Consider the following 144,179-nt stretch of genomic DNA (forward strand, 5'->3'; position numbering starts at 1 on the left):
TGCGCTGATGTGATAATCCAGGTAAACTAGGTCTGATCTAAGTCTCCGAGCCTGTAGGAGGACTCTGGGTGTCAGCGAGAGCTAGATCACACCAAAGCCCATGTGAACGTTGTACAAACCTTCACTGTGTTTTCCCCCCAACCATGGGTATGAAATAGGGCTTTTTCTTAACATTTCACACCTAGTATTTTTACCGCTGTCTTTAAGCCCTGTCCCCTGCATATGTGTATGTCCCCTGCATGCTTGAAAACAGAGCAGAAGGATGCAGGGCCGCATGCAGGGCTGAAATGACAGTCACAGTCACCTGAGGCATCAGCCAAGGGGTTTTAATTCCGTGCCACTGGAGGGAAACACATTTCAGTCCTGGTCTTCCCACCCTCAAGCCCCCACACCCTCATTTTTTATTTTTTTGGATCCCAAGTGTATTCTCAGAGCAATGTATTCAAATGGAAATGAATAATCACCAGCTTAAAAAAAGTCATTAATCCCCTGTAAGCACGCTTCTGCATGAATCTATTAATTCTCATTTCCAAGTTTTCAGAATTAAAGTGTTTGATATAGTAGGTGCTACCTATTCTCTTTAATTAAACAACCTCCCACTGTTGAAGTGGGTGAAATATTTCATCAGTCAACAGCATGCACAGCCCTCATGCAGAAAGTTTCCGGGCCTGCCTGACACACAATAAAACACTGAACATCAGCTGAAGTTTCTTGGCTCACATTAAATCCCATTTGTGGCAGAAGCAGAGAGGGAATTAATTCCCTGGCATCTTTATGACATGTACCTTAAGAGAGAATTGTACAGTTCAGATTTATATTGAAAATCCTCTACACTCTTCTTCACAGACTAAAGTGTGGCTCAGATCAACAGCAAAAATAAATTATTAACAACATCACTAATCACCTGAATGACAGCAAATCAGTGACTATAGGAAACAGTTTTGCAGCACCAATGCAATTTCAAGTGAATGAACGGCCATTCACTAGTGCCATTTGCCACTTGGCAACTCCGGCAAGGAATCTGAGTAGCAGAGGGACACCCTGTCTAAGCAGCGCTGAAAAAGGAAGAGACTAGCTGTGTTTATACTTCCCAGTGCTGCAAAGCACGCGGAAGAAGTGGGAGCTTTAACAAGCAGGTGGCAGAAAACACACAGTACCGTTTATTTTTCAAATTCTCTTTTTAATTCCCTCTGCTTTTTGGGGTGTCTACAAAGAGCGCGTACAGTGTGCAGAAGTAACCTTTTGATATTTTGTGATTTGTTCTTGTTCTCGTAAGTAGAGAATGGGAACATGCCACTCTGTCAAGAAGGTGGACTTTCATATATCCGATACAAGCAAAAGTCTGTAGAGGTTTTTCAGTGGTGCCTCATAAATAGGCCCCAAGATTGCGCTTTTAGTTCTATGTGTGATCGAGAAGTTTCACATACGAAGCACACAGATACAAGAGAAGGCCACAGCAGTGAAAGCACCAGGGCAGTACAGACACTGGGGGCTGTCCGACACGGGTGCCCCGCGCACAGGCGGGACCCTGGCCCTGCCTGCACAGAGGAGCTCAGGACTAGAGAGGCGAGCAGGAGAGCTGAGCACGGAGCGAGGGGACTCGCCCTAAAGAGCTTGGGCACTTCAGTAACTCATGTTTTGGGGCCCAGAACTGAAAACTGGTGATTGCTTTGTGACTTTTAACCTTTTAGGTCACTTTGAACAACCTTCCCTTAAGTGTGTGCAATTCAAGCCATTCCCGAAAGTCCCAGAGGCTTGACACCATCCCCTCGATGGAATCAGATTACAAGGAAAACTTGGGCCATCCAAGAAACATCATCTAATAACAAAGTCATCTCTGGCAGTCCCAGCGGACCGCAGTGTAGGAGGCTGTGAATCACTGAAGACGTGGGAAAATGGCAGCAAGAAAAAAAAAAAAAAAAAAAAAAAAAGACCAGCTTGCAGCAGATAAACAGGTGTAACCTCGCTAAATCCTTCTGCAAGCAGTTGTCAGAACCTGATCCCGGCCTGGAAACTTGCTGCTCTGCTCTTTAAGTAGCCAAGCTCTGATACTAAACATCTTATAATGAATTCCAGAGCAATTACTGCAATATTAAGCTTGTGAATCCAGCCAGTGGAGAAGAAAGCAACATCACTAAGCAGCAAGGACTGAGAAGCTGAAACAAAGAGAACCCAAGAGGAACAAACTGCCAAACTTAGCTAAGCGGTGTGTTGTATCGCTATACCATCGCAAAGATAGACATCAAAACCCATGAGATGAACGAATTGAAAACAACCATTCATAATCTACCCTTGGAGCTCATTCATGTATTGGTAAAGTTTTCACTACAATGTCGCAACAAGTGACTATCTTGAAAACAAGTCCTGAAACTGGGAATATGCCCAGGGACTGTCTACTCTGTAATTCCAGAAGACAGAGGGAAAGTATGTTTCTACACCCAGAGTTTATTTTTTCATGGTGGTTTATTATAGATGAACAAAACGTGCAAAATCCCTATGGGATGTGAACGTATGGTCCAAGAGCACGGGCACAGTAATACCGTAGCATTCCTTGGACAGCTGGAACATTACTCGAAAGGTGAAATAAAACAAATAGAACAAGAAAGCAATAGCATCCTTTTCTTCTCCAGCCTGAGGTTTCTAAGTCCAGAAGAAGTATAATATTCTTTAAATTCTTAATAGTAAGAAGCTTTTGTCCATTAAAAATGTATCTATCGCTTAAACCACTTTCCTCTAGCTAGGATAAAACAACACTAGGAAAGGGAGCTCAGGAGTTGGAGGGCTGAATTTGAATAACCAGAAAATCTGGGAAAAGCCACAGCGATTCTATAGCAGAAAACCTAGGAAGTCAGGTTCAGTTAAAGAACACTGCAATAGTTGATACCAAAGTAAGCATAAAATCCTCTTTCATATGACATTTTCTTTGCAGAATTGGCACCATCTCCACTTTTAATCCTTTTTGCAAGATCAGTAAAGTAAATACGCTTTGCCTATGATAGTTTAGAAAACACAGATGTATAATTCAGTCAGCTGCTCTGGAACAGAAGTTAACATTTCTGATCCCCTCTATCCTCTAAAATTAGGCCTCTTAAAATCATAAGGGTAAGTGCCTTAATACTTTCTGATATCACCGAAAGTCAGTAAGAAATGAATTGTATTAGAGTTTGATCCGAAGCCAAGTCTAGTCACTTTGATCTTTCCATTAAATTTCAGCCTGCCTTGGTATAAGCCCTTAGAAAACATGCACAGTAAACGTTGATGCTCTTTGTGGTTATTGCGTAATGTTGCGAGGCTCTTTGCAAATCATTTTCTCTCTTTTGCATCTCAGTTCATGGCCACTGCCCATTAAAACCCGAAGCATTATCAAAGTAACAATCAGGGCGCCAGATAAAGGATATGAATCTGCATGCAATACCTAGTTACGGAAAGCAGTCATGTACACAAAGGACCAGCCAGAAGTCTACAAAAAGATGCGAAAAATTAAGTAAGCACTATCATGTTCTAACACCTACAAGAAAAATGTTAAAATATATATATGCAGGGGTACGTGTGCGCTTACCAGGATAGGCAGCATCACTGAGGGTGAGCGATTTTGTGTCTGTGCTTGCATAATTACACAAGAATCTTGCTGAAGTATGTTAACAAGTCTGTATATTCAACACATGTAGTGAGTGTGTAAGCATTCACTAGAAGACAGTATCAAGACAAGGCCAGTTTCCTGAGTTCTGGGGCACGAAATCAGGAGGGGAGGAAGCATTGTCAAACTTCCCTATGGGCTGGAAAGGCCAAGGCTTACAGGAAAGAAGCATCTTCATGAACTCTTCCTATTTTTGCAGTACCTGGCTATCTGTCATCTCAGATGAGCATGAAAATCTCTAGCTGTCTAGATCACAATTTATCATACTTTAATTTCAAAATACTGTTCTTCCTAATGTCTGCTGACAGAGATCCAAGCTTTTGGGAAAATATCTCTGCTTTCTTTTTCAGACCAGTAAATGATGGATGTGGTTTTCATCACCGGGAAGCACAGCAGCCCGAAGCCCAGGGAAGGATTAGTTCAGAGCACCATACTAAAAGTTCACCGCTCACTTCTACTCATCCTGCCTAGGAGGAGATGGGAAAGTCAGAAGGCCCCACAAGAACTGATGGGGAACCAGCAAAGAGACTGGGTCAGTCAATACCACTAACAAGAAAGGTATATTTTAGTCCAGATTCAGTGCTTTAGAAACAGAAGCAGCACAGTGAATTTCAGTGCTTTTCAGGCCTTGCATCGCCCTAACGTACGTGTACTGGTAAGTCCCCTATTACAACTCTATGGTTACGGGAGGGCCAGCACAGCCATGTAGACCACTGCATTTAAAAGAGCCAATTCAGAACTGACATGCACCATATTTTACCTCTTCTCATCAAGTTTTACACATCACCAGCTCCCACTTCAACTTGTATTCATGTGGATGTGGAATGACATGGGCTTGACACAGAGCCTCATACCACTGCTCCACTGGTGACGGAACAATCCTTTATTTTCTGGATGCTGATGGCAGGCAACGTGTTCATCTGGTTACGGCAGTGGACAACCAGGTTCCCTGGCTGTCATGTGTATGACTACCCAAGTGCAGCAATTTGTCATATTCAGTGGGAAAGGCTGGTGTGAAGAGAAGCAGGCTCAAGGGTTTTTCTTCCAAGTATCAGACTTGAAGTTGGACAAGTATCGGGGCTGCAGAACAGATCACAGAAACCAAAAGGATATGTGTCCCCAAGCAATCAGTGTGGTGGGGAAGGTGGAAGAGTAGATGACTTTTAATGCAATCATGGGCACAATTGTTCAAACACTGTCTTTCCCTTCAGAGAGCGCTGAGCTCATCAAGGATTAGTCACCCATGTGCAGTCTAGGGCAAGTCTGCACACACGTTCAAACGTAATCAAACCTTTCCCCAGCAACTGTCCTGCCACGGAAAGGTGTGCAGTGATTCTGAAAGGATAAGGGAGTTAGTTCTGGAACAATTCAAATTTGAAGAAATCTTTTAAATGGAGGGAAAGTAAACAGATGCACACACACATCTATCCGGCACAAAGGGGATTTCTTAGATGTCTTCATTTCCTGCCACAGAAGCAGAGGCTGACTGCTTATTCAAGCCTACTGCTGTTTATACTTGGGGCTCTGCATCTTGAGAGAAAAAAGCAAGAACTGCTTCGGAACGAAACTGAAGCTCCCCCGGCATGGCCCTGCGGAGCCTGGTCCCTTAGCAAATGCCTTGTGCAATCATTCTGAACTTCCCTCCTGCTCACTGGTGCCAACGTATGTATCATCACAGTCGCGTGGGTGAGTGCGCTCCTAATAGCCTTATCTGTCACCAGTCCTTTTGTGATGCTTCATTTCCATGGCTCCTCAGTGTATGCTCTTTGTCTGCTCTCCATCATCATTGTACAGTAGACAGCAATTATTTTTTGTTGCTCTCTTCAGTTTGAGCTGTTCCTTCCTTTTGTATGTGGGCTGGGTTGTGGTGGTTTGTTTTTTGTTTTTTTTTAGTTAAAGGGCTTTGTTTACAGTATCAGGTTTTTGAATGAAGATTTATAGCAGACTCCATAATTATAATAGTCCCAATAAACAGTACAAACTGTCATTTTACAGCTACAACACAGTGTTATATGCCAGCATAACATCTCCACTATGTCAGCCTAACTATGCATCGATGCACTTCAAGCAAATCAGATCTCACAAAAACTGCTACTGCTGAATTGCAGCTCTCTTAGAGGAATCTTTGGTATTTTCTTTTTTTTCAGTACCGGAAAATACCATCCAGCAGTTCAGGGAGAAGAAACTTAGGCAAGCAGGAAAGGAGGCGTGGGCAACCACCCCCAAATACCAACATACGAATTTCACTGCCTCTGTTTTGATGAGCAGGCTGTATGGCATTTGGGGTAAATATGCAGAAATACTGACCATGTCATTTTCCCCTCCCTGTTTCAGAGTTGCAGCTCCTTAGCCTGTTTGAACACCAAGCCTTCAACAGTGAGAACATGTGCATTGAAGCCCTGAAGTCAAGCCGCTGATTTAGGTTGGGATTATATCATCCCACGAACCACTTCTGTGAATGTGAAGAACAGGTTTGCTCAAGCAATACAGTCCCTCGACAGCCTATTGCTTGCTGTGCCCACAGCACAAATACAGCTCCACCCAGGGACACGGGCCTGGTTCTCTGCAACCTGGATGTGCAAGGGCGAAGTGTGGAGTACAGCAATTTTCCTGTCCATTAGATAGGCTCTAAATATTAAAGGTTGAAAATGGAGGGAGAGGAGAGACAACTGAATGAAGGAAGGAGGAGCTGAAAAACTTGAGAAGCTTTAGGGCACAGGAGAGAAAACAGAGGAGGAAAGGAGAAAAGGCAGGGTAGGAAACCAAGTGCAAAGGGGGCAGGCAGGCAGTGCAGAACAAAGCACAGGATGAGGAGGAGTCCTGGAAACTCAACCAGCTTGAATGGAAGCAATGCCAGACCACATGGAACTTCACTAGAAAACACACAAGAAAAATTCATTCATCTGAGTCATCATAAAACTAAAATTGTTGTAGTTAACAGAAAAATAACAAAAATTCAAGCTAGATGACTGCATGGTGCCCTATCCTCAAAGGCTCAGAACTGTATTTAGCATGGCTGCTTGGTTTCAGATATGTTTCTGAAGGTCGTTGGGTTTGTTTTTTAAAAAATCTACATATATTGCAGAATTAACGTTCTGCTAATGCTGAAGAAAACAGTCTCCTCCTTCCATCCATAACTAAAGTAGTTCTTGGCACTGCACTATATAACGAGCTTCTCCACCCTTACAGTTTTAAGATGATTCACAAGCATTTACAAAGTGATTTGATTTAAACCAGAACTGTAACCTGCTCCCTTTTTTTGTTTCTTTTCTAAAGAACGGCCAGAGTTCATTCTATTAGCATGAACTGCTCCCAAGACCTAGCATAAAGTAGGAAAGCACCTTTGGGTCTTATTTCCCCCACCACAGGATCATGCAATTCATCAAGAAGGGTATTATTTCCCATTAAGCCAACACTGGATGGAAACACCGTTGTTCCAAACGGTCCACAAAGTTTCTAATGGCCAAGGAGACTATCTGAGAAGAAACAGGACTGCCAAAGATGGATGCATGTGCTTTTTTAAGGAAAAGGTGGAGGTAAAAAAAAAATTAAAAAAAGAAGGAAGGAAAAAGAAAAGGGTGGACAAGAAGACAAATTTGATGTTAATTTAGGAAGACAAGTCTCAAAGACTGGTTAAAGTTAAAAAACATGAGATATTGCCATCAAGGGGCCCATGATTGGTAATCTAACACTCACCACATGGCAAAGGACTGATCTGAGATTGCTAACTTTTGAAACATGCTCAGACTTCCCATTCTTGCAGAAGAGGTTACACCAAAGAGCATCAGAAGGCTGACAATGTAGGTGTGCTATATACCGCATCAGAAATGCCTGCTAAAAAGAAATGACATAATTTCTCTTAAACCATCCTGAATTTCATAGCAAAATGATTTCACAGAGACAGCCAGAGAAGTAGCACATCTGATCAAAGTTACCTGTTAGCACAAGAAAAAACTCTGTGCCATATTAACACAGAACATCAAACACTGATAACATCAGCACCCACTGCTGAATTAGTAAGGGCAAAGGACAAAAATAACTGGATTAAGAGAGTTCTCTGTGGTACCCATCCATTACTGGTGAACACTCATTCAACAGCTTGCTCTTCACTTTGAACTCTGTGCTTAGCCCAAGCCACTTGCCCAGGAACCTTGACTACGTTATGGAAATCTCTTCTAACATAATCACAGTTACCTCGTCTTCAGTGGAGACGGGTTACGCCAGCACAAAGTCGGGCCAACGCTGGTACAAAACCAAGTAACACGGAGTATCCCACTTTTCACTGGGATGTAAACCTGGAAGGATTTTCAGTAGGAAAGCAGCCACAACCACCAGTACCCTTCACTTTTCTTAAGGCCTCAACATCCACTTTCCCTCCTGCAATGCTAATTCCTGGCACTTATTTCTGAATAAACACGCTGTACATCAAAAAAGGGTTAAGTTTCACTCTTACAAATTAGCTATGCATATTCAAATGAAAATAAACATCCTAATTCTCCAAAGAGAAACCATCAGATACTTCCTTCATGATCCCAGGAGCCTGTTCTCTCTGCCTGTCTGCTGGTGCCCTTACCCGTGATTCTTTATGGCTGTATTATCATCATCATCTACGGACTTAGTATTCCAAACATACCAGCCGCCCACAACTGAAGGGCTTCTTTGCATTACCAATTATAATTGCACTGAATGCACTACTGGTTCTGTGACATAAAAAGGAACAACAACAAAAAAAAATCATCAAGCTTATTTTAACTTGACAGAGTTGAACCCAGGTGAAAAGCTAAGTCAGTAACCCAAGGAACCCACTAATTAATTACCATATAGATGTATGTATCCAATCTAATGGAGATCAAAATTAAAAAAAAAAAAAGTAACCCATTATTCACCACCACAGTTTCAACTACAGCTGGGAGAATAATTCCAGTTAACATATTCTCTGTGGCCTGGCTCACCCCCAAAGAGATGCTTCTCAGGAAGAAGCCTAGAAGAAAAATTTGGCTTGAAAACTGGAGCAAGACACCTCTTTTGAAGTCTTCCCTCAAAAATCAAAATAAAAAAACCCACCACCACCACCACAGTCCCTAAAATCACAGTTGTCCCCTTTTGAAGATTACTACTATTTTTTAGATTGGGACATTGAGATTAACAATTTTATCCATCCATTCCTTCATTAAGCTGGGCCAAGTCAGCATTAATTTATTAACCTTTGTAATACTTCACGCACTAGTGCCATATGATGTCAAGCTAAATTCCAAACTAAATTCACTTAAGAAAATAGAAAATAACATTTCTTACCTGTTACTTTTTCCTCATAACTGTGGACTCCCACTGCTGAAGATAACCTGTCAAGTTAGAGAGTCTTTTTTTTTTTTTTTTTTTTTTTTAACCTCCCACTCCTACAATATTTCATATTACCACATATGAAAGAAAAAGCATGGAAAAACTTGTCTAATCTGTCAATGGTTACATGCCACTTCTGTTAGTCAGCTCCAGTATGAGCTTGGGTAGGTATTTCAAATAACAACAGGGGAGACAATCTATTTCACGAGAAAAGAAACACCAAGAATATGCCAGAAAAACTCGCATTTTAAAATACAAAAGTAGCATAGGGTTCCAGAGGCATGCAAAGGACCAGAAAATATTATAGTTTTAAGCATATTATATATAGGTTATATTTCACGTTAAGTCAGTTTAGGTCAAAAAACATTGTGTGCTGGTTTTCCAACAAACTATAACAATATCCAACAGCTATAGATATGAATACCCACCTAAAACAGAGAAAAAGACAATAAGCTATTGCTTTTGCAAGACACCAGCACAACATACACATATGAGGCATTGTGATCATATACTAAAGTTGGTGCACATTTGGGTTGCAATTGCAGTATACTTTCTAGAATAGTATTGCACAACTGATTTCCTTGTTACTTAAAAGCCTGTTCCACCTGGGAGGAACTAGTGAACGAAGAGCAGCGTTTACCTGCATCCTCCTTTTACTCTCAGATCTTTCATTCACGTGGTCCAGGCGTCCTGTAACACTATTCAGGACTGTGCACTCTGTACTCTTGCTGGTTTATACTTTTCCACTTCTTAAAAAAGGCACTGAATTTTGGATGTACTACAAAGATTCACAGTTCCTCCTAGTGCATTTTAAGAGCTGAGAGTTACTTTAGCAATACACCTTTCACAGCTTATCAGTTATAAATATGTTAACAAGTTTCCATTTAAAAATGAGTCATCTCATCCCACTGGAGTAAGAAAACAGAACTCATCAGATTCAGATTCTGGAGATTGCACAGGTTTCATTTACCTCTAAATCACTGAATTATACTAGTTTAAGACCAAGAAGGAATGAAAGCCCTTACAGTTATTTAGTAGCTTTTGCCAAGTAAATTGCCAGACCTAATGGAAGTGTGATCCCTTTTCTAGTTTTTGATTTATAATTTAGGCAAAATCTGACTCATTTTTATAAGTAAAATTGTATAGCGGCATTTTAAAAGTACTTCAACTTTGTGTTATAACAAAAGTTAACGTTCTAAGTGTGGAAGATCTCTATTTACCCTTAGTGAAAGCATTAAACCAGGCAGCAAACTTTACAGTACAGAAAAGCTACAATAAAGGCTTGGAAGAACAGCTGTAAACTTTAAGGATTTCATATAAACTTGTAAGACAAAAATATCTGAATAGAGAACACTAAACAGCATCATTCAAGAGGGGGACCTTACAGTCCATTCATATAGTCCATAGTAACATTAATTACCCAACTGCACGTCTTCATTGCCTCTTCTCTCCTCTCCCCTGAAGCAAAGACTGAGCAAACCCTTTGCTGTTATAATACAGTAGATCCATGTGAGTTTACCCGGCATGCTCTCAGTTCACTCTTAGATTAATCCTTTAATAATAATAATCATCATCATCATCATCCTCCTTTTGACCCCACCTAATAGGTGACTACCCTTGATACTAAATCAGGCCAGCGGCGGCTACCTGGTACCCAACTGTGCAGTATTTTGCTGACAGACGCCCCAAGCCAGCTGAACACTGCAGAGCTGTATGAAGTGTTTCTGCTGTACTTCTCTCCAAGACTCTCAGGCTGAGACTCAGCACCACGCCACGGGTTCACGCTTCTTCCAATTTGGATCTGGCTAGCAGCTGCCTGGCTTGGGACCTGTGCAGAAGCTTGCCTGCATTTAGCTGCCAACCAGTGTAAACCCTGAAGCTCTCCAACGTTTTTGGCCAAATTACCACCATCAGTAACAGTAGCGTGACAGTGTAGGTGCTTGCGCAAAGAGCAGCGGCTCCCAGCTGGCGCGGGGCTACACACCAGTCTGGAGTGGCTGGTGTAACGCTAGTCTCCCCACCCCTTGGAAAATGTCTCATACGTGCATACGACCGAACAGCATAAAAGCTGGGACCAAGGACTACACTGTAGATATTTATGAAGAACAGCTGCCACAGCATCCTTTAAATAAAACGTCCTCAGGAGTGCCACAGAACAGATGGGATATGACGTGTAAGTTCAGAGGTGACAGGATTTTGACCGTCTTTTTGTGCCTACTCAAGGCGAGACCACAAACGGTTGAGATAACTGGAAGAGGGAGCTCGTCAACAAGCTCCCAGAGCTAAAGGTGAAAACATGGATCTCAAATTCCTGCCACTGTGTGGAAAGTACAACAACTCCTATGGATTCAGACAACTCATTCACATTCCTATGTAAACACCAGCAAGGCAAGAAAACATTAAACAGCTGTACAGGAATAATTCTTAAAAGTACAACTTATGCATCTATATGAACCAGGTATGATGGGAAAAGCCAGACTGAATACTATACAGAAAATCACTATTTCTACTGCATCAGAAACTATTTAAGCCTTTAATGAAAACTGCAGGTGAAGAAACTCAGGTCACCACAATTCCTCTCATCTTAAAAAACAAACAAAAAAAACCTACACACCCTCAAACCCCAAGCTTTGATGAAGAGGCTTTAAGTAGTCAAAAAATAAGGGTGAGGGTTTGTGAAATGATAGAAAGGTACATATAAAATAGGAAAATAAAAATAAAATCCATGTCTTTATTAAGCAGTTAGTACTGAAGATGGTTAATACTTAGGCCCAGTGCAGCCAATGAGGTCAAAAAGGCAGCAAAACTTGCAGAAACTTATCTCAATTAGGAAAGACAGGAACAACTGAAGAACTATTAATGAGCCTGTTGAATGGAGAGCATGTTGATTAAATGCAGCATGGCCAAAAACAAGATGAGGCTTGTCTAAAAAAAAAAAAAAAAAAAAAAAAAGCTCAAGCTAGTCATTCACACTGCTGGGTCGTAAATTAACTAACTGCTTCCAAAACAAAATACTTTAACAATTCACACCTCAATATACAGAAGCTGTTTACAGAGGATGAGGTAACAAAACAAGCCCAAAACCAAAAACAAATAAAAAAATGTGATAAATCCATTAAAATATAAGGCATATGGTAAAAACTTCACTTATATGTCTGTTTAATTTAGTTCTAAGCTACTAAGACCAGAAAGGGGTTAGGGGACTATAGAAAAAAGTGAAAAAAAGGATTGCAAGAAAGGCTCCTGGAACAGGAAACATGGGGAACATTTCAGAAAAATGAACAAGGGGCATGAAAGAGTAATTGCAGTAATCACTTTACTGACAAGGAAAACCATTCCCATATATCATTTTTCCAAATACTACAAGGAGTCAATGAGACTGAAAAGCAATTCACTCAAACCTGAAAATGTTCATACAACATATAGTTGACTTTCTTAGCATCATTGCCATACTCGGTGCATGCTTAGATTCACTTAAAGAAAGAACTAGCTATCAGAAACCTACATTCTCTGCAGAATTCACTCATGAAGTTTAAGCAGCAGCCCACTGTGGAGTCCTCCCGTAGGTAGGTTGTAAACAACTGGTACTTCTTACCAACTTCCTAAGGAAAGCTTCTATATTCTTAGAAGACAGTCATGGGTAGGTGCTCTTCAGGATAATGCATGACCACTCTGGATTGCTCTGAATCATTGCTTTCCTTCATTAAGCTGGACCAAGCAGAAGTGTCACTGCCCAATTTTTAGTTAATGCATGTACAGAAAAATACAGTTGTTAATTCAAATACAGTTGTCAATTCAGATAACCTAACAGAAATAAGATTTCAGTAGTGGTGGGAAAATAGTATGTGCGTAGAACTTCAAAAATTGTGCTTGCCCCTTGGGTCTGAGCAAGACTGCAATTCATTCACAGACGTACCAGTGCAGTCTCCTGGCAGTGGTATGATTTACACCAGAGCGAGTCAGACAGCACTGGTGTCTGCTTAACCTACACTGGAGTTATGCACAGAGGCAGCTGCACTACCACTGGCTGAAATACAGAACAGGTAAGGAACATGTTTTAATAGCAAAAAGGTACCAGGAAATGGCTCCATCTTGCAGTTTTCATTAAAGGTATGAACAGACTTACTTATCACAGAAACAAGTAACACAGAGCTCATTAGACACTGCCTCATATCAAACTGTCCTCTGCAGTTGCAGAATTTTTCTTTGCAGGCCACACAAATTCCAAGACAAACAAATTCATTATTCACTCTATTTCACCTTGCTAAAGCAACACCAGGACTACCACCCAAGGATAAATCCAGTACTCCATCATGACATAATACCTTTTTTATTACAATATCCAAAAAACTGAGTATGCAAGATTTTGAGATCTCACGATCCCTTCTTCAATCTCAGGAATGTGCCATCTAAAGACTGTATATTTAAACCATAAAGGAGTTTAAATGTAAAGAAAAGAGAAAAATGCATTTTCTTCATAAACATTCTGTGTGTCTCTTCCTACCAACCACGCCATCCTCTGTAAAACCCGAAGATTTCTTTCTGTAAAGCAAATATATATATAGTGTTGGTAGCCCGCCCCACCCCGTCCCAAGATCAGTTTTTATTAATCTTCTGTATTAGTGTCAACAATCAGCTACAGATACATATTACTTTGAGAATTAAATACATAATTGTTTAATTCAAACAAGCAGAAGGGCAAGAGGAAAAAGCATTATGTGGATGGCACATTTGGTTGTAGATTACCAAAACATTCAGCCTTTACAATTCAATGATTCTTTCTCTAGTAATCAACTTTCAAATAAAATTTCTCTTTGTTGCAATTACAGACCAAAATACACTAGATAGTTTTCTTTTACTACAATCTTACCATAGTAGTTTAAGAAGTACTATTACAAAATGCTTTTCATTAGTGTACTCTTTACAAAGAGTCAGAGAGGCAATGTAATAGCAGAGTACAGTGTAAAGAGTGCTTCTAGGAACTAGGAGTTTTTGTAATATACTACTCGGTAAGCGATATAGCTACAGAACTCACAGCCACAACTGTTATGTCTACTCTCTCTCACTTAAGCAGCTGCAGCTTCAGTGCATTCAAACTGTGTCCGATGTCTCTGAACGGAGAGTTCTGCCTGTGTGAGCAATCTGAACAGATTAACACTGGTTTGAATTGAAAACGCCCCTCCTTGATCTGAGCTAACTATGTAAACGTACACAGGAGAGGGGAGTTTTGAACTCAGCCGGGAAGGTGAGTGCTCGCCACGGCCACCCAAGGGAAACTCTCAACCTGAAGAGAGGTGGTCGGAGATTAACAGAACTGGAACACAAAAAGAGGCAGGAAAAAAAAAAAAAAAAACCGACAAACAGCAACCGACAGGGCAAACACTTTAGAAAGAGCCTATTCCTTAAGCCTGCTTCAGATATTGCTCTGCTCTATAAAAGTGAATTTAGGACCTAAGGCTTGTAAGTTATAAGAGGCCCAGGCGGCCAAGTCCATCTTCAACGTCACTGAAGTGCTTTCACAAGATATAGCTTTTCCCCGTGTTCACTGGTGAAGATGGGAGCCTTTTTGTAGTGTTCCACCAACTCATCCATAGTATTAAAGCGACGCTGCCCAATACAATAGACATTGTCCACGAGCTGCACCTTGAAATGTTTGTTCTTCCCCGACGCCTTTAAAGATACTGAGAAGTCACTGGGCTGTTGAGAAGAATTCAAAAAGAAAAAAAAAAAAAAGAATTATATAAAAGTGAACAAAATGAAGGCGTAATTTTGTGGTTTCAGGAACAAACTGTGTCATATAGTTGATGGTAATTTATGCTAGTCTTTTTTCCACAGCTCGGTGCTTTAGCTACTTAAGAAACCCAATAGTCTATTATTCAATAAATAATTGCCATCATTATTAACGTGCACAGTTAAGTCAGTTAAGTGAAAGCTCCCCAGATGCAGAGTCTGAAGTTGCCAATTACATGACTACATTGCAAATATTATCTTAGTTACTCAATCTAGAAGCACGAGAATGTCAAGGAGAAGGCAAAAACTTTCATCATGTATGGTTTCCTTGCTAGAGAGTCCTGGAGAAAGCAATTATTGCAACATTCTTGGGTGAGATGAAGAAAATTCCCCATATCGCTTTTTTTAGAGCCGTGACCACTAGAGGGCCATTGTTGCTTTGCATTGCAAAAGACAAAAACACATTCACCTTTTATCTTCATTACCACATATATGGGGAATAATTTCTCCTATTGAGTACACCTTTTTTGTAAAGAAAAAAGATAAAGCTATAGAATGAAAACACAGTACAAATCTCACCATCAAACCGCTGCCCACAAAAGAAAAAAATTAAGCACTAATTAAGTTACACAGGACAAAACACGATAAATCTCTTCGTCTTGGCTCTCGTTTCGAGAGCGCTGTCATCCAAACAGCCAGGATGAGACCATTCAGCTTTCTGCACCACATGCTGCTGTAGGAGTGTAGAAAGGACACACTGTCCCTTGCTTCCAGCTGAACTCCATCTCTAGCTATCGACCGCTGCTGGCTGGCCATAGAGACGGGAGTACGGGCTTTGCCCCACGAGAGGTAGCTGGAGGCAGGTGTCACCAGCCAGCAGGAAAACGGAAAAATAAAAAATAAAAAGCACACACCAGAGGTTTGTAGCAAGTGCTTAATGGGGCTAACTAATGCCTGATGCGACTCTGGAGGTACTACTGCAGGGTCTCTGCCCACTGAAGGCATGGCTTCAGGCAGAAACTATGGAAGGCACGTGCCAGACTTCAGACCCAGCCTTCCTGCAGTCCCTCGGTCCTCCCCCCCCCCACGCTGCTGCTTCAGTCGGGCCAGTGCTGCGAACCTGAACTCGTCCAGGATAAACAAAACCCACAAGCGACTACCTGGTTCACAGCATCGCCTGACGAACAACCCTGAGTGCAGCTGCAGCACAGCAGAGCACCGAGCAGGGGGGAGCGGGAGCCCTCTAATGTTACTGTTGTCACCAGACTTCGGTTCATGCAACCACAGCCTCCGGGGTCCTCTACACTGCGTTTGGGGGGTCAGACACACACTGAGTACGTACCCAAGTAAGCTGAAGGACAGCATTTCCTCAAGCATGCTGTCTTTTTTCCTGCAATGATGTGGGTCTCTGCCCCACACGTTCCCCCACGTTAGGCCTATCCCAAAATCTCGTTCCTTGCATCTTCCCCTTGCCTGTTTTAGTACCAACGCCTTCTCTGCCTTCCCTTTCGACTTCATCTGTGCTGCCCTGAGCAAACCAAGCTCCTGCCATGCCTGCTGATCTGGCTCTGGCCTAACTCCCCAGGCTCACACCTCGGCTTTGGGCAGCAGCTCTTCCCGTCTTGTGCTGCTTAAGCCAGCAGCTAGCTCTCCACACCTCTGGACTAACCCTATTCTACCTCGAGCCACTACCTTCGAGATCCACAAGCATCACTTCTTTAAAATTATTTTACGTTAACACCCATAGGAGAATTACTTCTTCCATCGATAATCTAGTGTCAGCGGGCCTTGGCCAGGTCAGCACAGGCTCCATCAGGAAGGCTGCCTCAGCCATCGAGCAGCTCCAAAGCCACCGGCTCAAAATACAAGCAGCACCCCCTGAGACTGCCAAGAGGCGAGGACTGGGGAGGGTGGGGGAAAGGGAGGGAAAGAAATGTGCATGACAGCATATCTTTGGGGTTTCCGATGCTCCACCCAAGATACGTTTCATGCCCTGTCATCCATCCCTAGCTCCAAGTTTGAAAACTGCTATTTTAAGCCAGCTAGCTCTGATATTAAACCCCTGCCTCAGGAGCATTGCAAACAAGGCTGCGCAGAGCCCACACCAAGACTGACCTATTTTCAACACGTATACTACTGGGTTAAAGCTAACCCAGTTGTACCAACACTGCACTGTGGTTAAGACCCCGAATGCAGTGTGGACAAACCCTCCAGCAGCCATAACCACAGAGGCCTAGGACCTCTGTCAATGGACATCTCCATAGCTCTAAGCAGCAGCCATTAAATGGTAACAAAGCACAAGCCTGCAAAAACGAAGCTCTGCGGAAGCTCTGGGACCCTGGGCTCATGGAGGAGAAACGTAGGGCACAGGCTCTGGGCAGCGTGCTGATCGCCGTGCTCCGAACACAGGCTACCAGGCAGGTCCATCGGTTCTCTTCAAGGGCAGCGCTGAGGGAAGCACTTATGGACTAGCTGCTTAGGATTCGAAAAACGAGATCCATTCTTGCTGACTGACTTCTGCTGCTTCCGTGGGCGATGCCTATGCCAAACGAAAACCAGTAACCAAAGGCCCTCATTTAAAATAGAAGAACTTACAAACGGGGAAGTTCATAATCTGAACCAAACACATTTTTTTGTTTTAAGAACAGGAAAAGATGTTATGACAAAGGTTTAAAAATAAGTGAAATAACCACTTTGCACTCAACAAAGTTTTAATGTTTTCTGACAAAGCACAGTTGTTTTCAGCATGTCAAAATTTTCAAAGTTTTCAAAGTTTTCAAAGCTCCTTGTATCTGCTGAGAATCATTATCTTTAGACCCAAAAGGATGTACTAAGGACCCAGAAAGGTGCTGGAATAGGTCTTAGACCTCTGATCTACTGTCCTACGTCCCAGGCGCTGGCCAGACTTAGATCTTTGTGAGATGATCTACACAATACTTTAAATACTTTTCCTGCCATTTTAATTATAACTTTAATGAATGAACATTCTCCTGAACTATTGTCCATTCTTCCCAGCCTCAGAGCTGCTAGTAAGATTGACATATAAATAGAAGACAACATTATCGCTTATTTTCTCCAGAATATGTTACAAAGTTTATTCTTTTCGTGATCTGATTTAATTAAAAAAAAAAAAAAACAGCGGAAAGGCTGATCTAACTCTTTTGAGAGCCATCATCCGCTGCAAAGAGATGGAAGAGCTTGAACAGCTGTTGCAAAAATCCTGAAACCCTTTATTGGCCTCACCACAGTAACTTCTACAGGATTCGAGAACAAACAGGAAAAGCAACTGGACTTGCATTTGTTTTTATTTTGGTTCTTTCCCACTCTAATGAACATGTAAAAAAGACTTATTTTAAAAAAAAAAAAAAAAATCTCTAGATAAACTACTGCTCTTAACATTACCATTTCAAAGTATGCTGGTTCAATGCAGCTTGAATTGGTTCCCTGCTGTCCTCCTTGGAGTTGCTCCAAGTCTGTTTATTTTATTTACTGTTTAAGCTATTTTGTTTCAACTGCTGGCCAATTTTTCAATTTCAATTTCTCAAATTAATTGCTACATTTGGATGCTTGCACACTAACTTTTCCAGGAATAAAAGCCTCACATACACCAAATAAAGGCACATCAGAAGTAAGCTTTAATCCCTGAAATCTATAGAGGAGTTGATGATTCTGCAACAGAAGGACAGAGCATAGCTTCGTGGCAGGGAACCTGTGACTATTTCTGTACCATCATAATTGGTAAGACCTAAACCTAAAGTTAAATCAATTTCTAAAACAGAAAATTGAAGATTAGCTGTTATGCATCTGCAGCTCTTCAGTCCAGGTGCAGCACCTCTCTGAATCGTTTCAGATTCCTTTACTTTAACTCCTGCTTATGACTAAGATGACCATAGGCTCCCGCTGGTGCCTACAGCATGTGGAACACGACAGGTAGGAAGAAGTTCCTTTAATTTTACTTTTTTGGTCAGAAACTTCACTGTCTTTTCAAAAAAGATGGAAAACTTTATTATGAAGGCAAGTTATAAAGTGATATAAGGAACAACAACTGAAAATGGGAAAGAAAGTTGCTGCTTTACAATCTCCATTTGAGAACGAAACAAGACAATTTTATCATAAATGGCAAATGCTGGGAAAAATAACTCCCTCTGAAAGCCTTTTACTGATCCTGTAACTTTTTTTTTTTCCTTTCGATCCAGTTCCACTTGGCAATGCCCTTCCTCCACGGAAGATATTCTCATGCACTCATTCTTCAGACTATTCTAGACCCTTCAAGCTCCCAGCTGTGAGCCTGCCCTGGAGCTCCCCAACTCCTTCCACTTACATACCCAGGTCTTCCCTCACTCCTCCTCCTACTCAGTAACCCAGCCAAAAAAATAAGTCATAGCTCAAAAGTCTAAGGTCAGGCTGGACAGAACCATCTGGGAGGGTTAAAAATTCCTTTTTCTACCCCTTTCACCTCATTTAGATATAAACAAATACCCTTCCTCTCTATGTAATGTTCACCATGTTCCAAAATCAACGTTACACAGGTCGGAAACACGAATTGGCTCCATCGATCTTCAAATACAACTCTAATAAGATTTTTATTCTTCCATTTAAAATAAACCACTAGGATATTTCCTTAAGCCTGTTTTTAAAGATAAACTTTCTCCTCCTGTCTGCTGTAACTCATCAATCACAGCATGTCACAGAACATGACAAATGCTTCAGTTTTTGAACAGTCGCCACATTTCATTGCTGCTATCCAACACTTGCAGGATTAAAACCCCAGGAAAATATGGGACACCCTGAACACTACAGAATTAGAACCTCAAAAAGCATACAAACTCTCAGCCTGTGCCTCCTCACCCTGCTGTCACTATTGCTGGACAAAGAGGAGAGAAGCTCAATGCAATCTCAAAGGACTGACACAAATCCAGTCGCACCTACAATCCGCAGCGTTCTCTTAATACATCTACAATCGTCAGTATCATCTTAACACTACACCCTGCAACCCTATCTAGGATTGGTTACTACAATTTGATAACTGTGACACTATTGGCAGAAGGTAGCCATTACTTCCTAATGAATAATTGCTCCTGAAATTGTCCAAAAAATTGCATAGCTCATTCATGCTAATAAACAGAACTGGTCTGAGAAAAACATCATCTCTGCTTCATGGGAAGACATCATAGGGCTATGAAGCAGTGGTGTTTGTCTCATCGCCAGTTTCACACCCACTTGCAGCAGAGTGCAAGGGGACGGCAAGTCCTGACAGAAGCTCCCTTTGAAGTCTAAGGGTGTCTGCAGCAGAGGACCTGCTCAGAAGCTGGAGGTGTGGTGTGGTTGCCCTCCCGCATCACTGGCCACAACCTATTTACTCCTTCCTGTTAGCTGCAGCACTAGCAAGCACACTTGTTTCCCGGGGTGATTCTGAACAAAAACCCCTCTTCCTTCCAAATTTGCTTATCTCCCCAGTGGAATCTTAGATCTTCAAAGCATGACGATCACCTACCCAACCCAGGCCAACGGTGTCAGCCAAGGCTTGTTTGTCTTTCGTTGGGTACTACAGAGAGAACAAAAATCTGACCGCTAAAGAGCCTGCAATTCAAAAAGGGTAAGAAGTGGCTGTACAGAGACTGTGGAGATTAAATCTGCATTATTTGTTCAGGAGTGCTACTTAAACAAGACAACAAACTTCAGTTTTTGTCAACTGAGCAGCCTGCAACAGAAAGAACAAATCAAGCAGTATTTCTAACTAGGTATGTTCCACTTCAGTCACTTCCTTTACGTCTCCAAAACTAAGGTGACGTTACCTAGGAGTAACAGAGCTGGCAAAAACATTATCAGTAGGTAACTGTGCCTGTTACATAAACTATGGGCTTAAATGATTTAAACAAGTTTATGGCTCTAATAATAGTATTTCGTAATTAATGAAGATAATCAGGCCCCTAGCTACCTAACAGTTCATCTCAGGATATTCTCCACTATGACAACATCCCTTAGATCTAAGTGTAACTGAGGAGAATATTTTTGGCTAAAGGAATCTAGCTGTGAGACAAACATCTGGTAAGTTAAATCTAGAGAAACATTGTAAAATCTTGCAACTACTAAAATGTGAAATGGAAAAACATGACAGTCTCATCAAGTGAATACAGAATAATACAAACCTTCATCTAGCCAAGGAGAGCTTTTCATAGTTCAGTAACAAGAGCAAAACTCAAAGAAATCTAAGGAAAACTTTTATACAGGTGACTTTTCGTAACTATGGTGATGGAAGACCATAGAAAACCCTAAAACAGGTCAAAAAATCAGGCAGAGGATTAGCAGAATGACTCAGTTTTATCTATGGGCCTTTTTAGAAACGAATAACCCCTGCATCCACAGCTTTAATAGGTGGGCTCATAACACAATGCAATGGGAAGTGCTGGTCTGGTGGAAAGATGAGCAAATCTGAGAGCTGACGACTTTGCTCTGTTCAGTCTGGTCCCTCTAATCAAGATCTTTCACTCTGATTGTGCAGACACTCCTGGTGACTTTTAGCCACAGCATGAACAGCCTCTGTAGTCACACATGTGAAATACAGCAACCGTCAAGAATTTAAGAGTTATTTCTAAAACCCTTCTTTGTTCCATTACACAATAAGCTTGAAATAGATCTTTTATGATCTTTTTCCCAATGCTATCAAGTATGCCCATTTGCTTATTATATCACGCCTGTCACTTCAGAAAAAAAAAAAAAAATAAAAACAAATTAGCAATGGCCAATGCTATTATAATTCACATAAATAAACAAATTATATGATGGTATGATACACAAAGATTATGGCAGACAAAATTTTGAGATGTAGTAAAATATTTCTTTAAAGCGAATAAAAACTAAAACTCTCAAGTAGTACTAAGACAAAGGAGGCATTTACATGCATAACTACAGTTCTTCTCATTGCTCAAAAAAACCCCAAATACAGGATCTGCAAGACAAGATCAAGACTACAAAAAGAAAAAAAAAGATAAGTTCCTCAATTCAGCACTTTTTTTGGTGTGTGTGTGTGCAAAAAACTTGCTGTAATATGAATTGAGTAAATTTTCTGAGATTCCAGTAAGTGTTAGATACTGGAAACAACTTGAAGACCACACTCCGAATGAATCTTTTTGTGCTCCACAAGCAACAATTTCCCCCGCAACAATGTGGGCAGCAAATCTGAAACTGCTTTGAATACAAGGGTGTTTAGTGCTATGATATCATATTCAATGAAAAGGTTACTGAGTCCTTTCAAGGAAATTCGTTTACTCCAGAGGTAGACTCTTAAAAGCAAAGAAATGAGCCATAGCAAAATGGCCACCATGACATGGCATGCTCTGAGAAATGGCTGCGCATTTTTGTATTTTAAGTAATGTATTTATTTCCAAACTGTCCTTCTGGCACTTTCTCAAAAGACAGAAGAAAATTGATAGCTACTGTCTCAGGATAACTGAAAATGCAGCATCCAGATCTGAAAGTGAGCTTCTACCTGCTGGACACACACACCAAGGGCACACCGCAGCCAGTACTCCCGCCTGCCCCTGTTAGGCAGGGTGCTACCTTGAAGAGACAGCTGAACTACTGTAATTTAATGATTACCATAATCCTCTAGTGGCTTTCTAACATTTTAGAAGACTGTATGCCCCACCTCAGTCTTTTCTTCTGTTGATTAAACAAACTTGATTCATCTCAACCTAAGTCAGTCATGTTTTCTAAATTTCTATTTTTCTTCCTGTTCTCCTCTGGTTTATTTTTATTTAATTTCTATTTTTTTTCCTGTTCTCCTCTGGTTTATTTGCATTTGCCTTCATTTAGTGATTACAGTTAACTAAGAGCAAAAATAGAACTCAATGACACAGAGCTTCAAAGAAACGGTAGTTTGACAGCTATCATGTCTTCTGCAGAGCACATTTATCAAGGAAAGATGCCCAAAATTTAATCAGACAATACTGTATCCAGAAAGAAAAAATATCCGGGACTATTAAAGAATTGTATTTTGTCAATAATGTTACCTATGATGTAAAAATTTCAGAGAATAGTGAGAGTCCTAACTTCAATAATAATAACAAACTACTAATGTTTTCCAAGAATTAGAATGCAAAGTTTTATTTGGATTTCTTGTCTTTTTGTCTTCATGGAATGGCTCTACAATTGAAACAATAAATGCAGAAAAGCCCTAATCACAAATTCAGAGTTGAATTTTTTTGTTTTGTAGCTTTTGAAAGATGATGTATTAGGGAATTATTAAAATCTGTCACCTTTTCAAAATCACAGTCAAGGGACAGTTAAATTTTGAGAGCTTTAACTGTGAATTCTCTGGCCTCAGCACACATGAAAGGCCTTTCAGTGTAATTTTAAATTTGAACTTTCAGAACTACCATGCTCCCTAAGCAGCATTACTCATATCCCTCTGATGTCATCAAGGCTCAATTTACAAAGCATTTGAGGGGCTCACTTGACCCTCTCTGTTGTGTATCATAATCTTAACAATTAGATACAACAATAACTTTACCTTATTACAACCTAAATAATGTAAGTAGAGCAGAAATAATTAAAATGGGATTTTAACCAATAGTTTAAAAAACCCTATGTTATTACTCAATTAAAAGCAGAACAAAACTGACCAATGCAAAGATCCCCTTTGAAATTAGCTTTAAAATCAAATTAATGACCAAATTTGCAATTCACAAGAATTATTTTATCTGGTAGTGCTGCAAATTTGAGGAGGATTGCATGAGGAACGCATGAAAAGGCTTCAAACTGAAGCCTGAGATATTTACTTGCTTGCCCGCTAATTAAAAAACCCTGGATAATACAGACCACAGCTGTTAAATTTCACTGTAAATGCCACCGCATTTCAGTAACAGACCGATTCTCACAAGCTGTAAGCATATCGGTTGGTAACGCTGAAGCGTTGTTTGCTCCTTTAAGGGTGAAAAGCCCCTTACTACAGATAGGGAAGCTATTAATTGTCATGCTTGCTAACCCAAGCATCGGGTATTACAAAGCCTGCCGGGCTGAGTACCACTTACCGAAGATTCACTATCTCTAACAAGGAAGTCTCCTTCCACTCCCCTTTCGTTCAGGGCACATTCTGCTTGGTGTCGGGTAACATTCCCGTAATACCACTCTCTTCCAGCAAACCGTCCTGTAGAAGATGGTCCCGTGTAGCTTATCTGAGGCGGATGGGAAGTGTTAATGGTAGGACCATCGCTAATGATTACTACATAGTTTTTAGGAACAAGGCCAATTTGCCCTCTGGAATTTTTACATTTCCACCATTCTGGGTCATTTTCTGGCTTTTCAATGACTTCCATCGTTTCCCCTTTTTCAAAATTGAGCTCTTCTTCTGTGACGGAGCTGAATGGATACAGTGTCTGAACAACGTGGAGTACTTTGGTGCCCTGGCCGTTACTCATGGAAGCGCCTTTCCTTAAGCTGAGAAAGCTGGGTGAATCTGCAGTTGCCTCCTCAACCTCCTCTACCACATAGTTCGAAGGAAACCAGCCAATCTGTCCATTGTAGCTACCTCTCCACCAGCCGTCGCTGCACTTTTCCATGACAATCACTCGGGAGCCTTTAACGAGGGACAGTTCATCCTCCCTCTCCGCGACATAGGCAAATTTCACGTAGGCTGGAATGTTAAGATCGTAAATCCGGTCGGCGCTGCTGCCGTTGGACGGGTACTCTGCGTCCGTGCTAGGAGTGGGTGAGGCGTCTCGCGCGCTCGTCTTTCTCTTGGTTTTTCCCAAACCTGTTAAAGAGAGAAACGTAAAGCGGTCACTCGGAATGCTTGTCCCCAGACCTCAAACGCTGGATTTGGTGGCATGCTCCTCTGCCACCTTAACAACACTGCTAAATGGAGATCTCTTCTGTAACACTACATAGTCAAGAAACAGTAACACCTTTAAGAGATTATCTTCAACATCCAGCTGATGCATCATTAGGTAAGGAGCAATTTGCGTTATAATGGCTCTCTTCCCTTCCCAGAAGCACCAGAGTTTTAACACGCTTAAAAACAGTAGTTTCTTCACTACGAGAACAGCTAATCACTGGAACGGTTGCACAGCTTGCTGTTATGTCTCTTAAAAATCCAGCCAAATGATCACATCTTTTCATTTTAGTGATGACTTTAATTTGGCTCAACCAAAACATGAAAGAAAATCTACAAAAATAAACTATCACAGCAATAAAAGCCTAAGTTTCTCTGCAGATTACGTTTTGCTCTCTTCATTCTTCAGGCAGTCCCCAGGCAGCTACAGCTGCAACTCCTTCCAACTGCAAGCCCCCTTCCGAAATGCACACCTCTTTCATCTACATTTTGTCCTGTACTATAAAAGCGTAAACGTGACAGCGAGGAAGACCATTTGCATACGTTCCCCTATAACCTCTAAATTCTGATGTACTGTTGTGGCTTTAATTATAGCACAAAATACAATGTACAGAAGAAACAACAATAACATTAAATACCTAACTTTCTTTTTTTCTTAATTAGAGGAACCAGGTTTATGTCTGTTTAAATATGGAAGAAAAACCGCACAACACACTTGGTGTATTTTTCAAACTTTTGCAGCAAGGACTGCTTAAGCTTATATATAAACAGAAAGATAAAGTGAACAAGCAGCTCTCTCTTGTGAAATTCACTTTAAAAAGCTCTGAAGAGAAAACAAAAGATGAAGTCTCAGTATAGCACAAACCAAGCAACACCCAAAATGTCATGCAGGAGACAGAAAGCAAAAACCAACATAGAAACAGGAGCTTTTGTACTTTTCTCCATGCTCCTAGAGCCTTGCTGGCAGGTGACAGATTCACTTGAGACATAATGAGTACACGCTGATTATGGCAGATTGAATGGAAGAAAAAAAAAAATAGGACTTTGCTTTTGTTTCTTTGAATAATCTGACAGAAGGAGATGCACGCTATTTCATTTTTAACAATTCAGGACTATTTAATCTGGCCACTCCACTGCTGGGAAGTGTATTCATTTTTAAAAATATGTATACATATATATGTACATGCATATACAATGAACATCTTCAGCAAAGCTGTTTGTTGAGCGCAAAACTACCCGGTTTATTTCACAGGGTTAGCTGTACAGCACAAACAGCGCACGCACGACCACGCAGGGTTTGCTAACTAGAAGGGTTAAATACATTAATTGATACAGTCTTAAGGTCTCAGAAGACGGCAGAAAATTCCAATGATCCCAAAGTGTTTCCTGACCTTCGCCAGCAGCTCCTTGCTTCCTGTCGGAGCCTGCTTACATCCTAATGTCATTCTAACTACATTTCAGCCGAGAGCCGGTGGCTGCATTTTCAGGCAAAACGAGGGAGAGCAGCTTATTGTACTGGGGGAGACAATCGCAGGAAAAGAGTGTCCAAGCAAGCGCTAATCGGAAGCTGGCCAGGCTTCTGATCTCTGCCAAGGCTGGAAATTTTTATCAGTTTAGAGATCATTTTCAACCAAAAGACAAGGATGTATCAGAACTAAGGAGCATTAAATTAGGGTGATACAAACAAACACCACTTAAGGGTCGTTCTGTTAGGAAAGGGGGGAAATTACTTGTTATAACTTCATGGAAAACAAGCAACTGTATTTCAATAGATTCACTCTACATAAAGCCCTACACTGAGCTTGAACCTTCCAGTTTAAAAGCTTCGGTTTTCATGTGCTTTGTAATGGAGATATGCAGCACCACTTCTTGGAATTACAGCAGAACAACTAATAAAACAAAAAAACCAGCAGATGATGAAGTAGCTGGCTGGGAGAAAACTGGTCGAAAATCAGAGCACAGAGATAACTGTGCGATATGGCGATGTTGTGTGATAAGAGAATGCCATAAACTGAACTATCTAGAGAAAAAATTGTTGACAAACAGGAGAAAGAAACAAATTTCTCAAAAAAAATTCTTAAGTCTGATAAAGGTGTCTAAACATTTAGCAAAAAGTTATCATCCAAGCACTTTCTTTCACTTAGAGTTTCATAAGTTGAATCTTTTTCCACAAACCTTCCAATGCTGCATCTGACATTTTAAATGTTCCTTTCTATCCACCCTATTCAACACAAACCATAACAACATGGGGGGGCAGAAAAAAATCAGAAACTTCACTTTTTTTCATTATCAATAAAGGCTGTCCGAACTCTTCAGTTTAAGCTTAACCTTTAACGTAACCAGACTTTTTAAGGCTGATAGCATGGTAATGATTAGCCTTTTGCAATAGCAGAGATGTGCAAAGATTGTGTTTCCAGCTGGTTTGACCAAGGTAACTATGCAGAGACCCATCTGCAGCCAAGCACAGCGAAGGGCATGCACAACATTAGCTGACACTCATTTTTTCTGAGGTTACAACATTCGTAACTGCGTCTGTGACAGAAGAGGAAACAAGTTGTTCCACGAGCAGAACGAAGGAAATCTGTTCCTGTTTTTCTCCTTACACCTCCTGCTGCACTACTCCTTCTTTGCCTCCCCCATCTCCTGCAGGATCCACAATAAGCCCCCTTACCATATGACTGCCTTGGCATCCCCAGGTCCTTCTCATACCTCCAGCTCCCCACTGCAATCTCCAAACTGCCCTCAAAATATACTCCATCTCCCCTGGTGTTGCCCTCCCTACCTTCGTTGGGCTGGCCAGCCAAGCACGGTGCCCGGTGCCCCGCTGCCTTTCAGCCCTGCCTGGACTGAGCGAAGAGCTGGGATTGCTCTGGCTTCTCCTCCAGTGAGGGACACCAGCAATGACCCTCCCAGGCACCGAGCTGGAGAAAACTAGTTAGTTTATCTCTGCCGGTCTGTCAAGTTTGTTTGAAATTGGCTGAGTTATCAAGGGTGGACAGATGGACGGACGATGACAGCTGACTGTGACAGCATGACTAGCGTAAGCTTCATTTCCTTAGGGAACAAGTCTAAAAATATAATTTAGTAGGATGGCTGGTCATAGCTAAGCAAGAATAAAGTTAAGATGATTATAAACTTCATATGCATCTATGACAAAAATCGCAACTCCATTAAAATAAAAGTACAATCTACATGAATCATTGGAAGAGTAAACACTGCCATAACTTGCTACTAACAGAAATGTTCACTTACGACTATTTGTAAGGGTATTCCTATTCTTATGTCTGAATGGAATGAAACCCATGTAAGGAATTTCATGGAAAACCAAACATTCAAGCACTTTGGGAGTCACATTTGGAAGAGTCAAATACACTTGTGATTGCAGTCATAATTTTGGCATTTTTATTGTCTTTGTTTTAATGAAAACTTATCTACTAGTGAAATATAACTGTATTTTCCCATTCTGACTCACTGGTTACAGTTCAACTACAACTACTTGTTGTAAGGAGAAACCTATAAAGCAATGGATTAGCTTTCAAGCGAGGGGAAAAGAGTGGGAGCAAAAGCATTGCAAAGCAGCAGAAAGCCTGTTTTATGTTATGGCGTCTCATAAGAAATAACACTGTTCACAATCTACAGCTGACCCACACTAAACTAGTTCATATTCATTCTTACAAACAAGTTGCCGAGTGATGCGAGTAGGTTTAATTTTTAGGTGGATATATTGCTGACGTAAAAAAAAAAACAAACAAACAACTGGTTAGCATCATTTCCAGAGAAGGGATACACTGCAAATGCTCCTTCTCTCTGCAGTGAAAGAAACCCTCTGGCCCCGAGGTTAGCCCTAGGGAGACCCAGAAACATGCCTCCCGCATTACTTCGTGCCCTTTTCCTTTCCTCGCTCAGTCGCAGCTCTAAAGAATAGCCCGTCTAAAGAATAGCTTGTTTTGCGAGCAGCAAAGACGACCAGTTTCCTAAGAATTTGCTTCCTGTCTCTTAAGTCCCCATTGTGCAAACCCCAGCTTTGCACCCTTTCGTTACCAGCTCGTCCCTGTGACGCCCTTCCCATCGTACCCCTAGGTCCTCCAGCTCGCACCTCCAATGCCCTCTCCCTGCAGCACCTCCAGCCTTCCCCCCTCGTGCTCCTTAAGCTCCCCTGGGAAATGTCTTTAGCTGCCCCCAACCCCAAACCTCAAAGTGGTGGAATTTCCTGCTGGTCCCCCTTTGGCCCAACACTGTGATATTGCCAGTTCCCCTACCCTTACCTATGTCTTCTGCCATGCTGGCCACACGCCTAGCCCAAAGCTTGGCCACCTGTCAGCAGCACAGATGCCCCGACTGCTTAGCCTTCTCCTGCTAAAACCAAAGGAAGGATTTCTCTCTCCTTCTTCTGCCTTCAGTGAAGGCACTGAAACAAGGTTGCATAGCTGCGATCTTTATGAAAATTGGTGCTTAGGATAAACAAGTTTAATTATCTGTAAAACTTTATCCTAATACACACTTTATCAAAAACATACATAACACTTGCATAGAAAGGGATTTTTTTTGCCACTAGTAAAAATTAATATTCCATTTGCTAATTATGGTTTATATTACATACCACCTTTACCAGAAAAAGCCGATTTACAAAACAGATATCTTTTCCTAATTTTAGGAAGACTTGTTTGATGAGTCTTTCCATGCTCCTGGGAGCTGGTGTCCTTGTCTGAAACCGATGAGTGACCACATTTTGTATTTTAACTGCTTTTGCTCATCCCCAGAGGTGAAAGAACAGATTCACTGACATGCCTGTACAACGCATCTCCGCAGGCTTATCTGTACTCACATTTATTTTATTAAGTTCTACTTAAGAACCACATGCACTAAACACTGAAGATATTTGCAGTCAAACTGTCTAGCATTCTTCTCCCAAGACTGCTCCCTAAATTTACGACATCTTGTATGTAGCTTAACTTTAAATAGACTAAATACAGTTGCATTTCTTTTCCAAAGAAATTTTATTTGATACCTCAGGTTACTGACTTTTCCAGTCTCCCATCTTCTGTATATAAAAAAGGTCAGTCAATACCCAAAGCCAATTTCTGAAAAATAGTTGGAAGTGAAACTAGTGTCATCTGAATTCTCCCAACCTATCTTTTTTAAAACCACCTCCGATTTTAATACATTAATCATGAGCAAAAATATTTTCTGTAGCTCACCTGCACATCAAATCAAATTCACAGGACAAAAAAAAAAACCCAAACCCTTCAGAAAAAAGGTGCAATATGAGAAAACTGTATTGTTTTGAGAAATCATAAAGGCAACCCTAAACAATTTCCAAAACAGAATTCCTCAATCCAGAACTCAATGAGAGACCGTGCCACTAAATATGCCAGATACAACTGCCTAAGAAGCCTCCAACAACTTATTAAAATATCGAGAGCAATTAAGGAAGGACACCCCCCGCCACCCAAAGTAAGTGACCTTTAAACTCTAAAACCCACTGCAAAACAAACAGCAAAAGTGTCTCAATACAACTAAATTCTTGGAAACTACTTCCTCTTTGAGGGACTAGATTTCTACTAAACAGTGTCCTTCAAGTATCCTGTATCAGCTTTGGAGAAGCTAGTTTTAAGTCTAGATATACAGCTAGAAATATAATAACAAATGCTGCTGAGTAATGCTGTTACATTCCCTCTCCCCATGGTAATTAGAAAATATATAAAAAGTTGATTTTCTTTTATTGCTATATTTACATATCTTAATAGATTCTTTTTCATAACTAGTAAGAAGTGATTTTTGTATCACGTATTCAAGCTTTTATGTTTGAAATTAGTTTTCCATCAGTTATTATATATTATTACAGAGGTGTAAACCAGTAAAAAATTAACTCAAGTATGATAAGGGTCATCAAATAGGTATCTTGAATTAATAGTACATCAAATACTGCCAGCTACTTTCTTTCATAGTCTATTTACAAAAACAAGCTTTTTCTCAATTAAAAAACTAAATTATGCTGTACCACCTAGTCAAAACACAGGAACTGATACTAGAGTTGAATTAAAAGCACACTTACATACAGTCAAAAACAAAGGTGGGTGAAAAATGGTGTATTTTCTTTTTATCTCTCTAAACTAAGTCTTGTAGATGTGTTTATTTTTTAAATCCTCCAGAAACAGAAACTTGATGCTCTGCCCGCTTGGAAAGGCAGGCAGGGCTAGTGAGGACCCCTGCCTTCCCACCTCCTGGCCCCCACCCCAGCCCCCAAGTTGCCCAAACGGGCCATGCCTTCCCCAAAGAGACTTGCTTTGCGATCAGGTTAGTACCCAAAAAATATCAACCCGTGATGCACAGTTCTGTCAAAAGCTGACTGACCGGCATGATTTTAGCGAGACGAATGCAACGCTGGGCTGCTTTTGACGGGTCAGCAGGCGTGCCGCAGTGCTGGAGCTATGGTTTGCGGGGCTGAGTGCCTCCCCCCTTGCATGGCATAACACCCGTGCCCAACTTCCCAGTTTGCACTGGATGGCAACGCCTTTCAGCTCGATGCTTAACTTCAGCACTTCGGTTCGCAGCCGTTCAGTATCAAACTGACCAATATATAAAAACGAAGGTATTGAAAAGAGGAGGAAAAAGGGAGAAAATTCTGGGAGACAGTTCCTTCAGCTTCTGCCTTAAATCTTATCCATGCTGCCGCAACTCTCACGCAGGCTGTCAAAGCATGGGTTTTAAACACGAAATGAATGAGTATGTGGAAATTTACTTCTTTACGTTACTGGTCATTCTTCTCTGAATTAAGAAAAAAAAAAAATTAAAAAAAAAACAAAACCAAAGCAGTTACTTGTAAAAATTTTTATATAAATCTTAATGCATCTCAATTTGTGCACCCTCCTTCTAGAGTAAAATGCTTTAAACAGTTCTGCTAGCTTTATGGTTAGAAAAATGATCATAGAAGCAACTACAAAGAGCCTAAGTACAATACTTTTTTATGAAAATATTTTCATTTTAAGCAGATTTTTAAAGTAATGTTTTTCTTCTTTAAAAATAAACCCATTATAATTCAAATTGAAACAAGGCAATCCAGAGCTGAAAAATTTAACATTACTACAAACTATTAAGACAACGTCAGTTAAACAGCTGAAACTTTCAAGGAAAACAAGTTTGAGGCTGATAAATTTAAGGAAGTCAAACAAATGAGCTAGGAAAACTCCCAGTAAAAATACCTAGAGCAAGAGCTTGTTCAAATACTGAATAATAGTCATCTCTGAAAGAGTTAGAAAAAACATTTTTTAAATAATTTCTGTTAAGTTTAGTGACTTATATAAAAAGTTAAGAAATCAATTTCAGCTGAGATGGAAATATGTTTTAGCTCCCCCGAGTATAAAACCAAATTTTACAGAACAGCCCTCCTAGTTCTAAAAATCTTCAAAGACAAGGTAACCAGAAATTCTCATTCAATTTACTGATCGAGTGTTTTGTGTTAGATGCAGCAGAAGCAAGCAAGTTTATCAAAATCCATTTTTATTTAGAGGTAACATTTATTCAACATTTTAGCCAATTTTTAAGATACTTAAAATCATGATTTTTCTTGTGCATTTTAATAGAACTGCAAATCCATCTGGCTTCACACGTATGCAGTTAAAAAATGATCCTTTTCTGTTTACCAAATAAGTTATTAATTTCCTAATACTAAGGCTCTGAATTATATTGAATATTAGTGCATACAGTTAATAAGTATGCAAAGTGTACAGTGTCTTTTTTAAAACAAACAAAAAAATTGCATTAAGTAGTAATTAACTTTTCAGGAAAATTCTTAAGAAAAACCATAAAACTATGTAAATTAAGTAATTAATTCACCCAATACAAAGGTAAACACATAAACTTCTTGACAGCTGGAGTGTCCAGTGTCATTTAGCTTTATGTTACTTATCATTATTATTGTTATAATTTTAAATTAACTTGTCTTTGCTTTTTTATTAAAAAGGAATTCAGCAGACTGAAGTTTCTTCTGTTACACAGAAAGAAAAACCTAACATTTCTGCACGTTTTCAGTCTGCAGCCTCCCACCCCTTCTTCTCCCCCTCCACCTACACGTCCAGTTTCCAAGAGAACGTTCAAAGGCCAAGATCCATATGGGATAGTCAGTTTTAGAAGCAATGTCTCCATCAATAACACTCTTTAAAGGACACTGCTACAAATTCCAGAAATCTTCAACTGCATTTGTGATACAGAAATGAAGCCTTACAGCTCTATTAATGACTTTTTGTATCTTCTTTAAGAAGCTCAATATCAAAAAAAGCCACACTAGAACAAATCAGAAAATGGAAACTGTTCTTTAAATGTCAAAGTGAAATTCTGACATTTCAACAACCAGGCTGCTTTATCACTATGTTTTTCAACTACAGGAAAAAGTAGTGTCAAAGTTTCCCATACATCAAACACTACTTGGTATGGAGGCTTCCATAAAGTAGTCAACTCAACAACTGTATCAAAAACAACTACTGCATTAATTCTTGTAATTTAGACTGTGTTAAACATGCCTCTCTCTTATCAGGAAAGGTACACTCAAATGCCAGTACCAGATAACAAGTTTCCTGTACCCAGAGCATGTTAGAACCAGAGCTTAAAATGAAAGACGTACTACAGGAATGTATGTGGACAGAGTTTTCCAAAAAGCATCAAACATGATCCGAAGGCTTCCATCAACTGCCTCATGTGTGTTCTTACTCCAGTGGAAAAGTGAAGTAGATGAAGTCTTACTAGGCAAATTTAAAATGGCCTTGGGATTTTAAATACCCTATGGAACAGGAAAACAGCTCTCTCAGTCTCAAACAGAAGCCATATAAAATGAATGGGGTTTCTCAAGATCTATGGTTCCAGTTTCTGTCTACAAATTTAAATTGAAGATGGCTTGCTTTAAATACACAGTCTTTGCTTTCAAATAGAGATCATTTAAAGATATTTCCACCTACTTTGTAATCTCACTAATGATACTTTCTTGATTTTGTAGGATACCCCGATAAGACAAAATAACCAGGACAACCTTAAACCTAAGGCAGCCCTATCATTCTAAGGACAGATTTATAAAGTATGGGGAGAAGGCACAGCAGCCCTGTAGCACTTCTCAGTGCCTTCTGTTCCCTTGATGTGCAGAAGGAAAGCTACACCATTTTGCCTCTCCTTCACAAACAGTAACAGAATATTGACAAGGAAATCCCTAACATGCATGAGGTGCTCCAAACTGTCTACCCCAATACACGCTCCTGTCCCTCAATAAGTATATGACAGCTTATGTTCCCCCTCCTCCTCCAGCATTTGATGGAAAGATGATTTATTTTTAGCTATCTCACATTTATATGAGGTCAAAGAGGTGCACAGGACAGCTTTGGATATAAATCCAACTTGCTAACAGAAACCCACTCAATTTTTTTATTTTTTAAAAAATAAATAATACAGCAAGTACGAAGTAGACTACCATGAATGTAAGATGATGACCCTCCAATTAAAAGACTCTTCCAGATAACTGAGACGGAATCATTCTACTTTGGATGTGGGTGATTGTAGTCTTAACTTTGTCTTTTCACTTCTTGTTTTCTCAAATTTGCCCTCAATTCTGTACATGAAAATGAAAGGCTCAATGAGTGTTACAAATACAGATTGAAGTTCAGATCATCAAGCCCAAACCTGAACAGATAATTACTTCTTTGTAATTTATACAGTCCCTCAATGGAAAGAAATGCATTAGAAGACAATGATGCAAACACTGAATAAAGAAGAGCAATCCCTCGGCATCAAAAAGCTCAAGATAGTCCCTCCTGAATGTAACATGGTCAGCTACTCTTTGAGGTTATCGTGTTTTATTCTAGTTGGCCCATACCAGCACCGAGCATGATGTAAAGCCTTAGTAATTCCACTGTAAGGTCAGAATGACAATGCTATACTATACTCATGTTTTCAAACATTAAATACCATGTTACAAGAAAATCCAAGGTGTTTACTAGTTTTTCTCTTTGGAAACCTCAGAACTCCTTAAAAGACTGTCATAGATACTGCAATTTTATTCAAAGCTCCTTTCAGGAAAGGAAAGGAAAGTAAATACCACCTTTTCTTTACTAACTTCCTCTCTGAATTGCAATGCCCGTAGCTTCATTAATCAAAGGTTCTCAGGTTATTTGCAACTACATATGCAAAACCAGACCTCCCCATCACTGAAGGGGAAGTAACAGGGGAAAAAGGCTTGCTCAACAAAACAGCCCGTCTCCTCTGACGTTTGGCCCTCACAGCCGGAACACAAAACCCCACAACACACACACACACAAACTAAACCAATTTCTTCTGTAGATTAAAACTCAATAATGAATTAGTAAGTAATATAGTAATAAATTTAGCTCCTGTTATGCAGAACAACTTCCTGAATGAACAATTAAAAAATATCTTACAGGTTTGTAAATTGGTAGAGGCCATGTACAACAACGGTGTTTTCACTACATCAAAATACATTTTCCCTTTCTTTTTTCTTTTGCTTTCCGTTTTCTTTCATTTACAAAGTCCTAAAGACTGCTAAGCAGGAGTGATGGCAATGATTGTGTATAGTTTAGACAGTCTACAGCCAAAGACTTAAATCAATTTTCTGGTGCAAAATACAGCTACAAATAGTCACCTAGTAGAAACAGCACCCCTGAATGTCCACCTGGCCAACCTGACCACCCATTCGCACTAGGAACGTGTCTGTCCCAATCTGTTTGTTTACTGACAAGTAGTTTTTGTGGCCTCAGCAATCATGTTTATCATTGAAGTGACCCTCAAAGAAAGCCATCTCTGCCACTGGAACTCTCCTCCTTAGGAACAACAGAGGTGGGCATTTTCTCTCACATGGCAGGTTTATGCTGGGTGTCTGCATACATTGCATGCATCTTGATTCCTGCTTTATGGACACATTCCACAAAAAAAAAAAACCACAAAACCAAAAACAAACATTTTTGAGACTCAGAAAAAAGAAGGAAATATTCTCTTGTACGTCCTAAGACAAAGCCCAATTTTTTTGGCGTGAATACTGATTTAGAAATTTTGTTTGTGTGGTATGAAAACATGTCACAGAATGGCCACCTATTGTTCAGACCTTCAAAAAAACCTGAGAAATAGAAAGCAATGGAACCCGAGTGGGACCACGCAGACAAAAAGAAACAAATTAATACTCCAAAAGACCTTGGAAGATCAAATGTTAAGACAACCCAAGGCCTCAAAAAGAGAGATCCAGTAACATTGAAAGAATGATTTAGGGGTGCATATTGGAGGAAATACCCACCTCTGAATGAGAAGAAATCCCCGATGATGCTAAGATGGTAGGAGGAGCTGCCACTGTCACTTCAATATAGAAAACCCACTTGTCCTTTGAGTCACTAGAATTCTTTGGAAAGTGGTGTCCCCGAGAGGACATACACTGGCTATTGATTTTTGCCGGCCATCTTAGTTTGCTCTTTATAAGGGTCACCCAGCTATTGTTTGGTCACACCAAACAATGTATATGCAAGACCTCAAAATGAGCTACTGTCAACTGTTTTTTCTCTGCTACCACCTTCACGCACTAGGACATGAAGCTAAAGAAGAGGACAGTACGCAGAGCGCAGAGACCACATTTGCTGAAGAATGGTGGTCACTACATCCCCCCACAAGCACATGAATACAGGAAGGGTCCGAGCCAGGCAGCAGGGTGCAAACGCACCCACACTGCTGCGGCCCCAGTCCTGCTGCCTCGGCAGACTTGGGACCTCCCAGGAACCTGAGGGAAAGGAGGACAGAAGGGAACACAACGCAAGAAGTCCAGTACAAGACACTACTTGGTAAAAAATGTACTCTATTTTCACTGCCTAAGAAGAGACATAATTAGCAGAATGCTTAAAGGATTTTATTCTATGGAAAAAATGAAACATCAAAAGAGTTGAGGGTTCAGACATGAACTTTTAATGCTAAGAGAGCAAAAGGCTCTGCCTCCACAGCTGCAACAGGGTGTAGGAAGAGCTACCGGCAACAGGGTGACTCTCTTTAATAAGGAACAACGAAAATACCTTCAGAGCTAATTTTTGGGCTTGCTCTAAGGCCAAACACAATAACATGTTGAAACATAACTGGCTCGAAGAGGGCAAAACCAAGGCTCCTCAAAGGTGACAGTTGAGGGAGGTAATACCACCAAAGACACCAGTACATGCAGCCACATTGAGTTAAGGCAATCCTTTTATTTTTTCAAAACATGATTATGGCTAAAATAAAGGCTCATTCTGCAATCTGTAAATGTCAAATTGTACCTCCAAGCGCGCACACACACACTCTCTGCAGGGGGAGGGGAGAGAGAAGTACCTGTTACATAAAACTTCTAATACAATACAAAGAACAAATTTATTCACTCAACATGGACTAAAACCAGCAAGATTTCTTTACGCCTTCAGCCTTGCAACATTTTATTGCAACCATCATATCAGAAAGACCTGCTGAAAGGTAGGACACATCATGATTTCCATTATATGTTTGTTTCAAACTCTTGAAGCAGCAAATCCTTGAAATAATCCACATAAGGCAAACTTTCAGCAGAATATAATACATGCAATTGTAAACTGAAAAAAGAGCAAACTTCTGCCAACACTACCTAGCACTGGACCTCAAGGGCACTGCGACAAGCTGTAGGTTCACTGCTTTTGGCTTTTCACCTCAGATCAGATAAAGGGCCTGATGCATACATCTGGCAAATAAAGTCTTTTATCAAGCAATGAAAGAAGCGTTACTCTGTACCTTGAGTTCTCCAGAATATTTACCAATTTTCTTTGTTTTAAAGTCTTTTTGCTGCAGGTAACAAAAAAGCATGAAGTTTGTGTTTTATTTTGTTTTGTTCTTTTTTTTTTTTTTCTTTGCATTAGTCTGCTCTGTAATTTCAGATTTTTTTTTTTTTCTTTCTTAAGCACATGTTCCTTTAGAAATTATAACCCGGCATTTTTTAGAAAGTCTGATTTCAGCTCCACAAAGCAGAGACTTCAATTCCTTTAATGCTACTTTCACTGGACATAGTTGATATGCATAAAGTTATTTAAATTTTTACAGGTGTACAATAGGTCCATAACCAGAAATTTGTGAGTTTGTTTTGCATTCTGGATAACTATTTTAACATGCATAATAGTAACAGTAATTCAAAATGAATATCTTATTCTGTCATTATGTATGTATCAAATTGATAGTGACATAGCAGACCCTACCATGTCAGCAATATCTTCTTGTATCATTTTCCATATGCAGAGCTACTGCTATTGAATATGTCTCTAGATCTTTAAAGATCATCAATGAACTGAAAATAGCTGCTTAAGCTAAGTCTAGGTTTTGATGATGATCATGAGGCAGATATGTTTCCAGAAAGTAGCAAAGCATTCGAATTCCTTATTATACAAATCATCTGCTACCACTCCAGTGGTATCAATACTGCCAGCTTCTGACTCCACATGCTGTAGATGGGAATGGAAGAAATCTCTTCCCTGTGTTTTGAAATCATGGTGAGCATCTCCCATTTCTCCTTTCTCAGCGTCTAATGACAGTAATCCATGCAACCAGACTGACCTACTATTACTGTGAAGATGGAAGAAATGCAGTTGTTCCAGCTTTTTTTTTCCCCCCAAACCACCAAAGACACCACACCTAAACAGAGTTCCCATCAGCTTCTCTCACTACCACAAAACCATGTTCCTCAATTCCATTACTGGTGAAGAGCCACCACTGTTGCCACCCCGCCCCACAAACAAACATACTTACTTTGAGCAAGGCAACTAAAAAACCAGGATGAAGCGCAGCAGAGAAAGTGCTTTTGCTGAACAAATTCAACCATGGCATAAGCTATTTTAATACACAGATTCTAGGAAACTGAGCAAGAATTTCTGCTGTATATAAAAACTTCAACTACTTCCTCTCTGTAAAGACGAACTTTAATTCCTGTGTATCGACTGCTTAAAAGTGCCAATACAGACGACTTACCCTCATGCAGTCCTCCAAGAGACACGACAGATGTGCCACTACTGTCATGCCCACATTTTCTGACAAGTTAGAAAGCTTCAAAGCAACATAAAGTGACACAGGAAAAATACTTTTATTTGTGTTGAATTCCCACAAGGGGATTTTACTGCTAATTTCAACTAGAGATGTTTAGCTAAATGGAAGACTTCATATCATTCCTTCTTAGAATCCTTATATATGATAAATAATTTGACAAGTAGCTACATACTGGAGAAAGTTCTGAAGGTTGGCTGGTTATTTATTTTTTTAAATAAAATTTATTAAATGCCTGCTCTTGAGTGGAAAGACTAGCATTTCTTACAGGTCTGTGACAAAGAAGTCTGACAACATCAGGAACTCGAAGTTCTAAAGAGATTAAAATAACTTCTGTTTGTCTTACAAGGCAGCCCTGTTTTTATTAACAGGAGCTCTACAACGCTTAAGAGGCTGTACTATACAACAGTGTACTTATTACACAGCGATACCATATTTATTCTTATTTCCACCATTCTTTCATTCTGTAGTAAATTTTACACCCACATGGTGTCCAGAAAATCCTAAATTTGAAAACAACTAATTAAGAACTAATAGAAATATTTTCAAACTAGTACTTGGTCATATTACTGATTTAATGTGGTTTTTGTGATCTTGCAGCTAATATGGCTTAGGCAGTTTGCTGACAAACACACACAAATTCATGAAGCAAAGAGTACAGAAGACTCAATTTATAGCTATGACTGTGCCAGAAATACTGTGTATGCTTCTCATGACTACACTTTTAAATATAGTGCTGAAGAACTGGAAAAAGTTCAGTTAAAAACCACAACAATTAGAGTCACATAAGTAACCTTCACCAGTGAAAGACTTAAGTAGTAATCAAATTTCAGTACTTAAAACAAGATTTAAAAGCAATTTGATGAATGTCAAAATACCACCTTGTACAATTAAATGTACTAGACACAACATGTCAGAGCTACCACAACTGGGCCACTAAGATATTTAAAATAAGAAAAAAATCCTCAAAACCAAACCAAAATAAAAAATAAAGACCACTAACCCACACACCAGAAGTTAAAGGTTGATGACTTATTTGGAGAACGAGATTTCATGACCATGTTATGCAGAACTATGATGGTAATAGTTTAAATTTGAGTGGAAATATTTGTATCTAAAGAGGAAGTACACCAAACCTCTTAACCAACAGTGTTTTCCAATGTTAAAGAAAACATTGCATTAAAAAAAATGACCTGTTCTGCATTTCTGCTTGTTACTAAGCAGTGACTGTCTAAAGAAAAAAAGAGCTAACTCCCCTGGCAATTTCCAGACAGGCATGGTGAAGGCAGTATTAAGTAGCTCTCAAATGGGAAAATGTGAAGTTATAAATGTGGAAAAAACCTTTTCATATAAATAAATAAAAATAACCAGGGGAGAAGGGGAGAGGTGCAAACCTGTTGATTTCTGGAAGCAACAGTATACATAGCACTTAGGAACCGCTGCACAGATCTACAGATTGACCCAGGTAGACACCGTGGAGGCTGATGAACACAGGAGATACTCCTGGATGCTCACGATACTTCTGAAATAACGTACGAGGAACGGTGATGCAAGTAAGGACTGGTTTCTGTACTTTACATCTCACTTGGCAACTCCTACTTCCCATGTGAAAATCTGGCATGCTGAGTGAATTAAAACTAAAAAGTTACTGAAACGTTTTGCTGACTTACAGAAGCTTAATAAAGAAGCCATTTGAAGTGTCTCTTGTGGAACTTAAACGTCTCTGTGAAATGTTATCCAGATTACTGTTATTTGCCATCATTGCCAACACTCCTCTCTAGTGTTTCTACTGTTCCTACGCATTTTGCAAACGCATCTCCTGTATTCTTCGTGTCCAATCTCTCTTTCAATACCTTTTAATAAGCCTTCTTTCTTTTGCTGGGCACCTGTTCAAAAACCCACACCAAGAACCGAGTGGAAATGTCTTCATTGTTTCTTATGTGGTTGTTCACTAAAGGAAGCAAGACCGGACACCCTATTACGCAGTGCTGATTATGAAGCAAAAGCAGTAACGTTCAGAAAATCGTGGATTGCCATGAAAATGGCACCCTGCTGCTGGATCACATGCATTAGTCACCCGTGGCACGCTGCTGCCTGGGGCGTTGCGCTGTTGCCAGGAAAATGACTTGCAAAGGGATGGAAAAAAAATGCATAGGTTTTATTTTGCTTACACAAACAACTGACAACTTAATTATTTTTGCTTCCTTCAGATACGGTTTCTGTTCGGCATGACGGAGATGAGCCAGCAAGCATAGAGATCATCTTTGCTGCAGAAGGGGAAACCCGTGAAGCCGCGCTCAGAGGCAGCTCTGGGGGTGGTGCTGGCAAACACCCGCTCCATCCGAATGAGAATGGGAATTCCCTCCCACCCCCTGTGCATGGGAAGAATTACATTACAGAAAATTACACTTTGGAAGATGCATGCTGGAGGTCTCTTGCTTAGTAAGACTTCATCGAAATGTATAAAAAACACCCTCCCCACAAAAGAAATACTGTACAAGGAAACTATTTTAAACTTCATTGTAATGAATGAAGATGAAATTTTAATCACAGGCCTGAAGCTGGCTTTTGCCTTAAGAATAGTAATAATTACCAGATTTCATTCAATATGAGCAAACAGAAGACAGTAATTTAAAATGGCTAAATTGCCATTAACTTTTCACTTGCAGTATCACTCAGTTAAGACAAAAAAGGGAATGAGAAGATGAATCATTTAAAATACTTAATAAGTGGCCTATACGCTACATTTCCATAATTAAAACGGGGCTGTTGTAGCTATGGATTCATTAGAGTTCACTCAAAAAAGAGATTTAAGAACACAGAAGTAATGTATATCAAACAGAAAAATGATAAAAACAGACATCCATCAATAGAAAAATTGCAAGCCTCAAAGTGTCTCCAAGTCACTTAAGAAAATCTAAAAGTTTTGGAAAAATTCCCTGATGACAGGACTAAAAGAAGACGCAGTATAATAGAGTAAGCCCTTAGAAGGCGAAAGACAAAGTGAATGGTGCAGAAAAGGCTATTGTTTTGTAAAAAGACGTAGGATGATCCAAAAGTATCCCTTCAGAAACTACTGGGGGTCATTTGAGATTTGAGGTGAGCTGTTTTTCAGTCAACAAGAAACTGATTCAATGAACATACGCTAAGCACGTGTTAATCAGCATTTTAATATGCACCCAACACATTTAAAAGAGCTGGCTCTGAACCCTTTTGTTGATGTTCTTTTCCAAAAATGCTGTAGTACAATGGAAATTCCAGAAGCCTTAAGACAGTGCTGAAAACAGGTTGATGTTTTAAACCATCAAGCTGCATGTTCTAGGTACCCGCATGCCCATTAACCTTCCACCAACCCCAAGCCAAACAACGGTAAAGCTGATGAGATTCTATTAAGAAAGTATGCAAGGGCTGAGATTCAATTGATGACAGTCGACAGAGTTCCAGGAAAATTAGTTTTCACATCAAACAGGCATGACTTCATTCTCTGATGAGATTAAAAGTTTTCCTGATAAAGGCCGCTTCGTAAAGGCAGTAAACTTTCGCGGTGTTATTTGGCTTTTTATGTACAAGACACTAATGTATTAACTGGTGCCATAAACTTTCATTAGAACACAGACTACATGGATTAAGAACTATTTAGATGATGCATCTTCAACAGCCAACTATGGGGACTTAATTAAATAGTAATAGCTCTTATGGCGTCTGCCACAATTTGAACTATGGATGGCACTTTTCATATTTATTGAACATCTGGAAGTAAGTATAAATCAACCACCAGTAACTACTGTGGATAAGCATAAGAGTGGCAGATAGCTACGGGCAATTACATAGACAACACACCACACCATTTGTGAGGTAACAGTGCTTTCAGATGAAATACGTTTGAACACAAGGAAGTGTAATTGCTTAAGGAAGAGGTAGGGAAAAGTGCATCTTCACGGGAGCAACTTTGCTGGAGCGCCGCAAGTGTGAAAGGTGGGTCCAGGTACATCAGAGGGTCCCTCTCTTTCAAGCCCTCTAGCCTTGTCACTGGAAGCAGCTAAGAGCCTCACGTGTCTTAAGACTTATGATTAATTATTGACTGGTTATTAAATGACTTTTTTTTTTTTTTTTTAGTTCAGTAGCTGGTATTTTGGTAATAGCTTCACGATCAAAGTTGGAAACAGATTTGGTTTAAGGACGAATACTCATGACTGCCATTCCCATCTGTGCTGGGTTAGCGGGCATTTTAATGTGAATTTTCTTGTGATCTTAGGAGAGGCACATTTGATGAATCATTAGACGTATTTCTATAAAGAGAACTTAGGAACTTGTTTCACTGGGCGCAGCAAAACTTTCAAAAGCTGTTTCACTAGATCAAGCATCAGCCTTGCAATTTGCAAGCCTTCGTTTAAAAAAAAAAAAACAAAAAAAAAACAAAAAGAAATGCATTCTTGACAGCCACTCAGAACAAAGGATCCTCTAAAGAAGGACATACGCTCTCCTTGTTCTGAATGGGAAATTACTGTACAGCAAGACAAGCAAAGCTTAAATACTATAGTTTAGTTGAGGACTCTGATTCAGGAAAGGTAAAAAGAAAATTGTACAGATATGTAGTGCACATCACAGACATAAGTTTCATTATGCTAGAGCAGTTCACAGCCCTTAAACTATAAAAAAAAGAATATTCTTAAGCATCAACTTTTTTTGGGGGTGGGGGGGGGGTGGGGGGGTGTTAAGAACATCCTGAGCCTATTTGTGGGTTAGGTACAGCTTAGGCAGTTTCTTACTGTCACAGGATGTAGAAGCATAACAGAGCATGAGAGGTGCTTTGCGCTCTGTACGCTTAGCAGGTACATGTGGTCACTGCAAAAGAAAAAGCTAGGCTCGCCACATGGTATTTTCTGCCTCAGCTGAACAAACGACACACACAGAAACGATTAGAAAAGGTACAGGGGAATCAGTAGGCTGATTGTAATAACGGTCCCTCAGAACTTGAAAAACCCGTGTACGTGCATGCAAAGGGCTGAGGTTTGGAAGATGCGACACTAGCGAAGGCTGAGCCATGAAACCACCAAGCTTTGTTCTCACACCATTTCATCGGCCGCCACCATAGTGAAGTGAAACACCCTGCAGCATGCAGCTTTGTTGAGATCACGGAGGTAAACATGCATATATGCTAGGACACCTCTCTGTTCCTTCACTTAAACACATTTTTGTTGGATACAAATGAAAACGTGTTTATTTACATTAAGTAAATACTGTCTACATTTTACACAAACACTTACTATATTATCACAACAGAAACACAATCCTTTCATAAAGTAGCTTTTAGACAAAATATATCTATATATTTTAAACAATATAAATCTACATAGAAGGAGCTTAAGGTCACAACTGGGATTTTGATTTTAACTAGTTAATTATGTTGGGGCTTATTCTCAATACAAATCTTTGAAAAGGCATAATCACATTTGCTGGCACTGTAATGAGTATATTCCAAGAGTATCTGTAGAAAGACCTATGATTTTAAATATTACCATGGTAAATCTTGTGATAACCTTGTTTGCCTGCTACCCATCCTGTAGTCCTCAATTTTTATGTACTTTATGGCAATGGAGGACATGGTAATGAAGAAGTGAGCAAGAAATCTAATCTGTGAGACACAACACTAGCACAGGACACCTGCGATAAGCCTACACGAGCTATTGCCATGTTACTTTTAAGTGAACCTTTTTGCTTTCCAACAAGTCCAATCCCAAATTCTAATTTTTCTGTTGAAGAGTCAGTATTTTCTACAGCAAACTGCAACAGAATAAGTTTTCCCTATGTAAGACTTTGCAAAACACAGGCAAAAACCAAAACACAAGCAAAAAATAACCTCAAAACACCACCAGGTGCATATCTGTTTCTGTTTTATTCATTACATCCTAAAATACAACTAGTGGGGTTTTTTTTGGCATCTATATGTACAATGATCACTTATTGTGTTTAACCTTTTCTAGCCATATGCAAAGCCCTTTATTTTTTAGTAATTTAATCAGTCATTAAAAATCATTGCAAAAATAAAGAAAAAAAGAATTCATTTCACCTGACTTCCAAAGACATTTCTTCAAAATACACTCAAAATTTTTCAAAGGTATATTATTTCTATGTATGATACACTCTTGTGAAGAATTTATGTGCAAGTATACAACAGAGTACATATTAAGGACTTGGAAGCAGGAGGAACATCTCGGACCACATAAACTTAACCCCTGACATTGCACATAGCTACATCGTATAATCCCATTCATAAAATGATTTAGCTTTGCTATGATAGCTATGCTGAACAATCCAGTTTACATCCTTCTATTTCTGAGTGAGAGGACTTGGCATGAGAGGGCTCAGCAGTTGATACCTCAATGAAAACACAGTTCTTCAGCCACTGAAAATACACAACCTCTGACAAACGTGAACAAAAATAACCTCTTATTCTCCTTGATGTGATGCGACAAAACCTGTTACAGATTTTTGCACATGATTCTCCCCCCACCCCCACTCTCTCCCTCCCTCCCTCCATCATCCACCACGTCACCTCAAACTAAGGGTTAATAAAATCCAAACGAGCGTGTTAAAAATTATTTATATGCACATTACATTCCCAATCTCAAACGTATCAAGTCTACTAAACTTTTTCCAAAATACAAAAGGACTTACCCAATGTGTCTTTTAGATTTTTAACCAGAGAACCTTTCTTCAAGCTGTTTTTTCGCTCCACATAATTTGATGGCACATATCCCGTTTTGTTGGCCGCGTTTCTTACCCTCCACCATGTCTTGGAATCATCTAATAGCCAAAGACGCTCATTTTTCTTGATGTCAAGTTCTTGGTCCTGCTGTGCAGTGTAATCCCACTTTGCAATAACAATAACTTCTTCTGTCATCTTTCATGGAGTCCTTCTGCAAAAAAATATTAAAACATGCTCATCAGTAAATTATATCATGTAGTTCTTACTCAGTTTTTTCTTTGAGTTCTTCTGAAATAAGCAAGAAAAGGGTAGGGAAAAATGAGAAAGCTATACAGAGAAAAACCTCATAGATTGGACCTGCTCTTCTAAAAATAAGAGAAGTCATGTTGACCTTTCTTGCTTTTTCTGCCACTAAAACATCACAACACCTTGATAGTAAATTCTAGTCATAATGTATTACATTTGCTTTCTCTGACTGTATATAAAATATTATTCAGATATAATTAGCAAAGCCTAAGTTATAAAACCCATTAGATTTTTGTATATATTATTATAGAACTCTCATACCTGGCATTCAAACTTCTGATCTGAGAAAAACAAAATACAGCAACATTCCAAAAATATATTTTCCTTCTGCCCTAGTTCTTCATCCTCATACTAACATATTATTTATAAGTTTTCTGCATTTAAACAAAGTTATCCATCTTTTTTTTTAGTATAAAGTTAAAAATACTTCAAGTAATGTAACTCAGCAGGGAAACCTGCCATCAAGAAGAGGGCACTGTCTTCAGTAAGCCTTTGTTCACAGGCAGGCAGCACAAGACTGCATTTTAGAGGAAGCCTTTGCTCCCCCTTCACTCCTGGGAAGATCCCAGCTCACCACAGTCCTGTGCTGGGCACGAGTCAGCAGGGTGGAGAATAGCACCCACTGCACTTCCCTTGACTGCATTTAATTTCTTCCCTACCCAAAACTTATCCAGAATTCTGTTAAGACTGAATGAGCTGTCTTTTTTTACTTACCTGTAACAAGAACGATCTTTTCCAAAGCTATTTGTCAGCTGCATAAAGACAGCTGCATGCCTCCACGTTTTCCTACGCATCCCCGTAATTACCGGGAACAATGTGAGGGAGCACAATAGTGTGCAAGGAAGAGAAAAGTCCCATGCCAGTACCAGTGACATTCAAACATATTATAATGCCAACCAAAACACGTTGATTTTATCCTTTAAATTCTGAGAACTTACCTAAAATTTTCTAATCGCTGCCAGGGGTTTTTGGGGGACAGAGAAGTGGAGGAGGATGGGAGAGAGTGGGAGGTGAGAATATATTTGAAAATCAATGTAGCAGATTTTTTTTTTTTTTTAAAAAGTAAAACCTGTTGATTTCCTTTAAATTACAGATTAGTAGAAACAGGTCCCAGAGTACTTCAAACTATTAACGTCCAAGGATCTTTTTAACATGATTTGACTTCGTTGCCTAGTTCTTAGCAGTCCACAACCCTATGAACTCTGATACCTAACAGTTCACATGACAGAAAGGTAATTAAAAAAACCCCAAACCTCACTTAGAAATTCTGTTCAGCATGTAAGTTATATCACCTATATTCAGAAAGGGTTCCTTCTGCAGTCTGTAAACACACACACACAAACACTTTCTCCCTTTAGCTACAGTACAAGCTGTGAAAGCTACGTGCTAGAGAGCCCAGAAATCTACTCTTTCAAAGAAAAAGAAGTGTTTTCCTTATTTAAAATTAACTTATAACCATGAGGCACAATAGTGGATGCTATTAAAACTCATTTTTGTTTCCAGCAGAGCATCATATAGGGTTGAGCTATGGTTGCTAAACTATTTGACAGCAAAGCTCTGGAACGCACCAGCAATGTCACCCCTCATGGCCAAGGTAGGATGACAATTTTGAAAATCTGAAGCCAACAGGCTTAAGTTCTCATTTTCCAAATAGAAAACACAAAGGAACATGCAACAATTAAAACATTATTCAAATGCGAGTATGCTTAGCTGAGAGCCCCAAGATTAATTCAGAAAGAAGTTACGATGGTTTGAACAACTGAGAAGAAACACAACCCTTACAGTTCAAACAGGATGTGATTTATGGAGGTGGAATTGATGATTTTACAAGAAGTAAGTCACTATACCCTTCAACAATTTTTTTCCCTAAAATAATAATCCCATCTGACAATGACATAGGAGAGCCTGAGCTTTGAATCGCAGTCTCCAATAAACTGCCCTGGTTTCTGACTCACATAAAATGGACAGATAGCCCACAGGTCGATAAGCTGATGTAGCCACAGGGGGACTGCAATCAAGCATGTTCTGGCGGCCGGCGTTGTCAATATAATCTCTCTCTCCAGTTTAGATCGGTTTATTTTATCTCAGCAATTGTAAAATGGTCAATTCTTACTACTCCTGGGGACATGGAGAACATGAAGAAAGAGGCCACCATCAATGCAGTTGGCTGATGTTGCCACCACACAGGCTCCACTTCTAAAAAAAGGTTATTTTCACAACACAGGCAAGTTAAAATTATCTCTCGATATATTACAGTATATTAATAATAAAACACACATTGACTAGTGACTGATGGAAAACTATTAAACAAGTAGTGACTGATGTAAAAACTAATAAACTCTTCCTATACCTCTGAATAAAAAAAAAAAAAAAAAAAAAAAAATTAAAAAAATTGAACTAGCCCCTGTTGTAAGAGTCGCCAAGTGTTTCCCCGAGGTGTTGGGCAAGGACAGGAAGGAGCACAGGAAGAGGCCACACTTCAGGGCTGACATCATCAACTATGCAGTCCTCCGAAATTCACTCAGGACACGGAGCCCCAGGCTACCCAATTTCTGCAATTCCAGTTATTGTCAACATGTGAAACTGCCACTCTGCGGGAGAAATGTCATTTCACAAGCAGAGCGCTTGCATGATGCAATTTTGGCAGAACTGTAGGGAAGCCAAGTTTCTCAAGTGGCATGCTCACGCAGAACCCCAGTCAGTTAAGTACTCCAGGTTTTGCTGAATGCTTAACAGCACAAACATTCCTACCCAAGTGGGGACAGGATTTATAACGAGTCAAAATACATCATATAATTGCAGCTAAACATTTGTCCATTTAAAGTTGTATGCATGTGTGTGGAGGAGCTCAGTTGTGCTGGTTTATCAGGTTTGTTTTTTCTTTTTTTGGGGGTGGTTGATTTTGGTTTTTCGGGGGGTGGGGGGTGTTGATTTAGTTTGTTTTTAAATGCAGGGAAATAGTATTAAAGTTCTTAAAATTACTTTCTTCTCGTTACACCGTTAGACTGGCTCCATCAAGGACAATAAGGTTCTTCCTGTGACATTTGCAGAGCTAAGATTTCCTTGTATGTGAATAAGGACACATTTGTTCCCCTGAAGGGGGGCTGTAGAATTAATCGTTTTGAAATGCTTCTGCAATACAGCTGTGCACCAAACAAAAGATTAGAAGCAAATCACATAACTAGATCTGGGGCAAAAACATATAGGAAAAAAAAATAATACAACCTTCCAAAGCACCCGAGTGCCCCCTAAAAACTTCACACACACCCAAAACATGGAATTTCTTTAGTATACTGCTTATAGACTGCACAACACAAAACAACAAAGTCCCCACAGAGTCTAATGTTAACACGAGACTCCTTCTTCATCAAGAAAATGAAAATCCATTACTGCTGAGTGTACAACCTTCTGGAACGTTCTTCCTCAAAAAGCTCCAAAGCCCTAGCGCTGAAATACAGCCTTCTCTTCATACCCGATAGGATAACACCCCCCCACTTTAAAAAGCATCAGTGAAAAGCTTTGAAATACCTATGCAAGGAACTGTAAATTTATGAAATGCAAAATAGCCATTATTCAGTACAAGATTGTTTCACTTTAAAAAGTGTAGGTGTAGCCCTGGTTTTTAGCTTACTGTATCAAGCAGTCATTTGCTTTACTTTTACAGCAATCCAACTTCCAACCGCAGTTTTTAAAACAAAAACAAACAAAAAAACCCCACAAAGACACCACGCTAAACAAGCAAGCAAACAAAATTCCACAACCCAGACCTTCAATATAATTCTTATATTAACTGTGTGACCAATGCACACTTCCAACCCCTTTTAAGCCAGCATTTCCTTCATTGCTAGCAGTGGTAGTAAACTAATGTATTTTACCAGTATTGTATTTGCTGCAATATTACAATTAATTCACTTAGATTGAGCTCAGGTATTTTCAGCCACTTTATTTCTTCCCTCCAGTTTAGGTTTTCTTAGGAGAGGAGTCCTGTCTTCAGTGGCAGCTGCCGTACTGCAGAAGCACACGTGAAAACGTTCCAACACAAAGAACACACTTGGGAGAGAGGGAAAAACTGAAAAATCTGCCAGGCTAGGAAAGTAGTGAACAAAGACCCAGCCAAGGTAAAGCCAGTCATAAGAAGACTGTACTGAACGCCTGCTCAGACAGGTGAGGAACATTAGCTAACCCCAAGGCAGAACAAAGGCAGACATCAGTGGAGTATCTAGTACTGTAGCTCCTCTATAGACTTTATCAGAAGGAAGTCCAGAAAGGAAAAGGTTATGTCCAATAAACTATCAATGATTTGAGACTTTATCAATGGCAGAAAAAAAAAAAAAAAAACCACAACAACAAACCCAACCAACCGCCTATGCCATTTTGAACCAATGCTTAAAACTGAACCGTGCAAACAATATTCAAGATTATGGAAACTTAGATGTAGAGGAACTTAAGAGAATTTGCTCCCACAAACTTGTAAATCTGCTAGTGATTTTTCACGTGAAATATTTGCTCAGTTGATGTTATTTTAAATATCAAACTACATATAATCATCACACAGATCCCGTTTTCTTTTACCAGGCCTGGATTATTCCCCTTCCCCCCCATATGTGTTTCTCCCACAGTGGTAAATAAGAAAGGATCCATTCCAGCATGCCACCAAACTGGAATCTTCTCCCGCAGACTGACATAAGTTAACACCCCCACTAGTTTAACACCCTGACCCAATGGGCAGAAAAGCAGCACCTCTGCTTGCCTTCAGGAGGAAGGCTCGGGGTTACGTCGGGGATACAGTTGGTTAGGACAGTGCAAACAGGAGGTACAGTTAAGCTTCAAAGACGCAGTGAGAAAAGAAGCAGTTGCTCTCCCCGTTCACAACTTAGTTTGCAAAAACGAAACATGGCTGAAAAATGACTGACAGTAATGATTGAAATTTAATCCCTCACCAAGGGAACAAGCAAAAATTCTATTAATGGGAAGTGACAACTGATGTAACAGACTGTTCTGGAATTGGATGTCCTCCTAAGATGCACTGAAAGAAAGGTACTAAAATTGATACGGAGGCTTTTACATGACACTGATGTGCATAAACCACATAATTGCTATACGGTATTACATAAGACATAATTACTACACAATATTTAGTTAATTGTCTTGGGAGAATGAAAAGATAACTAATGACATATCACAGTTACCTCTAAGATTTGAAGGCTGAACAACCTTTCTGTCTGCCCCCAATCTCTGAAAATCAAAATGGGTTTTGAACTCTGCAGCACGTGTTGCTCTCAGGCCAGCTATCTGGTGTCTACTTGGTTAATTGTTTGTAAGCTAGAGAAAACAGGCAATATTTGGTCCTCTAAAGTAACACAGTTGTGGAAAATAAAAAAAAAAAGTCTCTTTCCATCAAGGCCTCTTTCACAGTAAGCAGATGTGCTTACTGTATTCTGTAATTAATAGAATAACTTGTATTAGATCACTTCATCTGAAGTATACTCTAAGTCTGAAGCTTTCTTATTTACGAAGATGCAGTCTCTGGTTAGCCTGCCTACTGTTTCAGGAAGTTTGAAGCTTTGTTTTCACTTACAGTTGTTTTCTTTGTTGCATGTGTGGGTGTGTGGTTAGTGGTTTGTTTTTTTGTTTTTGGTTTTTTTTTAAAATCAGCCTGGATGAGTAGTTTTGACATATACAAAGATTTCAAAAAAGTGCATCTCTCTACATGTGAGATTGTTTCACTTGGTTCTTGGGGATCAGTAAAGCACCAAACCCAAAGACAGAACTCCGAAGGCATTGAAAAGAACAGAAACGTGAATTCAAATGAAGACTTGAAAAAGAATACACCTTTTGGACATACTTTTAGCTATTTCCAGTAGAACATAGCACTTCTGACACTTGAAGTATGTATGTTTGAAAAAACAGGAAAATATCGTCTCCTTCACACAAAGGCCAAAGTTAACCTAAACTAAGCAAAATATCATATTTCTAATGATTGCTACAAGAAAACCTCAGAACGCAGAGGTATAAAAAGAGTAAACAAGCTGACCCAAACTATGGCAAATCATTGCCCTTTGTTAAAACCAGTAAAACCCTTTCCATGCTTTGTTACATGGGCTATTTGCTGGTGCTCAAACAAATGGAGATGGAGCACATAAAGGCCACCTTGGCTAACTGCTTCTGCAGCTTAACACTTTAATACTGCATATAATGTGTGCCAATCCATCCCAAGGGACACATTTCTTTTGAAAGAGGTCACTGTACCAAAAATTATTGTAAGAATACTTCCCCCCCCCCCCCTTAAAGAAAGTTAACTAAATAGCTGTAGTGACCAAACATTCATCATCTGGCTATGCAGTTCTGAGGTGTCAAGCCTATACCTGAGCAGAAAAAAACCCCACATACCCAGGCTGCCTAAAATTGCTGGCTGTTTTAACACAAGCTTGGCAATTAATTTGGGATATTTTTGCTATTAGGTCTCATTAAGATGCACTGACTACTGAACTAAAAGTGATAGCTGAGTAAGTGCAAGCGATTATTATCTAATTTACTTTGATGTGCCAACTGAAGACACAGTCACAATCAATAGAAGCCACTGTCGGTACTTTAGGAGGGTCAGTTTTCCAAGGCTGAAAGCAAGGAGGAGTGGAAGCTGTAAAGAATAAACATGAACAAAGATGTAAATAAATGGATCCAGTGAGAAGGAGGAATGTTTTATTACATTTCTGAACCTACTCTCACAACTTAGCATTTATGAAAGTCGTAGTATATGGTTAAAAGAATAACCTGTTTAAAAAGTGAGGTAAAAAGCTCTCGAGGTTTTCTGTGTCCCCTCTCCCTGGTCCTTTCTTTGAAAAGGAAAAACTGATAGCAACAAGCTCAAGTCAGGAAATGCAAACTGAAGGTATCAAAAGAAGTGCAGTTCAGCTCATTAAGAACCATAAAAAGTCATTAAACTGCATCTGGAATAAATTAAATATTAGCAATAGAATAAGTACAGAATTAGACAGAACGTTTCCTGCATGTGATGCAAGAACAAAATGTTTAATACTTATTTCTACACTATGGCATTATTTACAGTGACAACCATTTTCTTTTCTGTCATTAACTAGGGTATAAAAATAATAAGAAAAATTAAATATTTTTTATCTTCAAATGCATCCTAAGATAGCAGAACCATCCACAAAGCTTTTACAGTTTCAACGTCAACTCTGAGGAAAATCTGGAGCAATGAAGTTCTGGAGAGTTACGGTTGTGCCACTAATTTGAAAGCATAAATTGGACATCCTTGATAACACCACCAAGTAGTCAGATGAAGTCTAATCCTAAAGAAAAATAAAGGAAAGAGACAAAGGACTCCCCCCAAAACCCACACAGCATACCAGTAGATTATGGATGTGCAATTCATACCTATTAAAAGGGTTTTAAGGAAGACAGGCACAAACTAACTATTTTTTCTGTACATTTTTCACTTCATTTGAGCTCCTGATTTAGGTCTACCCATCCACCCAAGCCTGCACCCACGCTGGACAGGTTCACAACCAGCTGCCAGGGAGGCCCAGCCGCAGGGGTGACTTCAAAGGCAGGCTCAGCGGAAACCATGAGCCTTTCTGGCAGGTCCCAAGACAGTTGTTCTTAGGTGCAAAAGTACTCGGTTTCCCTATGAGTCACTTAGGAAAAAAAAAATCCCACAATAATTAGAGATAAAACTGTGAGGGCGATACAGCCCAGTGGAATGGTTAATCACATCGGAGGTGCTGCGGCCTGTGCGCCAGAGGCAGGGCTGCCCTGCCCTGCCACAGCCCACTTCTGCGGGCGCCTCAAGCACGGGTTTTTTTTTAGATGGCACTTCTTGCTAAAATACAAGCAGGCCGTACATCTTCAAAAGAAGTGAAAGATCAGTCTTAATTAACCATTAATTTAGAACTGTACTAGTTAAGTACTACTAACTGTACTGTTCATCTTGATGCTACCCAACAGCCTGCCCCGCACACCTCAAACCCTCTCCCCCCGCTCTGTATCGCCTGCCATTGTTTCAGGGCCCAGTGCTGCAGGGTTTGGGGTTTTGTTTCTTCAACTGGATGCCTCTGACAGCTTCTAAGCAGTGTTTGCGTCTCAGCCCCACAACATATCTGATATCCCAATCTCTAATACAACTGCAGCTACATGCTGGCACCTCGTATCTTGTGTTACAGAACAACTGCAAACAGGAAACCTCAAGACTAGTTTAGTGGTAACGAATTTCTGCGTAGGTCCAATAGAGCACAAAAGTTAAGCTTGTTTTTTGTCTTAGAAGTCTTTTTAAAAGACACACAAAGAAATAAAGGAGAATACAGATTAGAAACACCCAGAAACACATCCTTCCTGTTAAAGAGTCCGTACAGCACTTTATCATTGAACTAAAAAGAAATCTCACTTTATATATGTTTATATAACAACATATAAAAGGATGTTTGTAAAAGAATTTCCCACCCAATGTTTTCATGAAACCTATCACACAAATCAGTCTGCCCAGATGAAATAAGCAGGGACTGCTTCAAATGACCTTTTAAAATGTAAACTCGCCATTTAAGGAATAGTTTTAATCACAAAGCATGCATCTCCTCAGCGAGACTCACATATGCTTTGTGTGCAGCCCAGCGTCTTAGCGATGACCATCTCTGATGGCTGTAGGTGACGACACGGCCCTTTCCAGCTCTCCAAGCCCACTCCAGCACCAGTGTCTGCCAGCCAAGAGCAGCAGGGTTGCCCTCAAAGGTAGAGGCTGCCAAGCACGACGAACGCAGCGAGGGCAATCCCCCAGCTCACATCTTTCCCCCTTTCTTGTAAGCCAAGGTCACCTCACAGTCACGGCTGCCCATTATTCAGACTAACACAGCTTCATGATGTGAGGCATACGGTCTCAGAAAAAGTTGGAGTTGCAAGAAAAGGACACAATGCTGTCATAACAGTAAGACTCTGCAAAATATTATTAGATAAGAATAAAATTGCTAACGTTTATTTGAGAAAGTAGCAGATACTTCAGCCTGCTACGTCTCTAGTAGTAGAAAGAGAAAGCCATCAGGGCTGTTACAAGGTAGGCTGCTGCAGCACTGAAAGAACACAAATCTGAGTTCTGGCCTTCTATTAATTCATGCAATACCACCCTAATTTTATACGCTGTTCACTCTGTTTCATGTTGTGACCTTCATACAAGCTAACCTTCCCAATTTCAGATTTTTTAAATTTCATTAGTAATACTGCTATGCTACAAAATTTCCTGGTCTGGGGCAGTTCAAGATACAAATGTTTAATCAATGTGACAGTCTTTACAACACATAATACTAAGTACTCTCTCTCCTATTTATGCGATAAGTACTCTGCTGTTTCGGGAAGTGAAGTTTTTAAAAATCTTTTGATGTCTTACTTAAAAAGAAAAGGATATTTCTATACCCTTTTTGGAAGAGCATGCCTATTATAAAGTAGGCAGTGTTCATTTTTGGATCTGACAGATGATTTAAATTTAAAATTCATTTCAAAGGACAAAAAGCTGGTATTCTACAGGAACAATCTGGTGTTATAGCAACATATGTTAAGTTTTGCAATACTAGTTAGGAGCCTTATAACTTACCTATGCTTAAAAGATAGATGGTGATAGTCATAGAAGGTACAGAGAAAACACTCTAATAGGTCTTCAGCTACACTGAAATTGAGTATGGTCACCAACACACAGGGCAAAGGGCTTGTAATAAAAACCTGGCTCAAGTCTTTCCATAAACATGGGATGACTATTAAGAAATTGGCTAAGGACAATCTTAAAGAATTAAAAAAAAAAAAAAAAAATCAAACAAACATTTCGGCTTGCTTGGGGCGGCAGGTGTTTTTAAGAAATTTGTATTTTTATTTCATTTGGAAAGCAGGACAAAGATTAACAGACAGTACTGGCAACCTTCTAGAGACCAGGCAAAAAATGCTGAGAGAGAGGATTTTTGTAGTTAGATGATTTTATTAGTGCTTCACCCAACCCAGATGGTATTTTTGGAAGAAGGTATTTCCCCATATCTTGAAGACCATACGAAATTGCATCTTTTCACACCCTTTTATTATATACTTATCAGAAAACACAAGGAGCATGAATTGTTAAGTTGTCATCACTGGTTTTAGTCTGTTGAAGGGGGGAGGGGGGGCGGGAAATAACATCTGAATATAAAGCAACTCCAACTGCAGATAGTCAGCTAACGTCCCGTGCTACCAACCCCTTCCTCCAGCCTTTAGCCCCCACACGCTTGTGCCATCTGCCCTCAACCTCCCTTTCCCGCATCTGTTGCTGCAGGCTCCACCAGCAGGCAGGGCTCAGGCAGGTGCCGGCAGCGGCCACAGGTTCTCATTCTGCATCTGTCAGCAGCCTATGCAGATGCAACCGCTGCAGATGACCCAATCTGCGGTGACTTTTTCCACTATTACGGGCAAAAAAGCTGCTTCTTGCTTTATTTTGAAGGCATTGCCATCAAGAGTGATGGTTTTCCACATTCTAGACAGCAATGGTAAAAGCCAGGCTGTGCGGAGAGGACATCTTCAGACCCTTCAGCTGCAAAGAGCATGAGACAAACAGGCAGGAGGCAGCTTTTATTGGCCTATGTTTCTTGGCTGCAGAGTAAACACAACGGAACCCCAAACGCTGCCTCACATTTAGATATACACAGCGAGAGGGTCAGAAAAGAGCATCGGCTCACCTTTTCCTGAATTCTTTGAAAAGCAGTTTCAGAAAAGCCACGCAGCTAATAAACAGCTCAACTGCACTAAAGGAAACTTTTGGGAAAAGAGACCTCTTCTTGCCTCTAAAACTGCAGCAATGATTAATGGCCACATCTCTGCGTTGCTTTATGGGTGTTTCTACTAAGTCAGACACACGGATAAGCTTAATGTTTGTTGGTGTTGCTCTAGACTGTTATCTCTCCGTTCCTCCCAGCAGACACTTAAGCTTACCTTTACATTTGGAAATACATGAAAACAAAACAAACAACAAAAGAAAAAACAAAATAGAAGAGAGGGGAAAGTCCAGAAAGAATACTATTTATGTTAGGTGCCTAAACAAGACAAAATTACAAATCATTTTACACCTACCAACCTCTCCACAGTCCCTTACAAAAAGGGGGTAGGAGGGAGCACACAAGATCATAGAAAAAAGAAAACAGACACCTTACTGAGACACCTTACTTTACGTAATATTATCTATATGATAGACTGGTGAAACATGCTCTGTGGAAGAACAAATTAAGTGCACTGCTGTTCATGCACTTTCATCTTCACTATCAATAAACCCTCCTTCTCGTCTTGAAATTAAAACAGCCAGCCACTCAGGAAATGGTGAAAACCATGAAATTTTATAAAGGAGACATCCTTGAATTTCTTTCAAGATTCAGGGAAAAGAAGAAAAAAAAAAAAAAAAAAGGCGTTTGAATTATTTGCTTCCATTGCTGCTTCTTTTCCCCTAGCTCAAACATTTAATAGTCTGCAGGAATTATACTTCACTGGCCGTGTTAGTACATTTATGTATTGTATAAACAAAGAACAGTCCTCAGACATAAGAAGTTTAACCTTGATCTCGCACAGAAGGACAAAGCTCAGAATCACTGTGGATTGCTACATTTTACTGCTAATCCCTTGAAACACTGCTACCTACTTTTCAAGGGATTTCACTTTAAACTGTCTATAAAATGCTGAAAATAAAATTGAACTGCTGACCTTCTGTTCCCCAATAGAAAAATCATATATTCGCTTTTTAACTAGAAAGAGGAAGAGATGTTTGTTCAGTTCAAAAACGCATTTATTCCCAACCAAAGCTGTTTAAGGGAAAAAAAAGAGTACATTGTCCATTTCTAGACAATGTTCACTTTATAGTCTTAAGCAATTTATCAATTGCTTTACAAAAAAACCATTCAATCTACCTCATGACAGTAGGAAAATGTGAAAAATATGTATATTAAAACAATTTTTAACTTTCTAGCACACAGAGCACTAAGTATTTTAAGGGCTGTGTTCAGACTCTGTTCCCATGAGCTTTCCAGTTTACTGTCATTTCAAATACTGAATAAATTCTTAGACTTTTAGATTTTTTTTTTTTACTAGGTCACCTGGACCAGAATTTTTATCCAGCATGAAAAGGTGCACGTGGCAGTGGAAAAAAAAATATTAAGATACTTCTCAATTTAACTCTCAAGGCAAAGTTCCACAGATTTTTACCTGAATTTGGGGTTTCTGAACACCTATTTCCCATAACTAAGAGAGGTTCTCCAGCAATAAGCTACTCTCTAGAAGCAGGGACTTTGAATAGTACAGGTAAAAATAGTCACCCGACACAAGGTATCATTCTTGCTTCTACGTAACCAAAGAGGCAGCTTGAAAGATACAGTGTTCGGTTTCATTAGAAACAGCTAATACCATTAAACTTATTCCTGTACAAATCTGTTCATCTTCCTGAAGAAGACTGGACCACAGGACAGTTACTCAGAAAGCTATCCTTTTAGTTTCCTGATAGGACACATACCAAGAGAAGGAACGATTTAAATGAAGAGGCACTCTTGGATCTTGCATGAGATGTGACTGAATGCTGCAGCTTCCCAAGTCTCTTGTTGGTCAGATTGACCACTGTGCTAATGCTACGCAACCACGAAAGTATCAGCCCAGGTGAGAAAGGGCCGTCTCTGTCTCCCCCTAAAGTTATCTGTTCTCCTTCCATCTAACAGCTCTTCAGAGTCAAGATGGGAATCCTCTCTTACTGCTCCCAAAACACAAGTGCTGAGGAAACTCTATCCCCTGCACTTTTCCAAATAGAACAGGTTTCAAAATGGCCTGTCCTATAGGTCTTAAAAATGCTTTAAATTTAAAGTCAAGACTGCATTTTTGGTCTGGAATGTGGCAGCACTCATTTATGTCAGTCACATTATTTCTTACATACCTTCCTCCAGTTCAAATGAGGTTCTCTTCCAAAAAAAAAAAAAAGTACTTGGGAGTGCTCTGCCACACGATCACAGCAGCCAGTCATTGTTAATTAGTCAGTCAAAGGGGAGGGACACAAAACCAAGCGAGAAACACCATTAACCAAAGGGGGAAAAGGATGAAAGGGGATTTACTGAAACCCTCCTGCCAGGCGTGCTCCAGAGAACGCAGGCTGCTGCAAGCATGTTCGGAAGATGCTCCTTATTCTGAACTCTTACCTCGCAGTACAGGTGTCAGCTGCTTTAAGGCAGCTTACACAGACAACCTAAAAAGCTGTTCCGCTGCTATTACCCCAACGTGATTTTCCACTGCAGCAGAACTGCTGCTCAAAAAGATAAGCTTCTGAAAATAAACTTTTACAGGATAAAGACTAGGAATATCTGACTTTTTCCATAGAAACAGTTACTCAAAACCAAGAATAAGCAATTAGAGGAGTCTACATTTCTATGAGCAAAATATACATTCAATAGAGACCAACATTGCCTGGCGACGCCGGACTCTCCCACTCTCAGCTCCAGTGCTTGAACAAAACTAAATCTTTCCAAACTCCTCTAAATCTCCTCCTACTGTTTTATCTTCTGCCAGAAATTTCTCCACAGCTCACTTTTCTGAATAAAATCTCCCTGCAATAAACAAATCAGTTCAAAATTAAACACTTGGCTTTGCCTGCTACATCACATTCCCGTTCATCCAGAAATGTTATGTACTCTTACACTGACGAGACGTTCTATCCTCACATGCTCACGGACACATTTTCTTCCTCACTCCCACCAGATAACAACAAAATGCATCAACAAGTGTGAAAGGGAAATAATAGCAGCCAAATAATTGCCAAACATGGAGAGAGACTGTGGGGATTAATATCTGTCCAAGAACGAAGATTAAATAAAGGAAAAACAGGCTCAAAAACACAGGTCTGAAATTTGGAAGTTTAGCCACAGAGTTCTCATTACTTCTAGATTAATACAAATTCAAAAATTCATATTGCTACTGAGTTTCAATAAAGTGACTATGCCATCGTTGCTTCATATCCAAGTTCAGCTGAGAACCACACAAAATACTTAGTACTTGACAGCTTCTTGTAGTACCTCAGTATTAGTTGTAGTCAAAAGTCAAGAGCAAAACAGCACAACTCTGTTATAAGTAATATTATAAGAGAAGTAGACAATTTCTTCATTATCTAAATCAGACCTTACTAAGAGAAGCCAATAGTGTTTCCAAATCTGCATTAGGCCTCAATGAAAAAGGCTTTTTAAAGAGAATTCATACACAAATAGTGGGAGATGTGGAGCAGTATATGAATGAAGCAGCAAGTTACAATCCTTTGACTCATCAAAAGTAAGAGCAAGTATATAAAAATTCACAAATTACCTCAAGGTGGGGAAGAGAATAGGGAGAAAGGGGAAGAAACATGCATTCCCTCTCCCCCTGGACCTCAGGGAGATCTTACAGAAGAGAGATCCCTTTTTCTTTCCTGCATCACAGAACCTCTGAATGCTTCAAGTGACTAATACCAAGCATTTTTATTTTATTTGTTCTTGTTCTTAAACTGCTTGTTGAAAATTAAGCTCTGAGGAACAGGTCTTGGACTGAAGTGTTATTTGATGCCTTGTTCCTGCTCCTCGAGTGTGTAGTACATTTAAGTTCAAAAATTCAAACGTGAAACCAAGCTTTAGTTCCAAAAAAGTGAGCAGTACTGTGCCATTGCATCAAATGCTGCCCTCAGTTTTTCTTACTCTTATTTTTAAGGATTCTACAGAATTAGTCAGGGTACTGACTCAGGGTGCGGAGGTGCCCAGCCACCACTTACGGGCCAGAACCCTTATTCTGACCAGCAGCCTGTTTTCTGTTGTCATTTTCCTCTGCTTCTCCTCAACCACAGCCAGGGAGCAGGTCACAGCAACCTACTGATCTGTCCACCACCACCTTGTTCCCTGAAGAATACACAGCAGCAGCTGCTCCTCACACAACTGGACATAAGCCCAGCACACATATGGGACGTCTCCATTTTGGCCACATGATTATGTGTTCCCAGTTACACAGTTAAAGCTCACAGCTCAAGACTTCCTGAAGTTTCAGTCTCTTACTGCAGTCAGAAAGTATGCTATAGCAGTCCGTGCATCCTAAAAGTGCCTGAAGCGCCAGTCAGCAGTTGAGAATGCAAGATTCCATTATCCCTCTGATGGTAAATTCAATTTCTGAAGAGCACAACTCTCAAAACCTAGCTTACAAGCTAGTTTCAAAACGAGTTTTATAAACATACATATACACACCCCACACCCCCAGGTTTGTCATTCTAGTCAAAACATTTAAGTAAACCCAAGGATGTCACACCCTTTTCTTTTGAGACAAATGCTTTAGCTTACCAAACACCCAGACCTTCATCATCATAATCCAGCACTCTCTCCAGCAATAATGGAACACACCTTTCCAGATCCTATACAAATCCAGAGCTGGTAGAAAATGCCATTCAGTAATCTCAAGGGAGAACTAAGAAAGGAAAAGTAATACTCTGACTGTTTAATCTTGAAAGACAAATTCAGAGATCAAATAGAGAGAGAAGTCTAACCCTCATTCAAAAGCATTTTTTGGGCTGGTACATGATAACTTCAGAACTAATGGTATGAGAGAACCCAGGTTATCAGGGAATGTGCTAAGCACCAAAGGACAAAAAAACTACTGATTTTGGTGCAAGATAGAGAATTCAAAAATCAGCCTTTTGGGAAAACCTGGATCCCCCAAACTACCTTCTTCTTCAGGCAAAGGACCTCTCTGATATCACCTGCGATAGCTTGCTTGCATCAGAGGCAGATACTTGCATTTTTTCACATAAAAAAAAAATGAGACTACAGGTAAATTTTATAGGATAGTGGGAAGAGGTGAAACAAGTGGTCACAGAGAAAATAAGTGCTAAAAAGAAATGCAAGGGCTCAGACTAGTGAGGAAAAAAAACTGTGAGTAGCAATGACAGTAGCAGGGGACTTGCTGGAAGGATTGCACATACAGCTGCTGAATCAAAAAGCAGGAATAGCTTCATTTAAAAGAAAAGAGGAGGGGAGGAAAAAAACATGGTGACAGAGCAGGCAGAAAATAAGCTGCACAGAGGTTCTATTACAGGGAAGAACTAAGAGCAGCTGACACAGACAACAGCCTCCAAAACAAGGAGGGATAAGATGAGAGAGATGAGAGCTGCAGGGGATCCCTGAAACAAAAGGGTGTGAAGAGAGAGCACAAAGGAAAGTGGGGGTTAAACCCAGGAGACTGCAGGGAGCCTGTGATGTCTTAAAGCGAGACTCAAACTTAAAATCAGGCAAAGAAAAATAGACTGTAAAAGGTTTGTATCTGTATGCATGGTATTCTATGCTTTGTGTTACTACTGGCTTAAAAAATAAAAAACAGGACAAGCTCATTTTCTCAGTCCTCTCTGCTTAGTACAATTCAAGCTTTGTTACTACAGTGCAAACACTAACTGTAATCCAAGATTAATTAACCAAGTTATTAGAAACAGAATTCCACAGCAAATATACCACACTAACCTTTAAATATTTTCTGTTCTGTGAAATCCACCAATTTCAGCAGTTATCCAAAGCGCCTCTAGGTAACACACACGAAACCATTCGCCAGATATGAAATGAGATGAACAGCGTGTGCAGTCTCTTCTCACTCATTTAGAGGCAGTATTTCAGCAAGCCAAACTGTTTTTTAATATCATAATACATTTAATGTGATACATACCATTTGTATATGATGTTATATGGAATATGTTAAGAGCACTACTGAAAATACACACGTTTACAGTTTTAGCTGTATTTCTACCACATACCAGTTCTAACACGAACAATGAATCATTCCCTCAAAGCCTCCACGCCAGATGAACTCCCTTCCAGCCATTATCAAATGGAGGAACAAGCCTTCAACTGATTTTATAAGTGACCTACGCCAACGCTGGCTGCGTGCCTGCTCCTGCAAAGTGTCAGCTCAAGCAGTCAGCCCTAAAGAGCTGCAAAGCAGGCACAGCACCCCCCAGAAACCTGAGGGGAGGGGATCTCCAGGAGGCATTTGCAAGCAGATGACAGCAGCTCCTTTATGGGGCAGTTAGATCTTGGAGTAAGTCGGTGGCCTCAGCTGCTAATCTGCTTCCTCCTTCAGGAGGGTTTGGGATCACTGACCCACCCCTGCGCCGATACAGCCCTATCGCACAGTCCCCACATCCCGACAGCCTCCAGCTGACTTTCCCCGACCGATGCCTCTACGTATAACACTCATCTAAGTCACGAACGCTTTCAGCATCTCAACATCTCCCTGTGATGTAGCTTAACTGCATAAGCTACCTTGAAGAGTTTCTCAAGATCATATTCGAAGCCACATCAGTTGTCCCTCAAAAGTGCAGTGCATATTCAAATCTTCTAACAACCTTGCCTAACGCAGGGATATCTATATTTAGAAACCACAGAAATAGGGGCTCAGTAACCAGTTCTGCCAGTGGCATTCCTCTGAACACTGGTCAAGACACTAAGGTTGGTCATTGTGTGTTTTGCGCTCAGTTCACGAATATACTCGGGCACAAGCTTAACCTTAGCTTATCCATATATATCTATTTTTATATATATAGCTTAACTCATAGCAACATGCTAGATTCTTTTCAGCAGGCAAAGCTTTTTTTGGCTCAGAAAAACTGACGTTCTGGATGAGAAGACAGCCAAAGTCCATACTGGCTATCAAACCACAAAACTACTTCCACCAGGAAAATCGTGGTAATCGTTTTATTTTTACTGAACTGAATTTTCATGTATTGATGAAAGCTGTACAGTGTTCTCTGATGAGGAATCCATATGGTCTGCAGTTAAAGTATACTGCAAAGGCCATTTGTGGGCCGTAACAGGTACCGTTGATATCTATAAACCTGAGTTGTGCCTGAAGCTATCAAAGCTGTAAAAAAAAAAAAAAAAAATTATAGACAAGTGATTCTTAATAATCTATTTTGATATTACTAGTAAATAAAAGCATGCCTGTATTTTCATGCAAAGAACTACAATTACTACAAGGAAAATCAGAAAAAGTGTAGTAAAAAAATCTAAAAAAGAAAGTACTAAAATTACGTAATTCAGGGAAAATCAATTTATTTGGGGGGTATACTTGTGGTTATGGGGGTGTTAGGAGTGGGGTGAAAGTGTTCTTCCTTACTGTCCACAATTACAGGTTAGAAAGTATTATGCCACTAGTGTAACATAAAGGGTAGTATTCTGTAAATTCATTTACTATACTAAATGTCTGTAAATATATTTAAGTAATGCTAAAGTTGCATTCAAAGGCTTAGAATCAACACTTTAGGCACCTGGGATAAGTGACGTAATTACAGGAAACTTTTTTTTTTAAGGGAAAGGAATCCAGACATCTACTCAGTACATACCTTTCATTCTCTTAATTACCACCAGAATCAAAATTTCCCATAACTAACTCATATGAAACATTAAGAATAGGTATTGTTTCCCTTGGGTTTAAACTCCTCAAAAATCAACAACTACAAACATGCTGACCCACAGAAAAATACCAAGAAATATTCTGATACAGCATTGCAGACAGTTCCATCAAGTTGAAATGTCTGTGGCATTTTTCTCTTCTTTAAATGAGGAGAAGGATCAGTCTTTCAGAAGCTGCGAGCAGGTCCCCAGTCTCGCAACGCAAGTAGCACATTTGTGTCGCGGTTGTTCTGAGTACCTTCACAGACTAGGCTTTTCACCAAATGTTGGGGTAATGTAGCCACTGACATCTGGTTGCATTTTGGCAAATCTGCTCAGTACTAAGACACTGATAACTTTGCTTGTACCTGTTTGCTTCTGATCTCATCAAACATCCTCCCTCCTGTGTACAGAGATATCCCTGAAGAACCAAACAGTATATTCCATAAAGGTGTATGAAGTCTCAAAAAATTATACTACTAAAGGACATTTCCCAGAAGATTATATCTAAACTATAAAAAAAGAACTGCTCAAGGCACATATTAATATCGCAATCACTTTTCCAAATATTCTATTGTGAAAATACGATTTTTTTTTTTTGATTCAAAGACTGTAAGTGAATGAGGAACAAGTTGAAAAGCACAGAATGCCACTACATAAAATATGATGTTCTAAAATAGGTTAAATGCTTTTCAGATAGTTTCAGATTTGCAACAACTGAATGATTGCAATAAATTCCCAGAACCTTAGATTTCATCTGTAACTTCATACTAATTTAATTGCAGAAATGACAGATTTTTTTTTTTTAAAGGGTGCTGTCCACATAGATCTCTTCCTTTAAAGGGGGGTGGGGTGGGGGTGGGGGGCCGGAGAGAACCAAAAACAAACAACTGAAAAAAGCCAACTTGCCCAGCTAGATAAAAGACGACCTGGCAGATCTTGACAAGCACATACTAATATGCTAAAAGATATAAGATATGCTAAAACCTTCACCTGCTGTAAACACCTTCACTTTGGGCATGTTTAGTTCCCCTCCCCACTTCATGTTTTAAAGGGTAGAAGAAAAGATTACTCAATAAGCTAAATATCACAGAAATAAGTTCAACAAATAAAGACGACTCTAAATCCATAACCCAGATTCCAAACACCTATTTCCTTGAACAAAGCAATGGATTTTTTATTATTATTATTTTCACTGAACATTGAACTGTAAACTATTATAAAAAAGAACAAGAAAGAGATTCTGAAGATAAAACTCTAAAGTGTTTTATATTACATATTTGAAATAAATACAAATTTGGGCCACAGTCAGTAAAATACAAGCTCAATTTTGATTAGAAATTTTAGTAGAAAAATTGGAATAATTTTACTATGATTAAGCCTACTGTTTGATGAATCACTTGCTTTAGGATTGTGTGTTTGTTTTGTTTTTACATTAACAGCCCTTTCAAGAATATTTTAATTTTGCTACCTACACGGCACACAAAAAGTATAAAAGGAAGCTTACTGGAGTTTCTACTCCAGAAAATTATTACAAAAAGATTTCTCATTATTAGTCTTTAAACAAAAATGTTCAAGGTTATCCTGTGATCTGTTGGAAAGGCCAGCGTTATAAATTTGTCCATTACACTTAAAAAGACATATATCAGATAATTTTAAAATGTAGTGCAAAAGCCAACTGTAGCATCTCAGAGTTTCTATCCTAGTACTTCAGAATTTCCTTTTCAGTTTGAAGGAAATTGAATCATTTGCAAAAAACATATGTAGATGTTATACTTAAGACTGGATTGCATTTTTAATTCTAACTGGTTCACCTGCACTTTATTACACAAATTAAGTCTAATTTCAACATCTGATAACACTTCATTGAACAAGTATTTAACAGAACTCACAACTAATATCAAGGCACATGAGGACTTCATACATTGCTTTCCATTTGAAGGCTCCGAAATGTCAATAATTAGCCTTCGTAACTTCCTTCTGAAGAAGGTAACATTATTTTTATTTTATAAACATAGAATTTGAGTAAGAAATAATAAATCCACCTGGTAAAGTAATGAATGAAACTAAGATTCACAGTTTTCTGCTCCGTGTTGCAGCCACTACAATGCTGAGAGTTCATTCAGTGTTCTGCCTTTTTGCTTTTACTTTTTGGCACAGTTGTAATGAGGTTTCATTTCATTAAAAGTTTCTGTTAATAAATCTCTACTAAGCCACAGAGATCAACTACAGTTACTAGGAACAGACAGCAGGGTACATGAACTAACAGAAAGAAGATAGCCAGACTCTGCCACAAAATGAATCCTATGGAAAACATCAGCTTCATTAGGTTACTTCAGGTCTTCAGAGCTAGCCCAGGAAGATACTCTACATATACTGAAAGCAATTCTGGTCTGCTCTCACAGAACACCCACAAACTTTCTTTTCTCTTAATACTTTATAAGCTATTACTTAGTTTTTAGAATTTAATCAAAGAATAATATTACACCTGCTCCACCACAGGCTATGGATGGCCGCTACTCCTCCATACCTCTCACACCACCGTGTCCTGCCTACAGCACCTTCAGGGGAAAGCGTCCCACGTCAAAGCAGTAGGTAACAGGAGACAGGAGCCAAAACACAGTGGTAGCAATATCTAGTGCTTAATTAATAGTCAGAGCCTATCCTTTTTTCTTGTCTTTTTTTTGAAAGTAAGAGCTAAAACTCATTTGTCTCAGATCACTGAAGGAAAAAGACTTGCTATTTAATCACCCATCTAGCAGTTCAAAAAAAAAAAAAAGGGGGGGAGGAGGGGGAATCACAAGTACTACTCTACATAAAAGCAAAAACCAAGCAATACATCCAGTTCACTCGTTATCTTTAGTTTTGAAAATAACCACTGAACTTGAACCACTCACCTTTGGCACACTGTTAAAAGGATCCAGGCAGTGAAAGGTAGGACTCTCCAACAAAGTTATGTACACCACTATCTGAAACAACAAACAACACATATTTTAGTTTCAGCACTAAACTTAGAAGACCTTTAGCTAGGTAATTTAGTTTTCATACTATAAAAATCTCCTAAGAGACACTGAAGAGCAGGCAGAATGGCTCTAACTTGATCCACCTGTTTAGCATAAATAGAATCCATCTTCATATTTAACTTTTCTCGATGAATACAAAGTCAATTTAACCACAGACAATCCAAACCATCTAGGCAAGAAAGCAACTACAAACCCAGCCATCACAATACAGAGAAAAATCAGTCAAGAAACGGGATTAAAAATTCAGCACAGTTTTAGAAAGATTACGTTTTTAAAAGGACCATTATTTACTGTTTCCTTCACTTTTACATTAGTCAGTTTAACTTGCCCATACTTCCTAAGAAAAAAGAAATGCTGTTACACATGGAAAACCGCGGTGCATCAGCAAAAGCATAGCCAGCAGTTTTGTGGGACAGGACTACTTCCACCCGGGAGGCACTCACACACATCTGGACATGTAAACCAGCTGGATTACTACCGTGTGTGGTTTGGGGCCCACCGGCCCAACAAAAATGAGCGCTGACAGAGGCGGTGAGGCTGGTCATAGGGCTGGAGAACTCCGTTAAGGGAAATTCTGGCTGGATGTAAAGAAGTCACAAGGGTAGCTAAGCACAGCCACATGGCCCCTGAGAAGTGATGGACCTTCTTCCTAAGAGAGTCTCAAATTCTCCTGGACATGGCCCCAGCTGCGGCCGTAGCCCTGCCGGGAGCTGGACGGCACAAGCCTCCAGAGGTCCCTCCTGGCCTCCATTGTTCTGTTAAGTATTTCTAGCCACAAAAGTAACCTTTCAGAAGAGACTTCCAAGTATTTAAGCATTTGTTTCTGTTTTTTTAATGATGCTTCTGCCTCCTTAGGATGTCTGACAAATTCAGGCTGTGTAAACCCATTAAGATCCAATTCAAGGAGAAGGAAAAAATCCTGAGCGCCTTCCAGCGCTGCAGCCCCTAGCTCACAAGGACGATATGTTACAACTCCCACTCAACCTGAGGCAACTCATGCACAAATGTTTCTGTTCAAAGTCTTCTCTGAACAGATTCCAACCAGTTGCCACTCTACGAAAGCATCCTATGAAGAAATTCTATCAGAAAGAGCAATTCATCCAATGATCCCATGCATCATAATGATGGAGAAAAAGAAAAAGTAGTGACAAAGGTATCATAAATACCTTACACAGACGTTTAAAAGTGAGATTTAGACTTCCACCCATTAATAAGTGGAGTAACAGAACTACTAAAACCACAGTTTGACAAACATTTAAGCATAAACATATTGTTAGGGGGTAAAGCCCGAGAGAGTCCCTGCCCCTCAGCGGCTCACCCTTTGCTCCCCAGCAGCTGCAAGGGGAGCGAGAGCATTGCTAGCCCTCCTGAAAAACACACAAGGAAAAAACAAACAAACAAACAAAAAAACCCCCACACAACACTGAGGAGGGCAAATCGTGAGGAAGTGTTACTCAAACAGAAGAGGCTCCTGATCCAGTTCAGCACCTGAATGAAGACATGCCTGTGACAGCAGAGAGCAGATGGGAGCGGAGGGTGACCTGCTCCCGTCTCCCCTGCCAGGCTGCTGGCTGGAACGCCTGCTGCCCCAACACCCCACCTGGGTCTTGAGCTTTCTGCAGACACGGACCGCGGGCAACCACACTTTGCTGTATCAATTTTCCTACCCAGTTACAGACCTTAACTGTGTTCTCGCTGAAAACTGCTCTATATTTGAAATTATAAGACTGATATCAAGTAAATGGGAAAGATACCTTAATAAGTGAAGCAACATTAAAACCCTGCGGCAGGGCAGATCTATTTTCCTACTGGCTGAATGTTTTGTAGTACATGTTTTTATCCTGTCAATAATGCAAGAACATTTTTAATACTAAGGGGAAAAAGTGAGAAAATAAAAGTCACTTCATTTTTGTTACAAATCTTCTGAACAGTACTATCTTTCCCCTTCCTACCTCACAAATCATCTACTGCCCATTACCATCCACCACTGAACTACTGTACCAAGCTTCTGACCTTGTTTTTCTTCTTCTTTTTAATTTTGTTCCTTAAAGAAAAAACCCAACGCCCCCTCAATTATTGCTTCCACCTTTACAAATACACATTTGCATAGAGAACTTGCACTTGAAAGTGAGCTGAAAAACAGTACTGTCAATCATCAATACCTGAAAAAACTAACCTTGTATTTATTAGTCAACTGGGGAGGAAGTACAGTTGGGGAAAATAAGAGTCCAAATTCCATCTAAATACATAAGAAAAGAATGAGTCATGTTTTTATCTCAATATAACGATACTAACTTCCTTCTATACAGCAAGAATAGTTTTATTTTCACAGCTCAATTAACATACATTAAAAGTAGCTCAGAATGTTAATAGTGATAGTGCAAAGAATCAAAGGAAGAAGACCCACAAGAAAACCTCATTCCTACCAACACTTTGATTGAAATAAAACTCTGTTAGTCTAACAGACACACGAGTGCACGATGCAGACTGGTCTCTGTCCTCTCTGGGCTCAATTCCATTTGCATTTTGACCTCCTTTTCTATTTTGCTCCTGGTAAAAATCTTCACTTTGCTATGGAAGAGCCAGAGGAAGTTTTCTGCGAGGAGTCACACCAAGAGCCACTTCCCCAGAAGAGTAACCAATTTCCATCACACACCCCCGCAGCCCAAAGCTTCGCCTGCATCACTGTGACTTGCAGAGTGACTCAAACTCAGGATGGAAACCTGGTCTGCAAATAATTAGCTTACACTTTAAATATGTTCCTTGAAGCAATCTTTCAGTTATAGAAGTGCAAGATCTTTCTTCTCAAGGGGCAGTAAATGGAAACAGCAGTTAGGGCTTGGGACTATCTGCCCCCAGGCAGAGGGTTTGCACCATAGGTGGGGTTTTCTGGTTCTGCTGCTGCATCCTACCAGCCAGGCCCCTAGACAGCTGTATCAGACAGCAAAGCCAGGCTCTGTGGGAATGAATAGTTAAACTTTGAGAGTACAAAATACTCTCCATCGGCCTTCAAAAGCCTTGGAACACACATGGCAAATGCTTACTGTCCACCCAAAAGACAAATTGGTGCAACATTAGAAAACTTGGGAAACAAAGCCAACAACTTTTTTGAAGGGCAGCAAGGCAAACAGAGGCACAGAGCTGGGAGGTCGTGTCCCATGGTATCACCAGTGCCCATCACTTCTGTGCCACCTAGTGTGACGTCCATTTGTCATACCTCAATCCTAATACCCATACTATGGCAGTAATGTCAGCCCTGCTGCACGCAAAATGCCACGGTTCCTTACCATTCACGACTGCCTTCCTATCCTACGCTTACCGTGAGGCCCAGAGCAGAGGAACAGAAGATGACAACAAGGAACAGGAATGGCAGAGCATGGGAACTGGATGAACGTGTGATTAAAAACATGCAAGGTAGAAAGACAGATTTGTCTACGTTTGAACGGCAACCTCAGTCACTGTCATTTGTTTTCTAGACCAAGGTCCTCGGAACACAAGGACTATAACAAGTCTCACAGTAAAAAGCACTTCTGAACAGTCAGAAATAAAAGTCTGAACTTGATGCTTGCAAACAAGCACCAGAAGATAAATATCAGTAACATCTAATATAGTAAGCACCTTATATTTAACTGTGTAATCTGTAAAGATTACAACCTTAAGAATAAATTAGTGCTCTTGTAATGATTATATTACAAGTAATATATACATATAAATACATACAATATATAATATATAATATATACATATAATATATTATATTACAATTAATATAATCTTGTAATGATTATATTACAAGTAACATCCAAAGTTATTAGCCACCTTTCCTTTCACTAATAGCTCTGATGTGCCCCATTTTCTTTATCCCCATGGCTAAAATCCAGATTCAGCCTTACAATGACTATTTCAATGACAATTCTCTCAGGCTCTCTTCCTAACACCCGACCACCTCCTATTTAAATTCTGACATGAAATAGCTAAAATAATCTCTTTGATACTTAATGTGCTAATACACAAGAATGACCTGACCATAAACCTGTACTGCACAGAGTGGGAATTTTACCTCCAATAGTAAGGCATTCAAGTGACTCTGATAACTATGATAAAATTCAACAATTGACATATTACTGGTGACCTTCTGGAGAACAAATGAAAAGCATCACATTAATACAAATTCTCCTGTGGAGAAGATCAAGCTGGCAATCTGCCAGTTCATTACACCATCTAGCTCCACTCCAACATTAAATATTGCCTTCCTTTGTAATTGACTGAAATACACTGGAGCAACTGCAGGTAACCACTTCGGGCTATTAAAGTATTCCATTAAGACTTCTCCATTAGGCAGATATTTCAAATGAAGTTACATCAAAATAGGCCATGTTCAAAATATTTTAACTATGCAGACAATTGGGCAAGCACATTCCAGCAGCAGACAGATCAACCTAAGCACTCAAAAGCTCCATGCCTGAATTTGCTTAAAGGGAAAAGAAACCCACCAAATTTATTCAAGACTCAAGCATATGCTTAGTATTTTAACCTCCTAGTCATATATATCCTCACAAAACTCACTTAATATTACCTTCTAAAGCTAAGAAAGTGGTAATGTTAAAATAGGCAACTATTCTTTAACTCGGATAAGTCAAAGGCATTCATTGAATACTATGTTTTAAAACTAAGCATGAAACACAGGGAGAAAAGAGAAAGCAAGACTGGATTAATATCATATTTAAGGTTTCAAAAAGGCAACAGATTGCAATGTTGCATTGCAATGTGTATAACATTCTGAAAACAAACAAAAAAAATTAAAATCCTTTCATGCTATATACTCTACACAACTAAGCTTCTCTTCTCTTAAGATTGCGGTTCCTTAACAGCAAGGAAGCAAGTGAAATGGGGCACAAGAACAGGTTCACTGCCTTGCATGCAGAAAAGACTGCCAGATACTTAAAACACTGTAAAAGATTTAAGCCTGTATGCCAGCTGTGAAAATGAGACTAAAGCAAAGACAAACTTCTGTGTTTAAATGGGCTTTTTTAAGCAGTCCGGGTTGGGAGCCATCACCAGAGGCTGTAAGGGTTAGCCTAAGAAATTCCGGTCTCTTCTGAACAGCGCACAGGCAGGAGGTTGTGTATCTTCTCTGTGCTCCTATCTGGCACGCAAGAGCTGTAGTACACCTCCTGGCCATGCTGTCTGGATCAAAGAGGAAGCGATTAGACATGTATCGTTGCTCGCTCAAACAACTTTCTGGGTTTCCTTTGTTTTTGTTGTCTGGTTTTTTTTTTTAAATAAACATATACTTGGGGGGGAATGGGGAAAGGAACACAACTAGAGAAAGAGCACTATGGCTCATCACTTTAACCACATGCAATCAAAGAGGCTACGCTGACCTATATTCTCATTTAACTCCTGCAGTCAAATGCATATCTTCTGCAGACTCTGGTGTATACATGACACATTTTCAAAAAACAAGAACATTTTTTACATCTACTTGCACAACCACCAACTCCCAATCTACTCATGAAACACAAACAGTTGACTGTCTAAATAATATCAACGTTTAAAATAAATACTGTATTTCAAAACCCAACTTCCATTGCCAGCTTCCCCGGTAGTTGCAATCCATCCGGATGCATGACTAGCATCTTTTTAAATTGGAAAGAAATGAGGAGGGTTACATCTTTAGTGACTGCATCTGCTAAGAATTCTACAAGATATATATAGTACAGATCCACATTATTCTATTAAGAGGAATCACACGCTTCTTACATTCTCCCAGCTAGAAGTTTCCCTCAAAAGTCTGAGCTATTAAAAAACCTAATACTGATACGAAATTACTACCTAAACTCACTGTAATATGCAAATTTTTTTAATTCCTGGCTTAAGCAGGATTTTCCATCTTAATGCTTACTGATATTGACCTAATTCAAATTTGATTATGCTGAGCTGCAAACTTCCAGGGCAGTACCTGCATGAGAAGAAGAAAAAAACCCACAAAGGAGAGTGGAGAACTCGTGAATGGGAGGCCAGGAAGCCTCCCCCCAGCAAGGCTACTAACTTTTGAGAGGACATGTAATATTGCAATCTCAAAAACAAAAAAAAATCACGACCAACAAAAACTCAGACACACCTGCCTTTCAGACTGATAATCAAGCATCAAAATACATGCAAGCCGTGTCCAGTCACTCTCTGCAAGCTGAAGAAGGCTCACAACAAAGGTACCATGCCACCAAAACAGCCCCAGGTTTTTTAAGCACTCCTATTCAAGAGCCATCTGTGAAAGGTGAAGTATTCAAACTCCATTTTATCTCAATTCCCTTATTTTTTTCTTTTCTATTTACAATAAGGAATAGGAACTCACCACCTTTCTAATTTTCCTTGTTTAAGGGTTTACAAGCTGGCTATGGAAGTGCCATGTATAAATATCCCTAAAGCCCACATAGGAGAAGCAACAAAGGTCTTGATTTATGCTTAGGACAGCTCTAAGCACCTCAAGAACCCTTACAAATGTATGCTGAAAGACCCGAATTACTAATTATAATTGCAGATAGATAAGCAGAAACTGAACTACGTGTACCAAGGCTGTTCTTAAACTTTGTCTCACACTATCTTTAAGGAAAGGAAAGGATTAGACTTCAACCTTAGGTAGTGCTTAACTAAGCAAGCCTCTCAGGCCATGGTTTGAACACGAGATAATTATTTTGGTTTCTTTAATAGGATACCTCACTATTCAAATTACAGATTTCATTTTTAGAAACATGTTAGCATTTATAGTTAGATAACTGTCTTCACACTTTAGAAATTAGTATTTTATACATATAGTTTAATAATTCATTCCAGTGAACTTCAGCCTTTTTCTGATTGATACTTTAATTTTTTGTTTGCAAAAACTGCACAATGACAGTCTTTTCCTTTAAGTGAAATCAGCTCAGAATCTTTGAATACCTGAGTGGTTAACAACTCATGAGCCCAAGCAGCTCCTTCACAAAGCTGTTTTTCCTATTGCATCTTTGCCACTCAAGTGTTTTACATAAAGACACGTACAACCCATCAAATCATACCAGTTCTTCCAAACCTCTCTACTAGAGTCAGAGCTTTTAATTCAATGCTTGTGGATTTCAGGGCTGTGAAAGATGACTACAAACAGTATATTAATACACTCTTTACAGTAATCTCGTAATCTGCACATCTAAGTTACTGAAAATGCACACCTCCACTGGAAAGAGGCATTCACAGATGCCTTTTGGAGAAGTGAAAACCACAGGTTCTAATGAATTAGCTACCACAGAAGGATGCAACGCTAACTCACTATCAGAGAAACACTAGGCAGACATGCCTGGTTACCACTCTTTGCTAGGGAGACCAATGTTTAAAATAAGCAAATAAAACTCACATCTACACAGTTAGAAAGGATTTGCTTTGGGGTGAGATGTAACAGAAAATGGACTGTAGCCGGAGCTACAGAAAGACTACAGATCACTAATACAGTAGAGTCAAGTAAGGCACACTTAGCCCACTGGCAATTCAAAGTTAAAGGCTGACTACAATCCTTATTAGAGATCCTGTTCTGGTAAATTATTCATTCTTTCTTAGTCCAAGGAAAATCTTTCTTATGTGTACATTCAACATAGCACTGTCTGAATTTAAAATAATAGTGCCACTACTGTCTTGGTGCTAAACTATATGGATAAGGTGATATTAAGAGGGATAGGTCAAGGTCAGTGGTTGTCTTTGAAACCACCAGGCAGATACAGGTAATTGGAGGAAATGCACAGAGCAGATCCTGACTGACGTCTTCAAGGAAAACATTGTCAGAAACGTCTTGATAACTCTCAAACTGCAAAGTGGCAACGTGATACATTACGCTGATAGAACAAGGCCTGGTCTGGGCACTCCCCACCTGCTGTAAAAGGTGTCATCACCCACAGCTGCAGCAACCACTGCCTGCGCCCGAGCCTGTCTGCTGAAGGTCTTTGGGTTCTACCCTTCCTCCAGGTGCACAGCCACCAGGTAAATAAGGATGCTGTAGGCATTACTGCCCAAGTAGAGTATCTTATTCTGAAGAGGATGCAAGCTCTGCCCTATTCTGTTCAGGTAAACCGCACCTGAAGTACTGTCAGCGTAAATGAGAGCCATTTCACTTGGAAGGGATGGCAGAAAGAAGTCCAGGCATCTTGGCCCTCAGGTGAAGAAATCTATAATGACTTCAGCTGAGGGAGCAAGTTGAAGAAATCTCTCTCAACCACCACCAGCAGGAAGAGTAGAGAGATGTATTGTTGACATAAACTCAGTATTTCATTTACAACATTGAAAAGCACAGGGCTGCAGGACTCACATAAACAGACATTAAACTGGACATTAGTAAAATCGGGGGGGGGGAACAAAGACCACAACACAAAATCCCTTACTGAAACTGGAATATGCTCAAATAGTACCTGGTGTTAGAATTCAGTAATGCACTGATGAAAATTATCTTCCTTGGGAGGAGCAAGACATTTTTGTCCACATATATTTGTATATCAAAGGCTGGGAAAAACTGACATTCCAGATTTGAAGTTTTTCCGAGTCTCCTCTGATGACCCAACTGAGGAAAACCAACAAACTTCCTGCAGTTCAAGTACAAAACTACCGTAACTAGGGGGTTCACAATTAAGAGCCAACGTAAGTGGAAGACAAACACTTGGAACTTAGAAGCGGCTTTGGCTCCTACATGACTTGGTAGGTGGTACGTGCTAGTCAGCGACGTGCGGCACCGTGACTGTCCCCTTTGGACAAGGCAGAACGGCAGTCCCCAAAGTCAGCACCTTCAATCTGCAGGTCAAAACAAAACCGCTAGGTTCCTCAGGGCCACAAAAAGGAACCAACGCCTGAGTTGCTGGGATTGCTACTTCCCAAGAACACAAAGTCCCCCCAAACACCTGCTTTTTCTTCCAAGTTAATCATCAGAAACTGTTGAAGCAGTTTTTGCCTGAACTGCCCCAGAAACTTTGCTTTAGGTTGATAACACGAAGAGAAACGTTAACACAGCTTTGGTTCCACCGCAGCATACAGCAGCTCTAGCCGCAGGCACTGCTATTATTGCTATTTGAAAGATAACTAGATATTCCAAAATCTCATAATACCCAAATAAAATTTGGCAACAGCCTACTTTCTGAGGTTTTCAGCACTGATTTCCTCCCTTTCATGTCTTGTACACATTTGATGGTTTCTTATTCTACCCATTGTAATCACACCAATTCAGTGGCAGACTACAAATGAAAACGCAACAGAAACATTGCAGGCCCTGTAACAATAGTCAAAACAAAGATTTCCTACAGCAGCTGTCAAATTAATAACATCTCCAAAGCTATCTAAATACAGTATCTGGGCAGAAATCCAATTATGTCAATTCTGTCTGAATACCCCAAAAGAGAGTCCTACTGGGGTTAGAAGTGGAAATAATTCTAAGCACAGATTAGCTACATAAGCAGCTCCACTCTTGAAACCAGAACAAGGGAACAAAAACCTAAAGGCATGACATTTATCTGGACACAAGGGAGAGGGGAAAAAGAACTGTTAGACATCTGGCAAAAGGTCAAAGCCAATTACCTTGTCCAAATTTGCCCCCCAAGATAATAGCTTCCAGGTTCACTTCTTCGAAAAAAGATGTATTGACTCCAGTAATTAAAAAGACTTCTGCTTACCTCTACATCCTCCACTACTGCTTTGATTTTTCCAAAACTTCTTTTTCCCAACAAAATATTAACAGCAGTGAAACACGCCAACTTCCCAGAAGCATGAACTAAATTTATCTAAAACCTACATAAAAGAAAATAATGTTCTCCCTCACTTAAATATTAGGCAGCAGTGATAAATGGTATTCAGGGCTTTTAATTCAGGAGTATGATTTCTTGCTGCTTTTGCTGCTTTCCTTAAATGATTGTAACCACCGATTTCCCTTTTGCCTGGGAAGTGTCTGTGTTACTGCTTAATTACGTGGCAAATTCAGTTTGCTGAACCTTGCCACAGGATTCTGTTTATTTGTGGTTTTAAAACAGACAACGATCAAGGTGGGGGGGAAAATAGCCTTTTAATTCAACAAAGAAAAAAATACAAGGATTTTTTTTCCTTTCTTTGCAGTCATCTTAAAATAACTGCTTTTGAAACTGCAGATAAACATAAGTTTATCTGTTTTTTTAAATGAAACTATTCAAGAGACTGATACGAATCTGATGAAAAAATGGCACGTGCCAAATAACTGAAGCAATATATATCAGTTAGTAACTACATTTTAACTAGAAACCTTTAACTCTATCATGAATACATAAATAAACCTTTAAATGATGATGAAAAATAGCAGACCCTGATTTAGACAAGGTTTCTAACCCGGATCTGCCCGAATACTGGAGAGAACTCTTTCAAAGGTAAGGATATAACTCACTGTACATATATTGCAAGTGCATCTGCTATCAACACTATATCAAAGTCAGGAGAGAGTAGAGCATTCATTATGAATGGGCCTATATTTAGGATTGCACATTCCAGGCTGTGCTTCTTACAGCAAGACTCACGCAGCTGGGGGGGGGGGGGGATTGTTGTTGTTTTTATTTTTCCTGAGCACAGTCATTAGAGATATTCAGAAAAGTCTGAAAATAAGAAGCTTTTTTTGTCAAAATCTGGTAAGTTCTAGAGTGTACAGGTAATTCAAAAAGAAATTCAAAGAAATGAGTAATACACAAACGCAGGGTTGTACTCCAGAACCTGAGATAGCCTTAATTCAAAGCAGTGCCAATGAAGATCGGCTACCATCTTCACCCGCTCAGGACATTTAATCTCAAAACCATTTGTAGAAGCATGCACAGAGATCCCTTTGCAATCCAGCAATTTTGGATATTACCAGTTTGGACAAAATTCAAAATCAGTAACCCACCACATTTTCTGCTGTTAAAGCATAACTTAGAATATCAGGTACAATCATTTTAACTAAACTTGTTAATAATAGACTTTGAGTATTTTCTTACAATGAAAAAATACAGAGTTTATTTAAAATAGCTTCCAATCGAACCATGCAGTCAATGAGGCTGTCAGAAACATTTTGGCAAAGCCTAGAAGAAAATTCTTCAGCTTCAATTTTTTTTTTTTTTTTTGTTAAATTTAAGAACATATACAAGGAATCCATTTGTTGACAGTTCTTTATTACAAGAGATTTCATTTTTGCATTTGCTCTCTAGAACACACCAAGCACAGTACCATGTATCCTCCTTTGTGTCACCCAGGCACTGCAAATCCAATTACTACTCTATTAGGTCTCATTTAAATCCCATACGGTATGACAATAAACTGAACGAAATGAGCATCAGCACGTTTTTCAACCATCTTTACAGTATGACATAGATGGCAATCACAGCTTAATAAAACTTCATTTACAAGGAAGGTAGGTCTGAATTTTTTTTTCTCTGCCAGGCATTTCAGGGAGATTTGGGAAACACCGCTTCTTCCTACCCTCCCTTGAAGAAGCCACTTGGCCATCGCTATTTCATGCTTCTCAAACACCTGAGCCTTCTGCTTGTGGCACAGAAATTTGCCCCCGTGCTCAATGCTTAAAACACATGCATACCCTACCAACTGCCACCTAGCGAATTCAACATTTATTCCAAAGGTGTCACGGTTGGGGGTTTTTTGGTTTGGTTGGTTGGTTGTTTTTTTGGGGTTTTTTTTTAAGATTTCCTGGGTAAGGAACCCTTTGACGCAGGGTAACATCAGGTTGGGAAGCAAGGAGGGGAAAGCAAAACAAAACCCCACCAATCTGAAGCATACTGAAAAGATGATGGCATTTCTCAGTAAGCGCTTATCCTGTCTGGATATAAAAAACTATCATTGCTAAAAAGTGCAAAGTAAATTTGCACAACTTCCAGAAGCTCTGAATACTTCACCACTTCAGTGGAGTTAATTTATGGATATATTATAATCATATGGCCCTCTACCTTCATTACAGTATTTCCCAAGCTCATCTTACTATCCAGTGACTACTGTTTATAGATGTCCAGGTCTGCCCTTTCTTTTGGGAATTCAAAAAAACCCCAAAGAAAACAAACAAAAAATCCCTCATTTGTAGTAAGCAGTCGCCACCGTCAAAGCTCTCTCTGAAGCACGCATAAAAGCCTTGTTGAATAACTGTTTCTTAATAGCTGACCTGACTAAATCATCTTCCTCATGCAGGCTAGAAATCAAAATGTCATGCTGACATTTAAACACATGATCTGTTGTTAAAGCACAAAAGCCAGGAAAACATATGCTGTCCACTTACAAACATATTCCCCAGACACTTTGTTGCTAGGACAGGAAGGTTCAAAGTTTCAAGAACAGACGTTTAAATATTTCAGTCATCCCATTAAACAATTTTAGTTACAATTTTATTAAATTTTGCCTTTACACGCCTAACACCAATAGTGAGTAAAATGATGAGAAATAGGTAAGTTCCAGGTTGAGGGAGGGAAGATGCTGCTGGGGGGAAGGGAGGCTAATTAAGTCATTTCAAGGTCTGTGCTCCAATTCTGCAATTAGAATGGGAAGATTTAGGCCAGAGCTTTCTCTGTGAGGAGGAGATTACAAAGACAGTAACATTATTGATTTTTTTTTCCGCTTTTGCTAGAAAAGGAAGCAAAAGTAGAAGCATTTTTCCATGCATATTACTCAATCACATCGTCTTTTCTAGTATACTTCCATGGGCTTTTTCTGTACGCTCTTTAAAACGCCTTCCCCACTGCTTTGCCTATCTTTTGCTCCAAATTAAGTCCGTCACATTTATCTTCATCTTATACCTAAATCTATGGACAGGCCACGTTAGGGAACAACAAAAGCCAAAAACCACAGACCCTGAATTAACTCTGCCTGCAACTTTGAGCAATATAACAGACCTTAAGGAACATAGGCTTCACTTACAAAAATATGAAGATGCCAGCTTCATGATCCAGATGTCTTTGCCTGAAAATGAAGCTAAGAGTATCATCGCATAGTTTTTAAATCTAATAAAGAACTGAAAACACTAAATTGTACTTGTATACTTAAATAATTTTGAAAATTCTGGTTTACTTTCAAGGAGGTGGAATGATTTCCCCTCCTTTCTACAGGATTTTAATTATATTTGCTTTGATTGTATTTTACCATTCCTTTCAGTAGGCTATGATGGCAAATACGGATCCTATAACAAGAATTTATCTTCTAGGGAAGTTACACCTCTCGAGCTGCAAAAGAGCAGAAACATCCCACATGCTTCAGAACACAAAGCCTATTGCCATGAAACTTAAGAGTAACAGTCTCAGAAACCCACTGTCTATTGCTAGAGCATACACACAATTTTTCTTTGAAAAATCAGTTATAGCAACCTTCCATTTAAATCAGCGATATCACAGATGCCATGAGTGCTTTCTTCTTGACAAATATAAAGTAACAGTTCCCAGTAAAAATCAAGACTCTTCATAACTAGAGCCTAAATACAGACTACGAGCATATCAAGTGCTTAAATTATAGCTACTGTATTTTTAGAAGCACTAGGTACCTTAAGAAAGCAGTGCAACAAGCTTCAAGTTCTTAGCACATTTGACATATGGTAGCAAAAAATTTATTTAAAAAAAAAAAATCAGTCCAGGAACAGACATACTGTGCGAACAGGATTCAAAATTCTGGTGACGGTCCAACAGTCAGAAATAAACATACCACAGTGATGTAATACCACGGACAAAAAGCATGATGCATCATCTAAACGATTCTATCATTCTATCTAGTACTGGTTCTGTCCCCTTATGGGGTACACCATTAATTCATTCCTTTGCCAAAAAACGACTCTCACCTTACATTTTACTAACGTGTAGTAACTTTACACATGCAAACTTGCTTGTTCAACTAGAATTACCTTACCCTTCCTGCTGATGACTGGCATTAATGCTCTCAAGAAGGGTCAATCTATATTCAGCATTTCAAAATATACATGGAATAAAGCAACTCAGGCCTGCTCATTTTTATTACAGACATTACTATCTCACTTTGTGAGATGCAAAAGGAAACAGAGGACACAAAAAAAAGCAACCCTCCAGAACCCACCAAAATTCCCTCGCATGGGTTTCTATGCCTATTTCCGATCAGTAATGAAGTTTTGAAGAAGATAGTGCTGCACTGATAAACTGTGAAGCTAAATGTTACACACTTTGCATAACTTATGTTTCAGAAGCCAATTTTAGCTTTGCCACCTAAAAAAGCTGGCTGGCTTCACCACAGAAACATGACTCCTCTTTTCTGCAGAGTACCCGATGGGAGCTTCAAATGAGCACACTGGGTCTGAGAACCAAACTCGAAGCTGCCACAGAGTGAAAACGCCTCCTGTTTGAATAAAGCTTCGGATTCTTGAAGGAAGGATCACCTCAAAGGAGGGCTGTATTGTTTCTTCTTCCAGCCCTGTAATATACCCGCAGGCAAAAAACTTCTCTGTCCTATCAATACTCTAACAAGAGCTGAGAGGCAGGAGGACTGCCTGGACTTGCTATTCGAAGAAGAGTTACACTGGCAAGCAGAAGAGTAGGTAATCCGACAAACACCAGCTTTAAAAAGTTCTTGGCACGTGTTACTCCGTCAAATTGATGATGTCAAATTGAAGAATGAGCCATCAGACTAATACATACATGTCCGCAAACTTTGAAGGCATGTTGTGTACCTATACAAAAACTGTACTGAAAAACGGAATGAGACTGTGGGGTCCTCAAACATCAACCACACGACTTCTGTAATTCTCAGCAGGGCAGGATTTCCCCCACAACTCGAAAGACTGATTCAGGCTAATTACAACCAATTGTTACAAAACAATTCTTCACTAAAAAAACCCCAACCCAAAACAAAACAAGAAAAACCCACACATCTATGGTTTCAAAGAAAACCTCCAGATCTAAAAGTGTGTCTAAATTGATGGCCTGAGGACAGCATGAGTTCTGCTTCAGGTCTACAGAGCTTCTCCAAATAGTACCAACATGTAAACGAGCGTACAAATCTACCGGGGATATATCCTGGTTGCTAGACCATGCTATCACATCTTCATTACTGCCATTACCTGCAATATCTAGATTAAAGCTTGGATGGGCATGCAATCACAACTTAATTTTATTGCAGAGAGATCTGCCAAATTGCTCCTCACTGGCGTCGTCAAAATGAGAGCCTGGATAGCAGATGTAGTCTTTTAGTAAGTGGCTGGTAAAGACTCCACGCCTTGCGTACAATATGGAGTGGGAGGCTGGTGTGATAACTCACATGAGAAGGTCGAGCAGTGCAAAAGCGGAGGAAGAAACAGGACAAGAGCAGCCAAAACATAAGAGGAACAACACAGAGAGATGCAGAAAGATTTTACGCAATTAGCAATTCCCTGCACAGACTGGGAAAGAGAAATACACACGGAAGAGCTATGCAGAGTTTAGTTTTCTTAATTAAGCTGATGACAAACAACCATTAATTATACCAGATTTTTTTAAAGTATTCAGAACAATTTGACAGAAAATAAGGGTTGGCTGGTAATAGCCTAGGTGCAGGCATCCTTTTTGATACACTGAAATTTCAGAGATAATAAATTTAAGGAAATTTATAAACAATAAAGGAAACACAGACCATCTACACTGAGTATCAAAAGATCTCAGGTTTTAGTTAAGGTTTTGTATTTGACAGCTTAAACTCTAATCCTGAAAGATAAAATAAAATACTAATGAATTCAAGCCAGTCTTTCAGAAGGGGAAGAATGGCGGAGATTTTTGTTGTTAATTCTGATCCAAGTCAAAGACACAAGATGAAAAGGTTCAGCATGCAGGGATTCTTCAAATGTCTGACTACTTTCATTTGGTGATTTTTCAAAGTTTGTTTCCAAAGTTTCTTTAAAGATGTGAATACACACAACTTTTCTAGAAAAAGTGGGAGAAGAGTTTTCAAATGGAGATACGAAGAAAGAGCCCTAACTAACAAATCCATAATGTACTAATACTCCACCTAAATAATTTCAAAACTAGTTTCTATATGGATGGAAATTTGAGAATCGTGTTACCATTCTGAGATAGAACACTATACTCAAAATTGTTTTGTCTGTAAAACACGTAAAGCTAAAAACTCTAAAATGTCTTTTATTCCTACCAAAAAAACAGAAGTTGCATTTCAGAAATGCCAAATTCTTGATCACAAATAAACATTACATTGAGTACATGCTTAATGCTACATATGGCACTACAGAATTTCAAGAGCAAAGAACAATGTCTTGTTATTGTTGGGGTTTTTTTATTTATACTCCAGAAGTCTCTAAGCGGAGTACTGGATATGAGCTGAGATTCTGTATTAAAAAAAAAAAGTTTGCTTAAATTATTAAAAAAAAGTCTTCGTCTCAGAAAGAGGAAGATCATTTGAAGATGGATTTCACAAAACAAAAAAACAAACAAACAAACAAACAAAAAAAAGCGCATTCAGAGAGAGAGGAAGGATACAGGTTTCCCCTCCTAGAAATCCCCCTGAATTTTCAGTTACCCATTGCCCCCCACAAAAGAACACGCTCTCAACATCAGGCATCCCCCACCCCGTGTCAGTTCGTGCTCCTGACCACGACCTCTGTCCGGGGAGAGCTGCCCGCGGCCCGGAGCAGGAACGCGCCACCCAGACCCCAGGAGCAGCTCCCGGCCCTCCTGCCCGCCGCTGGCGAGAACCGCAGCTTCCTGCTTCTTGACTCTCACCAGAAGATCCATCCTCGTCAAACTGATTTATTAATTAACATAGGCCTAATGAATCGGTATTTTCCAGGAGGAAGGAAAACATTTTTCCACCAGAAGGCTGGGTGACTAAGAATATCAGAACTGTTGGTAATTATAAACACATGTAAAACTGCTGCTTTACATCACTGAATACCATCCCTTCGCCGTCACGTTTTTATTGCAACTGGAGCGCACAACGCACGCTTTCATTCAAGGTCAGAAACGGCAATTAACTGGCACACGGCAAACTGAACTGAACCACAGAGATGATCTAACATGGAGGAAACTCACAATCTTATCAAAAGCCTTGGAGTTTCATACAAATCAAAGAGCACAGGGGCCGTGGGTTGGAAGCAGTTATGAACAATTACTATATCAAGGTACAACACTTCTAAAGGAAAAATTTGGGGAAAGGATTTAGTAGAGTAACATTATTTCCCCCTGTGAACTCTATCTCATTGCTACAGGAAGACAGAATTAATTTTAACAAATTTTACCAGCTAAGCAACTACTGTGACAAAATATTAATCATTCAAATTATCTATCTCACAAGTAAGCTTTTTCCCCCTTTCTGCATGCAGAAAATTTCAAAATTCATTGTCTTTGATTCTGAAGAAAATTCACAGAATTTGTGTAAGTTTACATGAACACAACTAATCTTAATAAGGAACTACCTTATTAGTTCGCCCTTCACAAGGAGGAGATGTTTTTTCTAAGCAAAACCTGACACAAATTCCCCAAACATCTCTTCTGCATTTAAGAAGTTTTCATAGAGTCTCCAGGATTAAAAATAACCCTGGTACAAATATCTCCAGTAATGCTTCCTCAGCTTTTACTAACCAACAAAAGCTTAAGAAGTCTACTCATGAAACACAATCAATACAGAACCTTTTAAGGAGACACAACATATATAAAAATAACAGTTCAACAATACATAATAATTAAGTTCAGTCATTAAAGCCTGAAAGAGAGATTTAGGCACAAAAAGGGTTGGAAATGAACGACTGAAAATGGTAACGGGAGTTGCCAGTAGCAAAAGGATGCTCAGTACTTCTTAGCATCTCCCAGAATAAATACAGCCCCATGTAAACTGACAGTCCTGCTGAAATTAGTGTGTATTTTGAAACATAAATTACATCTACACCTTGCTGCATTAGGACAGCAGCTCAGAAATAAGCATGCAATCCCTCCAGCAGAATTTACTTCAAAGCTTCCCCCCTCCTCTGCCTACAGAGCTCGGCAATAGATAAAATTGAGAATGTGGTTTTCATTCATTTATTCCAGGCACTCTAAAATTCACACATGCACCTCGGAGTGGCTTGAAATCTGGCATGCCATATGGCAGTGCATTTGTCATTTCCAGAAATATGTTGAATATGGGTTCCAGAGATATAAAGCCCCAATAAAAAAAAAAAATAAAATAAAACCTCCTGAAGCCAACAGATTCTGCTCAAACGCCACCAACCTTACACTATGCGCAACTGGAGAGCCTGGGCTTTGATCAGGCTTCAAAGAACCTCCTCATTTGCCCCAGAAAATAAATCTGATGCCTTAGCTTGTGGAGGCTTATTTCCCTACTGTTTTGCAACTCTGTAAAGTTATTTACACTTACCTTAAGTGAGACTGAAGTAGAAATAATAAATCAACATCAATACTAGAATTATACAAACGTGTTGCACTTGGAGCACAAAGTAAATGATTTATTTACAAACTGCAAAACAGTGGAGAATCAGGATCAAGAGTTTTATGGCTATTTCACTGTGAACCAACTGAAGAAGAAATAATTACTTCTTCCCATTCCTGCATACAAAGTTTAATGGTGCACACTATGAAGTAACATTCAAAAAAATAACAGAACAATTAGCAAACAGATTTTTTTTTTTTAAAACTTGAGAAAGAAATAAGGCTCTCCTGCTGGCTGAAATAATCACACAGTCTCCAAACTCAGCAAATTAGAGTGAGATTTCAAAAAAAAAAAAAAAAAAAAAAAAAATTGGCAGAGCTGAGCTAAACATCTTGCTGTTGCCAAAATGAGCAAGTCCTGTGCTGTAGGTAGAAAGCAACTAATGCATCCTTCTACTACAATTTCTACTTTCCAGGGATGTCTACTTTCCACAAGTTGCAATCTGTGATGAATGATCCTTTTCTTTTTCTAAGAAAGAAAACGCAGATTAGCAAGCAGCAATCAAATGACATTACATGACTGGAACGACTTTCCTCCTTGCTTTTTTCTTTCAAGGCTGGAATCACAGATCATGGTATTTTCCGACACAGATATAAAGAAACAGAGAATCATTCACTCTTTTGCTGGCACGCTCAAGTTTTACCTTCCTCTCTTTTCTCCTCAAGTTGCCTCTTGAAACTAAGTTATCTTAGCACACATCTTTTTACCCCAAGGATGAAAATTAACAGTGAGTAATAACTCTGTTGACAAGAACTGCTTTGGGGGTGGTACTCTGTTTTGAAACACACACAGAAATCAAGAAAAAAAAAAAAAAACCTTACTACGGAGGGGTGGATGCTAGAGTCTCTGAAGAACTTCCCATGTGCATATTCCATAGCAAAATCTGTTTTGGGGACAGTGTATGTATACTATTTAACCAGAATGAGGAGGTGACTGGAAAGACAGCAAGGAAGCACAAGTGATTCTGTAATCACAGTCTAATCCAGACCTACTGCAAGGTTTCTATGTACGAGGAAGAAAATCAAGGCATTTCCACCCTAACTGGGAGAGAATACTTGCAAGCACCTAAAACAACTTACGGCAGCATCAACTGGGATATTCAACATAGCACAGACATTGTTCCACTATACTCATCAATCATGTTCATCCAAGACCAGGATCCATTCAGCTGCTCCAGCTGATGAGTGTTTCAGCCATCCAGAGACAAGACAACTGCATATCTGCCACTCACATCTCCTAATGATGACAGCATATCTGCTCGCTGCTGCTACAGGCAGCGGGCTTTGAGAAAGCCAGGGCTTTTTCCCCAGGCGTAACAAGCACAGCGCTGCCAGCCGCTGGTGTTGCCACCCAGGGAAGCTATTCCTATCCTAGAAAAGCAAGAAAAATGCATGGGCTGAGCTGGAAAGACAATGTAGAAACTAAAGCACACAGAAGAGTCCTCGGTAATAAAAGAGGTAAAGAAAATCCCCATGTCTGCTAAGATTTAGGTTGATGAGCAGATCTCTCCCTCCCCAGCCAAAACCTGGGCTTTTTATGTATACCAAGCTTGTGGGTGGGATGAAAAGCTGCTTTCACATGCTACAGCAACATTTTACTGTGCCCAGCAGACAAATAAAGTATGCTAAATTTCCTGAACATTTTAATATTCATTGCAAGGAGGAATAAAAACAAACAAAACCCCTAGAAAATCTGCACTTTACAAAACTTTCTATATGTTTTGCAGGTTGCATGGAAACCACCTGCTGATGCTGCCAGAACAATTCAAGAAGAACCCAAGCCTCTGTTTGACAGGTCCAGACCTGCTGCAAAGAAAAGAAAATCCCACATGGGAAGCCTAAACGAGAGAATGACTTCAGCATGATATATGGAGGTGTTCCTGCATAATGCAGAAGTTTCTTCTTTAATTATTCTTACAATAAAATATATTGGCCATCAGTTTGAAATTCAACATTTACCATATTCTTAACTGCAGGTCCTGGAAACAGAAAAGTCCTCCGCTGTTGAAGTTGCACACACACTACCATCCTCCCACAGCTATTACTACTCTGGCAGCAAACTCTCCTAGACAGACAAAAGCATCTAGAATAGCAGTTCTCACACTGTCACAACTAAAATGCTAAAGAGAGAGAGAACCGATTCTCAACTATGCATACACTTCTTTTAATCACGGTTTTCTTCTTTACATTTGTGCTTTTCTTGCCAAAGTCCCAAATCTAAGGCTTGGAAAAGTTAACTAAACATATTTGTAAGTGGCTCGAGTATCATAACTCAGCTGATTAAATATTTGGAAGAGTTCACCTGCTGGCTTTGAACCGGAGCACAGGACCAAACCAGAGCTCCACAGGTAGTAGTATATTCCTTGGGGATCTATCATTAAAATGGTAACAATTCTTTAGCTGAAGCGAAGCCAAAACATTTGAGATGGGAAATGAAGCTATAAACAGTAAGAACGTAAAAGTTTACTTCCTGTACCCAAGGTTAGCAAACTATTATAACATCAAGGTAAAGCTATTAGCCAGTAAAGCTATTTTCCTTTCTTACTTACAGATTTAGCCTTTAAGGTGTTCTATGCACTTTTTCAAGCTCTCGTTGCATATTTTAATTTTATACTTAAAAATCTTCCTGCATTCCGAGACAATTCTTATTATTTTGCTTTGATGCTTTTTTTTCCCTTGGATGTTTTCCAGATGAAGCTCTAAATTGAAGTTCAGCAGAAAAACAATCAGAGCACTACATTTCAATAAAAGAAGCACTGAAAATGTGGCCTTCAGTGTATTAAACTCATTGCTGGAAGCTACATATGAAAATATATTACCCACCTCAGAAAACTCTCCATTGTTATAATTTGGTCATTTCACACACCAGTGATCAATCTCAGCTGAGCACATTCTGTAAGTCCACACATAATGATAAAAAATTAGACATACCAGAGAAAAATTAAAGCCCTTCCTTCATGAACAAGTTTATTCACCTAGTGATTTTATATAAAAATCACTTTTCTACCGCTTCTTGGTATGAAGCTAAACAAGCTGAAGATACATAAATTGTTGATTACAAGGGTCAATGACTCAGCAACCTGCATTATGTCCACTTTGCAGCGAAGGCTGGTAGGCACAAAAAATGGACTTTAAAAAACCAAGCTTAGAAGAATGCCCAAATGAAATTTTTTTTTTTTTTTAAAAAGCTATATACACATTCAATGCTACTAGCTGTAAATCATGCATCCCTTGTCTAACTCTCCCTAAGCTCAGGATTTCTATTCTCCAACTCACTTTCCTCTAACTACCCTTAGAAATTTAAAAGTTTCAGATTGGTTTTGCATATGAAAGCCTCAGAATCAGCAACTGTCACAAAGTATATTATCGCACATCTACAAGCTGAAAACCCCGAGCTACGTTTCAGTACAGAAGAACAGAGATTTTTTGTAACAGCAACATTCTGGAGAAATATTGCTAAAAAGAGAATATCCAGCTACTGGAAAACAGAAAAACGTAAGTAAGACTGCTTCAGCTCCCTGCCATGCTGAGATCCAGTGCTGGACCTCATCACACATCTCTCAGCAGCTCTCTCTCTCCCACGATAAAGAGTGGACAAGCAGGAGGAGGATGCTGCATAGGGAAGGAAAGCACGGTGTTACAATTCATTTTAGTCCAAAGCCAGTTCACACTGGCAAATCCTAGCCCAATTTGGACCACAGTGATATTCATAAATTCAGATTTAACAAATCATTCCCAAATACCAGGTTGCAGGCATATACGTATGTAGGTAGGAAACGAAAACATGATATTCAACAGAATAACCTGTAAGGCACCATGTACTTACTCCCAGCCTGAGCAGATAAAGCAAGCAGACAACCTCATTTCTGTGACTGGTGTGCGACTACATGCTTAGAATAGTGAGCTAACAAAACAAGAACAAAAATATCTTCATCCAAATCCTATTCACAGCTGTTAATTTAATGGAAAGACTCTTTCGGCATGAAGAATACATGAGTAATAGCCTCCACAGCAACTTTTGTAACAGCAGACCGTTAGACAAGAAGCTTCATAACACAGCAGCTGGAGGCCATTCAGCTACCTGACCACCTCTAAGTTGCTTGGAAAAATTGAATTAGTCAAAAGAAGTGTATTTCTAAGGCAATGACCACTGCCCCTCTGCTCAGGGAGATGCGGGGAAGAAGGCAGATTCGGATGCTTTGAAAGAGGGATTAGAGCAAGGGGCTGCATGATTCAAGACGACGTATGATGATCACTCACACAGCAGCTGCAGGGACAGACTTCTCCACAGGATGGGTACACACCACAGCATTCATTTTAGCCTTCTGTAAATTTACAGTATTTTAAGACAATTGCGCTGAAAATGACATAAAACCAACATAAAACATTCACGACTTTTCTCAATGTGAACATGCTTCTTTTTATTTAGTGAAAGACATTTATTAACTGAAACACGTGGGAGCCCACCCCAATACCCTAATGCAATGCCAGAACATATACATGGAAGAATAAAGTTTAAAACAATTTTACAGAAATGTTATATGCAAGGGTTCAAAAGTGTGGATAATCTGTCCTCATTTCAGAAACCTCATCAACTGTACTTTTGAACATCACTTTTAACTATAATGTTTCAGTCAAATCTTGCTCATTTTATTCCCAAATGAGTGTAATCATGCTAGACAGGATACGGGGGGAGGGGAGGTATTTTTAGTTTTATCTAATTATTTTTTTAATTGCTGAAAGATTTCTGCTATATGAATGGATTACAAACAACCCAAAAACATATTCACTCACAATCAAGGCCATTCCCAATCCTAACTGTGTACAAAACACTGCAAAATGGAAGAGGAGGAGGGAAAAGACTAACAAAGCCACAAAGCAGAGGCGATCGCCGTCTGTTTAGATAACATGACAATCAATGTATGCGCTAACTAAAGTAAAGTTTTACTAGAATGAAGATCAAATATTTACGAACTTTGTAAAATAAAATGGTATTTCCCTGATAAAATCTAAAGGTGCATCTACATAACCAACGAAACTATTAATTATATTGATACCAGACGCAAGTACTCTTACCAGGTTTGGGGTTTTGATTGTTGTTGGGTTTTTGGGGGTTGAACCTGCTGGGGTTTCCCTACATCTAGTGGGCATCACGATTTTAGGATGGCGTCAGCAATTTAAACAACCCATTGAAATCCAGCTGCTGAACAGCAGGCATGGCATCTTGTGAGCTGGGCACATCCCTTACGTTCAAATAGCCGGTCCCAGGAAAACAGGGCAGAAGTGAGAGCCAAGGGCCGCTGCCAGGCAGGCAGGCAGCAGGCAGGCAGCAGGCAGAGCCAACCAGCAGGGTGGCAGAGGAAGGTCAGGCTCCGGGCTGCCAGCACTGCCCAGGCAGGCACAGGACGGGCTCACCTGCAGGCAGGACAGTGCTGCCCAAGGGCTGGGGCTTGAAGGGCAACACCTGATTTCCCCCCCCCCCCACCTGGCTGGGATGAGAGCTGACCGGTGTACATGACTGAAGCTGTCTGATACTGCATTTCATTTTCTTGGGTTTTGAGCTGCTCGCAGTTTACGAGCGCTGCCCTGCACGTTTACCAACACCTCCTCACACGGCTGCGGATCACGGGAGACCTGAGGGGCACGCAGCCCTTCCCTCGCTGCTCATCCTTACCAGCTCCTTTGCCGAACACATTCAGTTCATGCAGTGAAAACCTAAACTGCCAAATGCACCTGGAACTAGCAATGCCAAGCTGTTCTCTACACAATCAACACGAAAAAGGCTTTACGATCACAAGGTAGCTGATGATTATCTTGCTGATCTAGGGTCTACATACATATAGACTCCTAGGTTTTTCTGTAACTAAAGTGACCTGATAATACAGCAACAGGTGCTCTACCTCAACCATCAGAAAAATGATCTTCTCTCTAGTGTAACTCCAACTTGACTCAGCTGCATTTGTGATTCGCTGACATCAGACTCAGGACTGCTATCTTTGAAGAATGAAACATTTAAAATTTTACCATCTGCTTAGCAAGCACAGTATAATCTACCGAATACCAAGCTGCTTCTAATGCTATGTACACTTAGGAATGGTATGTGTGCCATTGCTGCAGCAGAGTAAGGCAACGTCCATTAATTCAGATTGCAGTTATGTACGGTATCTTCTTTTAACCACGAGTATGTCACTTATATTATCTCAAAGGAATCCAAATGACCAACTACTTAACCGCTAAAATTATCCATCCGGAGAGCAGAAAAACATCAAAGAACAGAACAGAGAAATCACAAGGACAAGCTGAAAAGACTTTTATCACATAAGACTGAAACAAAGTCTAGTTGCACCATTAAACAATGTATTACAGTTAAAACATGGTGGGGGAAGTTTTAAAAATTATTTCAGCGATCTGCATTAATACACTTATCTTCAAACCTCAATTCCTCCAAAACAGACATTAGAACCCTCAATGCATTTAAGGGCTTTTCTTGCACGCATTAATAGTTTTTTCCTTTTTCTGCTTTCATACGGTCTGGTTTTCTGTTTTAAATTCTAGGTTTCCAAATTTTAAAATTAACGACCAAACTAAACCATTCCTTGTTTTCCCCATAAGGAACTAACTTCCTTTTTCCATCAACGTAAGCAGGCACTATACCAAGCACTGCCTGATCTACTCCTATTCTCTAACATCTCAGTATCATCATTCACTAAACAACGCTAAACTACCAGCAGTCCCATTGACTTTATGGGGCTGCTGATGGAGTAATGTAATACACAACATATAGGTACAAAGGCTGTCTGTAAAAATAAGCTCGCTATGTGACACTGCAGGCAGAAGTTCAACATGTAATTTAACATACATGTCGTGACAAGTTAAAGAATGTATAACCAAAAAAGAGTTGACCTGCAACATAATTGTGGTTCTTGTCTTGAAAAAGATGCACTTATGTCTCAGCTTCATGTTTCGTAAATAAGAGACATTCATTCCAACAGGACCACTAGAGGTATTAAGCCCATCCTTGCATTTTCACAGGGCCACGATGGGAAAAGTTGGGATATTAAACAAATAACGAACATTTTGGCAAAGCCAAGATGTTACGTCTTCCTGATGTTCCAGAGAGGCGAAAGGAATATCTGAACAAAATAAATATCCAGGATCTCCTGTCAGCAAAATCAGAAAAGATCCTAAAGGAATACAACCATCAGTATTACAAGACAGGACTAACGGCAGAAGACACACATTCCCGCAATAACAACATTACACAGACTTTAATAGTTTTCTGTCATAGGAGGTCTATAACATTTCAGTTCATTACGATTCCCCATGCATCCCTTAAGAGCCTCAGAGCTCATAAAAATGATGTGTCATATTTTGATACTTGTGCTAAACACAAGCTTTATTATTACCCATGTTTAAACCCAATACAATCCACGCAGTCCTTACTGAGATATCTGATTAAATTTCTAATATTCATGAACTAGAATTTCAATATTGAACGCTCAAAATGATTTAAGTCTTTTGATGTAACAGAACATAAGTCATTCAGTGTCAAGTGGAAGGCAGATCCTTTATTATAGCATTAATTATTTGGGATACTAGCATTAATTTCTTTCTCTATTTGAATTAAATGGAATTAAAAACAGTGTGAATTTATGAATAGTCCACAATATAATTATTTCTATATTATCCCTGCAGCACTAGCAGAAAGACTGCCTACAGACCTGAAAATGTAAAGGAAGGAGACTGATCATCAATTTTTCTTTTAATCTTTTTTCTGAAAGACAGGAAAGGTGAAGCTCAATATGTTTATACTCTAAACGGCTTACGCTCTTTTTTGATTTAAAAATATACATCTTCACACCTATAAACACCATCTACATATTTTTGTATTCAACATGCAATGATTAAAGGAAAACACATTTAAGCAAGATATACCTTAGCCAATTTCTTTTACAACGGGAACAAAAACATCTTAATTAAAACCACAAAGCTGCAAAAATAGCAAGGGCTTTTACAAAATTTCAATACTCGCTGGGAAAAATGCTATGTCTTAACTTATATTTCCAAAGTTGCTACGTCCACAGGATTTCAAGGAGTTCTGGTAGGAAGGACTAATTAAAGATACAAACATGGTACCTTTTTTCCAGCAACTAAATGGTACGAATTTTTAATTCACTTATGTTACAGGTATAGCTAGACAGTATTGCTAACAAAAATAATTCAGAACTCAAAATAAATAAATAAATACAACACCACTCATGTAAAACTGCTGTTTGCAGATCATCTGAGTCAGTTACTAGAGCGCTAGATACTGAAGGGCCGTAACCCAGCATAACATTCCCATACAAAACACACAAAAATCAGTATTTACAGGCTTTTATCCAACTTTACACTACTTCTGCAGGCTGGTTAAACCAGAAACAGCTGTCCAACTGAAATTGCAACTTTACTAGTAAACAACAGCCAAGGCTAAAAATAAGCCAAACCAACCATCTGTGCCACTGCCCCCTTCACAGCCCATCTATACAGGTGTCGGCTCCTGTCCGTGCTCTCCACAGCAGAATCAACAGGGTGTTTGTATCATCACTGACTGATAGCACTAACACAAAATGGAAATTCAGTGAACAAAGTGCCCACTTCCAACCTAAAAAATACCCAACGCTTGTCCTTCTGAAGTTCTTACTAGAAACACTGAAAGCACCTGAAACATACACATCTTGAAAGTGACGGGATGAAGTCCAACTACCTTTTTTTTTCCTTCTGCTAATCTAGCAAACAAAGTTTCAATCTAAAATTACCAGTTAATTTTTCAACAAATGCTAAATCTATTTAAAACAAAACACACAAAACCCCAAAGGGCACTTGTTTTTCCACCTGAACTCAAAACCAAGAAAAAGCCTAGAGTGAGTTTTGCCAAGCCAGGTGGCAGCGTGCATTTGCGGCAGCCCAAGTCTCCTGTGGTGGAATCCAGAATCCTTGACATGTCATCATTCAAGATCTGTCAAATCTGATAACACTCTGTGCGTGTCTGGAGGGACACCATCCATTCAGGGAAATGAACGTGTGATTTGTTGTCATGACAGCTATCAAAATTCAGCCCGAGAACATATCACGCAGCCACGTATCTCTCCTTCTGCATTAAAAAGCTGAAAAATACTTTCCCTGTTGTCATCCAAAACATCATTAGGATGTCAACTAAGAAGTCAACTCCCTTGGAACAGCGGTAGCCCAGGATGGCACTGGGAGCCAAGTCCGACACACAGCGGATGTGGGAGAAAACAAGTGTGATGAATACACTGCTATTGTAAGAACAGGAAGGAAAAAACCTTGCAGCCACGCTATGCTGAGGGTGTTCCTATTGCATTAAAACCAAGAGGCCAGTCCAATCGATGCTCGGGACTCCTCTCCTCCAGTATCGGTGCCAGGGTTTGCTAAACAGGCGGCTTAATTTATTGCTGTTCCTTGAAATGATTCATTAGTCCACAATACCCTAAAGAAATGCAGAGTAATAAACCAATTTAACTCTCCATATGTAGAGTAAGTTTTAACAGGATTTAGTGTTCCTTTTCTCTCCTAAACCTGTGAAGGAACTACTCACAAACTGCTTTATTTTACTATACAGTTAACTAAAAACTTAATTGGTATACGAAACGGATTATTTCAGCCAACTTAAATTTGACACGAAGGATGAGTTAGCATATCCCAATATATTTAATTTACTGTTTGTATGCTTAATGAACACCACCATTCCTTTCTAAACCTTCCCACCCTGAAGGGATCTATTATCATTTTGAAGGAAAGGTTCTAAAACAGTGTTTAATGACTTTTGAAAAATAATATAAATAAGGACAATACAGTTAAATCAGAAGAGAAATGGACTGATTCTTTTTTTTAAACAGCTTACTTTTACTTTCTTAAAAATTAAATTTTTCTTAAAAATAAAAGTTTGGGTTTTTTTTTTTTCAAATGCTGCGCTACTAGCAGAACCCAGAATCTCTCCCCAGCATGAGCAGAAAACTTTTGTTAACCCTCCTCCCATTCTCCTGCAGGGTCTGACGGCTCCTCTCTATTTGCATGGAGCTGAAGCCAGTGTAACCTGTAACGAAAGACAGCCGAGAGACAGCATTCTGCTCAAAGCAGCTTCTCACACCCTAAAAGGACGTGACCCAGTTCACCTGCGTCAGGAAGAGCGTCCACAGCCTCCAGCCTCTCGCTAAACTTCGGTATCCGCTTTCACACCCCTGTCACTTCTTACTAAGGGCATCACAAATACTCTGGTAATTTCTCGAACTCAGAAACTTTAAATGGCTCAGAAGGCTAAAATCTGCCTTTCTACCCAAGTAGTAATAATCTGAAGGCCTGATCATTTATTTTTGGTTATTGATCCATTTTAGCTAAACAGTCCAGCCCTGGCACAGCAAACCCTACCCACGCCACTTCCAAGGACCACGCATTAGACACCCGCGGAAGTGACAGAAGAAGAAAGTGCCCTACCTATCAAAACACCACAACCTGCTGAAACATGACGGTAGCGAGTTACCATCTAATTATACTTTTTTTTTTTTTTTTAATTAAAAATCTTCCTGGAAACAAAGTTTATATTTCATTTGCTTTAAAAAAAAAAAAAAAAAAAAAAAAAAAAAAAGAGGTAGCCTGAGAAGGTTACTACCTGATTTTGTAAACATACTAAATATACCAAGTTTTGCCTAATAAAGTTTCAGCTATACTCTATCTGCAGTATATATCACGATCTGTTTTCACATCTATTTCTACAGTTGTGTGTACTCTGCAGACAGTAACTTAGATGAGTTAAGGAAAACTGGATCAGGTTTCTTCAGCCTAGATTAAAAACACACCTGTATTGCATTTTATTTTGCATCAATATTTTGTCGTCTTTGTAAGAGAGAAGCAACATTTTTGAGAATTCAGGTATCTACCAAGATTCCCAGCATGTTCACCACACTGTCTGCTTCACAGAATAATCAATGTTAGTTACATGTCACTATATTAATACTTGTTAATGAGATCAGGACCAAAACCAGCACAACAAACCTACAGAGGAAAAAAGCCTCTGAGCCACAAAGTTTGTTTCCACGACTTTGAACAAATACTGGCTATACCAGCGTGTCTGAGCTTCCACTCTAACAGATGTTTTTCACAGCACGAGTATTTCTAAAACTTTACTGACATCAGGTTATTGTGCATAGCTGCAATAATTTAAAATGCAATGGGTTGCTATTCTCTAATCAAGATTTATTCCTCTGCACCTGAATTCTTAAAATTTACAATACTCTATTAAAGCTTAAAAACATACACTGCCAGGCCACCTCACTGCACACAAAGTTATTTATGCTCATTTTAAAATATGAACTCACTTCATTAATGGTGAGAAATAAATTCATTTGTTGTGTCACATACATTTAATGGAATATAAAAATATATATTTCATATTTCAATGCACTTCCAATCTATTCATTTCATTAGCATTTATGAAACAATTAAGAATCCTTATGATGGGGGAAAAAAGATTAATCCAAGAAAAAAAAACAACTTAACACTTGAAAGAATTACTTTACCCACCATAGAACAGAGCAACAGTTTAATTGGGCAGAACACCAACGACTACATTATTATGAGGAAACTAATGGGCCTAATTGAATCTGCAAGAAAGATTTAAATGGAACTACCTAGAACAGAAACAAGCTTAGGATACCTGGGCTGACATTCATAAATTTGCAAAGCAAAACAAACAGAGAAGTCATTTTTCAAAAGGTGTAAGCCACCAGGATCTCATGCAGTACATTTTTCAGAAGACTGGACAATGGTCCACTGGTTAAATTAATAGTGCAGGCCTCGCTTATACACTTTAGGAAGAAGAAAGACTGCTATTTCCCACATGACAAACACCATCTCAGTTTTCTCTGAAGGTTTTCCACCCCAGGAACTAATAAGGATTCTTGACTTTCACTCTGTGGAAACTATTGTTCTGCAACATTTCTGTATACCTAGTAAATACAAGGATAAAGTGTGTTGCCTTTAAGTTTATTATTTCAGTAGAAGTAGAAAGCAGCTTTCCTGCAGAGCACCTCAACTCTCCACCTCTTCAACACGCCAGATGACCTACTTCAGGGGAGCAGGGGGTCCAGCGACGAGCACCCAGCACCTTACCCTGGGTCTGACCGAACTAACCAAAATGCGGTAGCATCTGGTTGCACAGACAGTTTTCAGCTATCTAAAAACTCCTCCAAAAAATTAATCCCCCACCAGCAATTCCCCTTCCTCAAAACACAGAGCAGGGGGCAGAATACCCACGGCTTAGAAATCATCAGTTCCTCGATGCAAACAGGAAATATTTTCTAGAACATACGCTTCGGATTCAAAGATGCCTTGGTTTTGATTTCAAACCTGCAGCAAGTAAATTGATACAGCACCTGCCTCCATGAGTCTGGAAGCAGCTTTTATGCTCAAGGAACATGAAAAACACAGATACTCCAGGTAGTTTTGCTGCTGCTTAAGACCATGACCAGCAAACAAAGCCATCTGGGCATTGCTTTTTGAGTTGCTACTGTTATAGTTTTTACCGAGGAAAGCCACGAGCGCTGCAAAGGAGTAACGTACCAACAGCAACACAAGGTACAAAAAAGAAGGGCTGGAAAAGCAGCAGACGCCGCTGACCTTGTCCCTCTTCTTTAGCAGACAGAAGATGGGAGGTGACACATAAGAGAGCGAATACCTTTCCTTACTCTCCCACACAGCTAGCCAGGAAACTATAGAAGAAAAAGATAGGAAGGGGAGATAAGTAGTTCCCTTGCCACTGCAGTAACAAGGCAAAGGCTAAAGTTTTTAATTTATCATATATTCAGTAGCAAGGGTGTAATAAAAAGGACCATCCAGACAATCAAGGACTAGCTCTGCTGTTGGTTTTGGAAAAATATAGCAAAAGAGATTTTGTGTATCATTATATCGCAACAGCAATTGGAAACGTCACCCGGTAGAAGTAAAAGGCCAATACAACAGCTAACGTTGCAATGACAGAACAACGGCAATGAGAGCTAACATCATAAAGAGCCTGTATCTGTTTCATGGCCTATATAAAAACATTTGCTAATTACAGTCTTGATCTTCGCGGTACAGGTGCCTTCTATCTCTACATTTATTCACTGCTCCCGAAAGCGACATCTTCTGTCACAGTCTCAAGAAGCAAGGCAGTTACGAAGACAAAGCGATCTCCTTAACTGCTTAAACTGACTTGGGTCAGGCAGAGGATTTCGATTTCCAGAGTTGTGAAATCAGTATCTCCAAGAAGCAACAACATTATTTTACTTCAGAAGTTATAATCCTAAAAATGAAAACACAGTACCATTAACATCATCTACATGGTGCTGACTGCTTCAGATTCCTAAAAAGCAGTGGCCAAACAAGTACTTCCAAACAGAAATTCTTCATAAGCTCCTACCCAGTGAGCCCTTTCAAATTCCTCCATATTGTTACCAGTCCAAACTCTCGATGATACAAACCACGCATGGTTAGGCCATGAAAATTCGTTTTTACAAAGGGCACGACCGCGTTTCATGAAAGAAAAGTCTAATTCTCCTACGTTGAGCCGCTACAACAGTAGCGGTATGTTCCTCAGAAACAAATATTGCTTCACAGCAAGGGGAAGAAACGTGGTTCAGCTAAAGAACGCTTTAAATTCTCGCCGAGGTTCAGTCAGCGTTCGAGTTTTAAAGTAACAAAAGAACGAGACAGTTTGAGTTAAATGCTCCACGGAATTCACGGAATAACCCTGGTACAGGCAGAGGGCCACAGGCGCTGTGAAAAAGCCAACGGTGGGAGATGTCAGCGTAGGAACTGGAGCGGAGAGGCGCTCACGGTCAGCCGGTGGCAGGTCAGACCCGAGTTACAAACCTGAATCCCGATCTGACAACTTCACCTGAGGTGGGCCGCGGTGCCCGGCCTGCCAGCAAGGGGCATCTCTTCGTGCGGGCACATTTTTGATTAAAAACAGGATGAAGAGACTTCGAAACTTTAGTAATTTTCCTCCCAGAACACACAGGGATGCGCTTTACTGAGCAGTCAGTACACAAGGTATAGTTTTACCTTTTTTTTTTTTTAAGCTTTACGTCCTTTACCTACATTGGCATCGACCGGGGGCATACCGCACCGCGCTCCTCAAGCCAACCCCCGCCTCCAGCTCCAGAGAGTCAAAACCCGGGAACGGAAAGGCCGAAGAAGAGGAAAGCCAAGGGGCCGCGGAGGCCGCCCCCCCGGCCGGAGGCCGTACCCGCGGCCCGCTGTGGCCGCGCTCCGCGCCGGGGGCGCTCCCGCCCGGGAAACTTTCCGGTTGCGCCGCGCTCCGGCCGGGAGGCGCTGCCCGCCCTCCCCCGCCGCCGGGCCCGCCGGCTGCCCCCGCGACCGACGGACAGGCCGCCTCCGTTCGCCCGCCGGGCCGGGGCGGGCCGGGCGCGGAGCCCCGCGGGGAGCGGGGCGGGGGGGTGTCCCGGGCCGCCGCCGCCCGCCGGCAGGCACAAAGCAGCGGCTGTCACACGGGGACACGCACACTCGCAAGCTGCAACTCGGGAGGATGAAGAGGAGCCGCCCCCGGCCCCCCCGCCCGCAGCTGGACGTGGCACACAAACACCCCCCGGCCCCCGGTGCCGCCCCCCCGGCAGGTACCGGTCCCCCCCGGGGAGGCGGCGGCGGCGGCGGGGCCTCCCCCGCCCAGGTGACACCCGCCCCTCCCCCCGCTCCCGCCGGCCCTCCCCCCCCCCCCCACCGCCCCCCGCGGCCGCCACAAGTTTACGGCGGGCCCCGGCCCCCGCCCCGGCCCCATCCCCGTCCCGCCCGCGGCCGCGCTTACCTCCGGCCGGCGGGGAGCGGGGCGGGCGGCGGCGGCGGGGAGGCTCCCAGCCCAGGCGGGCTCCGCTTCTTTGTCTCCTCGGCGGCGGCGCCCGCTCGCTCGCTCCCCCCTCCGCTTCCCTCTGCCCTTCCCCGGGCGGATGCGGGCCGCGTCCTCCGAGAGGGGCCGGCTGGCTCCCCCCCTTCCCCTTCCTCCTCCTCCGCTCCGCTCCGGACGCGTCCAAGGCCCCGGCCCTCCGCGGCGGCGGCTCCGCTCCCTGCCTCCCCTCAGCCTGCTGCGCCCGGCGGCGGCGGCGGCAGCGGCCCCTCCCCCGCCAACCGCCCGCCCCCCCCGGCACAGGCGCAGCCCCCGCCCCCGCCCTGCCCTTCCTGCCGCTGCCGCTGCCGGGATCGCGCGGGAGGAGCTCCCCGGACTCCCCCTCGCCCGCCGGGAGGGCCGCCGCTCCCCCCGCCCCACCGCAGGAAGGCCGGGCCGGGCGGCTCCCGCCCCTCTGCGCCGCCGGGGCTGCGGGCGGGCTGCGGGCCGGCACCGGGGGCGGGGCACGGGGGGGGGTCCTGCCCGGCGGGAGCGCCCTGGCACCCCTGCCCCCCCGGGAGACGCGGCGCTCCCGGTAATGCACCCCGCTGGGAGCGGGAGCGCCTGGGGAAAGTGCCGGCGAGCGCTTAAAGAAACCGGGCTGGGGGGCGGCGGCAGCGCGCTTCGGGACCGGGCCGGGGGAGGAGCCCCGGAGCGGGGAGCGGGCGCGGGGCCGGGGTCGCGGCTCCGCCGCCGCCGGGGAACTTCCAGCCGCGGCACCAGGGCGCCTCCGCCGCCCATTGGCCGCGGGCCGTGACGTCACGGCGGGGCGCGCGGGGCGGCCGAGGCCGCGGCGCCCGGGCCGGGCCGTTCCCGGGCCGCGCGGTTCCCGGCCCCGGCCGCCTCCGTCCGCGTCCCCCTCTCTCCTCTCCCGCCCCGGGGCAAAGTTTCAGCCTCGGCGCCCCGCGTATTAACCGGGTTGGGCCGTAATTTTTATTACCGGGGCTCGGCGTGTACCTGCCCAGGTGTTCCCTCAGGAGAGGGCGCCGGGCAGGGAAACTGCCCCAAGCCGCCCTTTTCTTCCAGAATTGAGCCCCGTCCGCGGGTGCCTGGCTGGTCCGGGCCGCGCCCCTCCGCTCCTGGGAAGGTGGGCTTCCCACCAGTGGGTAAAGGTGGCAGGCAGGAGGCCCCGCGGAGGCTGGGATCTCTCCTGGGAAGGGCCAAGGTGCCGGCCTGGCCACCGGCCTCGGCCAGCCACGGTCCCCGCCGGCCACCGGGCCTTCCCTGGGGCACAGTCCCTCGGCGATCGTGAGTGTCCCTGGGCTGTGGGGAAATGGAAAGGTGTCCCTCTGCAGTAACCCGGAGAGCTCGGAGTAAAACCCAGCACTGAAACCTTATAAAACCATTAACTCTTTCCAACATGGCGGCTCCCAAAGAGAGGAGGCTCGCGTGTTGCCCATACTGGTTCAGTCTCTCCTCAGGATGCGTTTCTTGGCTTGGGAGGCAAGGCTACGCAACACCACCCTTTCCAAATCTGAAATGAAGTCAGCAGCCCTGCTGTCTTGTTTTCCTGACCAAGCTAAAAGTAGCAGGGAGAACCTTGGACAAAGATTTTAAACTCTTTAATGATTAAAAAACGCCTACTCTGAGATCTTTCCATCCTCCTACTTAAAATAGTTTAGAAATCCTCGAATAACTCCCTCTTCCCCTTGTCCACTTTTACTAATTCTCGCAGCATTTAACTGATGGTTTGGGAAGCCCCAAGCGCCTTTCACGTGCCTGTGAGATAAACCTGAAAGGAAAACGCAGCCTCTTCTTTCTTCCAAGAAAGACTTCGCATGCACCTCGGGGAGGAACAGAAAGCCACTTTCATTTCCAGGCTTTTTGTGCATGCATTTCACGTCGATTCAGAGAGGTGTTAATCTTCCTTTTGAAACAATAATCTGACCATGATTTTTCAGAGCTGGAAAATATTTGGGGTCCCCGCTGCCTCCACCTCACCGCGTAGTCAGGCCTCACTCCAGCCTGCAGAGGCTTTGGCTGAATTTAAATATGATCGGTCGTCCAAGGACTTTCAGATATAAGTCTCTGTTGTTCCTGGAACAAAATGCACCGTGGGAGCGATAAAGGAGAGGTGAATTATCCCTCCTCTCCTTTGCATTTCTAATAGTTTACACAGTTAGGTTTCAGTCTCAGTTTTGTCCCTTCTTACCACACCCTTGCTGATGCCATCTTCCACTTTGTTATTTTCCCTACGGCACCATTGAGTTGAGGATGTCCAGGGGAAGGTGACGTGACGCCGCAGGGTTTCCAGGCTAAATCAGACCTCCGAAAGTGTTTGGCACTGTAAGACGGCAAGTGGGCAGTAGATCTCAAAGCTTTCCAGGTATCTGAAAAAAATTATAAAGCACACCTAGCCTTAGCAGTTTAATGCTAATAGGATTTACAGAAGAAGAATGTTTTAAGGAGGGATTTGGATGAACACATTGTCTTCAGGCAAAGGACTAATTTAAGGACTCTGAAGCACATTGTTGTTAAATATATTTAATTACATTAAGAAACGATCCATTAAAGCTGTTTTTTCCAAACTGTGGCTTATGACAAACAGAAGGCACTGTAGAAAGGGTGTGCAAGGGTATGTTGAAGGGTGTTTTAACTGTCTGTCTGCTGAATGGAACCTTATGTTTCACCCACGAAAAAGACCAAGATGTTGCTCTGAGTAGTATTTCAAAATATGGAGCCTACTGAAATATTAATGTACGCTTTTTGAAATGTCATAATTAGCTGTTATCTCTGGAATAACTTATTTAGAAGAGCTGGTTGCTTGTGATTTGAGTGAGAATTGCATTCTAAATATGAGAAGATGATAAATTTGGGGGAATCTGCACAGAAGTGAAAGCAGTACATGACGTGGCGGGCACACTATTTTGTATAAAGAAAGTAAATATGCAAAGCATGCACTTTTGCATATGCATAAGACTGGTGCAGTCCTTGGAAGATGTATACACAGGAGAGAAGAGCGTGAATTTTTCTCCCAGCCCAAGGCTGTAACTGTATAGTAAAACTAAAAGAAAAAATGGTTAAGCAATAGAAAGATGCCTCCTCGTCTTTGGTAAAGGAGCAGCCTGCCTCATGCTGCTGCTTCGAAGAGGCTTACATGCAAACAACATGCAGACCCGGAGGCTGTGTGATGGACTTATTTCGCAATTACGTAATGGCAGACAATTCATCTTGAAATTCGTATCTTGCACAAGAGGCAAAAAAATCAGATTGTGTCTTTTGGCTTGTATTTCTTTATTTTTCTTCACCTTTCTTTTTTTATGATGACCCATTTTCTGTTCCCTGGGTGATGCTGTTTGTGCTTTACCACCCGCCCGGCTGAGTGGTGGCTTCCCCAGGATGGGCGCAGAGCCGTAACCTCCGCCACAGTCCCAGCTGTACAGGTCCAAACCGCACTAATGTATTTACACCCCGTTGTGGTGAGTACACGACTGCCACCTCCCAGACGGGCTCCTTCCACCTTCTGTCCAAATACCTTTATCTTTTTCCAGGTGCATCAGGTTTTCTTACCAGGTGCTGCTCTGTCTAGAGTATGAGCCAATACCCACCCGTGTAGGCCAGTGGGAGACATTTTATCAGGGACTTGAGAAGGAGGGACTGGAAAGTTGTTTGGAAATCTGGAAAGTGGTGTTGTCCAGTTCAGAGGTGGACAGTAAAGGCGTTTGGTCTCTCTGTGTTAGTTCTTTGAAGAGAAAATATACCTAAATCTAAATTAACCTGTTTTAAAAATCGCTACTCCTGCTTTTTAAAACTGCCTTTTAAAGGCATCAATATTGTAATAAAAGTCATTTGTACATGTAGGGTTGTAATACTGTGTCACTAACAGATGGAGAGGTAAAGAAACACTGGATACTCTGGAAAAAACAAGGTGGTTTTTAATTCTCTCTAATCTGAAAAAATGTTCATTTTAATAACAGCTTTCAGAAAACTTCCCAGCTTATGATTCAATTAATTTAAAAATGTTGAAAGCAATGTCAGTGTCTTTTCTCTCTCTCAAAAAAAAATCTCCTTCTTAAAGGGTTTAGATCACTACACATCATCTAGTTTCTGCTTAAAGCATATGCTCGATTCCCATGTAGATGAAGGGGAATTACGTGACCGCTACCAGGGGAGAATAGATCCCAAATACTCAATTAGCTACTGCTGAGTCACTTAAGTATATTTGCACAATGATTCTAATTCAGCCTGACGGTAACGCAGCTGCTTTTCTCACTTGCTGCATGGCTGCTGCATCTTCAATGACATTTACGAAAAGCATTGAGGGGGAAGAACGTGTCCTTAGAGCTCAAAACACATCCAAATTCTTCTCTTCAATGGACCAAAGCTACCCAAAGGTGCTGTAAAACTGCAAGCTAAATCTATCAGCAGATCACATTTTATTATGACAAATTCTATCGTTATCTTTTGTAGACAGTTGCTAAGATTCAAAGTATTTATGTAAGGAAAACAAACCGGTGGTTTGGGCTTTGGAAATGTCAGGACCCTTGATTCTCCTGTTTATTTAAAAGTGAAAGTGTGCTGAGGGACATCTTTTGAACCCTATTCAAAGGTTAAAACTGATCTTTCCTACAGTTTTGAAATTCAAAATATTGCTGCTAAATGGCTCGACTCTGCAGCGTAATCTCCATTTTGCATTTAAATACCAAATTCCGTCCAGAGCTGGCTGTTCTGCAGACCACAGAGACGCAGGCGTTGCATCTTCCAGCCATGAGGTGCAGCCGTCTGAAGGGAGGTGCACAACCCCCTGACACGTGGCAGGGCCGTGCAAGAGTTCAGAGCGAGCGGCGCAAGATATAGCGTCCTGCTGCCGAGGTAGGGTATGTCAGCAAAATGTAATTACCCACACTGGACTTCGCTCAGGACTGCAAGCTGATACTCCCCTCTCATGGGGAAAAATATGCAGGGAGAGGCAACAGAAGAGAAACAGTGGAGGTTACCTCTTACTTGGAGATCCAGTAGGCTGCATGACCAGTTTACGGATTGCATAAGTCCAGGCACCAGTGCTTTCTTTGCTTGGAAGGAGCATTTTTCAAGTGTGTGTAGTCATTTATCCCTACTGATGGAGGAAGGCTCAACCCGGTGGACCCTCAACCTGGTCAAGCTCCGTGGCAGCTTCCTTGCGGACCCACCAGCCGCAGCCTTGCAGCATCTGTGTGCATGGGCAGGACTTCTTCTCTGGCCCATCCCAGCTTGGCGTGGCAGCCACAGTCTGGGGAGGTGGGCAAAGGGACTTGCTGCAGATTGACAGTTACGTTGGTGGATCCTGTCAACCCAAGACCTAGGGCAAATGGGGCGGAGGGATGGTGGCACTGATTTGGGCCAAAGGGTTGGAAAAGCAGCTGCACGTTGTGAGTGAAGGCAACGCAACAATCCTGTAACGTGACACTGACTTGGGTTTAAGTTCCTACTCAGCTCTCTACTATGTGTCTACAGCCTTAATTACCAACTTCATACGGGACAGGTGACTTCACCCTTAAGAGCTCTAGCTGGTGTCAGAGTTTCACAAGCTAACAATACTGTAGTTAGCTGCAGAGAAGGAAACAAATGCTCCTTATTAGCCTTCCCATTTCTTTTATAATAACTGAGGACTAATCATAGGCCCTGCCTTTGTGAACTGTATTGCCAATTATTATAGTATTGTCATTGTTACACAAAATATTTGGTATCTCTCGGGGCACCGATTCCAAAAGCATAAGGCTATGCGAGAAGCTCAGCCTTCAAACAATGTTTTCATCCTTCGTGACTGCCAGGGAAAGTCTGGAAGCCTGATCCCTGTGAACTTAGAAACCTGTAGATAAAAGAAAAATCAATGTGCTTTTAAATCAGGATTTTACATTAGTCTCATGATTGGTGTCCTGATTGAATTTTTGAATGCTTGAGGTTGGCAATTCTGAATTAGGTCAGATACGCTAAGTATTTTTCTGCTATTATATGCTGGCATGAAATTTACCTTCGTGCAACATTTCCTATTTGAATAGGTAATGCGGACTGTTGCCGATCGGTACACAGGGTTTTAGTCTGCAGTCTACAGAGATGTACAGGCCACATAGATCAAACCGTCTACGGTCTGCACAGGTCATAGCCAAAGTGCTTTGTCTGGTTCAGAAAATACGAAAGTGTAGTCTGTATTTTACCTTTCAATCTGGAATTAAAAGACAAAAAAGACCATAACAGTAGAGTGGTCACTAGATGATTTTCCCTGCATCTACATGATCTGCAATAACGGGGTAAACCACAATGGGTGTACAATAACAAACCAAGACTCCACCTGCTCCTGATGAAGAACTTAACTTCAAGATGTTTTGTATGGCCAGTTTTTAAAATTCCTTCTTAATGTTACAGAGCTTGTGATCTCTACACTTAACAAATGAAGTCATCCTTGTTTTCTCATGGGAAATATGTTTAAAAAATCTAAGTAGGTGTGACTTTAAAATCAGCATTTAGATATACAAGATGATGGACCACTGTTTCCAGTAGAACTGGTACGTAATTATTGTAAAATACGGTGTACTCTGGTATTTTGCTGTCACTCGGCAAATAACCTCAGTCACCACTGTGGAATTAATTAATAGTACATCAGTACAATCAATTGCTGCTCTAACTAATTAAAATTAGAATTAGCTGAAAGAAAAATAGTATAAAGAACTAACGTGATTGGAAGAGAAATTGTTGTGTGATTCCATCAGTTATAATTGAAATTGCTGAACGATTATACATAATAGAAAAACTGAATACAAGACAGCAATATAAAAATCACTGGTCAAATACAAATATTACATAAAAGAGTCTGGAAACGCTGAATTGTTAAATCAGATGGAGAATATTTTAGCTATACAAAATTATAAATATGGGTTGTTAACTGAAATCGAGATAAAGTAAGATTTCTTTTAAATATTGATTGTATTTTAAACAGTTCTGTACAGTTAATTATTTTAAGGAACAAACCTACTTTTTAGTTGTGGCAAAAGTGCTGGAAAAAAATAATCAGGTTGCAAAATACAGTTATGGGTTTCTTGAGTTTGCGTGGGTTTTTTCAGCTTTAAAGCAATCCATTTTTAAGCAGCTATTGCAAAGACAGCAACCTGGCAATAGCAAATGGCTGAGCATATCTAACCTCAGATCTGCTCCACTACCATTCTTTTAGCTGATCTCTATTACATACAGGTATTGTCTAGAGACAAGAGAAATAATTCAGAAATCAATGTTCCCAGCCTTTGTTTTCTATCTGTCACTGTCACCCAAGTGCTATATAGCTTTAGCTTAGTTGGTAAAGCTCTGGCAGTTTAGCATTCCTATCTTTTATACGATTATAGTAATAGTTCACTGGGATGATGGAGGGCTAATTTGTAGATGTAAAGTATGGAGGGCATCACATACAGGTGGTATATTTTAGTGTTATGACTTGCAGCAGCAAAGTCGATTCTGATTTAGCTGAAAAATCCAGCACTCAGTTGAAACATACCGGGTGTTATTTTTTCTTCAACAAATTTTGGGTGGATCTGTTGTATGTATAGTGTTGACACTCATTAGCCAAATACCTTTGTCATATTAATGTAAGTCAAGACACATTTATCTGTAGTCTGTGAACATACATGGGCATATGAAGCAGAGGAGTCTGGATGCGCATCTGAGCCAGTGCCATCTGCCAAAAGTAGGAGCAATTCCTTCTTCTGGCAAGAAATGGGCTATTCCTGGCAAGAAATGGGCTATTCCAGACAAAGGGTCCACATAGTTCCCCAAATTCCTGATGTGAAATGTCACAGCTCTTTCAATACCAGACCTCCCTTGAGTGGAGAGTGTCCACCGTAGCCACGAACGCGTGCTCTGCCGTGAGGCACAAGCCATGGGGAGCGGGTGGCCGTGCGCTGCTCAGCTGCCATACAAAAATGCAGTGGTCCAATGTGTTAAGGAGCTATTTGACCTAATAACCAGTTCTGTTCTAGGTTTTAAATTACCTCCGCGTTGATGTTTAAATTTATGCAAAACGAGTTAATTCTTACAAACTTTTACCTGCTATTTTCCTCCTTGTCTCCTGGAGGGTTTTCTGCAGAGCTCACCACCGCAGTATCTGGCTGCTCTCTGGGGATTTTGAGTTTGGTTGGTGAAGTCCCTAGCTGACAGGGCAAATCGTGTAAGCAACGTTAATTGCAGCTCATTTACTTTGTGTTGATGCTGGTAGGTCCTGACAGTCCTTTCGCAGATCAGTCAGGAAAACGACCGTTTCCTCTGCCTGCAACCCACAAAACAGGTTCATTTACCATAGCAGTTTCCCAGCAGACCACAGGGAAACCTGCCAGAGGGTCAAGGCTCAAGGTCCTTTGCCTCTGCAGCCCCCCTCAAAGCCCCCGCCAGCATGGCTGTAGCAGGCTCACCTTCCTTGCCAGTTGCTGGCTTCAGAGCTCCTGCGAAAGCATCAGGGCGGGAGAAAAGCTCCGCAGCGTGGGAGGGCGGGTGGGAAAAATGATAACGGGGAGTGGTTGCATTCTCCCCATTCCTGTCCCAAACCTCCTCATCACTGGGCTCTCTCCACCAAAATACCCCCGGGAGGGGAATTCCTGGGAAGTATCCAAGCTAGAGGGAATGAATTGTGCCTTTGGGTCGAGATGTTATTGTTCAAGCAGGTCTAAAGACGTTGTGAACAGGGGTTTGTGCTGGTCTCCCCACACTGTTCTTTGCCTGGTGCAGTGTATCGCATCGCAGTGTGGTGTGTTTTAATGGTATCCTCCCCTAATGGGTGCCTAATACTGTGCTGCTTCATGCTTTGGTGTCTCTGACTTTGAAATTGTTTACAGAAAAGCTCATGGCTCTCACTGATTTCATCTGCTCTTGCAATTTCACCGTGAGTCATCCGATATGGTCTGTACTTTGTTTTGCTTACAGACCAAACTGGCCGAATCGCATCTTTACTTAGATAGTCTACTCTCAGCTTTCTTCAGGCAAAAAAAGCAAGTAAATAAGAAGTTTCTTGCTCTCAAAGCTGTGGAGGCACACTTGAAAATGTCTACTCCTAATATCTTTTTTACTTGGAGGTAATAAAAATAAGCCTGTCATTGCACTTTTGATAGTGCTTATTTGGGGTCACGAGTTATGCATACCAGTGGCTGGCAGTTCTGGGTGTTTGGTATCTCTGAAACTTCCATATGTGGACGTGGACGCCCAGAAATTGCATTACCCACCCTTGGGAAAGTAGCAATGTTATAACACCTCGCAGGGCGGTGGTGAAGCTCGATGAATGTTCGTAAAGTGCTTTAAGATCCACAAAGGGGAAGCATTGAAAGAATAGTACTCCTGTGTTTTTTAAGTGCTTCTGAATTGCTTAGGTCTACTTTCAACTGCATTCCGAGGTTTTCTGTTAACTGGGCTTGCACTACACTGCTTTGCCTGTGAATCTTTATAATGGGGATGGCATGATCGCTACAGCAGTGCAGCATCTACCCATTTATATTTCAGTCTTAGACCTGACTTGATCTTTCAGGGCAGTTGGTGAGAAGCAGCAGCAGACGGCGGAGCCCAAAAGGCCTGTGTCAGGAGTCTGCTGAGATGGATACAACCGCCCGGTCCCCTTCTAGCCCAGAGCTTCGCTTGCTGCCTCTAACCTGTGGGGTAGAAATAAAGTCAATCTCACACTCTTCTGCCAAAACTGAGCCTATTGAGAGCACTGATTATAATGAAAAACCTTAAACTACACTTGCAGGGAGAAGCCTTTTACTTTTATGATTTGCTGAAGCCAGGAAGTCACTGAGTGCAGCCCTCTCTGAGCGGGAATGCTGCTAACAAGCAACATCAGGGTTGGTTTTAAGAATAACGCATTCAGGTGTACCGGCTAGGCTAACGGAACAGAAAGTTATTTTTCCCACAATTTGGCTAAAAGTGGCATAATTATGTCCATTACTTTATCAGCGTTGTTACCTTTGCAGTTGTAAACAAGAAAGCCTCGCCAATTTTCCACTCAATGGAAAAATTCTGTATGCTTTGATAGCAATACACCAGAGACGGCACATAATGGAAATGTTGTCATGGAGTGCCAGCTCAAAAAGAGAGGAAAATGGCTGAAGAATTAACTCTCAAAAGATTTTTTTCTTTCCTTTTTTTCCTTTTCCTTTCTTTCTCTCGCTTTCTCTTTTTCATTCTCTTTCCTTTTTCTTTTTCTTTCTCTTTAATATAGAAACATACAGAGAAAAGGATTTCTATCTCAAATAGGCCTGTATGTCTTTTTTGCTATAATTTAAGATTTAGACCTATAGCAAATCCACTTGACTTTACAGTTGTAATTTTCCAGGTGCTTCCTGCTTATGTCTTTTATCAGTGACGGCTAAATATTAGAAAAATAGACTTGTGGGCATGCAGATATCATGGAAATAAAGGTAACATTCTGCATAAGCAGAATAAAGCAGTTTGGGGAATATATCTGCAATGAATTTCTCTCAGTTAGATGAATGCTGTACTGTTTTTTATGTATCTCTGGGTCAAATTGTGATCTGCTGCTGTGCCCTCACCTGGCAGTTCCTTGCCTTCTGAAGGGCGGAGTGGGCAGAAAGGTCTTGGTAGGCTATAAATCTGCTTGGTCTCTGCTGCCTACATACATCAGCTGAGCTAACGCCAAGAAGGAAGCAAGCTGACCCATTCAGAGCTATATTTTGAACTCAATTCTTTTCCTGCAGCAGTATAGAAGTGTGTGTGTGTTTGACCTGTATTGCCTGAGTCCTCTTTAATTCAGATTAATTATTTGCTGACCAACAACAATTGATTATCTAAAACAAATGTAAATATTACTCTAGACATTTGTGGTTTCCCTAAGGCTAATTCTTAGATTAAATCGTAAATGTTCATTCTCTGGGAGAAAAAGTTTATTCAAAGCTAGGAGAGCATGTATCTAGTAAAAACATATTCCCAGCAGCCACCATTTAGGCTGTATGTGACTATTTGGACAGCCGCTTACATTCACACTGATTAATCTTTTCCTAATGAAGTTATACCGATCTTCATCATTCCTCAGATCTTTGCTAATATTTTCACCAGCAGCGGTGTTCATTATGTGCAAGCCGGACCCAAGCCCGGAGCTAGGCACGGTGCTCCCTGGAGAGCACACACGGAGCCTGTGGATGCAGCCACCAAAATGCTCTGCTCAGGGCGAAGAGGAGAGGCCGCACGTCTCTCTCCTCCTTTCCCAATCCTGCGTCCTGCTTACACCAGCTCTGGCCCTGACTGGACCCTCCCCTTTGACTCACTGGTGTGGCATAAAGCTATGTAGGTTTTGCTGTTGTTTGTTTGTTTGTTTTCTTCCAGGTTGTTGAACTGAGGTGGTTCCAGTACAGAGCCAATGCCGGAGTGCCAGTGTCACCGTGAAATGCAGAGTGGGAATGTGCGGTGGCAAGGGCGTGAGAGATGGGTGGGACCTCCAGCTTTGGGGTCACAAAGCGGTTATTTGCCTCCCCAGGACTTGTGAAACCAAGCCCTTGGGGCAAAGGGGTCAGGATAACAACACCCTCAACCAGCACCTTCTGCAGGGAGCATCTGCAGCCCGGGACCAAGAGACATGGTGCACAAGGATCTCTTAGAGATCCCATCCCTGCTTCTCTGGCCAGGATGAAGGGATCCTGAACTTACTTTGCTGACTAGGAGATGGAGATCTCTGGATTTTACTGACTCCCTCCTTTCCATGTGAGTTCCTGACATATTAAGCAGTGACACTACACACCCTTTCTCTGGCCCCATAAATCTTGCCTTTACCTTCAACAGCAAAGGTGGAGGGTATTTGTAGTCAAACCTGCTGCCTCCTGTGGTGGATCCGTCCTGCAGCTGCGTGCCAAGTCCACTGTGGCAGGCCCTCAAGGCAAACAAGCGCTGTATTTTTGGGTTGCGATCAAGCCCAGACATGACAAGAGCATCAGGGACGGTCCTGGGCACGTGCAGACGCAGAGTTGGCAGTGCTTAGAGACTTATGAAGTCAAACAGGAAGGTATGGATTTGCGATGTTGAGCACAGGCATCTTAATAATACATAAGTCTTTCGTTAGTCACTTAAACCTTTCATTGGGTCAAGCCCTAAGCAGCTCATTAAGTTGCAGTCACACCATCAGGAAGCTGACGCGGTGTCACGTAGGGCCACTGCCCCCACATTGTCCCTGCTGAACAGCTACAGGAGTGCGGTGAGCCATCCTTAGCCACCTAAAAACAATGCCTGCAAACTATTTCATGGCTACTCAAAAGTAAAGTATTCGTTCATGATTTGTGAGTGATTGGAGAATCAGCCTTCCAATTCTCCCGAATTTTCTTGCACATTTGGTTTACTGTTTGAGCAGGTGTCTAATTTCTTCAGATTAAATTGATAGATGTATTTAGACAAGAAAAAATCTAGTACAAGTGGCTTATTTTACATATTTTTATGTTTTAGGAACAAACCCTTTACATACTTTAGGTGGAAGTGGATTTGATGAAGAAACAAAAGTCTCCAAACGTCAGCCTTAGGCAACAGCATTTTGTTATTAAAAATAACAAATAACAAACAGCTGCAGAAAGGGAGGTAGAGTCTATACTGGGAAATTATTGGAAGATTGCAACCAGGGAAGAGGGAGGCTGGGTATAGGATTAGCAAATGAATTCCCCTAACTCCTCTCCCACAAATAAACCAGTGGAACGTGGACGACCCCAATTCTGCTAGGGAGAGGCAGCACGCAGTAACCCTACCCCCTCCGCCTGGCTCCCTTCGCTCCCAGTAACACCCCCGGCCCTGGAGAGCAAAAGCCCCAGCCCATCCTGCCCTGCGGCTGCTGCCAGCCCTGGCAGTGCCCGACGCAGGAGCATCGCCTCCGCCTTCGGCTCCCGGACCGAACTGCTCCTCCTAAGTTCACGTGTTTGCTGTTATTCCTACATGCTCTTCCCAGCGTTCATTTCTCAGAGAAGTGGATTTAGTCCAATCCGAATGCTTTGGTGTATTTTAATAACACTTCCATTCGTTTACTGCTTGCTAAACGAACGGACTAATCAGTGTGTCCAATACAGGAAAGTGTGCAAGGGGGATGTTCGCACTAGGACAGACTTAGAAGAAATAGTATGTATGCAAGAAGCAATTTACTTTGGCACATTTTGGGGTGTTTTGCCTCCTATTACCAATGATGCAGTGATGCCATTTAGAATATAAATGACTAATCAAATATAATTACTGATTTCTTCATTTTCATTAAGTCTGAGGCAATAAAATATACCTTCTATAGAACAGAACCATAAATTACAGATACCTCTCATACCGCCCAAGCAGGTAAAGAGAGAAGGCATCTCTGCAATGAGTATGTATGCTGGAAGCCTGCATCTCTTATTCATACACAGGAAAATTTTGCTTCAGGTTTAAGTGCTCACCAGTCCAGATATTAGGATGATGAACTAGGTCTAAAATGTTAAACCTATTGATTAGAATAAATATGTATGTGTTGAAAATGTAGGTGCTGGTCAGAACATCAGCTGGACTAGACTGACGCTGTACCACTGCGGTGCTATAGAGGTGAGGATACGAGCATGGGTCGTGTTCTCTGGATAACTTTAAGTTACAGCCCCACTCAAAGCAATAGTCCTTTCTTTATGATTTCCCGTAAAACGTCATCTATATCCATAGCAGCACATGAGCAGTAATAATACAATTACTAGTGCAGCATGAATTAATTTCTGAACAACTGTCTCCTCATATGAAAATCCTCTTGGAGGGAAAATGTAGATCAACAGGCAAAATCCACTGCATTTGCACAAGGCCAGGATGCTTGGGCTGCCTGTGCAGCTGGGAAGTTGTAATCCAAATCCTCTCTGCACGTGACCGGAGCGAGCTTGGGGCTGCTTTGCTGGGCTCTTAAGTGTAGTCTTTCCCAGAGAACGAGTGAGCCAAAGGCTGCCGGACTCGTTGCAGCCGGACTGCAAACAGGTTTGTTCAGGTGCCGAGCTCTGCTGCCTGGCCTGCTTCCATCTGTCCATGGGCAAGCAGCCTCGTGGCACTGGGGCTGTGCGAGACGGGCTGCCGGGGTGCACGTCCTGGAGGTGGAGGCCAAGCTGCTGAGGAAGCTGCAAGGTCTGAAAAAACATTTTATCAAAGTGACTGGATGCTAGTGAAATGTAGTCGTCCCCTTCTTCAGCAGAACAGCCGGGGATTGCAGCTGAAACGGCGTGGGGTCCTCAGGGAACGGCAGTGCACCCTGGCTGCGCTGAAGGGGCGGTGAGGGGCTTGTGCAGGTCCTCTGCACCACGGGTGAGACCAGGGTGACTGCACGGACAGCCCCGGTTGACCTTGCCAACCGTCTGTCCTCTGGCTTGGTCTGCAAGGTGCAATTAATGCAAAATCACACTGCGGTCAGCCCTGCCTTGCCTACAGCTAAATTGCACAGCGCGTGCGAGGCACACGACGGCAAGTCGCTGTGAAATCTGCCTTTCCCCAATGCACTGAGCCCTCTGCACAGGGGTCCCTGGCCCTGCTCCCATCTCCAAATTTCCCTCTACGACAGAGCAGAGTAGTTGGGGAAAGCACTTCTCTGTGCGTGTGCAGAGGAATGGGCGACGAGGGCTCCTGTGCATCCTCCCTCCCCAGCACCGCTCCCACGCACAGCCTGATGCTCACAATACAGATGGAGTTTGAAAACACACAGGTAAAAAGACCAAAATAAACTATCCTCTCTAGTACAGATATAACTCTTCAGTTTAGTCTAAACCACTCAGCCAAACCACAATATTTTGAGAAAGAGAGTAAATGTAAGTACTCGTGTTCTTACAGACAGTAAAACAAAATAAAATAAATGCAGCAGGCAGCCAGTTATAATGGACAAACAGTCCTTTGGGGAAGAATTTCCCAAGCCAACCATTAAATTCAATACGTTTTTCCCTGCTCGCGCTGCGCTTCTAAAGGGTAGAGCTTGGGGGATGACAGGGGAACTGAGGAAATGAGATAAAAAAGCTACAGAAATTGAATTTCCTCACAGAGTAATTCTTCCATATGCTGCGTAAACTTTCCTTACCTAAATAAATACTCAGGGGCACACAATTTTTTACAGTTCCAGTTTGACTCTGATGGTAACCTTTGCCTGTGTTGTGACTGCCCAAGAATCTCAGAAAATAGCTGGTACATTTACATCTTATATACTGCCCTGAGGTAGACAACAGTTGGAAACCACAAAACCCTTCCAAACGTTTGAAAATCCTAGAGTCTTAAAAAAAAAAAAAAAAAAAGAGAGAGAGAGAGAAAACCCTGACCCCAGCACTGCCTCCCCCCCCAGCTCTGGCTGCAAATGATTTTAAATATATAAAGAAAAAGATCTTTGGTCTTTTTGGTGACTTAACCATAAACACCTTTCCCTCTTTCCTTGTCACTGCTTAATTGATTCTGCCTGGACAGGCCACATATAAGCAGAAAAGAAAATAATGAGGTAATGAGGAAAGTGTTTCAGACACTTGGGCTGTAAAATATCAACCTAAATATCAGCTATAGCTGCACTATGTAGTACTTTCAATATATACAGTTCTGTTCATTGCTGGAATATCCCATGAGGCAGGTATACTTTATATACAGCTACATTTAGGACAAAGAAATTACAGCGTGCAGCAGTTAGGAGACTTGCCTTTGGTCAAAAAGCAATTCATTATCAGAGACGAAATTCAACACAAAGCTCCTGATTCCACTCTCCCACCCACTGTCTCAACAGGAAGATAAATATTTTTACATTGGTAAAATAAGAATTAAAATTCTTTTCCTTCAAGTGCTTTTGACATCTCAAAAGTATTAAAAAAATAAACCCAGCCCTCAATTTCTTACCTTATCTATAATCTAAATGAATAAAAAAATCCATCCCTTAACCACTAACCCCACATATGTGTTGTACAGCAGCATAGGGACTAAGAGCATCAGCTCCTGACAGGTGGAAATGGGTAAGGTCTTACCTTCTTGCTCTACCAGACTGGCCTTTGGAGAGTTTGTTTTTTAATCTCACTTTTCTGTCTGTTAAATGAACAGTTCAAATCAGATGGATTGCCTTGAGAGGAATTAATTTTTTTTTTCTCCATGAGACTCTTTTATAAAGATCTTTCCATCCTTGAAAGAAAGAAAACATCTAAATAGCAGCAAAAAGCAAATAGCAGAGCACGAGCTGTGATTTATTCAGTCCAGCATTGAGGAATCAGTTCTTCGCTCAGAACTGAAGATGGAGAATTTAGAACCAAATTTGCTCCTTTCATTCAAAGACAAGACCATGAATCAGTACTTGTTTACATACAGTCTGTGTTACTATACCTTGCGTAGAGGAAGTGCTCTCACCCACACATTGCTCTGCCTGACCTGTTTCTTGTTCAGATTTTGTGTAGAAATGTCCTTGACATCAACAGTAACAGGAACTAAACATAGTTTTGTAGTATTTAAATTGTTTCATCAAGAGTGTCAATTAAAAAAAGATACCTTAAAGTTAACCTGCTGGGAAGAAAGAGGATAAAATCCATCACCCATATAGATTTATATTATTTTTTTTTTCACTCTTCAGAGTGGCCTTCAGTCCTGCATCCCTGGAGTTAATTACCTTTAACAGAATTTTGCTATCCCCTCACTTTTATTGTTAAAAATGAAGTCTTCCATCATAAATTAAGACCACCATAAACTGAATCACAGACCTCAGCTTATGATTATTGCTACCACCGATAATGAAAAAATTCTCTGCCATACTGGAACAAATCCCCCAGCCTTTTAAGTTGCCTGCATGAATAATCTGTGATGTCCCCTGTTTTAAATCTTTACTAACATTGTTTCCAAGTTTTGAGAGCCTTGAGAATTTGACAGGGCAGTTTCAGTTTATTGCAGCCTAAAGATCTTTGCAAGACCAGGAATAAGAAGAGTCCTTGTTTAACCGGCAGGGAAGAGACAGCTCCAGGCCCACTTGCAAACCCTGCAGCAGCTGATGGTGCATACAGGGATGAAAGCCCCCTCCATGCTGCTTTTCTCCCTCTCCTCCCCTTACGCATCATCTCTGCACGGTGACTAAAGACAATATTCACAATAAAATGTTGTGACTGAAGATATGGGAAATACAGTGGAACAAAAGGTCAAAGTACGTTTTTGGTCCACTGACCTGAAAATTCAAACCAAATCAAACTGATTCATTTATAGTATGAAGAGATTTATATTGCTGGTGCTGGCTGCATGTGTACTTCTGCAGTCCTCTTGACCAAGAAAATGCCATCATCTTCATAGCTTGGAAAAGCGTAAGTGAATTTTACAATTAGAACAGATATATGGAACGATGTCACTCAGGTATAAAAACAGTTTTAGTCAAGGGGAAAATGCTTTTTAGTATAATTTTAAAATAAGTCATTTCCTTTGTTGCAAATATTGAAGAGTGTACCAGAAAAGGTGCTTGTGCCGTCTACGTAAATTCCTTCCATCTCACATAATAGGGGACAAAACCAATGGGAAAATAGCTTTTGGGAAATCTGTGAATAGAGGTAATATTTAAATAATTCAGTTCTCTGGAATGGTCCCTGAAGTCTTTTTCTCATCGTAGTGAAAAAGGTAACATCCACTTGTGGCAGCCTACAGATGAGGACTGTATTAAGAGACATTTAAGTCAAGATGTGATCCCAACAATTTCCAACTTCCCCTGTTTTGGAGAGCACTCTTTTAGCATGGAATGAGGTTATAGGAGTTGTAATAAATATACAATTTTAAAACACCTTATATAATTTTTAAACTATTTACTATCTATTAGCAAAACATGGCCTTTGAAAGAACAGAACTTAAACCAAGGATTGAATCACAGCTCTCCGGCAAGATTTCCATCTCTGCAGGATCTGGGAAAACCAAAAATTTTGTATTGACTGCTCTAAGTGCAGATGTAATGGAAAGGATTGGAGCAGAAGCATGTTTTTAAATAGAGATATCCCTGGAGAGACATGGTTCTTTGGACCGCAGTATTCTGGCATCGATGCTTGGGGACAGGGGTCAGCAAACCTCCAAAGCTCTCCTTATGGATGGCATCTGTAAAACAGATAAAGCGTAATGCACCCACATTTGGGGCAGGGAGCTGAGCAGGAGACGTCTGTATGGTAAAAGCTCCTTTCACGGGTTGAGTGACAAATGCCACATGCAAGACCTGCAGCACCGTCAGGACAGAGGGGGTTACAGCTCCGTTCCTTCCCCCGTAGCTCCATCCCTGGACATAAATGTCAAAAAATGAAGACTGCCTCTTCAAACGCAGTCTAACACAAGAATTGCATTTTGAAAAAATATATTTCCAAGTGAGCCCTATTAGAATTTTGTTTCCCAAAAGTACAAGTACAACAACGTTACAAAAATAAGGGAAGGAAGATGAATTGGAATAAAACATTTGGGTGGAAACACTGAGTTGTTGCCATGACTAAAGGGAACTAATTTATTTACTTATACATTCTTTGTAATCTCATTTTCTCCCATGCGACAGTCAATGACTCATCGTTTGTTTACTGATGAAGAAAACATACTTTCTGAAATCTGTACATGGAGGGATCTTCTCTGGCCAGTCCGCATTCCTCCCACGCCTGAAAGCGGGCTGAACCTCCTCCACAGCACCCATCCCGTACAGCCCTGCAGCCCCACGGATGCCAACCCTCAGCAGCTCGGGGCCAGCGGGGCAGGGAGAGGTGGAGGAGATGCGCCCGCACAGGTGCTCTCCGTAGGAACCACTTAGGGCAGATAAGGTGGCTTGGGCTCGCTTGGCTTTCCCCGCAGGGTTTCCCAGCCTTGGTGGTTTGGGGACTTTCTAGGCAGAGAAATGTAATGCTGGCAACGCCGCTGGAAGGGCTGTAAGGCTAATAGTTCGGCGCCAGCTCTGGTGTGCTCTGTCTACTGTATTTCTGGGCTTGATATATACCAGCTGAGGCAGCGTTACCAGGAAATACACATGGGGAGATGTTTGCCTTATCTTTTCCTTCCTCTCCCCTCGCTTGCATCCCCGTCCTGATAAAAACAAGCAGAAACTGAAATGGAAAGATATTTCTGGGATGCTTCTTCAAGTTAGCAGACAAAAGACAAAGATATCAATTGAAGAAAAGGTAAGAAATTCATAATTTTTGACAAAGCAAGCCAGCTGCAAGAATCGCTGTGGTAATCTGCCAGCGTCTTAGGAATGAGGGCTACTCACTGGTAGGTGTGTCATGTAAAAGGCTGCTACTTTATTGTTATTGGTTTGCTTTTTCCTCTTCCATTACCTGTCCTTCGAAGAGACTTGCTGGACCTCTCAGGGCGGTTGTTAGCTGGCGGTGTACACCATCCACCGCGTCCATAGCATGGCCCCAAACGGCGGGGCTTTCCCCAGTCCCCAGTGCCTTTCCCCAAACCGCAGGCCTCTTTACCATTTGAGGTGACGGACAGCTGCCATTGTTTGACGCGGTGGGTTTGCATCATTCCAGGCCCCTAGTTATTAAAAAGTAACAAAACTTCTAACAGATAAACATATGAGATCATCCACTCTCCCATTAATTACAGGGGAGTGTTCCAATACGAGCAATAATTATCTTAAGCGGATACAGGATATGAGCCTCGGAGTAGGACTGACTACAGCAGGGAAGCCTTTAATGCCAGGAGGTAACGTCAGTCATCTGGGAAATCCTGAGAAAGCTCTCGAACAGCGAGACTAAGCTCCCTGTCTGCAGCTGGAAAACAAACGATGTCCTTTGGTCTAAGCCAGTGCCTGTTCCCAAGTCCACAAATTCTGCTCATGGCTTAGCCGTAGGCTTGCCTTTGACAGTCCACTTCATGGGCCTGTAGTTCAGTTTCTGTAATTACAGCATCAAACATAAAAAGAAAGCCCCGGATTCAGAAAACAAATGGTTCAGCAGGGTGGCTTCAGGAGGGAAAGGCGGCGGCTCATCACCCCTTTTGCGGGAGCCGTGCCCTCAACAAGGAGGAGGCGAAGCCATTGAGGGAGTCCAGAGCCCGGCCATGCTGGGATGCGTATGGCTGCGTGGAGGAGATGTTGCTGCCTGCTCCCAGGCGGCCAATGCATTTTTGGCTTGAGATGTAGAGCCAAGGCTCCAGACTGCCCCTCCGCAGGGAGCCCCACAACACTGGGCTCCAGGCATCGCACGGGAACCTGTGAGCTGCACTGAACTGATGCTGCTGAGGGACCCCAAACCCCCCTGAAGCTCCTGAGCCTGGCGGTGAACCTTCCGCATCGCAGCTGACTGCGGCAGGGCTGGGTGTCCCCCTGTCCCAGTTGCTCCATTGATTTAGTTCGTCAGGTGCTTGTATCACTGTTAATATTTCCTATACTGCAGCAGTGAAATAGATTATTGGAAATATTTTTAGGTAACCCGGACGCTGGTAGTAACCTTATTGCTGCTTTTATGTCACAGAACCGAACTGTGAAAGCACGGAGCTGTGCCTGGGACAGCCCTGCAGGAAGGACACCCAGAACACCTGCAAACCTGATGATAATGGAAAGATTTTATGCATATTCGTCTCTGAGACTTTGCTTACATGAAAATTCGGATGGACATGTAATTTATCTATCTCTAACCTAAAATACTCCAGGGTGATTGTTCAGCTTGTAAAATATTTAGATGCACACACCCACGCATGGCCCAATTTTTTTAACTAGGTTTGTATAGCTGTATGCCTAATTTATTTGTGCAGCTTCTGTGATTGAATGTTCAGCTAGTAAATGGACATGCAAATGCTTAGATCTATAGATACCAAACTCACTGTTTCCTCATTTTTAGGTGTAAACAAGATAAATGTTAAATACAGTCTCCTGTCAGACCCCAAGCAGACAGCAGTCAGTGCTGCTTTTTAAAAGGAAAGTGGGCCCAGGAAGAAAAAATTCCAGTTACCCCACCACTAAATGCATTAAGCCTAAAATAAGTAGTTCTATAAATATATGTACTGAAGCTGTAAGTGGGAACTATTCATAGTGGATGGTCACATTCTTAACCCTAGTCTGTGTCGCTTGTCAGATAACTACTGGAATTCCCAAGTTGCATTTACAAGTACTGCATTGTATTCCAAAAATAGTTGAAAATAAAGTTATACTTACTGTAAAGAAGTACTTCTGAATTTTATTTACCAGCTAATGAAAAAAAAAATTAATTAGCACATTCCTCAAGCACTGGTTAAGTTAAACTTCATAAGGGTTTTACCAGGTACCGTACATAACTCCTAGGGAGCAGCTCAGGGAAGTTTTAAACTTGCATTATAGGGACAAGTGAAAATAATGTCATAAACAAGGTGCATATATAGTCTATGTAAAATCATATGGTTATTTATGCATCAGTCAGTGCTGTGACTCATGTTAAACTATAGCGTGAACACTACATTGCTGTAGTACAGCTATTACCTATGAGAGATCCCATGCCTTACAATGCACTGTTGTTCCTCTCAGTACTTAAGAAGCACAGTTTTCCAGATTCCTCTGTAATTTCGTAGACATCATCTGTATGGAATTTCTGCTCTAATGTTCACCTTAATCTCTGCAAATTGAATCTCCTCCAGTTGCACAAGGTATATCTCTTGGAGGAATCCCCTCCCTCTCCTTGGCATTTTGTTTGCCCTCCGTGGCGGCGGGAGTGGTAGAGATGTGATGCTGTATTTCATCGGGGCGCAGAACTGTCAGCAGGGAGTATTCTCCACTCGCCCTCCGAAAAATCACCCTGCATTTTCCCAGCTCACCGGCCAATCCGACTGTGTCGGTGTAGGCATGCTTCCTGCAACCCTCACCCAGAAGGAGCTGGGATTTGTTTCACCCCAAGAAGACAGCAAACGGAAGAAGCCATGGGCCAGGCCTGCTGTGTTGTGGTTTTAAGTGATGATGCGTTTACAGACTGACACAGGGTTTGTTTTTAAATAAAGCTACCTCTACCTAACAAGCCCCGTGCGGGCCATGGAAGATGAAGGCAAGCGATTGACTCATTTCCTGAGCCTGGTCCCCGTGGCTGTGACTCAGGGTGGCGAGCCTTGCCCTGGGCACTGCATCCTCACCAGGGACCCACGCTGCACCCCGTGGGGTGCTGGTGCCTCTCCCCATGGGACCCCGAGTCCCAGGGCAGGCACTGGGGAAGACACAGCTCTGCAGGGAGGGGAGCTGAGGCCCCTGCTCACCGCACGGTGCGGTCACCAACGTGCCAGGGAGCAAACCGGAGCACATTACAGTTCTTCCATTTTGCCATATATAATTAGCCCTCCTAGCATTTCTTCAGGAGAAATCACTTCCAAACACAGGAGAAGAAAAAAGAGCTGCTTTTCTTTTGCATGGACCAGCAGAAAGCTGGCTTCATCACTCTAAACACAGAAAAATCACTCTGCAGGAGCAACAAGCAGTTGAGAAAGGGAATCCCTCCTATTTTAGAGGTCTGCTTTGGAGTGAGAGGGATTGCACCTCTATGCCTGTCTCTCTTCATCAGCTGTGGAGGGGGTAGCTTGCTCCGGCATAAACCTCTCTAAATGAGATGTCTGAAATTAGACCAGGATAATGAAGGTAACTGGGAGGAGGCTTCCCCGTGTCTCAAGCAGCCCAGCTGCTGGGCTGAAGTTGTCTGCTGCACCTTTTGCTCTAAGTGCCATAGGTGCCCATACCTTAGATTAGCTGACATGATCTTTAGGCATGATGTTTAGATGTCAGTAATTGTACTGAACTATTTTCCCACTGAGGGATTAGAGTAGGAGCTCTAACATCTAGCTTATGTGTGGAGATGGGCATTCGGAGCCTTAATTTGGAGCTGCCTCCCACTCCCAGCTCCTGATTCAGCGGTTAACCACTGGTGCCCGGTGCATTTTGAGATGCCCAAGGCCTGTCCCGTCCTGCCTGGCCTCCACCCCTACGCTCCAGAGGGACGTGGGTTTCCTGTGGTTCCTGTGATACATCTGTCAGCCCGCAGTGCCTGCCTCGTGTCCCCTGGGGACATGAGGCCATGCCTACGTGTGGGCGACTGAGCAAAGCCCTAAGTTGCCACCGATTATAATGGGACATTTGATAGCTCCATCATGTGTAGACACCTCCCTGTGTATGGGTGTCTTAAATCAGCAAGCTGAGTCTTCCCCTACATTCTTTCCCCCGCCTTAATGTATTTTCCCATTTCTCTGAGACATAAGGAATAATATGTAATTCAATAATAACCACTTCAATATTATGGATTAATTTAGTCAGGGCGGTTAATTTACCAAGTATTTTCTTGCATGCTCTTTTTATCAACAACTAAAGTGTTGTCGATACTTCTTAATTGCCAGCACTCTGTCTTCATTTTTCTTTCTGTAAAACAAAGTTTGAAAGTAGTTCTGCATCATTCCCATTTTGTAACAAGTTATTTCACCCTTTAAAAGGGGTCCGCTTCCTCTTCAGCACAGCACTCCTCTTATCTGATGCCCCTTTGGCTACCCTTCACTTGTTCTGTTTTCTTGATGGTTTTATCTTTTCCCAGGGACTTGAGCGGAACCTGACAAGCAAGCTTTCTACAGGCACACTGCCTGCTTCTTCCTCCATTTTGTTTTCTTTTTCAGGGTGGGAACATGCTGCAACCATGGTTTCTTTTAGAGTTCTCCAACTTTCTTAGAAATTCATGTTGCTTGGTTTGTTCATTGATGCACGCCATTGCGTCATAGTGACTGGCATTCTCAATACCTTCCAAATTTTCTTCCACACCTCTTGCCTCCTGTACTAAACATCTAATCCAAAACTTCTGGCTATCAGTGGCGGTCTCCTGTAAAATGCCTTTTTGGGGTTTGCTTACTCGAACCAGAATCATTGTGAGTACCAGCATCAAACTCTCCTATTACTCTCGCATGCCTAATTCCCCCCTTCCTGAACAGAAATAACTCCAGGCTAACATCTTCCTTGACAGAATTCCAGCTGTGCCAAACCCCAAAAAATCAGAAATTGCAGGTCAACCTTCCTGTCTACAGCTGTGTGATACTGTGGAAAAAAAAAAAAAAAAAGGAACATGGGAGGTCAAGAAAACATGAAAGCAAGTTAGGTTTTGTTTGTGTTTCAGTCCTTTGAGCATGTGGGGCATCCTTTTACTCTTTTCACTGTGTCAGAGAGAGAAAGAGAGAGAGAGAGAAAGGAGAGGAAGGGGAGGGGGGAGAGAGAAAGAGAGAAAGGGAGAGAGAAAGGGGGGGAGGGAGGGCAGGAGGGATGATGCGGAAAAGGAAGGAAAAGGAAGGAAAAGGAAGGAAAGGAAGGAAAGGAAGGAAGAAGGAAGGAAGGAAGGAAGGAAGGAAGGAAGGAAGGAAGGAAGGAAGGAAGGAAGGAAGGAAGGAAGGAAGGAAGGAAGGAAGGAAGGAAGGAAGGAAGGAAGGAAGGAAGGAAGGAAGGAAGGAAGGAATTTTTATGTGTCAGGATAACTCCAAAAGTGAGCTTTTAAGACAGCTATTAGGAAGTTCCCATGAAAGTTAAAATTGCTGGCAACACTGAGGCACGCTGTTATCTGAATCAGGATGCAGCTGTGTCTGCAACTTAGAAATGCCTTGATATTTGCAGTGGCTATAGTTGTCATACCTTGGATGTCAGGGTGGGGTGGTCCCTAGTCCCTGTATTCCCAAGCTGTGGGGCTGTCGGTCCTGGGATTGCTCAGATTCCCTCTCTGCCAGGCTCTCACCCCCTGCACCCGTTCTTCATTTCCCTAGTAAAAATAATCTGACTCCCCATACCCTGCTGCCCCTGTTCCTGATCTGATTGCACCCAAGTACATTAGTGTCCTCTGTCCCACCTCCATCTCCTGCAGCTGAGCCTGGATCTCCACAGCCGGCAGCCACCCCTCACACCTACGATGACAGCTGTAGGGGCTCTTTCCTGTGCTGGCACCCTCTGACACTGTCTGGGGGCTGCAAGGAGAGGTTGGGGTGCTGCAGTGGGGAGCGTGCCTCCAGCCAGGCCCCCACCGCCAGCAGCCGTGCTGGAAAGCGCACACCTCCAGCACAGCCAGGGACCGTGCTTCAGGCAGCCTGATACAAGTGCCTCACATGCTGGAAAAGAAGAAAATTAGGAGGTGGAGAGCTATCAAAACTAATAGCAGTCTGTTCTGGAAGCACTGGGCAGAAGCGGTATGAAAACAAAAAGACAGGAAAACAAGATCTTCCCACTGTAGATCAATATTGTTAATATAACTAAGATCTTCGCAAAAGGCAAGGGCATACAATTCCTATGTTAGCCGTTGTAGTAGCAAGCGGTCCCTACTGTTCACATTTAAAAATTGACCTTTTCATCTTGCATTACTGCCACGGAGATCAATAATCTCATGCATGAGGAGAGATACTGGTATCTGTAGGATGTCTGGAGGATAAAAAATAAGGTTGTGGTACTCACTCCGCTGGCTGCCTGAACATTTCTTTGCGAGTGTCCCGAAACAGCCTGCTTAAATTTCTTCTGCAGCACAGAGATGGAAGATAAGGCGAGAACTCATCATCATTCATTCTACATAATTAATCAGCTATGATAAGAGCTTGATGAAGCAACATTTGCAGTAATGCAGACTTTAAAAATAGATTGTATAATGCCCTCTGTGTTTTCAGTTTCAGTCTACATTCATGCAGGATTCATGCAAATCCATAATCATATCCTTTCGTCCCACACACATGCACTCATAGGAAGGCTGGCTGATACGTACAGAAATAAAACACACGTACCCATGCAAAAACATACTTGTGTTTAGTTGTATGCATTAATTTTAAATATGCTAACAAATGTTTACATTATTTTCAGCATTCTTTTCAACTGCATGTTTCTATGTGTGCTTACATACCATGCTGCCCTATCATGTCATGTAAGCACAGTGGCATCCATACATTAAGCTGCAGAGACATGGGAGGAACATTGCTGGTGAGAGAGACAGAATACATGTTCAGATGTATCTCCATTACATACAAACGTTCAAAAGATTTCTGTCCTCCCTAAGTATATCTCACAAAACTATTGCTACCAGGGCATTTTTAGTCCCTATTTATTTTCCAATACGTTTGAACAGGAAGGGGAAAAAAATAAGCGAGGAAAAGAAGGAACAAAACACAAAAATAAAACAAGAGAGAAATTAAAGGAGGGAAAAAATGAAATCAAATGTACTTTCAGTCAGTCCCTCCATAATAAAGATTATAAAGTGTACAATCATTTTTACCAAAGGAGTCATGATAATTACAGGTACACACCTGAAACTAGTGTCTCATATATATATATATATATACACACACACACACATATATGCATATACCTAGACTTTCATACGTGCTTGTATCTATATACATATGTATGTGGATATATGTGATATATAAATACCACCCCAACCCCAAAACTTTTGCAAGGGGAAGAGACCAGCGAAGCAGATTCCTGACTGTCTGACAGAGCTGGGGAGCCAGCTTATGTCATTTCTCTCTCCAGTTTGCTCGAAATACAAAGGACAAATTTCTGCTTTACGTGCCACTTCTGCAAGCAGCGCCTTACGGGCAGATTTACAGCACCAACAACATCAGCAATGGCAGAGGGGGGATAACGTCACTGAAATCACTGACAGAACTCAGCCAGAAAAAGCCCTGTGGTGGCCCAAAAAAAAAAACCAAACCACCCAGCCAATTTCTTTCCTCATCATGTCCTAATATATACTGCTGTCATGTCTTGGAAGAAATTCAGGGCTTTCTACTCCAAGAAATAGCAAAAAGGAGGATAAATTGCTTTGTCTTTGGCAGAAATGGAGCAGCCCTTCTGTCATATCCCCAAAACTGCTCCAGGGAGAGGATTTCCTCACATGGATTCAGGCAATTATTTCACATTGAATGAGGAGCAGAAATGTTTCTGCTTCTGCGACTGAGCCTCCCTGGGGGTCCTCTGCTACCAACAGCCGGGATCTGCAGCTCCTGGGAGATGGGCCCGAGGGCTGATGTTGTTTCAGCAGCCGGTGTCTCGCCGGGGTGTTGCCCCCCCCAGGTTCACTCCGGGGACATCTTCCTTCCCACAGGTGGAAAGGCGGCAAGCCACCCTTCATCCACATCCCAACTCCAGGACAGCAGAAACTGGTGTGCCATCAGCTGTCTTTTGGACCTTGGGCCCAGCTTGACCACCTCCTCCCTCCCATGGGGTCCAGTGGCTGGGCTCCAGGGCCAGCCACCCCCAAAACCCGAGCAGGGCACGCAATCACATCATCCTGCAGAGCTCCTGCCCGTGGATTGCTGTGCCACCAAGCTTTCCTTCTTTATTAAAAAAAATTATCTTTAAAAAGTAAAAAAATAATAATAACAAAATTATATATATGTACAGAAACCCTACCCTCAGGAAAGCTGAGCCTAAAAACAAAGGTTTTCTGAAAAGCACAGTCCTCAGCAGAGGCACAGCAAAACTTTCCGTGCTGGGCAGAGGCTGCCTGGCCCCGGGGGGTGGGAAGGAGCCCCCCGGCAGCCCCCCAGGCGTGGGGTGTGGGAGGCAGCCAGGCTGGCAGCCGCTGCTCCCTTCCAGGTACTGCCGAGGGAGCCCCGCTGCTGGAGCACAGCCACCCCATGCTGGGCGATAGAAAAAAACACATCAAAAGACACCACCCTGTCTGAAAGGTGATTTGTTGCAATTTCTGTTACAATAAATTAAAGGGATGATTGCAGTAAAGTGTTTTGCATTTCTGTTTAGTTTATTGGCATCGGTTTCTGTAAATGCAATGGGACAATCAATGGTGATTCCCTCCTCAAAGTGGCCATTGCATTTCTCAGCTCCATGCAGATTCCGTGTAAACTCGATGTTGTGATTAGTGGCCAAGCACATCCCTTGGTATCAATGGCAACATCATTAAGTGAGAGACAACTGAACTTTCATCACCAATCTAGTTTTAATTTAGGACACAGAAAATTTGTTTTCCAAACTATCTGCTTATATTTATGGCCATCAGAATTTCAAATTTACTGGAGCACGCCCGCTGTGAATACTATTTTCTGCAACTTTTATTATTCTGGATAATGGATCAGTGCAGAACATGAGAAAAATAAAACTGGACATGCAAACTGTATGGCCTGAATCCACCCATCTGTAATTGAAATAAATACTTGGGTGATTCAATTCTACTTAACTGAAACCCAAACTGATTGTGAGGGTGACCAATACAATTTATCAATCTTTAATATCTCTAAATAGGCATGATCTTCATCTGAGTTTTCATGTTACTTTGTAGCTCTGAAAAAGTGGGAACATTTTACTTTAACATTTAATGTTCCCATGCAGTGGCTGAATCGAAACAGAGATTTTTACCTAAAGTACAGTATCTGACTGACTGCCACCTTACTTTTAAGTGTAATAATGAGTCTCATGGTGCATTGAGAGCACTTGGGGCATAGTTCAGGGAGGAGGGAGAGTTACTCTACTTTTACAGAGTAGAAACAAAACAGATTTGGCAAAGTATGCGAAGTGACAGGGTTGGCAATATTACCACAAGTAATCTGTGAATGAAAGGGTCCTGGTCAGCGCTTTTTTTTTCCAAGTGCATTCTGCACAATCTAAACCCGTGAAGAAAGCAAGTTTTTGGTACATAGTACTGAAGGGACAGAGAAACTTTTAGGGAGTTTTATACGTAAAATGAGTGAAAGATATTTGCCTCTTTCCCAAGACATGAGGCTTTGCTGAGGAGGGGTTGTGAGCAGCTCTACTAGCAGCAACCATTAGAAAAGATTAGGAGAAGCCATTTCTAAAGCTGAAGGAGAGGGAAATAGCTTTCTAAGGAGCAGGGTGCTTCAGTGGTATGAATGTGTCTGTGGCAGCCACGCCAGGCTTGTCCAACATAGAGGTGTCCTGGGACGTCTGTAACACCTGGGGCTCCGGAAAAAAAACAGTATACAGTGAAGGCTTAAAGCGCATATCAGGAGTGGGAATGGCAGAGACATTGGCGGGATGAGCTGCCCCTGTGTGACACAGCTGTAGGTAGGCAGGCGTTCCCCTTGCACTGTGTGCATGGGCATTTTTGGTCGTTCATCACTAAGAAGAGTGATTTCGACTCAGTGAGCTGTCGGCTCCATCTCAGCGCATTCCCCCCAACCACACGCGCTGCCGCTCGCTCAAGGCACGGCACCCGGGGAACAGCCAGAGCTACTGGGGTTTGAGCTGAACAGCACAAGTCACGAAATGCGTGACAATAAAAAATCAACAGGAAGAGAAAAGACTGAGGCTTCAGAAACAATTAAGTCACTCAAAAGCTGGTGTGAGACTCTCAGGGGGAAAAAAGGAAAAAAAAAAAAAAAAGCTCTTACAGTCCTCAGCAGGGGAGCGGAGAGAGGTTTGTGCTGCTCCTTCTCACGGTGCTGCTCCACTGACACGTTGCAGACGTGAGCTCACCTTCATTTAAGGTCGACTTTCCAGTGCGTGAAGTTGCTAATCCTGCTGAATAGTCAGGCCCCAAATGAGCCATGTCCCAAAGGGAGCTGTCAAGCAATACTTGCCCACTTAACTGATTAAGACCTGTTCCTAGTTTTTCACTGGCTATTGATGGATCTAGTAGTTGTCTTCCCTGTGCAAGATAGATCAATTGACAAGAAAACTATTTAATGACAAAGCTTCTAAATGCTTGTCTAAGTTCTTTCTGCATTTTAATAGTGGAGACAAGTTATTCAATCAAGCATGGCACTAGCGCCACAGCGTCTAGTGGAAATGTATCAGCCTCTCTGAAGAAAATGCTTCGGGTCATGTTGTGGACAGAACATCCAGAGACACATTTAATGTGACAGGCTTTAGCATCCAGTATCTATGAGTTTGGGTTGGAAGCAAGCTTGCAGAGGTGCTCTAAAATGCCAGCTGAGCTTGCAAGCACATAGCCATATTTGTTGGTTTAACCCCCAAGGGCTCTGCTGTGATTCCAGAAGAGGTGTGAAGGTGCAGATGGGCAGTTGGTGCCTTGTAATAGCCCCATATTTGTCCTCCAGTTTCTGGCTCCAGGCTCTCAGCTTTGTTTCACATCTACACAAGCATTTCTCTGGTTATAGTTTTGTTAGGCAATGCTTTCTCACAAGGCTTCCATATTTTCCTTACCTTTACTAATTGGAAGCATAGTAGATTGCACTCTTGCTGAATAGATTAATTTATTTCTAAGTCACTGCTCTTACACATTTATGAATTTGGCAAGAAGGAGATATTACGTTAGTCTGGAAAGTTTTCAACCATAGTCTGCTAAATTAGTAACTCCTTTCATATTGAAATTTGACTGATTTTATACTTTTCATACCTTTTGGGAGTGTACCAAACTTTGCAGCACTCAAAGAGGCAGTGTAAACGCTGCACGTTTTGCTGAGACTGAGTAGTACTTGGGTTCGAGAAGAGCCCGTTTAGCCCCTTGCAGTGATGGCTCACTGAGAGAGGAGGTGGCATAACCTGGTCTACTTTTTGGTGTTCAAAAACAGAGTGAGAAGGTAAGAAGCTATCTTCTCTGGATTAGATCCGGCTTCTCTCACCTAAGCCATGTTCTCATTTCAAAACCGAACTTTGCAAGCCAAGGAGGCTGCCACCTGCATAGGGTTAGGACAGTGGGAGAAGCTAGTCTTTTGTGCACCGAGTTATGTGTCTGAGTGTTGTGTTATGTGCACCGAGTTATGAGTTCACTAGCAGCAGAATTGCACCCTTATTTCAGAGAAATGGCAGAGTAAAAGCAACCCAGGAACAAAATCATGCCTTGCCCATGCGATTTTAACTGCTTCTGCTTGTACCTTCCGTATGCAGCAGGTCATGCTTTTTAGTCTTCCATATTTGTGGGTAGTCTGAACTAAAGACCCCAAAATACAGCCTGCTCCAAAGCTGCCAGCTTTTAGAAAGCACAATCTATTGCACTGGTCTGAAGCGTGACACTCTCTTGCCTTTATCCATCTTTCCCTCTCTTTCCTCTCTGGCACTGGGGTTTGTTAATAGAGGCTGTCTTGCCTTTTAAGCATTAACATGAAATTTCTTTGCCTGAAAGGCAGGATAAGTCTTGTTAGCATATGATACTGCACTCCTCATACCTATCTAGTTGAAAATGACTGTAATCAAGTTTAGCTGACCAAGGAAACCAAGTAGTCCCTTTCACAATCCCCCAGCTATGTTACTCATGTGATACAGGACAATAACTGGTCCAGAAAGGGCTGCTCTGTCACCGCTGATGGGAGGCTCACGCTCCAGCTGAGCCTGCTGCTGTGCTTCAGCCACCGTCAAGATTAGAAGTACTGCGAGTATCACTTAATCAGCCTTCTTATGCCGAAGTCTTGTCAGCCACAGATTCCCCACAGTGCACCAGCTGTCTCAGTATTTACTCTGTTTTACAACAAAAAAGTTAAGGCTGTGAAAAAATCGCCAGACAACTTCCCGTTTTTGCACATGTAACAAACACCTGCAGCTATATTCCCTTCAAGGCATGAAAATTCATCTGAGAATGAATTTTAGTTTTGGGGAGGCTTTAGGAAAAAAAAATAAAACTAATTCTTTTGCTACTTTTGAGGTAAAGAGGGTGAAAGAGTAAATAAACTGAGCAAACCACTTCCCTAGCATTCACCATGTGGTTTGCTCAGCATTCTTTGGAGGGGAAAGGAGAAAGGCAATGGTTTGAACACATCTAAGAATACGTAGCCCAGCTGGGTGCAGGCAGGTGTGCTCCCCTTCCATCTGCATTTGAGAATATGCAAAGCAAATGCACTCATCCGCACCTGTTTGTGCAGACACATCCTGACTTTTGAAGCTTGAAATTTGGTATCAAAAATAATCCCTTCTGTGCAGAGCCAGTGTTCGCAAAGTTGCGTACAGTTCATTTGTAAAAAAGCGATTCTGAAAGTTGGGCAGCGTGCACCAGCCCCACAGAACAGGCTGCAGAGTTGCAGCCGCTGGTTCACTCTGAGTGCACCCAGAAAATGTGTGTTTGTGGCTCACCGGTCTCGTTACTCATCCTACAGCCGCGATCTAGCTTATGTTTCGATCAGCTTCTTATGTTTTGGGGGAAGTCAAAATGATAGTAATGCTGACAGTAATGCATTCATTAACCACTGTCTACGGGGGCTCCCCGTGAACTTCTGAAGTGTGAGATTCGTTAGAATGACTGTTTGCGCGCAGAGCTGCGGATGCGCAGCCAGTGCTCCGAGGGGGTGCAAACAACCTTGTTCAAGTCGTGGTCATGTTCGCTTCCTCCCCTTATTGACTATCATTTTGTGCAAGGACTTCTTCTGATGGTTTGAGGCCCCAGTGATTTCAGCTTTCTATCACGAGTGTTATGGACAAAGTGGGATCCAAGTCATCATGTTTACTAAGCGGAGAGATCTTTATACTAACACATCTACACTACGATGAGACAAAGGAACATCTACACTCCTAAGAAATTACATTCTTCTTTCAGGCTGAGTTTGTTCAGCTGCACTGTCCCAAATCTTTTATTGGCAATACTGAATGCTTTCCCCATGAGGCACCTTTTCCATCCCTAAGTACTTATGCAGGCTGGCCAAGATGTCACTGAACCCCCTCAATGATTAGCTGGCAGAGGATGAAATCCAAAAGTCATTGGAGCCAAGCACTGTGGTCTCTCTTCTGGTCCTCATTTCCACTGGTTTTCAATCGTGGATCAATTGGTGTCCTTGCTTTGACATCCTTCAGCATCTCCACTGCAAATATCAATAACAAACCTGCACACAACACTCCTGAGAGAGGTTTCCTAATGTGGCGTTCAGAAGTAAACTCCTTGCCCTGCCTCCCTCCTCAACATGATTTTAGGTTCTTAATTCATGTCAACATTTTTCTTCTGCTCTTGTATATTATCTAGCCCTCTTCAGAATGCCTTTTTTCCCCTCACTTGGGAACACCTTGCTTTTCTAGTTGAGTTGATCCTGCACAACCCTTAGCATTTAGAATAGGTGAGTAACATGAATTCTAAAGGCTTTCTCTGCAGTCACTTACAAGGTGCCAAAATGTTTGGCGCCTTTAATTATCCCAAAAGCGAATGTTGCAACATGACCGCACCACCTGCATGGCTTGGGATCCAGAGCTGTGCTGGCTGCCTGTATGGTACTGGCAAGGCTTTGCTCCATAGCAGCATCTATTACACATGCATACATATGCATTTCTGCAAGACAGGGGTTGCTCTATCCAATGCATGCCATGCCATGCTGGAGCTCTCCGGGCTACAAGCTGGTATGTGTCAGTGGTGCAACGCAGCTTTGATCCCAGAATCACTGTAATTATGTTACCCTCTTGCTCCCTCCGAACTGCTTAGCTAAGCCGAGAAGCCATCTGCGAGATGGCTTGGGTTGGATGACATCTTGCTCCCATATCGCCGCTGTGCATCAGGTGGTAGCGCAGGCTTGCTCCCAGCCAGCCCTAGACTTGTCAAGCTTCACTCAGCTGGCCCCAGTTTCAAGCTCCCCAGCTGTGGCTCCTGCGCCACCTTCATTTGCACCACAACACGGGCACCGCTCGGCTTGTCAACCAGAACTGGATGCCTTCGCTCTGCTACCAGCTGCTCATCTGTGTCTGGGCTGAGGGTCACAGAGCAGGGCAAGACCGCAGGGATGAGCGGAGCTGGGAATATTCCTCCCACGCTGGATGGTGCGTTTCCCCCACCACCCAAAGTATCAGCTGCTTTTCCTGGTCGCCTGTCCCAGTGATGGACATTTAAATTGGATTTTAGAAATCATGAAGGCTCCAAAAGGCATGACTCTCCAGGGTGGGGGCTTGCATGCTACATAACAGGAGACTACCCAGTTCCTGCTCACATCTGCAATGATATTTGTTTACTAGCTCAGGCAGAGAAACTGAACCAGGTAAATTGTCACTGTCTCATCCCTGCTTTGAAAAGCTCACTGTGATGGTTATCACCAGGGCAGTGCCTGAAAATAAACCTGTCGAACACAGGCAGACTACGTGAGGGTGAGCCCAGATAAAGAGGGGATTGTTTGGCTTCAAAATCCCAGAATGGGAAACAATGGAAGGAATCTGGGGAACTGCAGATGTTCAGCCGAAGCGTTTTCTGCCTTACAAAGAGAGGAAGAGAAAGAGAGAGATGCACAGAGTGGGAAGGATTGCCTTGTGGTTGAGGGTCTCGGGAGCTCTGGCCTCATTTCCCAGCTCTGCTCAGGCTTCTCATATAACCTTGGCCAAAGTCACTTCAACTCTCTGTGCCACCACTCCTCCGCTATTACATGGATTCCCCCTCTCTAGCACTACCCCGTCTCCCTCCTTCTCTCTCCTGTGTCTGCTTCACCTGCCGAGACTGTAAACTCTGCGAGGTACAGACTGCCTCTGATTTCTGATTTCTCTCTATTTGCATCTGATTGTCTCTGATTTGATTTGTTTCTGTTTGTACTGTACCCAGCAACCTCAAGCAGAGCCTATGGGTGATACCATAACACAAACAAAATACACAACTGAGTTCTTTAAAGCTTCTGTGTTAAAAAAAAAAATCAGTTCTGAAGTGTTTTGCTTCTTATGAGCCAGTAGTAAATTTTAAGAAAGATTGGCTTATTGTAGCAGTGTAATGGGTTTGCTGTAATGCAAACACTAACTGGCAGGTTCCTATAGTGTTACTATATGGATTTTTACATAATGTTTTTAAAGTTGTAAGCTCTATCTGCTGCATTTAAATATTTGAACAAAGTCCTATGCTCAGGGACTATAAACTTGATTTTGCTAACAGTCAGCAGAGCCATCCGCAGGTGAAATTCTGGTGTAAGCAGTAATTCCTGACATATGGCTGTTATCTCCATGAACTGGGTGCCAATTACCTCGCTGGTGATAGCCTTCTTCCTGGCAAGATGCAAATTTCCGTAAAGTCACAACGTATCAGTCCAAAGATTCATACATTCTGTGCATTACCGATGTAATTTTGGATAGCTAGCATTCACCTTAGGAATGAATAAAAATTAGTTCAGAACGTAACGTGCATTGGTAGACAAGGAAGATGAAAATTAGAAAAACTTATTCTCTTCATTTTCAGCCAGAGTGTTTGTTTTCCATTATCAACAAGCTCGCTACCAATAAAACTTGATGGTGTTTCATTAGATGTAAATCAGAGTGTATAGGTACATACGGTTGTCGTTGAGATTTTATACACTATTGTTCTGACATACCAGCAACATTTTCCAGGCAGTAGCAGTTTTATTTAAGGTGAATTTTATAATGATCTTTGCAATCAGGTAGAGCTGTCACATCTGCCCAGAGACGTACAAAGAGCTCTCGCTGTAGCCTGTGCCTCCTGCACCAGACCCCTCTGGCACCCATGGTACCTCTGGGCTTCCCCTAGGTGCCAGGACCCCCCTCCGCACCCATCACCACTTGCCCCTGCGCAGGGATGGGACCCCGCCGGATGAATGGGGCAGACCTGGCCCCCCAAGCTCACTTTTCAAGCCATTTCCCAGCTGAGAGGCAGCAGGTACTCTCAGACTTTCCTCCATCAAGATTAGAAACAGTGTCTCGAGATTTTGATCTCCAAGGGATTTACCCAGAGTCTTGTTTCTCTTATTCTTTCTTTAGCCCTGTTTAGGTCTCTTCCTGCTTTCCTTAGGTCCGCAAGCAGGTGAAGAGCTGGGTATAAAGCTTCACATTTACATTTACTCTCCATTTTCCACTGGCAAAATAGTTTCTCAGTGGAAGAACAACCAGACCCATGGGGCAGCCAGAGAGAGTGGGCTTGAAATGCAGGGCAGAAATCCCAGGAGCATGACCCCAGGGAAACTCCGGAGACTCTGCTATTCAGCTTTTCTCCAACTGATAAGCAGAGAGGCAGTTTACAGTGGTTTATTACTTCTGTCAGGTGGGAAAGGGATCTAGGGGCTGCCATGGCTTTCCAGTTTTGGAGAGATAACAATATTATTCACAGGCCTCCCGAGCCAACAGCAAGGGCATCTTCACCAAAGCCACTTTACAGTACCTGTTCTAACACAAACCTTGCATGAACAACTTAAAGCGAAGTGAGATAAACTAGTCCCTTTAATGTGCTTTATTTATTTATCTATAGATCCAAGATAAGCACTTGGCCAAAACAAGATCTCGCATGGCCCAAATTCAGCGTCTCAAAACAGGAACAGGTGAGAATCCACCAATCACCGGTGCTGGAGTCTCCTTGCCAGGTTCATAATTAAATATAGATACACGGCAGATGAAAGCATGCTACAGTGCTGAGGCAGTTTGCTACCACGGCACTGAGACGTGAGAAGCAGCTAGTGCAAAGCCAACTGTAAGGAGTCACTGAAGCTCATTTGCAAGGGAAATGCAAATACAGAGCTGATTGCATTCCCTTAAATGGGAAAGTGTGTTAAATCTGATAAGCGTGCTCTGAGTGTCTCCTAAGCATGGGCTTGTCTCAGCGCTTAGTTTCTGTTCTTCAGCGGGTGAGGGAATGAATGCTGTTCTGAAACCCTGCACAGGTGAGAGACAGCAATTATTTCCCTCTACTTCTTCCACTATCTGCATAAATTAACATCTAGATAGCCTTTCTATCTCCAAAGCACTCCACATATATTAACTAATTAATGCTCACTCTATCCCTCTATCTTAAAGAAAGAATTATCCTCATTTTGCTAATGTTGAAATTCAAGTAGGAAGATTAAGTGCCTAGGAGTGAATCCAGCTAAGCAGTTTAGTCACTGAAGTCAAAAGGACTAAAAATTAATCATATGTTTAACAGCTTCGGTGGACTGGGACCTGGGTCTTGCACAATGCCGAGCACCTTGTAGGATCAGGCGCACCTGAAGCCGCAGAGGCATCAAGCATGAGAACCTGACACGAAATTGCTCTCCAGGAGTTCAGATCTCAGTCCAGCGCACGAAGCCATCATATGCTTTCTAAAAGAAACTGAAAATGAGCTGTCTTTGGAAATACATGATCATATAAGGTAGATATCAGAAAACATACTTGGCACGAAAAGATGTTGCCCACATGTAAATGGTGGATGTTTTCTTCACCACCACATTTCCAATAGTGTAATACACGAGTCTGGCACTTTCCAAAACCACGCTTCTCTCCGTCATTACCTGTAGCGCCTATGGCAGAAAACATGAACTGCCTGTTACGTACATGAACATGAACCTGCCTGTTACGTGCAGCTCTTGACAAAATTCACCACATTGCCTCACGCTTATAAAAACAGAGAGTCTTTTCTCCTGGAATTTTGAAAACAGTTTTACTGGCTTCACGTCTGCAACATTACCAGCCAACAGATCTGACAGTCCTCTCAGGAAGAAATTAGTTGTAAAAAGGCTTTAGAGGAGCCGCGCAGACAGTGGGGTTTGATTACTTACATTTGCATATACGCAGAAGAACTTTTTTAGAGGCAAAGAGGGGAGAGCTGTACCTGAATCTTTAGCAAGTGCCAGTTTTATCAAGTTCAAGTTCAGGACTAAGCCCAGATCAGATAGCCAACAAAATTTACATACAACGTTCCCAGGACTGCTTGAATATGCCTTTGCCTTACAGATTTGCTGCGCTTTACTGATATTGCACAAGATTGCAAGGTACTCTTGTAAGCAGCCCTCAAATGCTCGTATTAAATATTATTTTGATAAGGAGGGGCCTTATTTGGGGGTAATTATTCACCAGCACCTGAATATGCTGAGTGGGGCATTGGGGCATTTTCCTTTTCTAAAGAAACGGCTCTTTTGTTGACATGGAAAATAAACGGTGAGCTCCAGAACAGGCTGGTCTATTGTAGAGTTCCCAAAATTAGGCTAAATGGCTGGTGACTCATTGTTGGGATATTAATCAGAGCGAGATAAATGTGTGTGCAAAGCAAGGGACATGGCTTATTTGATTGGGTTATTGATTGATTTTGGATTAATTTATGAAGGAGACAGGTGTTGGTGGGGGTGAGAGTGCAGTCATAGAAAAGAGTAAGGGCTCAGCTCAGCTGGCCGCTCCTGGTGTTGATAACCTAAAAGGAAAAAAATGCCTGCAAAGGCAGAGAAGGGATAAAGGGAACAGCAGGGCAGGGCAGCTTCTGCAAGCCTGGTGCTCGCAGGAGGAAGCCTTTGTGTGTGCAGACAATAAAATGGCATGTGCGTGAGGGGTGCAAGGGTCAGTGATAGGGAAATCTGGGACTGGGCAAGCCTTGTGTAAGGAGGAGACCTTTTTTTCTGTACACTTACTCTGCACCAACCGTGCTGCCATGACTACTGGCAAAAGAAGCAGGTATTGCTATTAAACAACCAAATCCCAGAGAATCGGGTACAGTGGATCAGACTTCACCTGTCTCTCCTTTTCATGTGCTGCAAAACTATCAAGCTCAACAGTTATGAGTCAAATGGAGCGAAGGCAGGGCAAGCAGCAAAGTGTGGTGGGAGGAAGCCACCGCAGGTCACAGGGGAAGGAAGCAAGCAAGGGAGGGAAGGGCTGGTCCCTGTGGAGGCACATCGGGGCTGCTCTCCTCCGGCTTAGTGAGGCCACCCACTACCGTGATGAGGGCGGTAGAAAACACCAAGGCGGAGAAAGAGCACTGAAATAATAACTTTTAGCAGCTCCTGATGAAGTTTGGAAGAAAATGAACAGAAAGCATAAATATTCTTCTTTCAAAAATCCTGCTTAACTGGAGCATTTGGGGGGAATGTAGAATTTCTCTGCACAATACAGATGCACTAGATAGGCATGGCATGAAGGCGATCTTTGTTATTTAGCACACGTCTCCACAGTACAGCTATTGATGTGTTCTCCCCCTCTGAACTATGTAGCACTTATTTTTCACATGAGTAAACTAGCTTTAATATTGGCTTAGAATGTAGATAAATACACTGAGCGTATAGATTTCTCTCCGTCCCTGTAATACTGCATGCATCTCTGGCCTGGATCTCTGGTTTTTCACACTGGTAGCCCATCTCTAATATTGATTTGGAACATAGATAGATAGTACACACATTATGGATTTATTTCAGTCTTTGTTGAATCTCTGTTGGTTTGGAAAGTAGATAATCTGGAAGAATTAATTTCTCTCATAACATTGCTTTTTGTGCATACAGGGTGAGAAAATAGTATAATGAATTTCTTCTAGGGTGCTAAGTAACTTCCCTTTCGCTGACTGTAACTCCTCCTCCTCCTCAGCATCTGATGTCTGCGGCTGTCTCAGTGAAATGGCTGTACACTGTTATAGCAGGGCACTTTCACAGTGAGACATCCCATCTGTCTTCCTTTCCCAGAGCATTGCAAGTGTTCGTTTGCTTGAATACCAGTTGCTGAGCCTGCCTTTTGTCTGCTGCTGCACATTCTCAAGTGGGGATGTTGTAAAGATGTCAGGCTGCTGGGGTTTAGGTTTTCTTTTTCTTTCTGGTGGCTTGGAGGTGGCATTTGGTTTTTACTCAACAGTGGGACATAGTTTGTGACAGATGGTGTCTGTAAAGCCTGCAAGAGTGTGCAAACCAGTGTGTCCCCATCACACCACGCAGCCCTGGGTGGTGGCACAAGTTCAGGTCCTCAGCACAAGATAGCTGGCGCTGCATGGCACTGCACCTCGGGGAGGGTGCTCTCCCCACAACAACGTGAAATATGATGGTCATGGTTCCACACAAACCATGGCTGTGTGCCCACAGCCTGAGCTCATTGGGTCAATGCAAGTTCAGTGAAATCCTCAGCGGATCTGCTTACCTAGCATAGGCCATTCTTGAGAGCCAGGAGCCTAAAATACACAGGGAATAACCTCAACGTTTTGTGAGATCCTCCTTTTTAGCATACAGGTTGAATTCTCTAGCTGTATTTTTACAGTCCTGTTGGATTTGGTGTTTGCCAGGGTATGAAGGCACCAAGTTGTGCAGCACACAGGTAGCTCTGGGTGGGACCACTCTGCCCACCTCAGCAGGCCACCCAGTAGAGCTGCTGGAGAGGAACAGGTACCCGTAGGACCTCTTTCATCCCACCCTGAAGGGAATATCTAAAACAAGTGAGGGCACTTGAGTCCTTGACATGTTAGTTTACAACATAGGGTGACCAGATCACATAGACGTCCGCAGTACGGACATTTGATGAATCCTGCCTTTGGTGACTAATGGTCAGGCTCCTGCCATTGCAAAGCAAATAAGGCATATACAAGGGCCAGTCGCTTTGTCTGCCATGTCATTTCTCCAGTATGACCATGTGCAGTACCAGCCACCACAATAACTGAAATGAACTGTTAATAAGCCTTAACACTCATCCTGTGTTAAGACTTGTTCTGTGTTCACTTGGTTTTGGCCTACAGAACATTTTCCACATGCCCATTTCATTATCAGCCATGCTGTTTGTAATCCACTTGCTTACTTTAATAGGATTTAGTTGTCAAATAGGATTCCCTTTAGTTTATAATCAGTATTAGCTTCCCTAACATCTTGCTGTTCTTTGTTAGCTTCATCAAAATTGCTCAAGGGTTGGTGTAGGTTTGGACTTTTGGTGAGGACCCCTACATTTTGGGGTCTCCGTGTAGGTGGCTGGCTACATGCAGGTACCATTGCAGTCAGTGGCAGTCGAGGCCTCTCTAGAAGTCTGTTACTAAATGCAAGTGTCTAATGCTGTTGGAAGCATGTGGATGGATAGAAAATGTGGGGCTGGGAGGTATCACACAGGGCTGCTGAAGAGCTGTGCTCTTTTGGAGCAGCAGCTGGAGATGCTGGGAGAGCCCAAGGCTTCTCAAACGGCACAAGACCCTGACATGTACTCCAGGACATCGATTCTCTAGTAACCAGTTGGTCATGCCCTGGATGTGGTCTCAGCAGAAAATACCACCTTCACCAGCGACAGGCTTCTAAGTGGCACCATGTCTCCCTCATCCAGGTTTTCATCTTCTGTTTTTTTGCTCTTTTCGTACTGCATTTAGGGGATGCTGTCTAGAGCCTTTATTTCTCAGTGAGATCAAAAGCATAATCACATCACTTCTTTCTGTTAAAAAAAAACTACTTATGCAAATAGTTGTCAGTGAGGGTTTTCTTGTCTTCGTATTTATGTGTACTTATTATATGACTGCCTATAAGGCTCACTTTTCGTCCCAGGTCACCAAACCTCACAAGGCTGGTCATAACTTCAGCCTAATGTCGTCAAACCTTCATTTCCTGCCTATAGCTGCTCTTATACTGAAGTTTAACAGGGGCTTTTATGAAATTTTTGAGCACAATGGAGATAAAAATAGGCACGGAACAGGATGTTCATCAGGGCTTCTTTGTAGAAGAGCCTGAAGCTGCTACCTCTCTCTGGATCCCCATTGTTTCCTAACTTCACCCCTTCAGGGGAAGATGTCTCCTTAGCCAATTGATGAGAAGGAAAGCATGCTGCTAGAGGAAGTCTCTTACTGTGATTTCTCTGCATGAAAAATATGTTTTGTTCACTGTGATCCTTAGCTTTCATGGAGTGGAATAAGGATAGGATTATAAAATGCACCTGTCTTCAACTCTCTTTTGCTAGAGGGATGACATACAGGAAACCTATCTGCTATCTATATATGAATGCCAAAAATATCTAGGTCATAATAAGCTCCTGATTATATCTCTATCCATTCCTTGAGAGTTAAAATGTATCTTACTTTACCTTATGTCCAAAGTTTTTGTCTGGGGTAGTTTTTGACAAATTTAAGCAAAATTCCCTTACATGAAACTGTAGTTGAACTCATTTTGCTTAATGAGCACTTTTTTTTTTAACATCAGGGAATAAGAGCAGAATGCAAAGAGACTGCTTTAATAGATTGGAAATTATGAGCATTTTATACTGTTTAATAGGACTTTGTGCAACTACAGCTAGCAGGCTTAACAGCTCAAACTCTCCTGGCATTGAATACTGAAAATGCAGTTAAATTATTAAGCTTAGTCTCAACTGGCAAGGACATTCAGTGTCTGAAACCTTACCAAACCTCAAGGCAGTAGACAGCAGATAGTGTAATGAACAGAACAGAGAGAAATTAGGATTTTTTTAAAAAATTTATTCTTCAGTTCATCTCTCAAACTGAAAAATTTAAAAATAGCAGCTATGAAACATGAGCGGAAATTAAAACTTTTTAAAATTTCTCTCGTAGAAGCAAATGATAACAATTATCACTTCAGGCTGAAGGAAAACATATCAAATCTATTTCAAGCATTTTAATCCCTTATGAAATGAAATGCAAAGTACAGACAGCATTCAAAATGCAGGGAAGGAAGTAAAGAATGTAGTGCTTGTTTTATACAAAGGCTCAGTGGTTAACTATAAATTGAGCCAGAGGCAGACAAGGAGAGAAAGATGGATGGAGTGGAGGTCAGGGCATTCATCTGGGACTTGCAATACCAGGGCACCAGTTCCTACCCCAATAACCTTTTAGGTATGAAGAGGAGTGGCACTGACAGGAGCATCCTTATATTACACAGCCTGGTGTTTAGGCACTCCGGGGAGGTAAGAAATGTAGGTCCAGATCCACTCTGGTTATGACAGGAATAAGAACTGGATTTCACATATTCTAGTGATTGCTTTAATCTCTGGACTTTGGGCAAAACATGGGAACATGAGCAGCGATACTCTTCTCTGTCATGGTTTCATGCATGCAAACAACCCGTTTTTCAGTATAACCTGTTCTGCTGGTTCAAAAAGCCTAGATATTATTCACTAAAATGTTAACTTTATGTATGGACTTTCCAAAATGGAAAATATTTCTGGGTGTTGTAGACAGAAGTAATGAAACATTCAGACTGTGATAATGAAGAAACCTTGATGGCATGCACTCCACCTTCTGAGCATCAGCTAAAAGGGTGTAGATGGGGGAAGATTATGCCAGTTGAATTTGGGCCTACTTTTAAAACACTGGATTTCTGCAAAATCAGGTGAGAATATGTTTTGTTCACACGGTAGAAAAATATGGTTTACCTCCTTTCCTGTGTGAGTATTAGATGGAGGCTCTACATCGTATCACATCACATCTCCAGCCCTACCAAGAGATTCCCCCCACCTAGCGCCCTGTTCCTGCCATGGGACCTCAGCGTGGTCTCCATGAGCTGCCGCCGTTCCTCTTGGCTCTTTGCACTCGTGACTGGGAATAACTTGGAGTAGCAGCTTAAAATGCTGCCACCCTTCTGCCAAGAAGCAGTCTGTGAACCTCAGTCATGTTGCATTTTCTACACTCACAGCTAGTCAAGGTCAAGATGTCCTAAATGTTTACAGGAGATCACTGATGAATGGAGAGCTGTTCAGACATGCTGAATTGCAGATAGCTACTTTAACTGACTTAATTAGAACATGCTCAGTATAAATGCTGTGTGAAGATGAATTTTGCTTCTGCTAGCAGCTAAGTGGTCTTTATCTAGAGGCTAAGTAGGTTGGAAAAAATTGAGATATGGACAAACTTGAAATAAATCAAAAAAGGAAGGTGAATAAATGGAGAACTGAGTGCAAGATTGAAATACACACTGTGTTTTGACAGTATACATATATACTGTGCGCTCCTATGGTAGTGTCAATTTTCCAGGTCAAGCGGAAAGAGTTATGAGAGAGTTTGACCCAGTTATTGCGGAGACACTCTGAGGCAGTTCAATATTGGATTACTGCTAGTAAAGGGCATGCAGAACAAAATACAATCTTTCTGCTAATTGCTGTGAGCCTGCAAAAGCAATTTTTTTTACCATAATAAAGAAAGCCAAGTGTTATTCAGGACTTTTGGATTCTACTCAAGAGCTGTCACCGATAGCAGATGCCAGTAATAAATACAGACGCATTTCCAGAAATGCAATAAATATGGAGGTATGCTCTGGTTTTCCCATCAGATCTATTTTAGAATAGTATATATACTGTAAACAAAAATAAGAGTATTGTAGTATTCTTCAAAGACACACCTGGAATTTATCAATCAGTTTGAAATGTCTTCTTGTCGTTTGTTTTCCTCCCTCCCACTCAGATAACACAAATCCCTGACAGCACCCCACCCCCCCACAC

General features: G+C 41.5%; 1 protein-coding gene across 5 annotated transcripts; it reads right to left on the minus strand.

Moving 5' to 3' along the window:
- Positions 1-13,594: 13,594 nt before the first annotated feature.
- NCK2 (NCK adaptor protein 2) lies at positions 13,595-100,510 on the minus strand. Of its 5 annotated transcripts, none has more exons than XM_082337890.1 (5): positions 100,337-100,510; positions 66,932-67,003; positions 45,276-45,517; positions 23,740-24,461; positions 13,595-14,674 (listed from the first exon to the last, which is right to left on the minus strand). In XM_082337890.1, exons 3-5 carry the CDS (start codon positions 45,499-45,501, stop codon positions 14,480-14,482), a joined length of 1,143 nt encoding a protein of 380 aa, XP_082194016.1. In that variant the 5' UTR covers positions 45,502-45,517; positions 66,932-67,003; positions 100,337-100,510; the 3' UTR covers positions 13,595-14,479. The 5 variants fall into 5 exon arrangements, with proteins under 5 accessions (XP_082194016.1, XP_082194017.1, XP_082194019.1 ...); XM_082337892.1 differs by lacking the exon at positions 13,595-14,674 and adding an exon at positions 17,164-17,246; XM_082337891.1 differs by lacking the exons at positions 66,932-67,003; positions 100,337-100,510 and adding an exon at positions 62,399-62,488.
- Positions 100,511-144,179: the final 43,669 nt, after the last annotated feature.

Source organism: Platalea leucorodia (genome assembly GCF_965183815.1).
Source record: "Platalea leucorodia genome assembly, chromosome: 2".
In the NCBI taxonomy this organism is placed as follows: domain Eukaryota; kingdom Metazoa; phylum Chordata; class Aves; order Pelecaniformes; family Threskiornithidae; genus Platalea; species Platalea leucorodia.

Coding starts and splice junctions, on each gene's coding strand:
- NCK2 (XM_082337890.1), bottom strand. CDS start 45,501: ATGACAGAAGAAGTTATTGTTATTGCAAAGTGGGATTACACTGCACAG. Junction 24,462..45,275: donor AAATCTAAAAGACACATTGG/GTAAGTCCTTTT, acceptor TCTCTTTAACAG/GTTTGGGAAAAACCAAGAGA. Junction 14,675..23,739: donor TTAGAGATAGTGAATCTTCG/GTAAGTGGTACT, acceptor TCTTCTCAACAG/CCCAGTGACTTCTCAGTATC.